The 144,179-nt window shown below is 37.2% G+C and overlaps 4 protein-coding genes and 4 pseudogenes across 5 annotated transcripts in view; 5 read left to right on the top strand and 3 right to left on the bottom strand.

Moving 5' to 3' along the window:
- LOC140156699 (dual specificity protein kinase TTK-like) overlaps positions 1-9,967 on the bottom strand; it is a 75,715-nt gene extending 65,748 nt beyond the window's left edge. The window contains exons 1-7 of one of the 2 annotated variants that reach the window (XM_072179633.1): positions 9,833-9,967; positions 6,058-6,211; positions 5,446-5,671; positions 4,897-5,003; positions 2,239-2,377; positions 596-751; positions 1-114 (exon numbers count right to left, since the gene is read on the bottom strand). The exon at positions 1-114 is cut by the window's left edge and continues 150 nt beyond it. In XM_072179633.1, coding sequence (XP_072035734.1) covers positions 1-114; positions 596-751; positions 2,239-2,377; positions 4,897-5,003; positions 5,446-5,671; positions 6,058-6,190 — 875 coding nt within the window. In that variant the 5' untranslated portion in view covers positions 6,191-6,211; positions 9,833-9,967. The remainder of the gene's footprint in view (positions 115-595; positions 752-2,238; positions 2,378-4,896; positions 5,004-5,445; positions 5,672-6,057; positions 6,212-9,832) is intronic. The other variant, XM_072179632.1, reaches the window with a different exon arrangement.
- Positions 9,968-28,485: 18,518 nt separating this feature from the next.
- On the bottom strand, positions 28,486-86,437 carry LOC140156698 (protein-glucosylgalactosylhydroxylysine glucosidase-like). Its single transcript, XM_072179631.1, has 13 exons — positions 86,382-86,437; positions 83,325-83,550; positions 79,653-79,858; positions 75,292-75,520; positions 42,990-43,243; positions 42,261-42,430; positions 40,963-41,137; positions 40,407-40,616; positions 36,175-36,384; positions 33,341-33,408; positions 32,852-33,028; positions 30,948-31,248; positions 28,486-28,676 (listed from the first exon to the last, which is right to left on the bottom strand). Exons 1-13 carry the CDS (start codon positions 86,389-86,391, stop codon positions 28,603-28,605), a joined length of 2,310 nt encoding a protein of 769 aa, XP_072035732.1. The 5' UTR covers positions 86,392-86,437; the 3' UTR covers positions 28,486-28,602.
- LOC140156697 (leukocyte elastase inhibitor pseudogene) lies at positions 44,561-47,821 on the top strand (annotated as a pseudogene).
- On the top strand, positions 58,918-60,526 carry LOC140156463 (leukocyte elastase inhibitor pseudogene; annotated as a pseudogene).
- On the top strand, positions 61,832-63,262 carry LOC140156462 (leukocyte elastase inhibitor pseudogene; annotated as a pseudogene).
- Positions 64,042-74,536, top strand: LOC140156696 (leukocyte elastase inhibitor pseudogene; annotated as a pseudogene).
- Positions 86,438-86,652: 215 nt separating the features above from the next.
- Positions 86,653-99,287, top strand: LOC140157606 (mitochondrial tRNA methylthiotransferase CDK5RAP1-like). The gene is given in 11 exon segments (XM_072180846.1): positions 86,653-87,103; positions 88,817-88,920; positions 89,553-89,688; positions 90,333-90,543; positions 91,380-91,752; positions 92,670-92,708; positions 92,710-92,768; positions 94,026-94,212; positions 95,021-95,170; positions 97,569-97,709; positions 99,152-99,287. Coding segments are annotated over 11 exon segments (1,983 nt in total). The 3' UTR covers positions 99,284-99,287.
- An 11,729-nt stretch (positions 99,288-111,016) lies between these two features.
- On the bottom strand, positions 111,017-126,626 carry LOC140156695 (tubulin alpha chain-like). The gene is made up of 4 exons (XM_072179629.1): positions 126,288-126,626; positions 121,750-122,146; positions 121,204-121,352; positions 111,017-113,775 (listed from the first exon to the last, which is right to left on the bottom strand). The coding sequence occupies exons 1-4, from the start codon at positions 126,288-126,290 to the stop codon at positions 112,783-112,785; spliced, it is 1,542 nt and encodes a 513-aa protein (XP_072035730.1). The 5' UTR covers positions 126,291-126,626; the 3' UTR covers positions 111,017-112,782.
- Between the last annotated feature and the right edge of the window lie 17,553 nt (positions 126,627-144,179).

Genomic DNA, 144,179 nt, shown 5'->3' with positions numbered 1-144,179 from the left:
ACATTCTTCTTTTGGCTCCCTACTGTCTGTTGCTGCTGATTGAATGTATTAAACTGGTTGTTCATCCATGGTATGGTGTCTGCCTCGTCTGAGTTATTGCTCCGATTGCGGCTCCTGCAAGATATAAATTAATTACACACAACAAGTGAATACCGCCACGAAAAGGGGGCGCAATTTTACATTATTATCTACTCTCTTGTATCATCACGAAAAAGGAGTTCACTAAATTAATTTATATTAGTCTCAAACCCAACCATAATTACAACACCACAGAATTCTAACTCTAAATTATGCTCTTTCAACCCTAAACCAATCCCGACTTCCAACTTTACAATCCCAAGCCTAAACCAGAAGTTTCTGATGTCATCTCTACTTCAAAATGCTTATACAAATTTGAGATTTTATCCACATGGTGTGCACCTGGAGCACAACTACTTTACTACCTAATAAGGCAGCTATTATTGTTACTGTCTAACCATTTCACAAAGACGCACACGCTATTAAGATACCTCTCTTCATGTCTTGACATCACTTATCGCACTAAACATAAAGCTCTATACCTCATTCTGTATGTCAGTAAAACTACCCTAATTACCTTTTCTCAGGAGGATTGAAGCTGATGGTAGAGTCTGAGTGAGATTCAACCTGCATGTGTGATTGTGCCTCTACTGGCTTGCTATCTTTCCATGCTGGGCGTGGTGTGTCCACTGGGCGTGCTGGTTCTATGTTTGCTACAGTAGGTGCTTTATTCCTGCCAATCAAATCCAAAATAAGGGAGTATGAAATTACAAGATTGTGTTGAAATCTCTGTTGAAATATCAAGATTGTGTTGAATCTTGTTTAAAATCTCTGTTTATCATGGATATACCTCAACAGTTAAACCTTCACAAACGTCTCGAACGCGATTTTGGCCGGATGGCCTTCAAAAACGTAAGATCTTTGGAAAAATTGGAGCGAAAATCGGCGAGATTTGCCAACCATCTGCACTATACTTTGCACTATCAAGACAAAGGGAGACATGTGCTATCTGGCATCTACACACCGATCATCAAGTCATGTGACCGCGGGTTACCCTGTGGGTCACATGACTAGGTGTTTACCGCTCCACCTCACTTTCTGATGAAATCCCACGGATGTGGGATGAAATATCAAGTAAGTCAAACATTTTGTTGAGAGAACTTGTTTCAAATCTGTTTATCAAGATTGTGTTGAATTGTTGTTTTACATGAGCTGTACCAAATATTTGAACATGGGCCTTAAAGAACACCAAAAAGAGGTGGAGAAATTTGGAACTAAGCCATACACACACGCTTTTTTTCAATTCAATTTTATTACAAAATAACCTCGTGGCCCTAAGGCCAAATTGCGTATTTTTTACATGGTATAAAAGGTACAAAATCAATACATGCTTTTAAAATCAAAATACAACAAAAAAAAAAAAAACATTTAATAACAAAATAAATTTAAAAAAAAAAATGCACAAGAATCAAGCACTGATATTGCCACAACGCACAAACTTATTTAAAATTATTCATGCCATAAAAACCCAAATCAGAAATCCTCACTCACTCATTTATATAACTCAAGCACTTACTACTTACAGGCAACGAGCAACATACAAAATTACTCTCACAATCATTGAAGCAACAATACATGGACACTCCTAAAATACACACACCCCAACATACTCACATGCACAGAAACATTACACTCACTTCCCATCAGCCTCTCTGGAACGCTAACTCCATATCATCTGGCACAAATCAGCTATCACTGATCATGTTACCTCTCAAATGGCAGGACTCTATTGAAAGAAAATCTGACAAGACCACAAGGTAGCTGAAAGCCATCTAGATCCGACGAAAAGAAAAAACACTCAAAACATCGCCAAGGGGACCTATTCACTAAATCAAGTGTAGTGGTGAAACATCACTGAGCTGTACCAAAATTACTGCTGATCATTGAAAAAATTGAAAGTTGGCAATCTCAAATTTGCCTAGATTCAATACACCTGTGTGTTTTAAACTTGCCCTTATCTTAATTACATTCATGGAGCACACACATAAAAATATTTCATTTTCTACTCAACTTGAATCTTGGATTTTTAACTTGTGAATAGACCTGTTTTTAAGACAAACTCATTTCCTATATCCCACATTTATACCTGTCCTGCAAATTAACAATGCCAGTATTAATATACATGTACCCACTTGTCAACCGTAACACAGCATCCCTTACCCGTTGTCCTCAGATACAGGTGGTATTAGCTGAGCCTCACCAGCATGATAACGCTCCAGAGCTGTATCAAGCATATCTCTAGGGTGTGCACCGATTTCCTTGGCTTTCTTCAAGATAGTTACACATTTCTCTAAGTCATCTATGGGGCAAGATAAGAAATCATATCAAATTACCATGCAACAAATTACTTTGTTTTCTATAAAACTATTTAGAGGCTGCTTCCCTTCTACTGTTTTTTTCTTGGGTAGCATCGTAATTTGAGTGTGATCATCGGCCACCTGTCAGCATGGATCAGGCGGTAAAGTATTGGACTTACATCAGAGGTCTCATTGGTTAGAATGCAGCTTCAGCCATATTGGGTGACTGCATGGGAGGGGAGGATCCGCATTACAACACATTCCTGGGCTGCGTTTCCATGTGACCTGATCTAGTCCACACATGACGGCATTGTGACATGAGCACCCTAAATGGCTTCACGTTATGGCCATGCGTTTTGACCTGAACACCCAAAAAGGGTGGTGGTGTCACACTTTTCACCATGATCGTTTCGTTTTTTGAGTATATCTTTGAAAGTAAAGAAGCTATGTCAATAAATTTGGTACCAAGTGAAAGCTCATATATTAATGATGAACTATGGAAAGTTACATAAAGGTATCTTGAACAGAAGCAGAATGGCATTCAATCCAATGACCCAAGTCAGGGGTGGTGGAGGCAGCGGCTCATGAGGCAGCGGCTCACTATGTACAAACTCAATGGGAAATTTCATTTTTGGTGCCTCGCAGTGCAAAAATGTTGATATTTTCTTTAAAAACTAGTGTATATCAATAAATTTGGTACCAAAAGAAAGCTAACATTGTTATCTGAAGTTTTATTCTGTAAAATAGTTGAAACAATAAACTGCCTTGAGCTAATGATAGGGGCATGTGCTTTGAACTTGACATCTAAAATGGGTGAGTGGCATCACATTTTTCACCGTGGTCATCAGTTATTTTAATGTATCATTGGAATAAAAATAGATTTGATAGTAAATTTGGTATCAAATGACAGCTAAAACACCAATTATTAATTACGGAAAGATGTCAATAAGATATCTTGAACATCTATAGAATGGAACTCAATCCAATTGGCCAAGGCAGGGGTGGTGGAGGTAGCGGGGCACTCTGCACAAAACTGTAAATCAAGTTTTCATTTTGGGAGCCTCGTAGTCGGTGTGCAAAATGTTGCTATTTTCCTTAAAAATGAGTGTTTATCAATAAATTTGGTATCAAAAGAAAGCTGACATTATTATCTACACTTTTATTTTGTACTAAGTTAAAATAGTTAGCAGCTTTAGGGTATATGATAGGTCAATGTTCTCCAAGACAATAAGAAAAATTAATTCTATTTCGGTCACTTTTTGAAGGGTTGTATCATTTTACGAAAGTGATAACCACCATACTTTTATATATTGCAGGAAAGCCCTTATTCTGATCTATTAGAAAATGACATAAAATAAGATGCAGGGGTAACACAGAAATGTTAGTGACATTATACCCCTGTACCACTGTCAGTTGATGTTTTGTCTCATTCACATAAATGTAGCATTAGAACCTTACATCTGACAGTGTTTCTGAGTCTCTTGTTGGATTCCTTGTTCAATTTCCTTTCAGAAAATGTATACTTTTATCATGCTGGGGGAAGGGTTTGAAAAATATGGGCATTTGAAGTTGAAAGAGTGTCGCGAATTTCAAAAATCAGTGTGTGACGAAAAGTCGGCGAGGTTAAAACACATGGCCTTATAAAAGCGCCCCACAATGTTTCTTGTTTCTCATTTGCCGAATGCGGATTCAATGCCGTATAGAAACTTTCTATTTAAAAATGGATATATATGGCAAATGCATCCCAGGAGATCGCACTGAATGTTTTTAAATTTATATCCTGCTCTCATGTTGAGTCATCCATTGTTTTCACTCCCCTTTATTTAATGTATTATAAGATTAAAGTTCTATGTACAGGTAGGCAAGACAGTCTGAAAATCATTCGATTTCAGATAAAATTAGATTAAGGTGGAAAAAACAGCAAACAAAGTATGGGATTCGATACAGCCATGTAAGCGATATACGGAAATAGGTCACTAGACTACCTATCTTGAGGCTAACCAATGTGTAGTTATATTACAATATTGCACATAAGTCGTGTTCACATTTTGAGTTACACCCGTATATAATCTTACGCTAACATAAACATCAATTGATAAAAATTCCAAAAATATTTTCGCTACTTCCTAGCACTACGTCGACCAGTTCCACCAAGCATTCACTTCTGGTTGGCGTAAATATCGGCTACCACTTCTGGTGTTTCTGCGAACTTTTTCAACCACGCGATATGTAATTTCTTAGTTCCGACTGTCACAAAAGGCCAAACTTGTGCCAAGTGTAACTAAAAAAGTGTTCACATTGCAACTTATGCCTGGCGGATGTTACACCCAGCTCGCTACTCCTGACCTTTGTCAGGAGTAAATTGTCGGACGTATGCCTGGCGGAACTTATGCTGACTATCGTTCACACTGCCACTACTTCTGGCAGAGCCTACCGCTACTCCTAGCAACTTGCGCCGACCAAGTTCCGCTGGGCGTACGTCCGCCAATGTGAACAAAACTAATTATACATTTGTACATACTATGCTTTCTCTCCAGCTGAGCTGCAGCAACATGAACAAATGCAAATGGCTTGATGTTACCACGTGCAAATTTGAACAGAATACGAGCATCATCAACATTATCTTTCCTGTAAAAGAAAGAGATAAAAAATAAACATATAATATTATTATAAATATAGTCAATGTCCATTTTTAATTTCTTGCTTTCTCTGACCTCAACTTGATGTTTGTCTTTTGTTTATATTGCCTTGTTACAAGACGAAGGCTAATGAAAGTTTTATACATGCTTTAAAAATTTCATGTTTTTGAAATATTGGGTTCTGCAAGGCTCATCAAGCTCATTGCAGTATGTTATAAATATAAATAAATAAAAATTGATGCAGTTTTTTCCCCTTAGAAATTTGACACCATTTTTCATTTTCAGCAAAAATAAGTTTAGCTAGCCAAAAAACAATTGCATCAAATTGACTGAAACAACACCATGATAATATAACACCAATAAAACTCTCAGTGTCATTCCCCATAAATGAACTCCAGTGAGTCCAATAAATTTAGTACACCAAAACTTACTCTTTTAGCCACGCAAACTTAACAACAATCTGTGCGTATGCTTCATTTCTTCGGTAGATGTCTAGATTGATGTTCTTCATGGCCCTATTGTATGCACTCCACATCGTCCTAAACTTATTGGTTTGGTCCGCAAATTGACCCCTGACCTCGAGGTATTGCAGGTAGTCCAGCCAGTCCTCTGGTTTGTTGCCCGCCTCGCCTATCTTCTGTAGCCACATAGTAGGATCTGGAAGTCAAGGTGTTCACATGAAATCAAGTTTTGAAGTCATTCATTTCATAAACAATCTCATCATGAATCTTACTGAAGAATTGGGCTCTTACTAGTTCATGAGTTGTAATCCATTCACTCCCTATGGAAGAGACATGACTTAAAAATGTTCGCCCGGAAATGGGGAACCCCACCAGGGGCACAAAGGCAGGCCCTTGGACCCCACCCATTCACGACTTTGCCCTAAGATTCACAAACATTTTTACTTCAAATTTGGACAGGTAACTTTCCTGCCAAGTTTTTTTAGTTAACAATAACATGCCAATTTTACCACGTGCACTGGGGCATGTACTGATGTCATTCACTCAAGGAAGTCAGATGGATATAGCCCTGCTTAAACTCACCCATTGTACATGTACCAGTAAGTGATCCCGTCACATTCTCCTTGTGTACTGCTGCATGTTTCGCATCTTGAACTCCAAAGTCACGCCGCAGTTTGTTCAGACGATCACGAACGTTAGCCAGGCTTTCAGCCATTTTGTACTGATGACACTCAGTCTACAATATTGGGAAGACAAATATTGGACAAATATTTTAAATGAAGATGGCAAATCTCACTTTTTATTGTTATTGATATCTCGGTTTTTTGCCTTACAAAATTGTGTTTTTGCCGAGGCCTACTAATGCATTTTCAGAAAATTTGTTGATTTGGCATGGACCGACCCAAATCCTTTTCTGTACAATGCAGCAAACCAGCACTAAGTGCAAAACTAGAACCAGGACTGGCGAGTCGTCAAATCAACCAAAGTTCCCAGGTGACCATCAGGGGTAGCATTAAGGCCCAAAAGTCGGGGGTTGTTTTCCCGTGTTTTGCACTCCCGAGCTTGCAGAAAATCCAAATACATGGGGTGAAAATTAAATCTCTGGGGTGAAAAATATTTTGCAGTGTAGTCAGGGGTAGGAGTAATGTCCAAAAGTAGAGGGACCGAGTTCACCCCCCGAGCTTGCACATTCCCAATATATATATATGGAGGGTGAAAAATTAAATTCAGGGGGTCATTCACCCCCGATCGGGGGTTAAGGCAGCTGTGTACTCTAGACATTGTTTCTTTCGCAAAATTGAGGTTTTTTTGATATGTTTGTACTTTGTTATGTTTTTATAAATACAAGGAATGAAAATCCAGATTTGTAAACTCCAACTGCAATATTTTAAGGATTTTATTTCACTATTCCACTCGTGTTTGAAATTGAAAAGGAAAGAAAATCTTTGTTGAACCAGCAAGGGTACACGCAGCGCAACAACGCATCGTCGCGTTCGTGTCAGCGCAATTTGTTAACACACAAATACGCTTACGCATACGCTGACGCTTATCTGCATCGTGGCGCATCTTATGGAAACACCACGGAAGCACTGATTTCACAAAAACCTAGTGGTCAAATGGCTCCGTTTTAGCTGATAAAATGTGGGTTTTTCAAGTTCTTTCCCCGATTTAAATATCAAGTTATGAATGGATTTCGCTCAAACTTCTCAAGGAGCTGTGGATTTACCCGATATTCACGTAATATAAGGAACAAAAACGAAAACTGCCGCATTCTCCTGCGAGATTCGATGAAAGTGCAAAATGTGACCACTTTAAACTTCAACGGCCATTATTTCAATGTTCATTTTCTTGCCTTCATAAAATGTATACCTTTATATGTCTTGCGCGAATAATTACAAAGTTATTGCACTTTTACTACATCTGAGAGTAGGGGCCTACACAGCCTCCTTAACGCTACCCCTGGTGACCATCTCATATTTTGATGAAAGTATAATCTTTAGTGGGCACAATGAACACACACAAAACTTTGGTCTCATAGTCCATGTCATTTTCAAGAAATGGCACCTTGAAGTTTGGCCCCTTTTCCCCCTTTTGGCACTTGCAAGTGTCATTGGTGATTTTTACCAACTTTTCCATGGTAGAACTCTCATAACTTCCTGTTCTGAACAGATACATGTATAAAGCTGCAAAGTTGCATTATAGCTAACCTTAGTTATAATGTCATATTTTCAGAATCTGGCCCTAAATTTCAGATATATCTGCTTTCCTTTTAAAGTTATGAACACTCAAAGTTAGTAATTTATTCAACCGCAAGTTCCGCAAGTGTGATTTTGTCATGATTTTGGGGGTCTAAATTATTACTTTTTAATATATCAACACTTTGAGGTTTATTTTTGCATCAAGCTTAAACAGTTGCCAAACACTTTGAAGTCAATGTTTTTATACAGTGGAAGGAGGGCAGGGTTTTGGATAAATGAGGGAAATTATGGGGTAAAAAACAAGGTTAAAACAACTTTTTAATAAACAAGTGAAAACGGCCATTTTCAATTTTTGCTAGGAAAGTTTTGCCTCAAAAAACAATAAAAAAATTATCGGAAAAGCAAGAAACATACCTTCATAAAATCAGCATCACTTCCGTCACATAAAAAGATGGCCAGATCAGTGGAAAGTGGCAAAGAATTTGTGAAATGAAGTAATTTTGTAAATAAAAATACATTGTGTTTTTCAAGAAATTCACCATCTTGATTGAATAAATGCAGAATTGTGTCACAAAACTGTCAAATGCGCTTGATCAAGCGCCCGTGCTACATTATTTAAGTTTTGGAGTTTGCATCACCGGTTTTGTATTCAGCTCTTTTATGTCAAAAATTGCGATAAAAACTGGGATTTTCATGATTTTGGAACAAAATAAAGTTTGTTCAAGTTCATCATGCATGCATGCTAGTCCTGCCAGCAAGACTTCAGTCTTTATCATAAACATAATGACATCTACTGACCTGAAGTCTTGCAGCGGTACATAGGGATGCACTGTACGTTTAAGAAATCCAAACTTTAAGCATCAAGAAATATACCTTGTATTTGTCAGTTTTACCTCAGAGATGCTGTAGACCCTCTCTACACAGTGTAGAAACATCACAAGTAGAATGCTGCTCAATATGATAAATCCAAATCATGAAAATCAAGACATTTTGCAGAGCAATATTTTGACCACTTTTGCACTAAGTAAATTACTCCCATGAATTACAACCCTGGGAATTTTGAACCCACCCAAAAGATGAGATCAATGTTGATCAATTACCTCAACTTTGGGAGTATAGACTAGTACAGTGGGATTAAAATCATCCAAGCACGCCCAAACCCTGGCCTGGTACAATGGGATTAAAATCGTCAGTGCATGCCCAAACTGTCCTTGAGAGAGTTCCTCAGCTGCATCCTTAGAGCCCAAAATGAGCCCACATATTGTGATGTTTCTTATTTGTGGAAAAGATAATAATAGAGTGAACTGTAACTCTAGGTACGACGAGTTACAGTTACTTTACTGGAACTAGCATGCATGCATGAGTTGTAGGTATCACAGGGAAACCTCGGTTAACACATTTGTTAGTCAGTCAAAATGGCCTAAACCGGCAATACAAATTTACATTGAAATTAAAAAGAAGCTTTTTAAGAAGGAAACCTTCATAAATATGTTGTCTATACTTCACTTGACCCAAATATATGATTTTTTTTGGTGATGAGAGACTTGCACATGGAATTTCAGAGAGATTTTGATAGCAGTTCCATTAAAAAAAGGTGCTATCGTCACACCCGTACCCCCGTAATGCTGTTTTGGGGAAGTTTGCTAGGAGAATCTTTTTGATGAAAGTCAATCTTTGACAAGATGTAACTTTGCTACGGAAAGTGCTAGATGACAAAAAGGTTTTCAGTGTTGGCTTTCTTTACTCAAGGGCTTTAATTTGATATATAAAATGATGCAGTTTGATGGCAAATTTGAATTCACCTGGCATACCTATATAGCTCATCATGTTTAACCTTGATGCGAAAGTTTAATTTGATAAATTCGTAATTTTCACCTTATATAGCTCGGGTGGTCTAAAAGAAAAGATCAGGCTATCGGTGAGCAAATTCTTGGCTAGACTTCTCGAGCAATGTCAGTGATGTTGACAAGTCGAGTCTTCCGAATTCGGCAACTCAGTACATGTAAAAAAGTAAACCTAACGAGATTTTACAATGGTCTTCGAACACTTTTTACACGCATCAGAGTTAATACAGTAACGAATAGTAGTACTACACATGTTTCTAAATAATATCTATTGTTATAAACATCACTTTTTAAATAAAAACTGAGTGAAAATACCTGAACAAGTTATGGTTTGTTTGCATCGGCTTCCGGGTTTTAAACTCTCCGCGTATCATGTGATCTCGTTCGCGCACAGTGATTGGCTAATGCTAATACCATAAATCAAGGATAACATTATAGAGGGCGCTAAAACTTGAAATAATTAAATCAGACCAGACCAGACGTGAGATCAACTTTAGTTTTCGCCTCAACTGCTAAATTGTTGGTCTTAAATGTATAAAAGTAAGCCATATACATTTTTAGAATGGCAAAGACTCGGTGAATCCATCTCTGAGGTCAAATTTGGGCAGAACATGCTCATTTTTGGAGGGAAAAAAAAACGGGTTTTTTTTTCACCAAATTTTTTCGGACCACGAAAAAAATGTCTAGGCCTATTCATATTTAAAAACTACATACAAAATATCTAGGACCAACTTCAATAAAAAATATTTGACATTTGGGCCAAAATCAGGCTTTTTTATGATTTTTTGGCAAAAGTTGATTTTTGACCATTTTTTGTGCAAATTTCTCAAAGTTGGTCAAAGTTTTTTTTTTTTTTAAACCGGTCCTAGATATTTTTATTTAGTTTTTAAAAATAAATAAATTGGTTTTTTTTACTCAAGAATTTTTTTGTTGTGGTCAGAAAAAATTTGGGCTAAAAAAAAGTTTCCATTATAATGGGTTAAGACCACCCAAAAGCCATATTATAACATTTTCAAACAAAATAGATTAGCATTTCTTTGCCATAAAATGTTAGCTTTTACTGTCAGATATATCCCTTTTATTTTTGAGCCGAACAACTACGGCAAAGCAAAGAAAATTGGAATTTACTACCAGCGCACATGCATACGTACCACTCCTTCGGTCATGTTGTGGTAAGACCCTTTGTTGTGTATATCACCGTCCCGCATGCCGTGTACGTACTGTGTGTTATGAACATCGTGTATGCGTTCGACTAATAATTCCATCGTAATAATAAAGCGCCGGATCCGGCGTTTTATTCAAAATCTCGGTTTTTGACAAAACTACAGCACCTAGAGTCTTGATTTTTGCAGGCTATATTGGTTTAATAAAGTACAATTTAATCGGGTAAAAAAGGGAATTTTAAAAATTCAGTGAGGGCGTCTTCCTCAGCAAATGTTATAATATGGCTTTAAATGTTGTGTGCTTTCATCACATGGAAAAGGGACTAGCCCAAGGCTAGTTAATGATACAAGTTGAAATTATTTAAAAAGTAGTTTGCGTTTTGCCAATTCAAGGAGGATTTCGTGATCCTAGCATCCTCTTTTTATGACATTTTTTAGTAGATATACACAAAAAAAAAAGCTTATTCACAAAATTCCAGTTGATTCTGATTTTGCATTTGCCAGTTATGCATGATTTTCTCCAAAAATGGCAGAGCATTTTTTGCCCAAATTTGCCCTCACAGATGAATTCATGAAGACTTTGCCATTCTAAAAACTTTTATATATTTTAGACCAACAAGTTATGAGGCCCAAAAGTTTCCACTATAATGGGTTAAGGGATCCAAAATGAGCGTTTATTGCGTTTCGACAGTATTTTTTGTGGGACATGAGAGCACCTCAGACCTATCGAATTGCATTCTGAATACGAAGCATGTCTTTCTGATATCAAATAATTTTCATTTTTAAAAATCACAATATAATACAAATTTTATGACAAATTATAAAAATTTGATATTTTTCAAATTTTTGATATATAACAGTCCTCGAAGTAAATTATATAAATCTAATGATATATTCTTAAAGTGTATGTAGCAGGGAGGAAAAGCCGACGGTCAATTGAAAATTTTGACCTTTCATATTGAAGATATGGATTTTTTCCCAAAAAGACCTAATTTTTTTTGGTGTTTTGGAAAAAAATCCATATCTTCAATACGAAAGGTCAAAATTTTCAATTGATCATCGGCTTTTCATCCCACCTATACATACACTTAAAGTATAAATCATCAGATTTATAAAGTTTATTTCAAGTACTGTTAAATATCAAAAATATCAATTTTTAATGATTTGCCATAAAATGTGTATTAAATTGCGAATTTCAAAAATCAAAATTATTTTATATCAGAATGACATTCTTCGTATTCAGAATGCAATTCGATATGTCTGATGTGCTCTAATGTCCCAAAATAAATACTGTCCAAACGTTCATACCCCAGCCCTTAAGACCACCCTTAAATAATGTGTGCTTTCATCACATGGAAAAGGGAAAAAGTATAAGCCCAAGGCTAGATAAATTAATGATACAAGTTGAAAATTTAAAAAGTAGTTTGCGTTTTGCCAATTCAAGGAGGATTTCGTGATCCTAGCATCCTCTTTTTATGACATTTTTCAGTAGATATACACGAAAAAAGCTTATTCACAAAATTCCAGTTGATTCTGATTTTGCATTTGCCAGTTATGCATGATTGAGTGTATTACACTGCTCCATAGGCTACTGTTGAGGCTGTGGATCACGAAATGCCCTTTTAAATTTGTGGCGGGACGGCCGATTGCCAAGAAGAGCGTGAAATGTCTCAATGTGGTCTTTAAAAAAATAAATAAATACTTGGTTAGACTGTAACTTGGTATATGAAGTGTCAGGTGGCCGGGTTGACACCAGTTCCCAAAAATGGGAACACGACAATTTTTGTATGAGACGTGGGCAAGTCGTGGGAGGCAGAACCCCACTGTCCGAGTACCTTTTATAAGCAGAAGTGCATCTAAATAACACACGTAGTATTTGTCTTCATTATCTCCAACAATATTTTATTTACGTAACTCCAGACTACACACACAGGATTCAGTCACACAATACTCTGGCACCCTACTCCTACAATGGCTTCTGTAATAACTCGGCTAGCACCCTACTCCTACAATGGCTTCTGTAATAACTCGGCTAGCACCCTCCCTCACCTATCAATAAGAATCCGCAGAGCAAAAAAAAAATTATCAGAACGTTAAAAGCGTTAACATATGATTACACATATTAGACGTACAAAAAAACTAAGTTATTTGGCACAAAATGAAAATTTGGGCAGCATAGCTCTGCTCAGCGCATGCTAATAGAGATGACACTTACGAACACATGCAAGCATGTATTAGTAAAGTATCATCATAAAATCTATAGAAAATCCTATAAAACACAACTACTTTTTGCGAAATGAAAATTTGGTCAGCATAGCTCCCCTCTAGGTGCTGACCAGATTTTCGATAATACATAAAAAATGTCACACAAGAGGCATGCATCTCTATGTATCATCACCATTTCATAATACACATAAAAAACAATATGATTCCAACGGACCGTGCCTATCACATAACATAATAAAATATGTACCACGTAAAAAAAAAATAATGTATCTCAACTCTACTATATAAAATATTCTCACCTCCCTCTACTATAAAATAAAACTCGTCTCCTCCAATGTAAATAATTAGGCTCACAATTTGTCTCCTCCCCCAAAAGTAAAAGAATATAACTCACTAAAATAGCCTCCTCCCTCAATCATAAAAATATATAACTCACCAAAACAGCCTCCTCCCTTACTCATAAAATATATAACTCACCAAAATAACCTCCTCCCAAATACCACAGTACTCCTCAGACTTAGCTCTTAGTTGACGTAACTCTAAGGAATACTACTCCATTTATTTGATACTCCACTCAGGATTAACCCCGGGTAACTCACAGGGCCGACGTTAATCCCTACTCTCCATCTTAGTTGATAATCCACTCAGGATTAACCCCGGGTAACTCACAGGGCCGGCGTTAATCCCTACTCTCCATCTTAGTTGATAATCCACTCAGGATTAACCCCGGGTAACTCACAGGGCCGACGTTAATCCCTACTCTCCATCTTAGTTGATAATCCACTCAGGATTAACCCCGGGTAACTCACAGGGCCGACGTTAATCCCTACTCTCCATCTTAGTTGATAATCCACTCAGGATTAACCCCGGGTAACTCACAGGGCCGGCGTTAATCCCTACTCTCCATCTTAGTTGATAATCCACTCAGGATTAACCCCGGGTAACTCACAGGGCCGTCGTTAATCCCTACTCTCCATCTTAGTTGATAATCCACTCAGGATTAACCCCGGGTAACTCACAGGGCCGGCGTTAATCCCTACTCTCCATCTTAGTTGATAATCCACTCAGGATTAACCCCGGGTAACTCACAGGGCCGGCGTTAATCCCTACTCTCCATCTTAGTTGATAATCCACTCAGGATTAACCCCGGGTAACTCACAGGGCCGGCGTTAATCCCTACTCTCCATCTTAGTTGATAATCCACTCAGGATTAACCCCGTAACTCACAGGGCCGACGTTAATCCCTACTCTCCATCTTAGTTGATAATCCACTCAGGATTAACCCCGGGTAACTCACAGGGCCGGCGTTAATCCCTACTCTCCATCTTAGTTGATAATCCACTCAGGATTAACCCCGGGTAACTCACAGGGCCGGCGTTAATCCCTACTCTCTATCTTAGTTGATAATCCACTCAGGATTAACCCCGGGTAACTCACAGGGCCGGCGTTAATCCCTACTCTCCATCTTAGTTGATAATCCACTCAGGATTAACCCCGGGCAACTCACAGGGCCGGCGTTAATCCCTACTCTCCATCTTAGTTGATAATCCACTCAGGGCTGTAGGCCTAAGTATATCCTACAAAGAGCAACATATGCACAGAGTCCGTTGGAACCAATAAAAATACAATAAAAATAAATAAATAAACAACACTGCCCATCACTTACCACGTCTTTCCGTGAGTACTTACCACGAATATATAAATGAACCATAGCAATTCAAGTTATACACAATGCATAGGCCTAAATAGGATCATAGGCCCTCTACATGACAATCTAGGTATACTTCCACCAATGCATAAATAAAATCACATGACATTTTAAGTATCTTTCTCCAAAGCAGAAATAAAATAAAAGTGGCTTACATGACAATTAAAATATTTGGTATGGGTGTGACCGATAATAATAATCCTAAATTTATATTATTTTCACATGTTTTAGAGAACGTCAATATTCTTTGTTTACATATGACATGCATGTATTTATCTAAAAGATTCAAGATGCAGGACGTTCGAACATGACCAAAACTGCCTGTCTATAATCTCAAAAAGTTTACATAAATATCTGAGAAAAACTTGAGCAAGGCGACAAGACATAAATAAATACAGCGCATTGCAATTAATAGGATGGCGAAAGGGAAGGATCACCCGAATAAAATAATCTCAGCAATTAAATGTCAACATAAACATTTGTACCATCACGCTCCAATAATATAAAATAACATCCCCAAGTTAATTAGATGGTACATGCATACGCGCACTCATGCACTCAACGCGTAGTGATCTTTGACTCAAAACATGCAACTATTTTCATAATTTTATATCGCCAAAATATTTAAAAATACCTTCCCCTTGGCCAGACTGAATGCCCCAAATGCAACAATGATATCAACTGGTCAGGAATATTTGCTGATCCGTATGAGCCCAAAAATTTGACAATACTACGTGCACAGGATGACTTTAAAGAGAAAAATGGAAGACAAAATCTTTAGAAATTTTGAGAAATCACGAACTCACACATCGAAACCATGTGCGAACTGCAACAAGCAATTCTGGCAAAAATCTAAACGAAGATAATCATCAAATTACACATTTTACAACAAGACCACAACCAAAATAACTCATGTGAAGGATCTATAACACATTCCTGACAGTCTAATATCACTTAAATTCATCCAAACCGCGATTTATGTGAAATATCAGAGTATTTCTAACAGCGAATCTCAAAACTTGCCTATCAATAAGAATCCGCAGAGCAAAAGAAAGCTACCGCGTGGAAGACTGACAGAGCCCAGCCAAAACGCGCTCTGATTGGATACGGAGATAATTAATTGGACGTACGGCGCGCTAATTGGCTGACGGAGATAATTGATTGGCTACGTACGGCGCGCTCATAAGGACATAATGCAGGATTGAAATTGAAAGGGGACTACGCGATTTGGATAGGAAAATGAAATGGGAATTACCTAAAAATAATATTATGTTTTGGCTTGATTTACCAATACCGTTTCACAGCCCCCCTCCCACAATGTGCCGTCCCTGGCACATGGACGTAAAAAAATAAAAAACGGTATTGGTACATGAGGCCTTATCTTACTACTACACTACTCTACTCTAAGCTACATGAAAAATGGCCTAAATCTTCAAACTTGAACTGCAGTCTTCATGGGTATCGTCTGTTTCAGTCTGTCAGTTCTGACATCTGCGATGCTGGTTGTCCGTCATCATTAACCACTCGAATGTCTAACTGCTATCATCTTCTGAAGTATGTACGTCTAGTCATAGGGTTTGGTCGGTCATTCATTCCTACTTGGGATGCACTGTTAAGAAGAGACGGTTTGGTGGTAACCGTGGCTCTACCCAGTAATCTTATTCAATAGAGACAGAGGCTGGTGGTCCCACCACCTATCAATGTCTTCCTCGTCTATTCTTCTGACAAGTATCCTCACACTAGCAGCCACACGTATATTTCCGGAACCATTGCTCTGAACTTCTTCGTGCATACTACTCCTCCTTGTGATTTACATTAACAGGGCACCACTACCCCTTGTTTTACGCATGATGATAGGCACGGGAACGCTGACAGAACCGAAGGGAATGGAACTGTCAACTGGAGAGAACTGGAAGACCAATTATTAAACTCCCAAGGACATTCCATCAAAGCCAGACGCCAAAGGAACGGTTTCCCCACTGGGGAAGATGATCAGTGCAGCATTTTATCATAGCTCTGGCAGCAAAGGAACAGTCTCTACCAGATGAAGATGATCAATACCACTCTCTCAGCGACGGTATCTTATCATATCTTGTCCTTATTCATGGTGCGAATCGCCACTCACGTCTCACCCAAAGAATCTCCGCGTTTTGCTTTTCTGGTGTAAGTACTGCCTGGAGGCAGCTGCCGGGAGGTAGTGTAAAACAGACAAACTAAAATACTAAATATAAAGTTTTGGAGGGAGTAAAATATCCCTCCGCAAAAATAAAACACACCACCATCAGGACCGACAAGAGAGACAAATAAAATAAAGGGTACTGTACACAAGGTACAGTACAAAAGACGGCTAAGGCGGTGGAGGGAGCTTATCCCCGCGCTCTGGTAAAGGACCAGCCTATCACCCTGGTGGTAAAAGGGGCTAGAAGAGAAAAAATAAAATGGAGGGTACTGCTAAAGGTGCAGTACAAAGACAGCTAAGGCGGTGGAGGAGCTTATCCCCTCGCTCTGGTAAAGGACCAGCCTATCACCCCGTATAGCTCCTAAACTCCTGCACCTGCCTTCTTCTCCAACTCTCCAGATAAATTTCTCAGTGCCACGATACTCTCCTCCAACCCCGACAACCCGGCCTTAAACTCTGCCTCGCCTTCCAGGACCAGTCGGGACCGGCTTGGGCCTACTGCCTCGGCTTTAGAAGACTCTCCTAGCTCGACCTCCGGCAGCGGATGGGAGTGTCCAACTCCTTTGGGAAACTTCACTTTCTTCCCTGTCACCCCACCCGGACAGGTCAGGCGAATCAGGCCTTGGTTCAGCTCATACACCTCTCTACTAGCTCCAGATGCACCTCCCGGCATCGGACTGTCCGTCTGGCTCCTCCGATCGCAAACCTTAATCCTGCTGAGAGTAGCCACTCTCTCCCTCTCCTCCGACCGTTGCCTCTCCTGTAACCAATTGAGCTTCCCTTCTACCCTGGCCTCCCACGTCCGTGACCACATCTTCTCTCTTCTATGCTTCACATCTCCCATCCAGACCTTCCACAGCAGATAGAACAGGAGCAGCAGACCACTGACAGAACTCGCCATTACAATCCCCAACATTACCCCAAATACAACATCAAACTGCCCCGCCATCTCTTTACTGGGTTTTACCTGCAACAACAACAAAAAACAAAGAACTAGATAAATCACATTTTCGTACACAAACTCTATTTTCCTGGATTTCCCAACCCTGCCCTGAATTTGCTTTTAGTGGCATTATCGAAACCGCTTAGGCTTCTGGCGTCGCCGTGCCATTAGTCTCCCTGGTACTCCTCGCTGTCCACTTCCCTCGACTTTCCCTAACTCTTCCTTCCGCTGTTCACTACTTCCCTCTCTTCTGCCCTCCTTCACCTCACCTAATGCCACCACCTCCTCTCACTGCACGCTCTCTCCTTCCCCACCATCTACTCTCTTCGTAAGTCATAGTCATGGGAGTTAGGTTGGTCAGCTCATCTCAACTTGATTGCATTGGAATAGGACGGTCTGGACCTTTACTCCGAACCAAGTGTCCTTGACTCTACCAAGCTATCGTCGTCAAGGTAACAAAGGAGTTCTATGACGTACAGACATCACAACCATCCAATTTTGGCACGACATTATCTATCTCCTTGAACTCTCATTGACTCCCTGTTGTCCTGGTGACATTTCCATACTCCTATAAGGAAATAAGTGTGACGAGCCCCAAAGTACAGTCTCCCTGTCACGTCCGTAGAAACACGTCATTCGAAGAACCGCAGCCTCGTTAAACTCACCTACAACACATCCGCAATACTCACGGATGAAGGCACCTCCTAACTACTTAACTGCACGTTTAATTTACTCGAATACGCAACAACCTCAACACAACTTTAAAACACACTGAAAACTGCAACGAAACTTATTTACACTCCTCCACCTCTTGACTACTTGTAAGCTTGCTGACTTCTAGTTAGCTCCACTCCTTAGAGCCTTCACATGTACCAAAGGCCGCCGCTCATGTTCCACCACAGGCACCCCACACTTCCAAGGCTCCAAGTTCAGTCCCTCGCATACTGTCAAACGTCCCGCACTGACAACCACTGGCCTACTAACCCTGTTCCTCTGTACACGAACAGCGCCTCCCGCTAGGTTAGCCATCACCATATAGGGCCCATCACCCCGCACCCAAACAAATTCCCCAGGCTTGACTCGAATACTTGGCTGCATTGGTCGTACACCGGCATCCACTCCACGTTGGTTATGAAAAGTCCCTGCTACTGCAACTCCCCGCCCCATCAGGTAATTCTGCACAGTATCATACATCCCCACCCAATAATAATTCTTTCTCATCCGCGTCAACGTACCCTCTTTGACCATAACTCATCCAGTACTTCCTCCTGCAGTCTCTCCGGCAACACAACCAACCACCTCACCGACCTGCCATCATCGCTCTCCCATCTCCTAACCAATACCCCCTCACTCACACTTAATATGTCCCACTGCCTCATATACGCCCGTGTCGCACAAGAAAACCTCGCTACCACTCCCCACACTGGCTTCCTACCCTCCATTTTCCATCTTAACACAGGCCCAACAACTCCATCTCGTAATTGCCTGTCCCTTATGCTCTCCAAGGTAACTCCTCTCACACCTCCTTCTCCACTACAGCCCCCCTCCCAGTCCCGATCTTCTCTACACACACTCGCCTTCGTCCTCCCAACTGCCTCCTTCCACAATCTCCCATCGCCTCGCGCACCTCCTTCTCTGCTCTGCCTCCCTCCAACTACTTCAGTCGCGTCCTCCATACCCTCCTGTACATTCTCCCCAACTCGTTGCTCCGCAGTATGCCCCACACTGACACTACTATCTCCCTCTAACGTCAACAGCCGAGACACACACTTTCGTCTCACATACACTCCTGCTGACACTAACCCCCTTGGCCCTTCTTCCTTGCCACGAAAACTACCCTGCAACCGCTCCTCTTCACTGCGCAGAAACGAATCCATGCCTTCCGCGCTACTTATTGCATCCTCCAATGTCTCAGGTCTAGCCCGAAACAACTCCTCCCGCAACTCCACAGCTCTAAGCGCTTGCTTAAAGTGTAACTTGGCAATCCCATCTCTCTTCTCCCGGCTCACCTCAGGGTAAGTTAATGTCACTAGCCTCAAAATGTCACGTCCTAGACTCCGTGGGGTTTCTCCACTAGTTTGCTCTCGACTCTTTAGCTCAAAGAAATAACTCTCCGCACACTCCCTCCGCTCAAATTCCCGACGCATCAACTCCACCAGCTCATCATAGCTCACTCTGCCTGTGTCAATGTCATTAGCAATCATTACCTCCAATGCCTTCCCTCGGCAACACGCAACCAGTGACAACACAGCATCCCTTTCCCCCCATCTGTTATACTCCTTGCATGCAGTGAAATGTAAATGAAAGTCTTTCCACCCGACACCATCAAACTCTAACGGACTTTTCTCTGGCCTATTGTCATACTCCTCATCCACATCTCCCGTTCTTGCAATACCACCTCACTACGAGCAACATTAATTCCCTCAAGTGTTACCTCATGCTCCTGCATCGACTTGCTTCTCTCCTCTATTCGGCTCTCTAACTCACTCAGTCTCCGCTCCCTTTCCTTCAACTCTGCCTCCCATTCCGTTAAATCTGCCTGCCTCTTTCGGAACACCTGTTCACACACACCCTTCTCTGCCTTAAACTTCTCCCGTCGCCTCTCGACCTTAGCTGCTTCACTATCTAATTCGGCAGCTCTACCTTCCAACGCTCTACTCCGTATAACACACTCTGCCTTCTGGGCATCAAGTTCCTCTATCCCCTTACCCTTCGCCTCCTCCCACATCTGCACTTCTCTTTCCCACTCCTCTCTCTCATGTCCACACCTCACCTCCCTATCATGTATCGCTGCCATTCTCACTCTTAACTTCTCCTTATCCTCTTCCTTTTTAGCATCTATCTCCTCTTCCTTACTGCTTTTAGACTTCTCCCATACTTCCATTTCTGCTTCAAAAGTCGCTCGTCGCTCCTCCAACTTAGCCACCTCCAGCTCCCTCTCAATTCGCCATGCTCGCTCCCCTTCCTCAAACTCCGCAATCTTTTCAGACAAAGTACTCATTCTCCTGCCAAGCTCCCACTCCCGTCTATCGCTCTGTATCCCATGAGCATACACATCTTTCTCAAAGGCCGCTCGTTGCTCTTCTAATTCACTAACTTCACGCCCCCTCACAACGGCCCACGCTCTCTCCCTTTCTATAATCTCGGTCCTCCTGTCAGACAGGCTTTTCTCCCATGCCTCCACTTGTGAATCATCAAAGATAACTTGTCGCTCCTCAAATCCAGCTACTTCAAATTCTTTCTTACTCACCCACTCCCTCTCTCTTTCTTCTAACTCAGCTGCCTTGTTTGCCAGAGAACTAACCCTCTCTTCCAACTGCCCCCTTATCTCCTCTATCAACCTTAATTCGGCACTGATCCGCTCCTGTGGCTTCTCCACGACATCAACAAGTACACTCCGGTAATCAACCTCCTGCTTGTCTCTTTCTTCATTCTGGTTAACTGCGTCCCTCTCTCTATTTACCCTAGCATCTTCACTGCTTAGGTAAGGAAAGCCAGAGTCAGGGCCATCATACACATTCTCATCTCTAGTGTGCACATGATCAGTTCTATACCCTTCCTCCTCGGTGCTATCCCCAGAATCACTCCCAGAGTCACTCGCGTCTCCCAGGAATTTCAACACCACAGGCTGAGTATCATCATCACTATTCACTGCACCCACAACGGGTATGTCCTCTACTTCCTCTGTCTCCACGACATCGCCCGGTATCTCTTCCACCTGTTCCTCTGACACAACTTTAACCTCCTCACTAATCATCTCAAAAATACCAGAATCCATGCTATCACTATCTATGCTCTCCTCTTCCGGGTCCTCTTCCTTACTTATGTCCCCAAGTTCTCCTCTATACTCAGCACACATGCCTGCCATGATCTCAATAAACCGGCATATTTCACCTCCTTCGACCACAACGGCCTCACACGCCTCCTCCTGACGTCTACTCGAGATTTTCCGATGCCTCCTTCTACTTCTCCTCCCCAATCTTCTCCCACGACGGCCTCCTCTACCTTCCTCTCCTACTCTCCCCGACATAGTAGTGCACCTATTGTAGTTCTGCTTATAATACTCGAATCCCACTCCTGACACCAATTTGTGGCGGGACGGCCGATTGCCAAGAAGAGCGTGAAATGTCTCAATGTGGTCTTTAAAAAAATAAATAAATACTTGGTTAGACTGTAACTTGGTATATGAAGTGTCAGGTGGCCGGGTTGACACCAGTTCCCAAAAATGGGAACACGACAATTTTTGTATGAGACGTGGGCAAGTCGTGGGAGGCAGAACCCCACTGTCCGAGTACCTTTTATAAGCAGAAGTGCATCTAAATAACACACGTAGTATTTGTCTTCATTATCTCCAACAATATTTTATTTACGTAACTCCAGACTACACACACAGGATTCAGTCACACAATACTCTGGCACCCTACTCCTACAATGGCTTCTGTAATAACTCGGCTAGCACCCTACTCCTACAATGGCTTCTGTAATAACTCGGCTAGCACCCTCCTCACCTATCAATAAGAATCCGAAAAGTAAAAAAAAATTATCAGAACGTTAAAAGCGTTAACATATGATTACACATATTAGACGTACAAAAAAACTAAGTTATTTGGCACAAAATGAAAATTTGGGCAGCATAGCTCTGCTCAGCGCATGCTAATAGAGATGACACTTACGAACACATGCAAGCATGTATTAGTAAAGTATCATCATAAAATCTATAGAAAATCCTATAAAACACAACTACTTGTTGCCAAATGAAAATTTGGTCAGCATAGCTCCCCTCTAGGTGCTGACCAGATTTTCGATAATACATAAAAAATGTCACACAAGAGGCATGCATCTCTATGTATCATCACCATTTCATAATACACATAAAAAACAATATGATTCCAACGGACCGTGCCTATCACATAACATAATAAAATATGTACAACGTAAAAAAAAAATAATGTATCTCAACTCTACTATATAAAATATTCTCACCTCCCTCTACTATAAAATAAAACTCGTCTCCTCCAATGTAAATAATTAGGCTCACAATTTGTCTCCTCCCCCAAAGTAAAAGAATATAACTCACTAAAATAGCCTCCTCCCTCAATCATAAAAATATATAACTCACCAAAACAGCCTCCTCCCTACTCATAAAATATATAACTCACCAAAATAACCTCCTCCCAAATACCACAGTACTCCTCAGACTTAGCTCTTAGTTGACGTAACTCTAAGGAATACTACTCCATTTATTTGATACTCCACTCAGGATTAACCCGGGTAACTCACAGGGCCGACGTTAATCCCTACTCTCCATCTTAGTTGATAATCCACTCAGGATTAACCCCGGGTAACTCACAGGGCGGCGTTAATCCCTCCATCTTAGTTGATAATCCACTCAGGATTAACCCCGGTAACTCACAGGGCCGACGTTAATCCCTACTCTCCATCTTAGTTGATAATCCACTCAGGATTAACCCGGGTAACTCACAGGGCCGACGTTAATCCCTACTCTCCATCTTAGTTGATAATCCACTCAGGATTAACCCGGGTAACTCACAGGGCCGGCGTTAATCCCTACTCTCCATCTTAGTTGATAATCCACTCAGGATTAACCCCGGTAACTCACAGGGCCGTCGTTAATCCCTACTCTCCATCTTAGTTGATAATCCACTCAGGATTAACCCCCGGTCTCTCGCAGGGCCCGTGTTAACCCCTACTCCATATTAGTTGATAATCCACTCAGGATTAACCCGGGTAACTCACAGGGCCGGCGTTAATCCCTACTCTCCATCTTAGTTGATAATCCACTCAGGATTAACCCGGGTAACTCACAGGGCCGGCGTTAATCCCTACTCTCCATCTTAGTTGATAATCCACTCAGGATTAACCCGGGTAACTCACAGGGCCGACGTTAATCCCTACTCTCCATCTTAGTTGATAATCCACTCAGGATTAACCCGGGTAACTCACAGGGCCGGCGTTAATCCCTACTCTCCATCTTAGTTGATAATCCACTCAGGATTAACCCGGGTAACTCACAGGGCCGGCGTTAATCCCTACTCTCTATCTTAGTTGATAATCCACTCAGGATTAACCCGGGTAACTCACAGGGCGGCGTTAATCCCTACTCTCCATCTTAGTTGATAATCCACTCAGGATTAACCCCGGGTAACTCACAGGGCCGGCGTTAATCCCTACTCTCCATCTTAGTTGATAATCCACTCAGGGCTGTAGGCCTAAGTATATCCTACAAAGAGCAACATATGCACAGAGTCCGTTGGAACCAATAAAAATACAATAAAAATAAATAAATAAACAACACTGCCCATCACTTACCACGTCTTTCCGTGAGTACTTACCACGAATATATAAATGAACCATAGCAATTCAAGTTATACACAATGCATAGGCCTAAATAGGATCATAGGCCCTCTACATGACAATCTAGGTATACTTCCACCAATGCATAAATAAAATCACATGACATTTTAAGTATCTTTCTCCAAAGCAGAAATAAAATAAAAGTGGCTTACATGACAATTAAAATATTTGGTATGGGTGTGACCGATAATAATAATCCTAAATTTATATTATTTTCACATGTTTTAGAGAACGTCAATATTCTTTGTTTACATATGACATGCATGTATTTATCTAAAAGATTCAAGATGCAGGACGTTCGAACATGACCAAAACTGCCTGTCTATAATCTCAAAAAGTTTACATAAATATCTGAGAAAAACTTGAGCAAGGCGACAAGACATAAATAAATACAGCGCATTGCAATTAATAGGATGGCGAAAGGGAAGGATCACCCGAATAAAATAATCTCAGCAATTAAATGTCAACATAAACATTTGTACCATCACGCTCCAATAATATAAAATAACATCCCCAAGTTAATTAGATGGTACATGCATACGCCAAGACTCATGCACTCAACGCGTAGTGATCTTTGACTCAAAACATGCAACTATTTTCATAATTTTATATCGCCAAAATATTTAAAAATACCTTCCCTTGGCCAGACTGAATGCCCCAAATGCAACAATGATATCAACTGGTCAGGAATATTTGCTGATCCGTATGAGCCCAAAAATTTGACAATACTACGTGCACAGGATGACTTTAAAGAGAAAAATGGAAGACAAAATCTTTAGAAATTTTGAGAAATCACGAACTCACACATCGAAACCATAAAGCGAACTGCAACAAGCAATTCTGGCAAAAATCTAAACGAAGATAATCATCAAATTACACATTTTACAACAAGACCACAACCAAAATAACTCATGTGAAGGATCTATAACACATTCCTGACAGTCTAATATCACTTAAATTCATCCAAACCGCGATTTATGTGAAATATCAGAGTATTTCTAACAGCGAATCTCAAAACTTGCCTATCAATAAGAATCCGCAGAGCAAAAAGAAAGCTACCGCGTGGAAGACTGACAGAGCCCAGCCAAAACGCGCTCTGATTGGATACGGAGATAATTAATTGGACGACGGCGCGCTAATTGGCTGACGGAGATAATTGATTGGCTACGTCGTAGCGCGCTCATAAGGACATAATGCAGGATTGAAATTGAAAGGGGACTACGCGATTTGGATAGGAAAATGAAATGGGAATTACCTAAAAATAATATTATGTTTTGGCTTGATTTACCAATACCGTTTCAAATTCAAGCACAGCCTGTGGTTGGTCATTAATCTGTAACTTGGGCAGTACATGTACATATGTTAGTTATGCGAATTGACAGGATATTTATATTTCTCAGTGGCGTGCGCAGCACATTGAAAGTGTGGGGGGAGGCAGGTTGTTCAGTTCCCCGAATGGAGTCTGATTAGGAGCATAAACGAGCGGAATGACCGATTTCCCCAGAATTACCAACAAGTGGGGCGGCACGTACCCCCCGTACCCTCTGTGTGCACGCCACTGATATTTCTGACTTTTATTGTACTTCTGCATACAGCAGCATAATGGTGCTCTATCTACATCAGAATTGCAACAGTCTTTCATCATTCAAAATAAATACTAGTAGAGGCAAGGTTATATCAATCTCAATCATTACATGATTTTTATTATTTATTGACTTATTCATCAGTCAATAATCGGAAAATAGCACAAAACAACACAACATTTACTTGCACAAGTATTTGATTGCAAATATGATGCTTTGCTTACAACAATATTACTTTTAGTATCACATCAAAAATATCATTAGTTTGATTTATAAATGGTTTCACCAATTTACAAAATAAACAGTAAACAGGTGCAGAATAAAGTTTACAAAAATAATATGTTTTAAAATATTGACTCCTGATAAAACTTCCCTCCCTTATAAAACATGTTGCAATAATTAAAATAAATTGCATATTATTATGAATTTCAGTTTGGTTTGGGTAAGCAGGCATCTCAGAGAATCAAGAAGCAGGCCATAACTATACCAATTTCCCTAGAAAACTGGACCCATTGGCATGATTGGTATACCCATAGCAAAAATCTTCTGTGTCAAATTAAAAAATAAATTTGCAGTTTCTGCCATATTTACAGAAATTTGGGTAAATTTTGAAAATGTTGGCTACAATCAGGGCTGGACCTTAACATTTTGAGCCCGGCCCCCCAACTCAACCCAAAATTGGCAACCATGAGAGTTACCAAATAGCGCGGAAAAGGGGTATTTTTTTACCAGTAGCAAGGACCACGAAATTGGCAAAATAGGGGGTATTCAAGTTGGACTGTCCGTGAAATTTGACTGTGAAATCAGCAAAATAGGGGGTATTTAATTTGCACTGTCTGCAAAATTTGGATAAAAGGGGTAATTCTGGTAATTTTATGGCAATGTTTAGTGTCATTGAAAAAGGGGTGTTTGAAATTCTAGTCATTGAAAATGGGTGTTTGAAATTCTAGTCTTTTAAAACCACAAAAAAGGGGTTGTTTTGGCCAAATTTTGTCCTCGATTTTTGTATGACAAAGGGGGGTAAATTTGATGAAAAATCATTGCAAAGGGGGTCTTTGAAAGATTTGGTAACTCTCATGGTTGCCAACTTTTGTGTCGAGTTGGGGGCCGGGATTTTGAGGCACTAGCCTCAGTAGCCTGTCAGGCATGTAACTCTAAAAACGTTACAAGTCCACATACTGAAAAGCGTTCTCTCAAAACCAAAACTTTAAGCAGTTTATGTGGGCAGCATTGGTTACAAAGTAGGGGTGTCTTTATTGCATGTGAGATGTATTTGTCAGGGGGAGGGAGGAGGCACTCATACTAAGATGTGCCATCCCAAAGACCTGCTTTTTTCCTGTTTGCCCTCTAAGATCCCATCATTCCCCTACCAAACCATATTTTTCTTGTTTTCCACCCAAATGTAAATTGCTTGCTCCCAAGACACTTTTGTGGAAAAATTCTTACTGTTTTACCCAAAACATCTTGTTGGAATAAAGATCCAGTTTTAGGCATCTGCCCCCAAAAGGCCCAATGTTTAGGAAAAACCTACACAAGGCCATGTCTATACACCTGTCCATTTACCCTCAAATATCCCTTTTTTTCACATAACTGTCCAAAGGACCCCATGTTGAAACCTGCACATGCATATCACTTTACTATTGGATTGCACCCTTGTGTCAGATGCCAATAAGGGTTAAAATGTCACAAGCCAGTTAAGCTAGTACTTTTAGAATATTACAGAACCAACAGCAAAAGTACATGTCATTGGCATGCAGGCATATATAAAAAGGTCAGCACTGGCTACAATAATGCAAATTTGTGCTGTTTGTCCAAACTTTTCAGAAGATTTTGAAAAATGATCTATCCATCAAATCAGACCTCAATAAATCAATATACCAAATGGCCAAATATTCAACCTTTGTCTGAGATATGATAATATTAAATTGTTTCAGAAAATAGTCCAATTTTGTTTCACTGCAGCCAAAATGTGCAAAATGGGAAAAATTGTAAAAACTTTTGGTATATGGAATGGTTTAAATTTCTTGAAAAAATTGCTAATTGCTAATAGAATTGCTAGCTTCCAGTGTTGGGCATTCCCTAGCATTAAGGGGGTACTACACCCCTGCCCAATTTTGTGCCTATTTTTGCATTTTTCTTAAAAATTATAGCGCATTGGTGACAAGTAAGATATGTATATTATAGGGCAAGGACTTCAACAACTGCACTGGAAATTTTATTTCAACACAGACAGCAGTTGTGGCGTTACAGTCAAAAATGAGGGAAAATCAATATTTGATCAATAAATCAATAACTACTTGCCTTGAGTTGAGTAGTTGTAGTCCTTGCCCCTATAATAAACATATCTTACCTGTCACCAATGAGCTATAATTTTTGAGAAAAATGCAAAAATAAGCACAAAATTGACCAGGGGTACCACCCATGGGTATTTACACAAAAAGGTCCAGATCAGTCCTTCAGTTGGTCTTCTCCTGCAGGGTGTTTCCCTGAGCCTGTGTTTGTAATTCAGCATCTATCCAGGCATTCATTTTGCCCATCTCATGAGGAAAGTCCCTGTCCAAGTGATGGGTGGCCTGGTGTTTAGCTAAACATTGATGGTTTATAATCACTACTTATGCTCCATTTTAGTGCATTATATTATTCACCAAGGTCCTTCAGCAGTGTCCAACTGCTACTCCTGATTATTGCGTAAAAAGTCACACAATGCTACGCCACTTGATCAGCGAATGAGGTGACGATGTGATGATAATGGGATTCAATTAGCCAATCAGAACCCCACTTCATGTTTACACTATAAACAGCACCAAAACAGCACACCGCTGAAGAACTTTGCCAAAAGCTATAATTGATTCCAATCACAGAGCACACATTGATGCGGTGGCCATCTTTGATTACAGTCATGGTTTACTTATCCTTTGTATTGAAAAGCTGTGTGTGGTTTAATGGAAGCTGCTGATTTCAGTGGTATACTCGTCGTTTTACCTGAAAATAACAAAAACAAATTTGTCGTTGGCATCACATACTGTTGTATCTCAAAAGGCTGCCTTGTGTGATTTTTATTATCATTGTTGTATTTCATCTTTTATGAATGGACATGAGATTGTAATATTGTTATAATACCTCAAAATTAATATAAAAAGTTAATTTTACAGTGTATCTCATCACAATTAGATGACAATAATAACAAAAGCACACATGGCAACCTTTTGACACACAAAAGTGTGCGATGCAGATGCCAAATTGATACATTTAATGATTTGTTTCATTTCAATCACAAAGACATTATGTTGAGAAATCAAACAAATTGTATATAGGTTTAAAACCCTACAAATGACCAAAATGTTGCTCTATATTAATTCAATTATTAGCTATCAAACCTTATCCAACTTCAAAGGATTGCTTCAAACCTCATTTATCCCATTTCCTTATATCAGTTACTCATTTTAGGGCTAACACATGTGAACTATCAGATCAATTGTGTCGAAAAGGGCAATTCTTTTTGATTAGGATCAGAGTGATATGTGAGATGAATGCACAACAAAAAAGCAATTAAAAAGGGGTACCGTATTCATTCCAATAAGCGCTCATGCCCCAATAAGCGCCCACCCAGGGTATATTCAATTTGCTAAAGGGTACCATTAATGTTGAAGTGGCAGATAGATTTTGATACAGGGAAATAGCTGGAGGACTACACATCCTGTGTAAACTTGCAATACATTTTCTACATCAGAAAAGCTACTAGAACGCCTCAGGACCCTTTTATAACGTCACGTAAATTCATCTCTAATAAACGCCCCTCCCAAAAAATTAGGTAAACCAGGTAAAAAATAAGCGCCCACCCAAAATGACTTTGTTAAGTGCCCTGGGCGCTTACTGGAATGAATACGGTAGTTTTGGTGATATCAAGTAGTATGACTTATATGTTTAGGATTTCAACATTATTAAAAGACCGAATTGCCAATTTTCAGCATTAGGCAGCAGCACCCTATTCGCATTAGCTTTGTATATTTAATTATTTTCTTTATTTTCCACCCAACTTACCTAGGTGAAAAATCAATAAAATAATTAAATGTCAAAAGCTAACATTAAATAGGGCACCTCCCCCTAATGAGATTGCATTGGACATATGCAAGGTAAAATTTCAACAGATTGTACCTTAAAAGGATGTATATTTAGAAATTTAGAAAATCCCATTGGAAAATGGCCAAAAAATGGCTTGTACGTACCCCCTCACCCCATCAGGTCCAGTACCACCAATCATAGTTGGTGCCTCCCATTGGATGACTCACACTACCCCACGCTGCTGCTTGTAGTGCAAAGATATACATTCTCCCAGGGGCGTAGCAAGAGCATCAGGGGCCCATGGACAAGGAGCAGTACGGGCCCTTTTAACCAGGACAGGATTTACCTTATGGGGGCAGGGGGCAGGCCAAAATTTGGAGGCCCCAAACTCACGTGCCGAGGAAGGCATGTGCACTGAAGTCAGTGGCCAAGTTTTGATTTACGTATAATATAGATGGGGACTAACATATTTTGTTCAGATGTTACTAGGACATTTGTGCGAAAAACACCCCAAAAAAATTCAATTTTGGACTATTTTAGAACCAGATCAACATGAATTTTAGTATTTAGAATGTGCCAAGCGCAGAAAATTTTATAATTTCGTCCTATAGGCCCCAAATTTTGAAGGCCCTGAACCCGGGCCCATCTGGCCCAATGGTAAATCCGGCCCTGCTCTCCATTATCAGCCTTTATTTAATTTTCGCTTTTGTGCTTGGGGCCCCTGAACCCTCGGGGCCCATGTACTTTGTCCACCCTGTCCCCCCGCTTGCTTACGCCCCTGCATTCTCCTTTTAACATCTACTCCTTCTTTTTGCTGATAGACTGAAACTTGTTTAAGGGGCGTGATGAAAATATTTGGTTCCACATTGTGTACACCATAATACTTGAGTGGCTCAGGCAGGGCTGGACTGAATTCATGGCCTGGGACAGGCTCAAATTTAGGGCACCTTGGCTATTCAAATCCACACGTTACACTCCCACCTCAGTCCCATCCCTGTAACATATTTATTATTCTCACTTTCCTTTTATTTCTTTTTTCTTTAAATTTTTTAAATGTTTTTATTTGTTCTACCCTCCCAATTTTGGGGCTCCTGGATCTTGGGCCCTGGGGCTGTGTCCATCTGGCCCTGTGGTAAATCCAGTCCTGACTCAGGGCCCCCAGACAACATATACATCCAATGGAGTACTTACCTATAACAAGCGCCTTTGTCACACCATTTGATAACAAGTCTAATGAGGGCGCTTCACTCTCCTGTGACATCACAGTTATTGCAACATTTGTACTATCAGCCTTGAAATCTATTGATGAACCCAAATAATTCAGACCAGTTATATTAAAGTGTTCTGATTTAGGGGGTAGATTAAAGTTTAGATCTAGTCTATCTTGGCGTAGTCTGAATCCCCCATAACCAAACAGTACAGATTGTAGGAATCCACCCATGCCTGTTGCAAAGTTTATTGCACCACTACCTGAAGAGGTTTCAGTCCACACCTGATGATAAGAAGAAAATAATAATGATAATCATTAATTTTTATATAATTAATAATAAACACCATCATCAATGATGAAAAAATTACACATGACCCTGCTTGGTCCTGCACTTACACGAAAAGACAGTATGGCTGTGCTTTGGAACATAAGGCCTCGTATCCATAGGCTGTTCCTTGTGGCGTGTGCCCTTGTTCGTGTTTACTTTTTCCCATGTGACCTGCCACACAGACAACGAACCGTAGCGGCCACTAAGCAAAACAAAGGTTCGTTGTCTGTGTGGCAGGTCACATGGGAAAAAGTAAACACGGAACAAGGGCACACGCCACAAGGGAACAGCCTATGGATACGAGGCCTAAAGTGGCGACCAATAACATATGCCCAACAATCAAGACTGCAGTCCCGTTGACTCAGAGTGAGTGTAGCAATCTTGACTCTCATACATTCACCCCCCGGGCCCGGTGTTCTAGAGGCCCGTAAAAAATAAAGAAAACATACCTTAATGGGCCCATAAAAGCAAAGAAAAGAGAGATCTCAGGGGGCCGTTAAAAAGGGGGCCATGACGTTCATTTTACCCCCCGGACCGTAATGGCTCTCGGCAGCACTGCATTCAATACCAAGGTATCATTTGTACCAAAGTCAATGACACTCAATGCAAAGGAGTTCACACACAAACAGGTAAAATCTAAACTGCTTCAGGCCTACAGGCTGTATCAAAATACTTGGTGCTGTGCCTATGTTTATGGAAAAGCATTTGTCTTCCAAATACAACATTGGATCCTCTTCAAATGAATAACAATGATCTATAAATATCTTATGTTGCATTTGATGTGGCAGTCTTGTCCATCAACACTGGAAGCTGATGGGTACCAATCATTTTGATACAGTATATGCTGTTTTGGTAGAAACAATAGAGCACTTTTTTATTTTTTAAATAATCAGCAATGAACATGTCAACATAATTGTTAACATGGTTCTTTTTGAACAATTCCAGTGAAAAATGATGTTGACTACTCACTACTGACGTTTCACCACTACACTACTGTTCAAAAAGAACAATGTTAACAGTTGAATCCAACATTCCAAATGAGCTTGTTCAAAGATGTCAACATATTGTTTGAGAATGTACACATTTTGCAAAATTGCAACATGGAAGAAACATTTTTGGGTCATGTCAACATGCCTCGCACAAACTGTGTGGTCTCTATAATACTGCTATTGAGTCAGAGTAGATAACAAATGGTGCTACTTCAGAACCTCTCCCTGAAACCAAGATTTTTAGATAGCAAAATATTATTTGGCCTTAAAAATTTGTATTGCCCTTTTTGACCCACCCTAAAATCTGAAAAAATGGTGGTCTTTTTTTTCACATTTGAATTTTTATACATTTGGTACAAAATTCGTAACATGTTTGGCCTGCTTGGAATTCAAACCGCACTCCTCTGATAAATTATTGTTTACCATCATATTTTGTGGTGAACTTGCATTTTTTTAAATAGAAATGGGGCAATTTTTTTAAATACCGACTGACTGACCATGACTTTGGAGCTTTATGGACAATACAAACATTCTTTTTAGGCCTTAATAAGAAAACAGGTGTACATACCTTAAATGGTTGTTGTATATTAAGAAAGCTTTTTTCAAATAATTCATTAGCTTTGGTCATATTTCCCAAATCCATCCATCCTACCGCAAACATTCCCCATGTCATAGCTGGGCCATTAGGGTCCGTCACATCCTTACCATTGTAGGACTCGTAGAATATGAGATCATTTTTGCGTACCTGTTTGGAAAGATGTACAAAATCTATCAATTTAAACATCGTAATACTTTATTGAACCATGGACCTAGGGATAGAAATTGACTGATTTTGCCAGATTTAACAGGTACTTGTGCCCCCTGAGCCTCATTGGGCCTGGTTTCAGTTTGTGCAACTGTGAAGAAATCTACTGAAAATGCTATTCTAAAAATATATATAAGTATGAAAAGTGTTGCAAACTGTGGTAGACATATATCTTGTTAGCTGTATATTTTTGTTTTATCATATTCTCAAAGAATATTGTACTGTATGATATTAAATGGCACTGGTGCTTACCTGTTCTGGCATATCAACCATCAGTGGGAATCCTAGCAGGATGACATCAGCTTGCTTTATCAAAGTACCTTATGAGTAAAAGAAAGAATGATAGGGTTCAGTTTTTCTTTCCTGTCCCATAAAAACCAATTTTGACAACCCTGATCAGAACTTGTTTTTTAATACTGTCAGTTTCAAGTTGACAATAGTGTTTACTAAACTAAACTGAGCTCAAAAAGAAACTTATAATTTTTACGACTTGTGAATCACAAAGTCAGATCTTGAAATACTGTCAATCAAAATGAACCAAAATTACACACAGGATTACCTTAATACTCTACTCAAAACACATGTCAGTAACAAAGCAGTTGTCCAACTGACACAACAGCAAAATGCACTGTCATGGGACAGCTTCCTGGACTTCCTTCTCTTTCACAGCCCAACATTTGGCACCCAGGACAAAAAATCTGTGAGAATGCACACAAGATCCTTGCACAGATGATAAAACGGTGCTGCTTTCTGCTTTTCATACACTTTTGTCATGAAACAGGGCTGGGTTGTGAATGTGGTCCAGGAAGCTGCCCCATGTCAGTGCATTTTGCTGCTGTGTTAGTTGGATGACTGCTTGGTTACTGACATGTGTTAAGAGTAGAGTATTGAAGTAAATCTGTGTGTAATTTTGGTTCAATTTGATGGACAGGATTTCAAGATATGACCTTGTGAAAAATTATAAGTTTCTTTTTGAGCTCAGTTTATTAGACCTTGTAGCATATAGACTGATATTGCACTCTGTCATGTTGACAAAAGCTTAAAAAGTTAACTTTTTAGAGTCTGTATTGAGCAGCAAGATAGCTTGCGATGCCATCCAGCGTATTCAGTGTAGTGATTACACTCCTCCGGTCACCTGACCATACGGTGGGTAGTCAAGTGACCGTCATAGATGGCAGGCAGGTCACATGACTCATGTAGTTTCAAGCTATTGCGGCCCATTATGGTTGCAGAAAGTAATTACGCATCCAGCATCCCTGTTGAGTGTGGGTCTTTGGGTCTTGATCACAAGAGATTCTCTGATCTTTCGGTTCCAAAAGTTATCCTCCCTACCGTTAACTTCTACTTGTCTAAACTCATGTCATGTTTGTGATTTGATGTATGTTCACCGACTGCTGTCATCAGGGCTGTGATTTTCAGCAGGGCCCTGCTTAACGTATAAAACACAGTTTTACATGTTAAAAGAAAATAAATATTTACATAAACATATAATCCATCCATAAAACCATGATTAAGAGACACATTGACGTAAAAGACATAAAAGATATGTATATACATTATTGAATATTTGATAAAAAACACAAGAAACTTCATAAGAATTGCATAAGAATATAAATATTGACATAAACATATAATCGAACCATAAAAACCATAATATTAAGAGACATGCTGATGTAAAAGACATAAAAGATATATATACATAAATAGGATAATTGATAAAAAACCATTAGAAAATACATAAGAAATATCCATTGATATGCTAAAAAACCTATTGCAATTGTAAACATAATTTAAGAATGCAGAGCAAGATGATGACTTCGTGAAATGGCAAGATACATTAACATAATTTCAGATCTTTTTTAAAAGCTGTTTTAAAAGACGAGAATGATTTTGCATCTCGGATATCCTTTGAAATAAGATTCCATGTGATACATCCTTGATATTGAAACATACTTTTACCATAATAAGTATTAAAACTAGGCTTGTAAAGATTTCCAGCTTTGCTTGTTCGTGTATGTACAGCATGGATAGAACTAACTTCATGAAATAAATCATTAAGGTAAACAGGTGCCATATTATTCAAAACTTTGTACATCATACACCCATTATAATATAAAATTCGACTACGAATATCCATGAAGCCTAAAGTCATTAACATATCTTTGATGTGTGTACGGAATGGCATACATAAAATAATTCTCATGGCATGTTCCTTGAACCTAGTGGTGAGTGCTCTTGCCGTCTCACTAACACAAGTGTCTGTGCACTTGGGGCAGCTGATTTTGTATATAACACCGCATTTATGAACTAGGAAGTTATCACAGGGAGAATAACTTTTGGAACCGAAAGATCAGAGAAGCCCTTGACAGACTCTGAAAAGGTAACTTTTTAAGCTTATTAGACCTTGCTTATACTCCTACTTGATTACAATAGACTATTCCAGTTGAAATCTATTACCCCCTATGGAAGACACAATCTAAATCTGCCACACAGGGAGCGTGAATTTCAAAAAGGGTTAAAAACCTACACTGGATGATACAGACTCTTCTCATCAAACTATTAAACCTACCTAGTGTATAGCCTTCATAATCTGGACGATACTGATTCTCCTCATCAAACGATAAGAACACAATACACGAAACCTACCTAGTGTGTAGCCTTCATACTCTGGATAATACTTATAGAATAAAGGTATTGTTTTTAGCCACTGTCGTGAATCTATTGTCTCATATAACACAGCGACATCATTATTTTAAGTAAAACAACAAGGCATGTTATATGAGACGATAGATGCACCACAGCAGCTAAAACATTACCTTTATCCTCATTCTTAAACACTCAATTAAAAAGAAAATATCATAAGAATACCAAATTTTAATCAAATTAAAAGGAATTACCTTGGGCTTAAAATCGATCAGTCCCGTTGTTGCTATGCGCCTCCGATTGGTTCAAAGAGCAAGTACATGTATCGTGTTGATGCAAACATGCTGAAGCGTGTTATATCATGTCATGGGTACGAACCAATAAGATTGCAGGAACGTTCAAGTGTTTAAGAATGATTCTTCTTATCAAACTATTAAACCTACCTAGTGTATATCCTTCATACTCTGGATGATACTGATTCTTCTCATCAAACAAGATAAACATGTGATCAGCAATATTTGTCCAATTCTTTGGTACTGTTGCATTGATGAATTGAGCAGCATATGTGGGCAGATTGAGTGAAATCTTAGCTATGTTGTTGGTGTACACTGAGTTGTCTACATTCTGATGGTACTCATCTGGCGGCATGACACCTGAAAGAAAATGATTATAAGTGGCATACAGGTGTGATTAAAGCCATATGTTTGATTTGCATTAAGAAGAGATTCCTATTTAAATGTTAGTTTTCACTGAACACATTGTCCACTTTTAATTTTGAGCCAAAAAAAATGAGGTAAAAAAGGTAATTGTTATTTCATTCCAGCGCCTATAATGTGTGTAGCAGCTTGCCGACCATATCATTTTCATGAATATTGGCGTAGCTTCACACAGCTTGGAGTATGAACATCACATCATCATCAGTCGGCCGCGGAGCAGGCGACCTACAAGCTTTCTCCAACTGTTGCGATCTTGGGCAAGCGAAACAATTTTGTTTGGCTGCAGCATCCCTTCAGTATCTCCCAGGAGGTGCTGTACATACTGTAAGTACAGTGTCCGCGTCATCGTCGGTTTCCTCTTCCCATGTGGTGGAATATAAAGGGCATATTCTTTCACAGGCTCGTCATCTTCAAGACGCAGTATATGGCCGAGAAATTTGAGTTGATGAATCTTGACTCTGGCAATCAGTGGAGTGGTGTTGGTCAGATTGTAGATGGTTTCATTTGGGATCCGATCCACACGCTTGATGTTTAACATGATTCTGTAGCAAGATGTTGCAAAGGCATTGATCTTGTTTTCCATGTCCTTGGTGATTACCCATGACTCGCAACCGTACAGAAGGATAGTGACACAAGTTGTCTCAAACAGCTTGATTTTTGTTCGATTGGCAGGGATGGGCTTCTCCAAAGGCGTTCCCAGTTTCCAGAAAGCGCCCAGGCTAGTGCTATTCTTCTTTTTAGGTCTCCAACACTAGAGCCCATCTTGGAACCCAAGTACTTGAAGTCTGTGACATGGTTGATGGTACTACCATAGACTTCAAGTGCTGGCTGGGCGTTACCGTTTGCAGTCATATATTCTGTCTTAGGTGCGCTGATGACAAGGCCTAGATCTGCTGCTGCTGTTGCAGTCCTAGTAAGCTGTGACTGGGCCCGGGCTATAGAAGATTCCATCAGGGCAATATCATCAGCAAAATCCAGGTCATTCAGCATCTTAGCAGGATACCTGCTTGACCGACGTGGGTAGGTAACAATTCCAGCGTCAATTCCAGAAGTTGATTTCTTCAGGAGGTAGTCTACCAGGATAATGAACAGGAATGGTGCCAACACATCACCCTGAAGCACTCCAGTTGTTACTTGGAAAGGCTCTGAGATACTTCCATCTACCATAACGGCACTATTGGAGTCCTTATAGAGCACCTGGATGGCATTGACCACAACCTTTGGTATTCCATAATGCCGCAGCACTAAGAACATGACGGACCTGTTGATGGAGTCAAAGGCTTTTTTGAAGTCCACAAAAGTGACTGTCAAGGGAAGTTGGTACTCCTTGAAGCCTTCCATGATCCTCCTCAAAATGTGTATTTGCTGAGCACAGCTTCGACCTGATCTAAAGCCAGCCTGGTTGCTTCTCAGTAAAGGATCAATGTGAGGTCGGATTCTGATCAGAAGGATCTTGTTGTACACTTTTGCGGCAATGGACATAAGTGAAATACCATGGTAGTTTGTCATGAGAGAGAGGTCGCCTTTCTTTGGTAGAGGAATGATGACATTTGTGACCCACTGACGTGGCGGTGTCAGCGTTGAGAATACTTCCATACAGAATTTGAGAATCATATCAATCATGCTATCCTCCTATGAACAAACAAGATATACAAATCAATTGCGATATGCATACAGTTTATACATCACTGATTCAATGGTTTATTTGATACACGCGCACACAATGTGTTTATCCACTTCTTGATCGAAAAAAAAAAAAAAAAACGGAGATCTCCAGTTTTATTATGAAAACTTTTTTAAATTACAGTAAAATTTAAGTTTTCATAATAAAACTGGAGATCTCCGTTTTTTTCAATGTTCACTTCAGGCTTAGTCTTTCACATGGTATTTTTGTACACCATTGGGCATTACAATGATGCAAAAAGTAGAAATTCAACAAAAAAATGAGGGTGTCGCTGTGGAGCAAATCACACAGTACGGCTTTAAGGTGTTTAACTTCTGTGATGTTTAGGGGTCCTTGGGTCAATATCATATGGGGATGATTGTCTGTATTGTAAAGCTTGTGGCATGTGTGTAAATGTCATTGCTGTCGCCAACTATGATGATAATGACGATGATGATCGTGATGATGATCATGACAATGATCATGATCTAATAAATGTTGGTCATAAATATTATGATGATGAGCTACGTGCAAATGTTTAAGAGCCATTCAGGCCCTTTGCATGCTTAGGGTGGAAAATTTATGGGCTCTCATTAATTGTTATGGTCCCAAACTCAATTGTATATTTGACAAATGATAATATGTTAATGTTAAACTGGTCCACATTTAAGTGACACTTTTTACCTGTGAAATCACAAATCCACAACAGGTTCTACATGTACCATATTATAACAGGACAGGATTGATGTTGAGGTCAGCACAGCATTGAGTTTGTATTGCTGACTTTCAGTGGCGAGATTTTTGTTGACATTGGGGGATGGGGTTTCAAAATTTTCTTGAAGTAATGTGAATCCAGCACCTTTTGGTGACCAAATAAGTTTATGGTACAAATGCCCGCGAAACGCACAGAACATTTTGCCATATTGAAGCAAAACTGGTGAAATATGGTTCAAAAGTTAATTAAAAAATTTGGCACTTTTGGGGCTAAAATGGTCAAATATGAGGTTAATTTGGTCAGAAACCCACATATAGGCATCAACATGGGGGGAGATGAGTGTATGGACCATACCATACCCCCTGGCAAAATATTAGGGGGATTTATCCCCCCATCCCCCAGGACGCCTATGCTGACTTTGGGTAGTGTACCAGCTGGCCTACAGTGATTTTGACTAGCAGTTTGTCCGAGGTCCACCTTATTTCTATCACTCATCATCATCAGACGATGACAACAACGTCATCGTCAACAACAATAACATCACTATCACCACAACCCTCACCATCCCTTTCATCACCATTACATTATCAGGATTCATGGATCTAGTAGGTATCAAAACAAAACTGCATGAAAAAATCTTAAAACCTTGTATTTTCATTTACTTTTGCTCAAGGAAGGAAGATAATATATCTTGAGACTGGGAGTAATCCTGAAAATGTAACCCCCAGAGGATTCTCAATTTCTTATCCTCATATAATCATCATTTCATAAGAAGTTTGCACACAACACTGATTCACAGCCCCTCTAACACTCTATAACCAAAATCTGGTTAATATACTTAGTGCACTACTTATACCTACCTTTGATCACATAGGCCTTCTTTGATTCATCATATTCAGACCGTGATGCCCAGAAGTCAGCCAACCCAGTCACAATCTCCCAACCTCTCTCCTTAGCTAAGAAATCTTTATCCCATGTAGCTGAGATGTACTGTACTCATACCTACCTTTGATTACATAGGCCTTCTTTGATTCATCATATTCAGACCGTAATGCCCAGAAGTCAGCCAACCCAGTCACAATCTCCCAACCTCTCTCCTTAGCTAAGAAATCTTTATCCCATGTAGCTGAGATACATACATACATACATACATACATACATACATACATACATACATAAAGGTATTTATATAGCGCCTTTAAAATTTATCAAGGCGCTGAACAAGGAGAGAAAGGATGGGAAAAAAAGAAAAACAGTGGAACAAGAAAGAAGCTAACTGAAAAGGTGAGTTTTCAGTTTCTTCCTGAAAACTGGAATTGATGGAGACTCCCTGATGGCTTTAGGGAGTTTGTTCCATTCCCTCGGGCCAGAGACAGAGAAGGTATTTAAACCAGATCCTCTATGTGCCCTAGACTGACTAAGCAGAGTCTTATCGGAAGAAGATCTCAATTCTCTTCCGGGAGCATATGCTGAAAGAAGCTCACAAAGATAATTGGGGGCACGGCCCTGAGAGCACTTGAAAACATAAAGCAGAAGTTTAAAAAGAATTCGAAAAAAGAGATGTACTGTACTCATACCTACCTTTGATTACATAGGCCTTCTTTGATTCATCATATTCAGACCGTGATGCCCAGAAGTCAGCCAATCCAGTCACCATCTCCCAACCTCTCTCTTTAGCTAAGAAATCTTTATCCCATGTAGCCGAGATGTATTGCTGTGTTGCAAATGCTATATCACCATTCACATGTATTTCTTTTTCAGTGTAAATTGCAGCTGGGCACACATCAAATCCTGAAATGGACACATGGTTTGTTATTTATTTGTGGTGTGACCTGATGGACAGCCTCATTACCCATTTTTCTTCATCAAAACTGAGATTTTGGTATCAGAGGAAAGCTCATACTTGTCTCATTACCCCAGTAACATATAATGCCCAAGATATGTTTTGCAGGAGAAATTGTTTGCCTCAGGAGCTCATGCTCCCTTGGAAAATTATCTCAGCTCAAAACAACCCCCCTGGTTTCACACATATGACCTCAAAACAGATAGTGTGCAGTTATTATTGTCAATCTGGTGAAGCTGAAGTTGTGCAACCCTAGCAACAATGAGGAAGCATAAGTTCATAAACACCACCTACCAGAGTAAGCCATTTCCCATGGGAACTTTGCTCCTTTCAATCCTGCCTGTTTAGCTATGGTTTTAGCAGCATCTAAATGCACTGTTCTACAGCTCAGCATAGCCTTGGCTAACTCAGGATGGAACATGAGTATAGGTGGATACATCCACGTGGCTTGGTCCCAGAACACATGGCCCTGTAGGAATCAAACATTGATTTCACTAAGAATTAAAACATCTAAACCTGCTTTGATAAAATGTGAAGCAGGTTTTACTGATTTATTCAGGGCCTTTATTGTTATAAAATATTGAATAACGAGTAACAAATTATCCAGGCACCCTCAAAGCAAGGTGATGATTTGAAATGTTACATTGATCAATTGCAGAAAAAGAGTTCACTTTAGGCTATCTTAATTAAATCCTGTGTCTCAAAGCTTGTGAGAAATTGAAAACCTAACCTTTTTTATATTTTTTATGTTTATTTTTTTATGTGTCAATTTAGGATTTCGGACAAGAATTTTGTGCAAAAATTATCCAATGTTGCAAATGTTGGGATAGTAGACAAATAAAGTCCATGTTACAAACTATTCTTCTTCTCTTTTATTGTTTTTGTGTCCAAAATTTGCAAAAAAATCTGAACCTTATGTTCAAATATGAATTTTGGGTTTTATTTTTGCCGTTTTGTTAAAAAAAATAAAAAGACATAAAAAATGAATTTCTTGATTTTCATAGAGTACTACACGCACGATTTTACTAACGCGCGCAACAGCTTTGAAATACAGGATTTAATTAAGATGGCCTTACCATTCAACTTATTATGACTTCCTGTATGTTGTGACTTGGACCCTCAAACTTTGTATAGTTACCAATCTATTAAAGACCATTCATTACACTCTACACTTCATCCAAGGCATCCCCATACATATTTTAATATGAGGAAAATCAACATTAATCATCACATCAACCCACCCATACACAGTTGCTGGTACAAGTAAACCCCCACACACCAACTCCACCTCCACACAAACATTCCTCACCATGTAATCAGCATTTCCTGCCCCATGAGCTAGTCCTCCAGGACTGAGGCCATAGAATTGGAAGGGGTAGTTGCTGGTATATATAAGTGGCAATAAACCCCCACACACCTGCCCCACCTCCACAAATACTACTCCCCATGTAATCAGCACTTCCTGCCCCATGAGCTAGTCCTCCAGGACTGAGGCCATAGAATTGGAATGGGTAGTTGCTGGTATATATCCCGGGGTATATATAAGTGGCAATAAACCCCCACACACCCACCCACCTCAACAATAGGCTCACCATGTAATCAGCATTTCCTGCCCCATGAGCTAGTCCTCCAGGACTGAGGCCATAGAATTGGAATGGGTAGTTTTCGGTATAGTTTAGGGGCGGTAATGAGCTCATTATGTAATACATGCTGCCATATATTGCCTTGGCAAGAGGAAGATTGTTGTCAACATCAATATGACCTAATGGAGAGAAAAAGAAGAGAATAAATGAATAATAATGTTGTAAGTACAAATGCAACATATCATTCGAGCCATTAGGGTGAAATGTACGGGCCTTCAGCAATTTTCATGGGCCCAAAGTCATATTGTAAAATGATAAAAATGATCCAAATTTGTGACACTTTGTAAGAGATTTATTCAACAGGTTATGCAATGGATTGAAGACAGCCTTGCTGACTTTGGTGATAATATTTCCACGGGGTAGCATATTGACAGGGCTGCTGTTATTTTCCAAGGGTTTAGGCTCACAGACCCCCTTATTTTGAGTACTGGTGATCATGGTCACTGCATACAAAACCTACTTTTGTGACTAGTAATGAGCTGTTTACTTTGCCCTTAGATTATTAAACTCCAGGTAGGAAAGTCCTGTGCCTGAGTCTTCTGAGCGTGCTTGAATTAGGCTGATGCGGGTAAAGTGTCTGAACCTGGCAATGTCGCTTATCTTCTGTGGTGTAACTTTTGCCCCTCTCCTTCTGCTAATTAGGTTTGGTGCAAATCAAAAAGAAACACCTGTCCTCACCTTTGCTCCATTTGTCTTTCCAAGCACTAGTGTGCATAGATGTCAAAGTTCCATCCTTAGCATGTTTAATACCCATTTCATACATATCAGAAGCTTCTTGGTCTGTGTGTGAGATGGATGTAATAAATGTCCATGTCTGACTAGTCTTGCTGTCAGGTAATGTGATGGTATCAGGTAGATTTGTCCAATGTATATACACAGGAATGGTCCCACTTGTATCTGTCTCTGCTTCTGTGGTGTTGCCTTTCATTACTCTGTGTTGAAAAAAAAAATCCAAGGATTAATATTTAAAAAACAGCCTCATCCTACATTTTTCTTAATCACAACTGTGATTTGGTATCAAAGGAAAGCTCATATTTGTTTTCATTACCCCAGTAAAATATAACCCTGAGATATATATCATTGAGATGGCATGAACAAAAATGTAGTGATTTGTGGTAACCATACCGGTAGAGTATGTACTATCCTATGGGGCATTTTATACATGTTTTTGCTTCTCGTATAAAAACTGCTGGAGCAGTTAAGGGCTGGGGTATGAACATTTGGACAGTATTTATTTTGGGACATTAGAGCACATCAGACATATCGAATTGCATTCTGAATATGAAGAATGTCATTCTGATATCAAATAATTTTGATTTTTTGAAATTCGCAATTTAATACACATTTTATGGCAAATCATTAAAAATTGATATTTTTGATATGTAACAGTACTTGAAGTAAACTTTATAAATCTGATGATTTATACTTAAAGTGTATGTAGGTGGGATGAAAAGCCGACGATCAATTGAAAATTTTGACCTTTAGTATTGAAGATATGGATTTTTTTTCCCAAAACACCAAAAAAAATTAGGTCTTTTTGGAAAAAAATCCATATTTTCAATATGAAAGGTCAAAATTTTCAATTTACCGTCGGCTTTTCCTCCCTGCTACATACACTTTAAGAATATGTCATTAGATTTATATAATTTACTTCGAGGACTGTTATATATCAAAAATTTGAAAAATATCAAATTTTTATAATTTGTCATAAAATTTTTATTATATTGTGAATTTAAAAAAAAAGAAAATTATTTGATATCAGAAAGACATGCTTCAGATTCAGAATGCAATTCGATAGGTCTGAGGTGCTCTCATGTCCCACAAAAATACTGTCGAAACGCAATAAACGCTCATTTTGGATCCCTTAATGCAACTCAAAAATTTGTAAACATATATTGGACATTTTAATGGTAGGCTTCAATGTAAAATAGAAAACAGAACATGAAAAGATTGCAGCACACCCCTAGATTGCAGCACACCCCTTTATAAAACAAGGCAGTTCTTGAACCACGAGTTTCGCCTGCTTTCGCAACCGCTTGCTTTTGCAACCGCCTGCTTTTGTTAGCAGAAGTAAACAAGGTGGTTCTCAATCCTTGAGTCTCGACTACTTTCGCGACTTTTGGTAACAGCTAGAAGTATAATAGGGATGGTGGTCCCAAATTTCAACTTTAACAGTACCTGACACTCGAACTCGTCAACCTTTGACCATTGGCAAGTGCACCGCTAGCTGTACACAAGCTAGGCAGATATAGCAACATGGGCAGCAGTAAGCTGCATATCTCCACTAATATACATAAAGCAAACCATCTTTCTGTGCGAGTCTGTGAGTCTCTATGATTAACTCTGTGACTATATTACAGAAATGTAAAGTAGAATAGGATTTGTCAGCATACAATATTGTGATAATGACATGTCAGTTTCAAGCTTAAGTCATGTTTAAGTTACTTTGAAAAAAGATGGGATGCATTTAGCGGGAGCATTTAATTTTTTTATTTAGGGTAATATTTCTGGTATCATCAAATTGGAATAGTATACTATAACTCATGCGAAATATACTCATTATTGCATTTTCAATCTGATATCAACCAAATTTCAACCGCATTTCGACCATATCTTAACCATGTTAACCTAACATGTAACTGATATCAATTTCATTTTCATGAGTACTAGGTTGGTGTCGGGTTGAGGCCCGGGGTTGAGGATGGACATAATTTGAATCACATTTTAACATTAGTTGAAGTCAGGTTGATGATTAACGAGTTATACTAGAGTCCGAAGTTTTCCGTAAAAGAAAATCACGGAATCGGAGGTACAACACGGAAAATTACATTTTTGTATGATGTGACAAAAATTGTCAAAAGATAAGAGAAATAAGTGTCAAAACAATCATGAGTTGTGTATGTCAATTTTATGATAAAAATACTGTTTAATAATACCGAAATAAAGGTATTTACCAAGGCATGACCCCCTATATCCCTTCAAACTTCGTAATAGTCGGCATAATATCGTGAGAATATTCCAATCAGACAATATTGATCGCGATATTGAACACTTTATTGTGATATTAATATCATTGTTTATACATTTTAATGACACGGATTTACAAATTTCACAACACGGATTACAACACGGAAAATGGATTTTAGAAAACGGTAAACTTCGGACTCTAAGTTATACATCAACATGGAATTGAATCGATGTTGACTTATGCCCAATGGGCTATCTCTCTTTCTGTGATTTTCTTTTGCCTCTCAGCTCTACTCCCTCCCAACCTTCTGTCTCTAATCTCCCTCCCCCACTCACTCTCTCTCTCTCCCTTCCCCTCTCTCTCTCTCTCTCTCTCTACCGACCTGTCCCGCCAATCTCTCTCTCCCTTGCCAAACCACTAATAGGAACATGGCCAAAAATTGGGTCTTGGAATTTTTTTGATGCCACTAGTCAACAGAGTGCACTCTATTTCTATTTCACACCCCGATATATGCTTCCATAAGAAGTTAAGAGAGGAAATAGTGGGGACCAGCACCTTTCACCTGATGGGGGTCATTTTGGAAGCCCCCACATTTTTTTTTAAATCGCCCAATCACCAAACCCCTCTTTCTACTTACGACATACATGTACACAAAACAACAAGATAAGTGAGAATCCCCTACCATAATAGTCCCCACTATTAAAAATGGTATCTTTATCATTCTATCGGCCTACCTTGAATTGCCGGGACGTCAAAATATACCCATAGTGTTTTTAAGTCCCCACTAATTTGGTGAAAAGAATTGTGAGTGTTCCCACTTTTATGGTTTTACCCACTCTCTCTCCAATGTCCAGCCTAACCTTGGAGTTGATGTTTTTCTATATTTGACAAACATATTTGCATACACGTTGAGGCCTATTGTCTATTGATAATAAATCAAAACTCAGAATATACTTGAATTATGTTCTTTTGTAGACTGATCATCACCATGGGAACTCAAAGAAGTAAAAATGCTGTAACTCAAAGAAGTAAAGTTGCTGATGCTGCTAAAGTCAACAACCAATTTGGTCTTCAGTTATATAGCTCTATCAAAAAACATCTTGGAAGTGATGACAATGTTTTCTTCTCTCCTCTGAGCATTACCACCGCTCTTGCAATGACGTACATGGGAGCCAGAGGAGACACAGCTAAACAGATGGAGAGTGTCATGAAATTTGAATCACTTGGCAAAGATGTCCATCATGCTCTCAAAGACCTAAACTCTGAACTTATCTCAACCTCAACATCTCTGCAGCATGCTAATTTGTACCAGTTGAAACTAGCTAATCGTTTGTATGGTCAAAAGAGTTTAAACTTTCTGCCTGAATTCCTTGCATCCACACGTGACTCATACAATGCCCAGCTTGAAGCAGTGGATTTTGTAACAAAGACCGAAGTCACGCGGGAGGCCATTAACTCATGGGTAGAAGAGCAAACAGCAGGAAAGATACAGCAACTTCTGGCACCAGGAGTTCTGTCACCCGATTCTCGTTTGGTTTTAGTCAATGCCATATATTTCAAAGGAGAGTGGCAGGAACAGTTCAAGGGCGGAAATACCAGAGATTTGACCTTTCACATTTCAACTTCAAACACTGCGACTGTGACTGTCCCTATGATGTACCAACAGGAGACATTCAACTACTACCATGATGCATCTCTTGGATGTAAAATTCTTGTCATGGATTACAGAGGACAGGAAATCAACATGATGGTAGCTCTTCCAGATGAAATTGATGGTTTAGCAAAACTTGAAGCAAACATCAATGAGAAAGTCTTAAAATCGTGGAGTAGCAATGGAAGGCCAGAGAAGTGTAGAGTTACCATTCCAAAATTCAAGTTTACCAAAAGCTTCAGTCTTGTAGATCACCTGAAACAGATGGGAATGTCTGATTTGTTTCAAGATGGCAAAGCAGATCTCTCAGGGATCGCAAAAGATGAGCTTGTTGTGTCTGAAGTTGTCCACAAAGCATTCCTTGATATGATGTCAATGAAACAGGAACAGAAGCTGTTGCTGCTGCAACAGTTGTGAAGTTGGGAGTAAGCTGGCTCAACAGGTTCAAGAGATATAAAGAACCAAAAACTTTTACTGCAGATCATCCCTTCATGTTCTTCATTTGTGACAATTCCTCAGGGGCTGTCATTTTCATGGGTCGTGTCATGCGTCCAGTTATTGAGTAACTTTGTGAACTTGAGAAATATGCAGTGGTATTTTCTGACTATTTCATGTTTAAGTGAGCATAATACTGTTTAAGTGAGCATAATACTAAGGAAGCCTTCCAATGAAATAAACTTTAAATTACAAACTGTTTATGTTGCCGCATACGGCTCTCTTTAACCTGTGAGTTAGATAGATATGTATGGTCCTTTAGCATGAGTGTGTTTACATAGCTGTACCTGTATGTGTGCTCAGGTACCATTGTACAAAGGTAAAAATAAGGTTCAGTTTAGGGTACAGTCAGGGTTGGTATGTACATTTAGAAATTATATAGATTAAGATGGTTCATGTTAGTGTTAGATATTGAATACCATAACAAACAAAAAATTAAATGTTAAAACTACATATCTCTACTATAAATAGGATTATGTTGTGTAGGGGTGTAGGGGTGTGTATGTAAAATGTTGGTATAATCCAAAAATGGCTTGATCAATTCTCTTGTCGCCAGCCCATTCGGGCTGGTACCTGTTTCAGGTTTGGGGTCAGTTTACTCAAGAGATTATATTTTAGTGGTATTGGAATGATTTTTTTTTTACTTTTTGTGGTTAATTTTTTTAAAAATATTTTAATTCGATTTGTTAGGAAAAGTAAGTATGTTTTGCCGTTTCAACGAACGAAAACGAGTGAGTATTACCAAAGTTATGTTTGAACTAATTAATTATGACTTTAAAAGTTTAAAGGCCTAAATGTAACAATAATAGTTAATATATATAGCATCATATGGTCAGCAGAAGAAAATCTGACATCACCTATGATGTCATATCAGTGTCCTTGACCGGGTGTCCTTACTCCTTGACTACTGAACAGAGTGATATCATGTTGATAACAGATCTATATAATCCAAATCTTCATCATATCCCGGATCATATCACAGATTCTCAACAATCTGTGATCATATGGACCATATTGATGTGAAAGTAGTTATCTATCATATCCTGTGTCGTTTTATGGATAAAAATGACTCAAAATGTTATTGATGAAATGGTTGCTATCATAAACATCAGTTTTGTCTTTTCAACGGGAAAAATCCGATGCAAAATAAAGTTTTTAGGGCCTAGCTATAATATGGGCATAATTTATGCATATAGTATTGAACAATGTACCCCATTTGACATGCACTTATAGATAAATAAATTGTCTTACTTTATTAATTTAATAACTTCTTTATTATAAATAAAATGACACATAACTATTTGATTCATAAAATTACATTCAACAAAATGATTGAAGAGAAAACACACAAGGCACTAGGCAGACTGTTATAGAATGGAGTATGTAAGATGCCATGTCCATAGCTTCGCAGGAGTTTCCGACTAGCAATCAACATGATCAGCACATTCAGAAAAACACAGTTTAAGAGTGAAGATTGTAGTGAGTAACCAGTCCTTTATAAATGTGCTGGCCACTATCTATTATAATATAGTAGGCTTAAACTATACATTGCTGTAATTAATTAAGTTATTTTAAAATAAAATGTACATGTAAGTTAACTCAAACCGGCAGTGTATATATCGAAAGCAGTGAAATCGGACATTCCTAAGCGAAGATATTGAGTTCGTAAGTTCTGGTATTACAAAATTGGAAATTGAGATATCGTGGGTAAAAAGCTGAAAAGACAAAAAAAACAACGACAACAACAACAACAACAAAACAAACAGACCAGAACAATTTGGAGTACATGTAATGAATTAAAAGAGTTGACATGAGATTAGGAATTAATGTTTTCTGCTGTTTCAGCATGTTCAGTGTGCATGTTCTCATCGTTGATGGTTTGGTGGACTGTCATGTAGATGTAAGCGTGATCCTAAAAATGCCTTTCACATTGACCAAAACTAATTACAAGACCTCTTCTACATTGAGGCTGGCTTTCCTTTTAAAGGAATTTTTATTTTAAAGTTTGGAACATAGACTGATTAGTTATAGGCATCAAGTGAACAGAGTTTTGTTGTTATCTTTTATGAGGGCGCACCACCAAATCACTCCACGATTTATGTACCAGTGAAATTCGGTTAAAATAGTCCACCACTTATTTGAGCTTGTTGCGGCTTTATTTTCAAAACGTATAGTCAAAATTTGCCCATTTTCAGCTCATTTGCTTCCGACAAGTGTCTACATGACAAAATATGAGAACAAGTCCCAATGTTTTATTTTAGAGATGGAGTTTTGGCGCGAATTTGGACAATGTCCGGTTTCAAAATTGAGTGATTTTTAAGGTTAAATTTGCATACTTTTTCTTTGCGGCAAAATAGCGAAAAAAGTCGACGGTTAGCAATATGTTCCGTTGAAAGAATAATATTCTATACATGATTAGCTTTAATTTGATACCAAACTTGATAGCTGAAATACGTTTTTGAACTGCTGAGCGATCCAAAAGTGCGTCTTTCCCTGTGTATTTCAATGGCGCATTTAATGGTGGTGCGCTCTCTTATAAGAGGCTTTCAATGTTTGTTGGGCTGTACGCGCTTCTGTACAAAAAGTGCATAAAAAACGGGCGGAAATTTTAATAAATCATTTTATTTCATTCGCAAACGCTTTAAATGACTTTTGTGATTAATTTTAGGAACATATTTTTTTAGATTGATCCAAAAATACAAGTCTGTGACGTTAAGAAAAGCATGAAAAATCACTTTCGTGAGTGTTTTTGCTGTAGATTTATACCAGATCAGAATAACGCATAAAACTTGTATTTTTTTTTTTATTTCCAATATCAGTAGGCCTTGTTTTTAAGACAGAGAAAGAGAAGGGGGGGGGTACTTTGACATAATTATGTAAATAGGCCTATATCGAAGATATTCAAAACATGCATACACACATTTTTTACTTTTCACAACTAAAAAATTCAAATTAGAAAGTATCTTTTAGCATCAAACATTCAATTTTCTGTCCAACATCTGCAAAACTCTGCGTGTTGAAGAACATGTTGAAATTTGGGTCTTTTGGTGATTCCGAGCTGATTTTTAGAACATCATTTCTTCCGAACGGAATGTCGCAGAGGGATGAAATCTTGCAAAATGACTAGAAACTGTCTCTAGTTTACTTTAAAAAGTAAAAAATTGGATTTTGATAACAAGTGACGTTTATAAGAGGGCGCACCACCAAATCACTCCGATTTATGTACCAGTGAAATTCGGTTAAAATAGTCCACCGCTTATTTGAGCTTGTTATGCGGCTTTATTTTCAAAACGTATAGTCAAAAATTGGCCATCTTCAGCTCATTTGCATACGACAAGTGTCTACATTACAAAATATGAGAACAAGTCCCAATGTTTTATTTCAGAGATGGAGTTTTGCGCGAATTTGGACAATGTCCGGTTTAGAAAATTGAGTGATTTTTAAGGTTAAATTTGCATACTTTTTCTTTGCGGCAAAATAGCGAAAAAAGTCGACGGTTAGCAATATGTTCCGTTGAAAGAATAATATTCTATACATGATTAGCTTTAATTTGATACCAAACTTGATAGCTGAAATACGTTTTTGAACTGCTGAGCGATCCAAAAGTGCGTCTTTCCTGTGTATTTCAATGGCGCATTTAATGGTGGTGCGCTCTCTTATAAGAGGCTTTCAATGTTTGTTGGGCTGTACGCTTCTGTACAAAAAAGTGCATAAAAAGCGGGCGGAAATTTTAATAAATCATTTTATTTCATTCAAACGCTTTAAATGACTTTTGTGATTAATTTTAGGAACATATTTTTTTAGATTGATCCAAAAATACAAGTCTGTGACGTTAAGAAAAGCATGAAAAATCACTTTCGTGAGTGTTTTTGCTGTAGATTTATACCAGATCAGAATAACGCATCAAAACTTGTATTTTTGCTTCAATTGCCAATATCAGTAGGCCTTGTTTTTAAGACAGAGAAAGAGAAGGGGGGGGGGTACTTTGACATAATTATGTAAATAGGCCTATATCGAAGATATTCAAAACATGCATACACACATTTTTACTTTTCACAACTAAAAATTCAAATTAGAAAGTATCTTTTAGCATCAAACATTCAATTTTCTGTCCAACATCTGCAAAACTCTGCGTGTTGAATAACATGTTGAAATTTGGGTCTGTTGGTGACTGTGAGCTGATTTTTAGAACATCATTTCTTCCGAGCGGAATGTCGCAGAGGGATGAAATCTTGCAAAATGACTAGAAACTGTCTCTAGTTTACTTTAAAAAGTAAAAAATTGGATTTTGATAACTATTGACGTTTATAAGAGGGCGCACCACCAAATCACTCCACGATTTATGTACCAGTGAAATTCGGTTAAAATAGTCCACCGCTTATTTGAGCTTGTTGCGGCTTTATTTTCAAAACGTATAGTCAAAATTTGCCCATTTTCAGCTCATTTGCTTCCGACAAGTGTCTACATGACAAAATATGAGAACAAGTCCCAATGTTTTATTTCAGAGATGGAGTTTTGGCGCGAATTTGGACAATGTCCGGTTTCAAAATTGAGTGATTTTTAAGGTTAAATTTGCATACTTTTTCTTTGCGGCAAAATAGCGAAAAAAGTCGACGGTTAGCAATATGTTCCGTTGAAAGAATAACATTCTATACATGATTAGCTTTAATTTGATACCAAACTTGATAGCTGAAATACGTTTTTGAACTGCTGAGCGATCCAAAAGTGCGTCTTTCCTGTGTATTTCAATGGCGCATTTAATGGTGGTGCGCTCTCTTATAAGAGGCTTTCAATGTTTGTTGGGCTGTATCGCTTCTTCTGTACAAAAAGTGCATAAAAAACAGGCGGAAATTTTAATAAATCATTTTATTTCATTCGCAAACGCTTTAAATGACTTTTGTGATTAATTTTAGGAACATATTTTTTTAGATTGATCCAAAAATACAAGTCTGTGACGTTAAGAAAAGCATGAAAAATCACTTTCGTGAGTGTTTTTGCTGTAGATTTATACCAGATCAGAATAACGCATAAAAACTTGTATTTTTGCTTCAATTGCCAATATCAGTAGGCCTTGTTTTTAAGACAGAGAAAGAGAAGGGGGGGGGGCATTTTGACATAATTATGTAAATAGGCCTATAGTTGAAGATTTTCAAAACATGCATACACACATTTTTTACTTTTCACAACTAAAAAATTCAAATTAGAAAGTATCTTTTAGCATCAAACATTCAATTTTCTGTCCAACATCTGCAAAACTCTGCGTGTTGAATAACATGTTGAAATTTGGGTCTTTTGGTGATTCCGAGCTGATTTTTAGAACATCATTTCTTCCGAACGGAATGTCGCAGAGGGATGAAATCTTGCAAAATGACTAGAAACTGTCTCTAGTTTACTTTAAAAAGTAAAAATTGGATTTTGATAACTATTGACGTTTATAAGAGGGCGCACCACCAAATCACTCCACGATTTATGTACCAGTGAAATTCGGTTAAAATAGTCCACCGCTTATTTGAGCTTGTTATGCTTTATTTTCAAAACATATAGTCAAAATTTGCCCATTTTCAGCTCATTTGCTTCCGACAAGTGTCTACATGACAAAATATGAGAACAAGTCCCAATGTTTTATTTCAGAGATGGAGTTTTACGCTGAATTTGGACAATGTCCGGTTTCAAAATTGAGTGATTTTTAAGGTTAAATTTGCATACTTTTTCTTTGATGCAAAATAGCGAAAAAAGTCGACGGTTAGCAATATGTTCCGTTGAAAGAATAATATTCTATACATGATTAGCTTTAATTTGATACCAAACTTGATAGCTGAAATACGTTTTTGAACTGCTGAGCGATCCAAAAGTGCGTCTTTCCTGTGTATTTCAATGGCGCATTTAATGGTGGTGCGCTCTCTTATAAGAGGCTTTCAATGTTTGTTGGGCTGTACGCGCTTCTGTACAAAAAGTGCATAAAAAACAGGCGGAAATTTTAATAAATCATTTTATTTCATTCAAACGCTTTAAATTACTTTTGTGATTAATTTTAGGAATATTTTTTTTAAAAAAAAAAAAAAAATACAAGTCTGTGACGTTAAGAAAAGCATGAAAAATCACTTTCGTGAGTGTTTTTGCTGTAGATTTATACCAGATCAGAATAACGCATAAAAACTTGTATTTTTGCTTCAATTGCCAATATCAGTAGGCCTTGTTTTTAAGACAGAGAAAGAGAAGGGGGGGGGGTACTTTGACATAATTATGTAAATAGGCCTATATCGAAGATATTCAAAACATACACACATTTTTTACTTTTCACAACTAAAAAATTCAAATTAGAAAGTATCTTTTAGCATCAAACATTCAATTTTCTGTCCAACATCTGCAAAACTCTGCGTGTTGAAGAACATGTTGAAATTTGGGTCTTTTGGTGATTCCGAGCTGATTTTTAGAACATCATTTCTTCCGAACGGAATGTCGCAGAGGGATGAAATCTTGCAAAATGACTAGAAACTGTCTCTAGTTTACTTTAAAAAGTAAAAAATTGGATTTTGATAACTATTGACGTTTATAAGAGGGCGCACCACCAAATCACTCCACGATTTATGTACCAGTGAAATTCGGTTAAAATAGTCCACCGCTTATTTGAGCTTGTTGCGGCTTTATTTTCAAAACGTATAGTCAAAATTTGCCCATTTTCAGCTCATTTGCTTCCGACAAGTGTCTACATGACAAAATATGAGAACAAGTCCCAATGTTTTATTTCAGAGATGGAGTTTTGGCGCGAATTTGGACAATGTCCGGTTTCGAAAATTGAGTGATTTTTTAAGGTTAAATTTGCATACTTTTTCTTTGCGGCAAAATAGCGAAAAAAGTCGACGGTTAGCAATATGTTCCGTTGAAAGAATAATATTCTATACATGATTAGCTTTAATTTGATACCAAACTTGATAGCTGAAATACGTTTTTGAACTGCTGAGCGCGATCCAAAAGTGCGTCTTTCCCTGTGTATTTCAATGGCGCATTTAATGGTGGTGCGCTCTCTTATCATATTCACTGAGAAATACAGACATTTATAAGAAATTTGGCAAAAAAAAAGTTGCACTTATATAGGCTTTTTATGCATCACTTCTGGTTTCAGAGACATGCACCAAAAACACACTTTTATAGTCATATTTCATTGTCATTCCAGGTTAAAGAGCAGACTTTTTTCTTTCACATACTAAGTTTTTATTCCACAAAAATTGCACTTACGGTTCCCAAGAAACTGCAATTTTAAGTGAAGCATCTTCCACGATCAAATGAATTATTTATGTATTTTATTGTTTTTCAAACACCCCTCTTATGCCGCCCCTAGTTCGCAGTGATTTCAGAAGACTAAAACAAGGGAAACCACCTAGCTGTGATAAACACCTCAGTAATCACTAATCAACTTTTGCAGTAAAATACAACATATTAGCAAATATACTCCTTTTGCATAAAAATAATTAATCAGTTCACTAGATTGGTAAATGAGAGGAGTTTTACTGATTTCAATTCAGAACCAGAAAGCTTGAATTCAGGCTGAATCAAACACTACCAATTTGATCAGTGGCGTGGCGTCATATGGGCACGGGGGGGGCACTGAATTTTTTTTTTAATCCCATAGGAAAATTGCGAAAAATGGCTTGTGCAGCCCCCCCCATCACACCCGGTGCCCCCCAATCATGGTCGGTGCCACCCCCAATGTGATGACCCACGCTACGCCACTGAATTTGATCTGTTCTTCACTAATCATGATTATGGTTTTTAAAGTTTTCATCAAATATGGTTTTGTAAAAGTAGTACTATTTGTGTGAGTCACTTTGGACATTTTGATCTGCTTCACTTGTTTTGAAATTTGTGATTTTGAGTTTTCTTTCATAAATCTATATACAGAAAAACAACATATTCAAGCATTATTACTTTCCTGGCAGCTGTATTGAGTGTGACAAGCGCAAAAATTAATCTTCCACAAAAGTTTGCACTTTTACAGTAAACGTACGGCATGACACTGATAATAAGTGATATCATTTGTATCATTTATAAAATCATAGATTGTGTTTTATCAAAATTTATTGTTAAATTATTAACTAATAACGCTTGCAAACATGATACAGGTTATGTCTGAAAAAATCAACCCAATCTGACCTTATTTATCAGTCAGCTTAATGCTCTGTGTGATGGCCATAACAACGTAAAATTTCCAAGTTTTGAGGTTTCCAAATATCTATAACATTAAAAGAAACAAATTTATTCCATGTTCACTACGGTCCGTTTCGCCCGAAGGCTCCTCATATTTTATGTTTATATTACAAACGTTAAACATGTTTAAGGAGAAAAAGCTCTGCGCGCAATACGGTGAAAATAAAATATATATGTATGCGACACCGTAAGCGACACGCAAGAAAGCGACCAGAGCGTTAAACATGTTTAAGGAAAAACGCAAGCGAGCGTATAAAAATCAAGCGTGTTAAACATGTTTAAGGAACGCGATAATCGAATGACTCTAAGTTTGTTCTACATTTCTCTCATTCACCTGAGGAGCCTTCGGGCGAAACAGACTGTAGTGAACATGGAATAAATTTGTTTCTTTTAATGTTATGTACACGCTCTCCTTCACAGGATCGAGCACTCTTTTTAATGAAAGAAGAAACACAACTTTATGTTTCCAAATATCAATAGCTATCTTAAGAACCACTGAACTAATACTAAGCTTGTTTGTACACATTAATGATTTTTTCATGCTGATTGCAAATAAGGTGAAAGGTCATGATAATTTACAATTCTGAAATTTTTGGGGTGCTGGTGATCTGCCCCTCTAACTAAGCAACTTCTACCTAAAACAGAAATTAAAAAGTGCATGTGCTTGTATACAATTTATTGGGTTGTTTTTGTCTAAGACACCCTATAGCTTGTATAGCAAATTGAACTTTGTATTCAATTGGCTATGACCACAATGACCTATAATCTACATGTATCTGGGGATGACGTGGCACATAAATATAACACTAAATAATTATACCAGCTACTGAAGGAAGGCATCAGAATTTCTAAGGTATTTAATTATTACTTTCCCAGTTACTTTAGAAAGTGTATAGACAAATTAAGGTAATTTTGTACATAGCTAAATTTGTTCTCAAATGTAAGCATCTTTATTGGCATTGCCTAAAATTATTGAAATATCTTTAGATATAAGGGTAATGGCATTAATCTTTGCCATATAACGTTAAAGTGAAAACAAGTAATGTACCACTAAATGACTGAAATAGGACTTGGTACGTACATTTGGTTGCATGTGATTGCCTTGGAGCATGCTTAGCCCTCACAACAAACTGTTAACCCTGAATTTCTCACCAATGAGATCATAATCAACCTGTGTCGCTTCCTCCTCAATTTCTCTCATTCCCTCTCCCACTTCCCAGTGGGTACAGGGTTGATTAATCAAGGCTTCATCGATATCCACAGTTGAAATATCAGGTCAAGTCAACGTTCTATCGACATCAATGTGAGGCTGTATTTACAACCTGATACAGGGCTGTCAACTCTCACGCATTGGCCGTGAGTCTCACGCATTGGGTCACTTTCTCACGGTCTCACGCCAAGGTAGTACATGTATAATCTCACGCCTAGGTAGTAAATCTCACACAAAAAGCTTTTCACATTCTCGAGCGCAGTGGATCAAATAATTGTGGGTCAAAATGAACTTTGAAGTCGGCAAATCCCGGTACGCTTCTGTCTCACGCCAAGCAATTCCAAAAGGTTGACAGCCCTGCCTGATATCAACCAAATTTCAAGCGCATTCACTCATATTTTGACCTGGTATCAACTTCACAGTTTGGTGTTGTGTTGAAGATAATTTGAACCATATTTTAACAGTGACTGAAATCAGGTTGACGATTAATGATCAACATGGAATTAAATCGATGTCAACTTATGCCCAATGGGCTATCTCTCTTTCAGTGTTTTTCTTTTGCCTCTCTCTGCTCCCTCCCTCCCCACCCTTCTGTCTATAATCTCCCTCCCCACTCTCTACATGTATCTCCCTTTCCCTCTCCCTCCCTTCTTACCTGTCCCTTCCCCCTCTTTCTCTCCCTTGCCCAACTGTACTAGTGAGGCCATGGCCAAAAAATTGGGTCCTAGATTTTTTTTATGCCACTAGTCGATCGAGTGCTCCATATTTCTATTTGACATACCGGTACCCCTCTCTCACCCTGATATATGCTTCTCTAAGAAGTTGATAGAGCAAATTTTCTCACAATTAGTGGGACTAGCACCTTTCACCTGCTTTATGGCAGTCATTTTGGATGTCCCTAATTTTTTTTAAATGCTCTCATCACCAACTTCTCTATACATGTACATAAAACAACGAGATAAAGCGGGAATCCCTACAGACCACTTGACATCATTGTTTATCAACAAAGGCGATGGACTGGTCTATCAATATGCTTGAATGAACTGCTATACTGTTCAATGGCTTTCTTGTACTATATGAAAAGTGGTGGGCAATTTAAAATACACATGCTCTGAGCAAACTACAATGTGTATGCACACTGCAGAGCAAAGAACAATGGAAATTGCCATAATTCGCGCTCATACTGCCGGGCAATGATGTCACATGTCAAGTGGTCTATAGCCCCCACTATTAAAAATGGTGTCTTTATCATTCTATTGGCCTACAGTATTAATTGTGCGGACATCAAAATGTCCTCACAGTGTTTTTAGGTCCCCGCTAATGTGGTGAAAAGAAGTGCAAATGTGCCCAGTGTACAGTTATATACTGCTCCAAGAAAGTATCCTTACACTTGGAAAAATAATCACAATTTCAAAACTGAACTATATTAGGGTAACTTTGTTTTTTTTTAATAGATGCACTATCTAATCTGGCACATTTTGACACCCCATTGAATCCAATGTGACTTCAAGAAGCAAAGTTACAAGCATTTGATTAGACGAAGGTCCATATTTAAAAGTGACACTCTGGCCTATTCAAAACTCCACGGACTAGACATCTGGTTTGAGAGTGGTAAATGGCTAATTTGTGTGTGCCTTTAAATTAAAACAAAAGGAACAAAAGAGCTGAATAATAAAATGCAAGTTATGAAAAGTACAGAGAAGTAAAAACTGAAATAAATACTGCTTTAAATAAGGCTTCATTGAAGAAACTGTGTAGTCTCTTTGTTGGGCCAATTTGTCACTTTTAAAACTGGACCGTCATCTATTCAATTGCTTGTAACATTACTTCTTGAGGTCATATTGGATGTCATAATGTGCAGGATTAGACAGTGCATCTATTACAAAAACAAATGTACCCCAATATGGTTTAGTTTTGAAACTGATTATTTTTCCAAGTGTAAGGATACTTTCTTGGCGCAGTATACAAGAAATCCACCCTTTCTATCCATATGGCCAGCCTGGGAGTTGGTGTTTTTTATATTTGACAAACATATTTGCATACACGTTTGAATTATGTTCTTTTGTAGACTGATCATCATCATGGGAACTCAAAGAAGTAAAGATGCTGCACAAGTCAACAACCAATTTGGTCTGCAGTTGTATAATTCTATCAACAAACATCTTGGAAGTGAAGACAATGTCTTCTTTTCTCCTCTGAGCATTACCACAGCTCTTGCAATGACATACATGGGAGCTAGAGGAGATACAGCTAAACAGATGGAGAGTGTCATGAAATTGGAATCACTTGGAAAAGATGTCCATCATGCTCTCAAAGACCTGAACTCTGAACTTATCCCAATCTCACCATCTATGCAGCATGCTAGTTTGTACCAGTTGAAACTAGCTAATCGTTTGTATGGTCAAAAGAGTTTCAATTTTCTGCCTGAATTCCTTGCATCTACACGTGATATATACAATGCCCAGCTTGAAGCGGTAGATTTTGTCACAGAGATCGAAGCTACACGAGAGGCCATTAACTCATGGGTAGAAGAGCAAACAGCAGGAAACATACAACAACTTCTGGCACCAGGAGTTCTGTCACCTGATTCTCGTTTGGTTTTGGTCAATGCCATATATTTCAAAGGCGAGTGGCAGGAGAAGTTCAAAGAATACAATACCAGAGATTTGCCCTTCCACGTTTCAACTTCAAACACCGTGAATGTCCCTATGATGTACCAAAAGGAGAAATTCAACTACTACCATGATGCATCTCTGGGATGTAAAATTCTTGTCATGGGTTACAGAGGACATAAACTCAACATGATGGTAGCTCTTCCAGATGAAATCAATGGTTTAGCAAAACTTGAAGCAGGCATCAACGAGAAAGTCTTAAAATCGTGGAGTAGCAATGGAAGGTCAGAGAAGTGTAGAGTTACCATTCCAAAATTCAAGTTTACCAAAAGCTTCAGTCTTGTAGATCACCTGAAACAGATGGGAATGTCTGATTTGTTTCAAGATGGCAAAGCAGATCTCTCGGGGATTGCAAAAGATGAGCTTGTTGTTTCTGAAGTTGTCCACAAAGCATTCCTTGATGTAAATGAAACAGGAACAGAAGCTGCTGCTGCAACAGCTGCTGATGTGATGATGTATGGATTAATCGGGAAGAAACCTAAAGAACCAAAAACTTTCAAGGCAGATCATCCCTTCATGTTCTTCATTTGTGACAATTCCTCAGGTGCTGTCATATTCATGGGCCGTGTCATGCGTCCAGTTATTGAGTAACTTTATGAACTGGAGAAAAAGTCTTTATCTCATAAAGCAACAGTTTCATTCAATTTCAATTTCAAATAGTACCATTTTAAGGGGGTGCACCAAGTATTACTTTTTGGCAATACTTTGTTTTCGCCTTATATCTTCAAAAGGAGCAACTTTTTGCTTGGGGCAACAACTTGCAATGTTGAGTACACACCTCAAGCTATATACGGGCAGAGTATAAAGAACTCCCCAAGTGTGGACCACGGAACTTAAGAATTAGAGGCAACGCCCTATACACTATTTGTGATTATATCACTCATACATAAATTCTAGACAGTTCATTGGTTGAATACCATTTATCATTTTTACCATCAGCCTCTCCGTGTAATAGTTTTTACCATCATAGTGCTGCGCCGTATTGCGCCTATTTGACATACCGGTGCCCCTCTCTCACCCTGATATGCTTCTCTAAGAAATTGAGAGAGCAAATTCACTCACAATTAGTGGGGACTAGCACCGTTCACCTGCTTTATGGGAGCCATTTTGATGTCCCCACATTTTTAAACGCTCTTATCACCAATTTCTTTATACATGTACATAAAACAACAAGATAAGCGGGAATCCCTACTTTTAGACCACTCCATTGTTTATCAACAAAGCGATGGACTGGTCTATCAATATGCTTGAATGAACAACTACACTGTTCAATGGCTTTCTTGTACTATATGAAATGTGGTGGGCGATTTAAAATGCACATGCTCTGAGCAAACTACGATGCGTACGCACACTGCAGGGCAAAGAACAATGGAAATTGCTATAATTCGCGCTCATACTACCGGGCAATGATGTCACATGACCATATTAAAAATGGTGTCTTTATCATTCTATCGGCCTACAGTATTAATTGTGCGGACATCAAAATGTCCTCACAGTGTTTTTAGGTCCCCGCTAATGGGGTGAAAAGAAGTGCAAATGTACCCACTTGTACGGTTATATACTGCTCCAAGAAAGTATCCTTACACTTGGAAAAATAATCACAATTTCAAAAACTGAACTATATTGGGGTAACTTTGTTTTTTTAATAGATGCACTATCTAATCCGGCACATTTTGACACCCCATTGAATCCAATGTGACTTCAAGAAGCAAAGTAACAAGCATTTGATTAGACGAAGGTCCAGTTTTAAAAGTGACACTCTGGCCTATTCAAAACTCCACAGACTAGACATCTGGTTTGAGAGTGGTAAATGGCTAATTTGTGTGTGCCTTTTCAATTAAAACAAAAGGAACAAAAGAGCTGAATAATAAAATGCAAGTTATGAAAAGTACAGAGAAGTAAAAACTGAAATAAATACTGCTTTAAATAAGGCTTCATTGAAGAAACTGTGTAGTCTCTTTGTTGGGCTTGTTGGAATCTTTTTATGCCTTGTATAGGCCAATTTGTCACTTTTAAAACTGGACCTTCATCTATTCAATTGCTTGTAACTTTACTTCTTGAGGTCATATTGGATTCAATGTGGTGTCATAATGTGCAGGATTAGACAGTGCATCTATTACAAAAACAAATGTACCCCAATATGGTTTAGTTTTGAAACTGATTATTTTTCCAAGTGTAAGGATACTTTCTTGGCGCAGTATACAAGAAATCCACCCTTTCTATCCATATGGCCAGCCTGGGAGTTGGTGTTTTTTATATTTGACAAACATATTTGCATACACGCTTTGAATTATGTTCTTTTGTAGACTGATCATCATCATGGGAACTCAAAGAAGTAAAGATGCTGCACAAGTCAACAACCAATTTGGTCTGCAGTTGTATAATTCTATCAACAAACATCTTGGAAGTGAAGACAATGTCTTCTTTTCTCCTCTGAGCATTACCACAGCTCTTGCAATGACATACATGGGAGCTAGAGGAGATACAGCTAAACAGATGGAGAGTGTCATGAAATTGGAATCACTTGGAAAAGATGTCCATCATGCTCTCAAAGACCTGAACTCTGAACTTATCCCAATCTCACCATCTATGCAGCATGCTAGTTTGTACCAGTTGAAACTAGCTAATCATTTGTATGGTCAAAAGAGTTTCAATTTTCTACCTGAATTCCTTGCATCTACACGTGATATATACAATGCCCAGCTTGAAGCGGTAGATTTTGTCACAGAGATCGGGCTACACGAGAGGCCATTAACTCATGGGTAGAAGAGCAAACAGCAGGAAACATACAACAACTTCTGGCACCAGGAGTTCTGTCACCTGATTCTCGTTTGGTTTTGGTCAATGCCATATATTTCAAAGGCGAGTGGCAGGAGAAGTTCAAAGAATACAATACCAGAGATTTGCCCTTCCACGCTTCAACTTCAAACACCGCGAATGTCCCTATGATGTACCAAAAGGAGAAATTCAACTACTACCATGATGCATCTCTGGGATGTAAAATTCTTGTCATGGGTTACAGAGGACATAAACTCAACATGATGGTAGCTCTTCCAGATGAAATCAATGGTTTAGCAAAACTTGAAGCAGGCATCAACGAGAAAGTCTTAAAATCGTGGAGTAGCAATGGAAGGTCAGAGAAGTGTAGAGTTACCATTCCAAAATTCAAGTTTACCAAAAGCTTCAGTCTTGTAGATCACCTGAAACAGATGGGAATGTCTGATTTGTTTCAAGATGGCAAAGCAGATCTCTCGGGGATTGCAAAAGATGAGCTTGTTGTTTCTGAAGTTGTCCACAAAGCATTCCTTGATGTAAATGAAACAGGAACAGAAGCTGCTGCTGCAACAGCTGCTGATGTGATGATGTATGGATTAATCGGGAAGAAACCTAAAGAACCAAAAACTTTCAAGGCAGATCATCCCTTCATGTTCTTCATTTGTGACAATTCCTCAGGTGCTGTCATATTCATGGGCCGTGTCATGCGTCCAGTTATTGAGTAACTTTATGAACTGGAGAAAAAGTCTTTATCTCATAAAGCAACAGTTTCATTCAATTTCAATTTCAAATAGTACCATTTTAAGGGGGTGCACCAAGTATTACTTTTTGGCAATACTTTGTTTTCGCCTTATATCTTCAAAAGGAGCAACTTTTTGCTTGGGGCAACAACTTGCAATGTTGAGTACACACCTCAAGCTATATACGGGCAGAGTATAAAGAACTCCCCAAGTGTGGACCACGGAACTTAAGAATTAGAGGCAACGCCTATACACTATTTGTGATTATATCACTCATACATAAATTCTAGACAGTTCATTGGTTGAATACCATTTATCATTTTTACCATCAGCCTCTCCGTGTAATAGTTTTTACCATCATAGTGCTGCGCCAGATTGCGCCTATTTGACATACCGTGCCCCTCTCTCACCCTGATATGCTTCTCTAAGAAATTGAGAGAGCAAATTCACTCACAATTAGTGGGGACTAGCACCGTTCACCTGCTTTATGGGAGCCATTTTGGATGTCCCCACATTTTTTAAACGCTCTTATCACCAATTTCTTTATACATGTACATAAAACAACAAGATAAGCGGGAATCCCTACTTTTAGACCACTCCATTGTTTATCAACAAAGCGATGGACTGGTCTATCAATATGCTTGAATGAACAACTACACTGTTCAATGGCTTTCTTGTACTATATGAAATGTGGTGGGCGATTTAAAATGCACATGCTCTGAGCAAACTACGATGCGCGCACACTGCAGGGCAAAGAACAATGGAAATTGCTATAATTACAATATACTACCGGGCAATGATGTCACATGACCATATTAAAATGGTGTCTTTATCATTCTATCGGCCTACAGTATTAATTGTGCGGACATCAAAATGTCCTCACAGTGTTTTTAGGTCCCCGCTAATGGGGTGAAAAGAAGTGCAAATGTACCCACTTGTACGGTTATATACTGCTCCAAGAAAGTATCCTTACACTTGGAAAAATAATCACAATTTCAAAACTGAACTATATTGGGGTAACTTTGTTTTTTTAAGAGTTGCATTATCGAAACCGGCACATTTTGACACCCCATTGAATCCAATGTGACTTCAAGAAGCAAAGTAACAAGCATTTGATTAGACGAAGGTCCAGTTTTAAAAGTGACACTCTGGCCTATTCAAAACTCCACAGACTAGACATCTGGTTTGAGAGTGGTAAATGGCTAATTTGTGTGTGCCTTTTCAATTAAAACAAAAGGAACAAAAGAGCTGAATAATAAAATGCAAGTTATGAAAAGTACAGAGAAGTAAAAACTGAAATAAATACTGCTTTAAATAAGGCTTCATTGAAGAAACTGTGTAGTCTCTTTGTTGGGCTTGTTGGAATCTTTTTGCGCCTTGTATAGGCCAATTTGTCACTTTTAAAACTGGACCTTCATCTATTCAATTGCTTGTAACTTTACTTCTTGAGGTCATATTGGATTCAATGTGGTGTCATAATGTGCAGGATTAGACAGTGCATCTATTACAAAAAACAAATGTACCCCAATATGGTTTAGTTTTGAAACTGATTATTTTTCCAAGTGTAAGGATACTTTCTTGGCGCAGTATACAAGAAATCCACCCTTTCTATCCATATGGCCAGCCTGGGAGTTGGTGTTTTTTATATTTGACAAACAATTTGCATACACGTTTGAATTATGTTCTTTTGTAGACTGATCATCATCATGGGAACTCAAAGAAGTAAAGATGCTACACAAGTCAACAACCAATTTGGTCTGCAGTTGTATAATTCTATCAACAAACATCTTGGAAGTGAAGACAATGTCTTCTTTTCTCCTCTGAGCATTACCACAGCTCTTGCAATGACATACATGGGAGCTAGAGGAGATACAGCTAAACAGATGGAGAGTGTCATGAAATTGGAATCACTTGGAAAAAATGTCCATCATGCTCTCAAAGACCTGAACTCTGAACTTATCCCAATCTCACCATCTATGCAGCATGCTAGTTTGTACCAGTTGAAACTAGCTAATCGTTTGTATGGTCAAAAGAGTTTCAATTTTCTGCCAGAATTCCTTGCGTCCACACGTGATCTATACAATGCCCAGCTTGAAGCGGTAGATTTTGTCACAGAGACAGAAGCTACACGAGAGGCCATTAACTCATGGGTAGAAGAGCAAACAGCAGGAAAGATACAGCAACTTCTGGCACCAGGAGTTCTGTCACCTGATTCTCGTTTGGTTTTAGTCAATGCCATATATTTCAAAGGTGAGTGGCAGGAGAAGTTCAAGGAACACAATACCATGGATTTGCCCTTCCACATTTCAACTTCAAACACTGTGACTGTCCCTATGATGTACCAGCAGGAGACATTCAACAACTACTATCATGACAAATCTTTGCAATGTCAAATCCTTCGCATGGGTTACAAAGGACACAAAGTCAACATGATGGTAGCTCTTCCAGATGAACTGGATGGTCTAGCTAAGATTGAAGCAAACATCAATGAGAAAGTCTTAAAATCGTGGAGTAGCAATGGAAGGCCAGAGGAGTGCAGAGTTACCTTTCCAAAATTCAAATTTACCAAGAACTTCAGTCTTGTAGATCACCTGAAACAGATGGGAATGTCTGATCTGTTTCAAGATGGCAAAGCAGATCTCTCGGGGATCGCAAAAGATGACCTTGTTGTGTCTGAAGTTGTCCACAAAGCATTCCTTGATGTCAATGAAACAGGAACAGAAGCTGCTGCTGCAACAGCTGTGATGCTTCGTGCATGTAGCATGCAGATACCAAAAAAACAACCAAAAACTTTTAAGGCAGATCATCCCTTCATGTTCTTCATTTGTGACAATTCCTCAGGGGCTGTCATTTTCATGGGTCGTGTCATGCGTCCAGTTATTGAGTAACTTTATGAACTGGAGAAAAAAGTCTTCATCCCATAAAGCAGTGGTATTTTGTGACTATTTCATTAGCTTTACTGTTTAAGGTTGGTCTGAACTCTGGAATTATGAAAATTTTCGGGCCTCATAACTGCTAAATTATTAGTCTAAAGAATATAAAAGTATACATTTTTAGAATGGAAATGACTTGATGAATTCATCTGTGAGGTCCAATTTGGTCCAAAATGCTCATTTTTGGAAAAAAATCCAAAAAAACAGGTTTTTTGGCCCAAATTTTTTCGTGCAACGTAACAAAAAAATTGTTTGGCCAAAAAATTTTTTATTAATTTTAAAAACTAGATAAAAATATCTAGGGACCGTTTTTCATTTTTTGAATTTTGACCAACTTCACCAAAAATATTTGAAATTTGGGCGAAAATCAGGCTTTTTTATGGTTTTTTTGAAAATTTTGCATTTTTTGACCATTTTTGGTGCAAATTTCTCAAAGTTGGTCAAAATTCAAAAAAATAAAAAAACGGTCCCTAGATATTTTTATCTAGTTTTTAAAAATTAATAAAAAAAAATTTTTGGCCAAACAATTTTTTTGTTACGTTACTAGAAAAAAAATTTGGGCCAAAAAACGGATTTTCTCCAAAATGAGCATTTTGGCCCAAATTGGACCTCACAGATGAATTCAGCAAGTCATTTCCAGTCTAAAAAATGTATACTTTTATATTCTTTAGACAAATAATTTAGCAGTTATGAAGCCCGAAAATTTCCATAATTCCAGGGTTAAGACCACCCTTAACGCGGCTGTGTACTCTAGCCATTGTTTCTTTCTCAAAATTGAGTTTTTATGATATGTTTGTACCTTGTTATGTTTTTTATAAATACAAGGAATGAAAATCCAGATTTGTAAACTCCAACTGTAATATTTTAAGGATTTTATTTCACTATTCCACTCGTGTTTGAAATTGAAAAGGAAAGAAAATCTTTGTTGTACCAGCAAGGTACACGCGCAAGAACAACTCATCGCTATGATCGCGCAATTTGTTAACGCACAAATACGCTGACGATACGCTGACGCTTATCTACATGCGCCAAGCATCTGATGGAAACACCACGGAAGCACTGATTTCACAAAAACCTAGTGGTCAAATGGCTCCGCTTTTAGCTGATAAAATGTGGGTTTTTTCAAGTTCTTTCCCCGATTTAAATATCAAGTTATGAATGGATTTCGCTCAAACTTCTCAAGGGGCTGTGGATTTACCCGATGTTCACGTAATATAAGTTTCAAAAACGAAAACTGTCGCATTCTCCTGTGAGATTCGATGAAAGTGCAAAATGTGACCACTTTAAACTTCAACGGCCATTATTTCAATGTTCATTTTCTCGGTAAAATGACGATTTAGGTACACGATAACTCAATAAATACAGCATCTATAGGTAAGCAAATATAATCATCGTAAAAAGCATGATCGACTCAAGAAACGGTTTTCTCATTTTTTTATATTTTGGTCTATTTCCGATTTTGGACATCATTTTGTGCAAATAGGCGTTTTTGAATTTTAAAAGTTCATTTTGATGCCTTATATGGTCAATATCTCAAAAAATAAGGCCAATATCAAAAAATTAAAAACCGTTTTTGGAATGGAGCCTCAAGATTGAGCTAAAAACAAAATAAAATATTTTGGAAAGAGTGTTTTTTGTTATGATGTACCTAACAAATATTGCCAAAAACTCATTTTTGTGTGATTTTCTTCAAAATGCAGTTTAATTAGCTCGTCTAATGAAACATAATATTATCTCGCGACTGAAATTGCCTTCCGTAGTGAAGTCACGTTTCACTATTTTCCCGGTGGCGGAAATAGCCTTCCGTAAGGAAGTCACGTGATAGTTTTCATGCCAAGGCTTCGCCTGGTTGCCGTTAGGTACATGTGTACCGGTTTTCATTCTATATCAGTCAAGCATTCGAATCGGACGTAAAATTTTTCTCTCTATGTATCATGTACATGTCTATTGTACAAACGAAGAGGCGAATTAAATCAGCAAGCTTATACAATACAGCTTTCTTCACATGGAATAAACTGTGATGGCAACAGATATTAAATCAAGATGTTGTCTGCATAGTTTTGTGTAAATTACTCGATAATACAAGTATACTGAGGTAGTCAGGCGTTACGAGTGCAATTCGCTGTATGACGATAATCAAGAGTGTGTGTTGATATTCCGGGGTTTCTAATGCTTGAACATACGTGTAATGGCAACGACCGATGGCTAACACAATTTCTGTATTCTGCTTCAACGGGCAGAACAGGGGATAAATCGGTGAGATATTTGTTTTCAACAATTTGTCAAACCTTGCCGTTAATCAGTTTTATTAGCAGTGAATAACTGGGTTCTAGCCCATCTTTAGAAATTAGCCATGGAGAATAGCTCCAGATACGGATACCTACTTCTAAAATACAGGTTTACATGTCAATCTAACGTTATCTTGCTGCATTTCAGCTAGGGGCCATGGGTAGAAAATCTGGGTTAATGTTCTTAGAACAATCCAAATAGGCCTACGTAATCAGATTGCGGGAGCACTTTCTTTGTCGCGGGACTGAAGTTGAAAATCGCCCAATTGGGCGCCCAAATCGCGGGTTTGGCAACTCTGCGTAATCTATTCATGACTTCAGGGACGCGCGACCTCTATCATAGATGTCCATAATGGTCATCAGTTCTATTCACCATGTTCATTGAAGTGACAAGAGAATTGAATAGATGCGTGTATGTCCCATCAGAAAGTAATACAATTATTGGTACTCATGAATGCTAAAGATCGATGAATCATGCAGGTGGCCATTTCTATAACACATCATAAACCGGAAGAAGGAAACTTGTTTCTGTTCTGGTTAAATAAATTAAAAGTTACATTTATTAGTAAAATTCGGTTCAATTTTTTTTTGTTTTTGTTGTTGTTGTTGTTGGTTCTGAATTGGAAAAATCTCTCTTGGTATAAAATGGCCATAGGCCTATGAGGGAAAGTTATTGTCAATTTTTTTTTTTTTTTTATGTGCACTGGACACGTAATGGTCGAATTGGATAGTGTTGCGTGTTCCATTTTGACGAAACGAATCGTAACAAAAACAAACAAAATAAAAAATAATAACAGTAATAATGATAACTTGAATATTGTCGTCAAAGAAAAAGGCCATTTTAATTGTGCATTTGACGCGATTATGGCCATTGGTATATATAGGTTTTCATAAATGAAATTTCAACTCAAGCAGGGATATTTTACATTTGGAAGAAAAAAAAAATCATACTCAAAATTTCTGTTCGGAATTGGAAAATCTCTCTGAGGATATAATGGCAATTTGAGTGAATTTTAATGTCAATTTCAAACATTTTATCGCAATCATTTTTTATTTTTTTATTGTGGAAGCCATACGTGTTTCCGTTTTGGCATCAACTAGAATAAATTAATGAAGGAGTTGGAGTGTAGAATATATACGAGGCTAATAATATACAGACATGTATATGATATGACTACAGTATTTAGTGTAGGCTTTGCAGACAGAATTTGCTTCCCTTTTCTTCTGTTTTTAATTGCAGGTCGTATGGATTTTACGAGATGGGGATAGAAGGAAGAACGATAGACGAAAGAACGAGAACTTCTATTTGGGGAAAATTATGGGCCTACAACGGCTAACTACATTTAGTGCAGACAAAGAGACAAAGGATCTACATCTTCATTAAAATACAGTGTTTCCCTCAAATTGAGTAGTGTTGCATCTCGAATATTAACATATTATACAGTCCTTCGTATGCGAGTAAAAATAGCATCAGCAATTATGGAACTGAATTCTAACATGTCTATGGATGGGTAGGCAGTGAGGAATAGAGGAAGATCGGTTCACAGCTTGATGGAAAGGTCAACACTTTTAATATTTGGTATCAGTGGAAGGAGCTTATACAATTCTTTGGCAATCTATCCAGGTTAAACAATTCAGGAAGCACAGTAAGGATACAGTTGGAGGGAATGAAAGAATAATCTTGGGTGTCATCAATGGATCATTCAATTAATAAAAGTTCATACATTAAGCGCTGAACTGATCCGAAAGCAAGTAGTTGAAATTAGCGAGTTTTATCTCGATAGCAGCTAACCAAATATGTTATTGCATAAATTATCTTTGATATATCTGTACAAACAAGGGTCATTCCACATCGGACAACTTGACTTTGGCTAGTTGGACAAATAGCGACAAGCGTTATAGCAGAAATCAGATGGGATTGAAATATTACTAATCAAATCAGACGTTAGTGTGCGCAAATATTGATGCCTTGCCTTTTGATGCCTTGTCATTGATGTATTTCTGGATCTGTGTATCCATAAGGGTGATGTACTAGCAACCTCTCCCCTTCTTTATCGCATCGTCATTTTTTAACAATAAGCGTGCAATGTGGCTTCTTTGTGACGGGCCCACGGATGTTTCTTCTGCTTTTATCGAAATCGCGGTGGTTTTCTTTTTAACTCTATGTCATAATGTACATTGATTTTATGACGATATTGCTATAATTTTTTTTCAATATTACCTGCTTTATATAGTTTTGATGTGCTTATCATGCTTACTGTAGATTGTTTGTCTTTTTAAACTAGTTTTAATATATTTGCTCGAACTCTTTGTATGTTCTAAAACTGTTTTCTCAAATATTGTTCTCATTTTTTACAATGTATGTGGTTTTAATACCATGTTTTGTAAAGCGCTTTGAGTTCTTTTGATGTGATTGCACTATAAAAGAAATTATTATCAGTTTTATTATTATTATTAGTTCTCCAGTAGTCAAATTACAGTATTCTCTTTTACGGTGTATGTATGTCACAATGTTAAATAGGTTCGCCTAGTTGATACACCCAGAAACAAAAGGAAATTCACCTAAGTGGGCATGAAACCATGCATGGGTTCTTGTTTTTTGATCTCAAAATTACCGTTGCATTTACGTTGTGTAATATGTACTGTGTGCATTGTTTGCTAATTTGCGTGGTTTATAATGTATATTCCACGGTTAATTGCATCTTGATCAATCGTGTCCTTTTAGGCTTACACTGTGCAATATATTGTTTGTCTTTTAAAACTAGTTTTAATATTTTAATATATTTGCTCGAACTCTTTGTATGTTCTAAAAATTGTAAACTCAAATATTGTTCTCATTTTTTTACAATGTATGTGGTTTTATATAATACCATGTTTTGTATAAGCGCTTTGAGTTCTTTTGATGTGATTGCACTATATAAGAAATTATTATCATTTTTATTATTATTATTGTTATTATTATTATTAGTTCTCCAGTAGTCAAATTACAGTATTCTCTTTTACGGTGTTTGTATGTCACAATGTTAAATAGGTTCACCTAGTTGATACACCCAGAGACAAAAGGAAATTCACCTAAGTGGGCATGAAACATGTAGGGGCATTTGTCAAAACTTGGGAAGTCGACAGTGGCATATAGGGCCTACATTTGAACATCACATGTAGGCCTTGAGGGATGAAAATTCAAATAACGCCAATATTAAGGCAGGCTAATAATCATTGGGTTTGTTCGTAAATCTACCCAAAAGATAGTAGTACATTGTAGGAGTATTTATTGCCCGTCAGACTTTTTGTTATTCCAAACATAACGATGGCTAATGCACTGGTCAATTGAACCGTCAATCATTTTCTTCACCGCAAAGCTCGGCGGAAGGGTAGATGTCATGTAAAACATAAACTGCAATCAGAGGGGGGGGCGGAGTCAGGCAAGTTCCTTGACTTGTCTACGGAACTTGGTTGGCAGTTTTTTGGATCATTTTTCTAAAATGATCAATTTAATGTACATAATTATACATATATTACATTAATAAATTCTATTTTGTCTTTCCAATCTTCGTGGGTATTTGCCTACTAGAAGATTTGGCGTTGGTTTATGCTGATGCCCACCATGTAATCTAAATATGAATATAATATGAAAATGAGAAAGGGTCAGCCATTTAATTTCTTTTGATATATGTAAGTCCGCGGCTTTTTATATTGTCATTGTTAGATGCAGTCTTTATATTCTATCCATTGTTAAATCGAGTCTTTATATTTTCTCTATCGTTAGATAGTGCATTCCCTGTTAGGGGAACTTTTGGTTTATATCGCAACTGGCTTTCAAGTAATTGTTTGGGAGGCTCGGTCGGGTAATTACTCTGAGCGAAAAAGTTGACCATAAATCAATAAATATTAGTTGGCTGATTCCAATGAATTTTCTCAAAGCATTGCATGAATAAATTATGCGTTCTTTCTGAATGACTGATAAGTGTCCAAAATTGGTGTGAGGCATTTCTTTATTTCAGTGTCTAGGGATAATGCAGTTTAATTAGCTCGTCTAATGAAACATAATATTATCTCGCGACTGAAATTGCCTTCCGTAGTGAAGTCACGTTTCACTATTTTCCCGGTGGCGGAAATAGCCTTCCGTAAGGAAGTCACGTGATAGTTTCGCGCCAAGGCTTCGCCGGGTTGCCGTTAGAGTACATGTGTACCGTTTTCATTCTATATCAGTCAAGCATTCGAATCGGACGTAAAATTTTTTCCCACCCTCCACTCCCTTTATGTCAAGGTTGATCTGATTAAAATTGATCAAAATTGAGGACAGGACGTCGAAAATGAGTATCGCAAGAGTGAGACAAATCACATGAAGGTTTCATCTTTATTAAGTCAAAATGTAATTAAGAATGAAATGAAATCAGAACATGTTGGATGTCACGGTTCTTTGTGTTGCATAATAGTATGACTATATGAGTGTACGTGTGTGAGTAGTTCACTTCAGCTTCAGTTTCTATCTCAGCAACATGTTCTATTCTGTTGCGCAGCTGTAATATTTATTCTCAGTGAAATAGTGTGGTGAAGTTTGCTTCTGCCTCAGAAGCATTAGTGAAATTGATTTTAATTTGTGCCATTTTGAGTCAGAAGGAGAAAGGAAAACATAATTGGTTGAGAGCCCTCGGGTTAGAATATACTGCGGAATAGTATGACTAAGGGTGAGAGTGCGTGAGTAGATCATTTCAGGTTCAGGTCTAATTCAGCAACACGTTTATGCTGTGGCGCAGTTATAAATTTTCAAATATCGTTGTAAAATAGTGTGGTTAAGTTGCTTCTTCTACAGAAGCATAAGTAAAAGTGTTAAAATTTATGCCATTTCAATCTTAAGCGGTATTTTGGTTGATGAATGTTGTGTATAGCGGGAAGGAAGGAATCAACACCAGGTTGGCATGGGGTAGCTAGACAGGGGCCAAGTACTATGCCCTCAGATTTTTCTTGTTCAACAAAATATAAGTAAAAAGGAAATATTGTGATCAAGTTTTTATGAGGTTGCGCGGCCGGCTAGTTATCGCGTTGAATTCTAGGGTAGGCTGTCCTATTGCATTTAGAGTAGGCATCATAACCTAGTGGTGCATACGATATCATAAGCTTTCAAAGCATGGCGATGTGTGTCAAGGAACCTGGGACAGTTTTTTGGATCACTTTTCTAAAATGATCAATTTAATGTACATAATTATACATATATTACATTAATAAATTCTATTTTGTCTTTCCAATCTTCGTGGGTATTTGCCTACTAGAAGATTTGGCGTTGGTTTATGCTGATGCCCACCATGTAATCTAAATATGAATATAATATGAAAATGAGAAAGGGTCAGCCATTTAATTTCTTTTGATATATGTAAGTCCGCTGGCTTTTTATATTGTCATTGTTAGATGCAGTCTTTATATTCTATCCATTGTTAAATCGAGTCTTTATATTTTCTCTATCGTTAGATAGTGCATTCCCTGTTAGGGGAACTTTTGGTTTATATGCGCAACTGGCTTTCAAGTAATTGTTTGGGAGGCTCGGTCGGGTAATTACTCTGAGCGAAAAAGTTGACCATAAATCAATAAATATTAGTTGGCTGATTCCAATGAATTTTCTCAAAGCATTGCATGAATAAATTATGCGTTCTTTCTGAATGACTGATAAGTGTCCAAAAATTGGTGTGAGGCATTTCTTTATTTCAGTGTCTAGGGATAATTGTTGTTTTTACCCCAAATCTGTATTTATATTAAGATTTATTGATGTCTTGCCTTTATAAAAATGTATACTTTTATATGTTTTGCGCGAATAATTACAAAGTTATTGCACTTTTACTACATGCATGTCTGAGAGTACACAGCCACCTTAAGTGAGCATAATACTAACAAAGCCTTCCAATGAAATGAAATGCTCAGCCACAATTCCTCCATCAGACAATTGATCAAATTCTTGATTGGAAGCTTCTGGAGATTTGATGGAGGCCTAAGTGCAAGAACTAAGTGTAAGTGCATCTTACATTGTACATTGTACAATGTACAATAGTGTTGTACCCAAATTCAAAACTGTGCAGTTATTTGTATTGATTTGAATTTAGCGCAGAGATAATAGCAGGTTTTACATGCCATAATACTTGCATAATAACCATTGTTAAAATGACAACTTTTAAATTCAGGTAGTTTTCTTTAAAAACACTAGTGTTGTTAATATAGAACAACATTTGATGAATGGGGTATCAAAATGTGTGTAAATAAACTATCCTTCTTTCTTTGTATATATCCCTCTTGTGTGTATTTAAATGGGCAAAAACTGCATTTTGCAGCCACAAAAACACAATCAATCATTATTTTGTCCTAGTTGTGAACTATCCTTGGTAGGTTTGTGAAGTTTGTCTTTCATCTAGGTATAATATATATTAAATTGGAATTATAAACAGGACTCACATTTATCTTGAGAGGCTGCAACTGTAGCGTCAATCCGGCTTGAAATGTGTGGGTGGCAATCGGATGGACCATTTTGCCGATGTCAATGGACCATTTTGCCGAAACATGGGGGACACAGTATCCCCTCTGCCTCCCGGATTGACACCCATGGGCTACGGTATCGCACCTTATCCTGAAGATGCACCTTATAGGATAAGGTGAGATACTGTAGCCTCTCAAGATAAACATGAGTCCAGTTGATTATTTTAAGGCTAAAAAAATATGTTTGGTTGCCTCCGAAGAAACTTTTAGAAGAAACCTTTGAACAGTATCAAGGACATTTTATATTTGTTATTCATTCATTTCATTTATTAAATGCATACTTGATTAAAAATAAAATAAGAAGTATTTCCATTTAAATTCTGTCCAAAAACGCACACATTTTATAATGTGCAATGATCAAGAATTTGTCAACACTATCCATTTAAAAATGGACGAAAAATGGAAGAAAAGCCCATGAAAAAACCCCAAAACGACCTACCAACCCTCCAAATTTTTGTCTTGGAAGAGCAACCAAACAATTTAATTTTTTTTTTGCCAAATAACCTTGGCAGCGATGTACTTACTTTTCACCAGACAGTCCCATGGACCCATCCGAGAAGTTGATGTCTCCACTCTTGGGGCCCATTGCATTCACCAACGTCACTGTGATGTTATTAGCAGCGCCCTCTTCAAACAAGACAGTCTTACGCTTTATTGTGATTTTGTTGATGAGAAGGCGGGTGAGAATTTGATGGGCGTAGACTGTCTGTGTGATTGTGCATGTATCAGCATCAATGATCCGAGTGAAGAGCCCTGATAAATAGAATAAAGATCAAATTACTAGAGTTTGCTCCCTATATACTCTGATCATCTCATAATAGGCGGGACTCATAACATCATGGATTGATATAGAATGACGTAAACACAGCTGGGTGCAACTCGGGGGCGCAACATCTATGTGAAGTGCGCTTTGCATATTGCGTGACTGACTCACGCTTTTGTGAATTTATGCGGGCATAAGCTGGGACTTAATTGACTTGGGCAATAACAAAAACCGAACAATTCTCTATTACGAGCTGATCATAATGTACTATAGCTATGACACTGAAAATCACACTAAAATCTATGATAAAAACTGAAAGAGAGATTTCAGTGTATGTTTCGTTGTTGCTTTTGTCTGCTATACTGATGATAATCAATGATCCACAACACTGATTCAAATTGGGATGAATTAATCTGGACCATCAGAAAATGTTTTTGTTAGATGGAATCTCAAACATTGTGAACAAATCTTTTGGTCTTCGTCCGAGGTCAGCCAACAAAAAAGTTGCTTGATGACCCGATCCCAACTATGTAACAGTTTAACTCCCCTGCTCAGGTTGAAGGACCAATCAGACCTCAGACGACCCTAGGTCATCCATCCAGCTGAAGACCAAAGGTTTGGTTGCAACGTCTGTGATTCTGTCTAACATAAAACATGAGTTTCTGGTTTACCAGATTTAATTAACCCCCTGAACACTACCTGCCAATCTAACATTCTCTCTGATTGGTCAATTACATGATATTTTCATTTTTGATCACCAATCAGAATGGAGCTTTGCAAATAATTTACCCCAATTTTTTTGTGTGGTGAAATTATTCTAACAATGTTGCCAATTGATAATGAAAACTTCTTTTTGACCAATAGGCAGGTAGTTCTCATGGGGTTAATTACAATTTGAACCTTCTCCCAGATGATAGCGTATGCACAGTGTCACGATAAAATTATGATCAAATTAACAATGACCAACACATTTCAGTGTGACCAGCACTATTTCATTGGGATTAAGGAATGGCTACTGATTTTCAGGTGTTCCTGTTCATTTTTCAGTGTACTTGGACATCATCATTGCATGAATGCCTTGTTTTTTAGTGCCACATTACTCTCTATAGTGTAATATTTCAATAATTTTCAACCTATAAATTTCAATTCACTATTTGCCCATTCCCCATATGCATCTTGATTGTAATGTCAATATTATGTCACACATTATAATACTAACGAGGAGCTTTCTGTCTGTCTGTATATATATCTGTCTTTACTCTCAAGTGGGTTGGCAGAAAAGGGGAGTGAGTTGGCAGCAGTGGCGTAGCTGGCGGGGCCCAATTGCCCCCCCCTGGCAAAAATTGCCTCTTTGGGCCCCCCCCCTAGCCCCCCGCCCCCTAGCGCAAGGAAAAAAGAGGAAAAGGAGAGAGAGAGAAAAAGGGAGAGGAGGGAAAAATGGTACTATATATATCAAAATGCTTTTAGGGCACTAGCGCCTATAATCCTATTTTTTTTTTTTTTTTTTTTCTTTTTCAAACCACCAGAAAAAAAAAAAATTGGGTCCGAGTCAACCTTTTCGGCAAAATTTTTGTTTGGTGCATTTGGGCCCCCACCCCATACAGGCTTGCCCCCCCCCCCCTGGAAAAAATCCCAGCCACGCCACTGGTTGGCAGAAATATGGCTAAGCTAGTTATAAGGTCAGGGGAGTGAAACAATTCATGCAGGACTTACTGCAGTACATGTAGTATTTTGTTGATCCCTAGCTATCAAGTTACTATTCACACAAACATTTTCACTGGCCATAGACATCATGAATTCCATAACATACTTCAGATTTCAAATTACTCAAGTTGAAGTATAAAAGTAGCACACAAGTATTTTCACTGGCCAAAGACATACAATTCCATGACATGACTTTTCAGATTTAATAGACTGAGAAATTACTATTTTGCATTATGCATTAACCCTAACACCAGTAAAAACCACAAAATACCACGATGAATAATTCTGATCATGCATGCATCCCAGGGTCTGCGATGACGCAATCACCCTAAGTGTGATATGCTCACGGAATTGCTGGCCGGGCAGCAATAACCCGTCCAGCTACCGGTCCGCAATCGTGTGCTTGGCATGCGGAGGGTCAAAGGTTCAAATCCCGGGGGTGCCAAGTCAAAAATTCTTCTTCTTCTTGAAAAATTCGGATCTTCTTTGACTTCCGATATCAAAAAGCATGGGTCTGTGTTAGGGTTAGGTAAGATGTATTTTTCCAGATTAGAGTGTCTTCTAACCCTAACACCAGTAAAAACCACAAATACCACGATGAAAAATTCTGATCATGCATGCGTCCCAGGGTCTGCGATGACGCAATCACCCTAAGTGTGATATGCTCACGGAATTGCTGGCCGGGCAGCAATACCCCGTCCAGCTACCGGTCCTCGATCGTGTGCTTGGCATGCGGGGGGTCAAAGGTTCGAATCCCGGGGGTGCCAAGTCAAAAATTCTTGTTCTTCTTGAAAAATTCGGATCTTCTTTGACTTCCGATATCAAAAAGCATGGGTCAGTGTTAGGGTTAAAGGTCATCTGAGGTCAAACGTCAGGTCAAATTAAAGTTCCTCCGATCGGCCTGTAACTCGGGGGGGGGGGCTATCCCTGACACTTGGGGAGTATCAAACAGCAAAGGTCATCCGAGGTCAAAGGTCAGGTCAAATTTGCAGTTGCTCTGATCGGCCTGTAACTCGGGGAAAATGATCCTCAACACTCGGGGAAACCGCGAAGGTCATCCCGACTAATCCCAATTCAAAGGTCAGGTCACATTTAAAGTTGCTCCCATCGGCCTGTAACTCAGGGAAAATGATCCCTGACACTTGGGAGTATCAAACCGCAAAAGTCATCCGAGGTCAAAGGTCAGTTCAAATTTGTAGTTGCTCCGGTCGGGCTGTCACTTACCGAAAATGTACCCTGACACTTGGGGGAGTATAAAACCGTAAAGGTCATCCTAGATCAAAGGTCAGGACAAATTTAAAGTTGCTCCGGTCAGGCTGACACTTGGGGAGTAAGAAACCATAGAAGGTTTATCTGAGGTCAAAGGTCAAGTTAAATTTAGAATTGCATTTTCCGGCCATCTGTAAGGAGTACAAGACTCAAAGTCAGTGATAACAAACATCATGCATGCCCAGGGAAACATTTTAGAATCATTTTGCAGGGCTCAGATACCTCCAAAACACCAACACGCCCACCTAGGTTTGTGGTATATAACTGTAATGTGGCTCTAGTACCCATATAGTTTCGTCTGCTGCCGATTCGATTCTGATAACATTTCTTACTGTGCAATCAAGCATGTGGTATTTCTTGTGTAAGTGAACCTGTCAAATTGCACAAATCTGTGTGTGCCGAACATCTGTACTTTCACTTCCATTTACAGTCTTTTGTGAAGTTTCAAACAGCTGAGGTGATATAAACACAGCCAAATTAAAAAGTCGCCACTAGTTCCATCCCCATTTAATCAGAGTCTGATGAGTTTATGGCAAAATAATTTATATAATAATTTTCTATACACTTTCCTTTGATACCAAATTTGATATCAAAAGTTTAATCATCGTGACCATTGGAACCGTTATTTGGAAATTTGTGCAATTTTTAAAATGACATAGGGAGTTGCATCAACTCTTCTCAACATCTACACGCATCTGAGAGGTCTAATTTCATTGTCATCAAAGGTTTACCCATGCATGTCAAAATGCAAATCAAATAACCCGCTCTTTTAATTGTGCCCAGGCAAGTGTACAATGATTCATGTACAGGTTGCTTCGGGCCACATAATAAGCTGATACCATGCATTGGCTTTTGCGTGGTCAATTCGTAATTTTGTCATTTTAAAAATTGCTTGAATTTCCAAACAACGGTTATGCTCACGTTGATTAAACTTTTGATATCAAATTTGGTATCAACCTTCAAAGGGAAAATATTTCTGCTGATGACCCCATGTTGACATTGGCTAAATAAGCTGTATTTTCATTGATAAGGATACAAATTAGAGGTGTATCTTGTCTGCTATTTTAAAGTTAAAATCATAGGCAATGGGCAAATGGTGAATTGTTATTTTTGTCCTACATGTATAAAGTGTTGCACACCTGTTCTCACCTTGTGATGTATCTAATCTGTATGTATTGCCACTGACTGTTACATCCATATGTGTCATAGCAATGTTAGCAGTAGAAGGAATCCTTGCTCTATGACTAGTCCCATCTTTGCCATTGTACACACCATTCATGAAGATGGAATCACTGTATACAACTGTTGCTATGTAGCCATTGCCAATGGTCGGTTGACAGCAGACATCAGTGTATCTGGGAAGGAAATGAAACAAGGACATAAACTGAGCTCAAAAAGAAACTTATAATTTTGTACAACTTGTGAATCACAAGGTCATATCTTAAAATCGTGTCAATCAAAATGAACCAAAATTACACACAGGATTACTTTAATACTCTACTTAAGACACATTCCAGTAACCAAGCAGTTGCCCAACTGACACAACAGCAAAATGCACTGTCATGGGACAGCTTCCTGGACTTCCTCCACTTTCACAGCCCAACATTTGGCACCCAGCACAAAAAATCTGTGAGAATGCACACAAGATCCTTGCACAGATGATAAAACAGTGCTGCTTTCTGTTTTTCATACACTTTTTTCATGAAACAGGGCTGGGCTGTGAATGTGGTCCAGGAAGCTGTTCCATATCAGTGCATTTTGCTGTTGTGTCAGTTGGATAACTGCTTGGTTATTGACATGTGTTAAGAGTAGAGTATTGAAGTAAACCTGTGTGTAATTTTGGTTCAATTTGATGGACAGGATTTCAAGATATGACCTTGTGAAAAATTATAAGTTTCTTTTTGAGCTCAGTTTATATGTGACATGATCAAGGGGAATGAGTCACATATCAACCCTGGTTGAAAATGAGTTTTACATAGGTTTCTAAAAAGGATATAACTAAAAACCCATGTTGATACGACTTTTCTTTGTGAAGTTACGTCAATTTATCAATCGCTGAAAACAATAGAAAACAAAAGAATTTTAACAATTTCTATCTCAAAATCAATATTAGCGACATCCGACTCATTTAATTCCCTTGATCGTGTCACATATGAAGCGATCATGCAAAATCAGTCTGAAGAAGGCCCAAGTCAATTTCGGGATTCTTACATTTTCATTTTCAAGTATTCAAAGCTACATATTATTGAAAACCCCATGTCAATACGACCTTTGGTTACAAAGTTACAACAATTTGAACACCGATACATTAAAAAGAAAGAAACAGAGAAAATCAAGTTTAAAGTTAGCGTAGGCCTACTTTAGTTGAGTCACTTTTAGTAGGGATGCCCACTCTCAATACAGTTTCCACTAGAACGATTTTTCATTTACTGTGTGCGTGCACTCACACACGTATTGTCTATGGAGAAACTGATCGATACAAGAAATCCCAGGCATGTTAAATGGCGTACATACTTGTTTTGATCCAAATGTAGGCCTATATCAGGGTGTTTCAAGAAATTCCTGATTCCACCAGAAAACATTCACCAAACTTTTTCCTGTTTGGTCAGTAAATAGAGAGGATCTTCCTGCATGAAGAGATCAACTTTTTTTAATGAAAAATTTAATGAGATGAGAACTACAACAGGTTAAAGTGACACCATTCCGTGCATCAGGTGTTCAAACGCAATTATCTCCGAATTTGGAGTGAATCAGACAAGCAAACTTACATACTCATAAAATTTAACTATTTATGAAGACAAAATGTGTAGGATGTTAAGAAATTTAAGAATGTTTAAGCCTACATGGCCCATCTCAAATCATGCACTTCCCGTGCACTTCTCACTACCATGTCCATTTCATAGGGAGTATAAAACCGGGGACCATCATGGCTTCCATGCACACAGTGTATTGCTCAATGTAGTAAAGATAACCTTTGAGTTGGAACAAATTTCTCAAAATTGGTAGTGATTAATGTTACCAAACTTATGCCATGATGAAATATAATAATTTTTGAAGATAAAATGTGCTGACCTTAAAAGATTGAACAATGTTTAAGACTACCGCTTTTCATTTGAAATAATGCACTTATTGTTCATCTCCTCTATGGAGATATTTTCCATATGGCCATCTATGATCATGCTTGAGGTTTCAACAAACAAACCATGGGTTTTGAGGTCTTATAGTTTTTGTTGTATGTCAACAAAATCGATTAAATTTTCAGGATGATCTTATTTTCATGTTGTTATAAGCAAATATAATGTTCCAGATAAGATAGTTAATAAATACATTAAGAAAAAGTACCTTAAAGTTGCACTTTCTGTTAGTATTCCTTTTTGGACTTTAACTTTTTAACATGTTCTATAAGCAGCCCTATATAAAACCGTGACACTCGAAAGGCCATATCTCTGGAATGAAACGTCCGATTAAGATTATTTAAACGCCAAAATGTTTCTTTCATCAATTCCCATCCAATAAGTTAGGTCTGAATCAATTTAAAAGTACTTCAATTTTTAGTGGACATGCCTACTTTTAGCACATACAAATACATAGTCAAGTCAACTTAGCAATGATACCTTTGGTTTAAGATATGGCTACACAATTTGGCATAACAAAACGCTAGATCCGAGTTTCTTTTGGAATAATTTCACAAAAGCTTTGACAATTATTGAAGTATGATGGGTCAATAAAGTCACTTTTTAACCTTTGGTTACAAAGTTACAACAATTTGAACACCGATACATTAAAAAGAAAGAAACAGAGAAAATCAAGTTTAAAGTTAGCGTAGGCCTACTTTAGTTGAGTCACTTTTAGCACATACAAATACATAGTCAAGTCAACTTAGCAATGATACCTTTGGTTTAAGATATGGCTACACAATTTGGCATAACAAAACGCTAGATCCGAGTTTCTTTTGGAATAATTTCACAAAAGCTTTGACAATTATTGAAGTATGATGGGTCAATAAAGTCACTTTTTAACATTTTCCCTTCACAATTTCATCAAAAATATTTTCATGTAGAAAATGAATGTTTTATTACCTTCCATTTTTGCAAACAAGTCAAACATTATTTAGGCCATATCTCAAAACTATGATTGCCAAGTTCTGACTGATTTGCCAAAATATGAATTTTTACAATCCTCTGGATGAGCAAATCACTGAATATGTAAGTCTTTAAGGGGGTACTACACCCCTCTATAAATTTGTGTCTATTTTTGCATTTTTCTTTAAAAAAACTAATAACACAGTGGTAACAAAAGTTATGTACATGATAGGGGCAAGGAATCCAATTACTACACTGGAATTTCAGTGACCTAAGACAAGCGGTTCATTATTTATGATAAGAAATAAGGTACCGCTAGTATGTACCTCATTTCCTATCATATATACTGAACCGTTTGTGTTGAGTCACTGAAATTTCAGTGTAGTAATTGGTTTCCTTGCCCCAATAATATACATAATTTTTGTTACCAGTGTGTTATTATTTTTTAGAAAAATGCAAAAATAGTCACAAATTTACCACAGGGGTGTAGTACCCCCTTAAAGTAACTTGAGTTTCTCCCATTAACTTTTTCTTTGCTATGGTTTCCTAGAAAAAAAAGGGGGTCAAATGTGTCCTGTCTATCATGGTGGAATTAGCCTTGTTTGTCTTGCATTCAACTTTTAAAATGGAATAATTGAGGATATACTAAATATTATCCTTTTATACCTTTTATAGTTGATAAGAATTCTGTATTCTCATTGGTCAAACACCACTTGGATATAATTATTCCAAAACTTACTCAGGACTTTCAAACACATCTGGTCTACTGGATACATCTTTGTATTTCTTATTACACAGACAGCCTCCAGCTCTCAATACATCAGGCTTATGTCCAGGTTTGTATGGAAAATTCTTGGCAATCCTATCAGATGCATCATCTCTATCTGATATATAAGCTGTTGTCATGGATATAAGAATGATGATACACACTAATTTGGTATAAATTGCCATAGTGACTGTATGGTCTGTGGAGAGAAATGGAAAAGGATGAAAAGAAATGACAATTTAGATACTTGCAGGAAATCTTGTCTATTATCCAAAATCTTTCTTGCAAATTCTGTCAGCAGAAATGATCGTAGGTTAGACTATACCATAGTCGAATTTTGATAAATAACAATATGTTATTCAAGGTTTATATTAACCAGGCACCCAGGATTTTTTTACACAATGGTTGCCCAGTTTTGGCTCTTGGTCAAAATTTTACACTACAAACTATAGGACCAGGAGCCATCTTTGGGACCAGGAGCTCATTTTAGCTCCTGGTCCAGGCATACTTAATATAAGGCCTGATGTTATATTAATCATGATGAACGTATCCTGTTGGATCAATAGTAAAATGAAAAGAAAGAGAGCAAGCCTCAGCAAGGTATACCAACTTGATGTGGGAAACAAAATACAGACTAGACGGTATGCAGAGGGGGACAAAAAACAACAAATCTAGGCATAGAAGTAGGTAAAGTTCGATAGCCAAAAATTACCAATTCCAAAGCCCACAGAAGTGTTAAACCTGCAAAAACAACACGGATCAATAGGAATACAAAAGTGCACTGGGACAAGTGATGAAAATCACTATGCACATAAGCAGACATAGAGAACCAAACAACCAATGTAGGTACAAGCAAAGTCCGATGGCCAAAAATTGCCAATTAGCCCCTGACACTGCTGTGGTATACTATGCTAATGCAAACTTGCCAAAATAAAACCCTGGAGGCACCCTACGGGAGTATCTACAACTGAAGTCCTCAAACATTCGAAATTTGTATTACTACAACTAAACACAGCCTAGACCATAGATGAAAAAAAAAATATTATGAAAGTAAAAAGAAGAAATGAAAAATTAACTTAGTTAAAGCAATAATGTGTGATTTGCATAAAGAATATCTCCTTTTAATTTCGAGCCAAATAAATGAGGTATAACGAAGAAAATTGCAATTAATTCATTCCAGCGCCTACATGCGTGTATTATACTTGCCCGATCATAACATGTAATACTGCACGGAGCATCGCGCTCGACGTGTGTACACATAAAGCTGACATCCATGGGAGATGTTAGCAAGCACTCGATCGATGAACTCTGAATAAAACCGGGTCACCCGGTTTTAATATAAAAAGTTAAATTTTACTGTTATTAAAGGGGGTACTACACCCCTGGCCAATTTTGTGCCTACTTTTGCATTTTTCTCAAAAATCATAGTGACAAGTATAAAGATAGGCCTATGTATAGGGGCAAGGACTACAACTACTGCACTGAAAATTCAGCAACCCAAGGCAAGTAGTTATTGATTTATTGCTCAAATATTGTTTTTCCCTCATTTTTGACTGTAACTCCACAACTGTTGTCTGTGCTGAAATTAAATTTCCAGTGCAGTAGTTCCAGTGCCCCTATAATATACATATCTTACTTGTCATCAATGCTCTATAATTTTTGAGAAAAATGCAAAAATAGGCACAAAATTGGGCAGGGGTGTAGAACCCCCTTAAAGCACTTCAGGCTTTAGTCTTTTACGTGGTGTTTTAGTACACCACTGGGAAATATAATTATGCAAAAAAGTAGAAATCTGAGTAAAATTGAGGGCGTCGCTGTGAAGCAAATCACACATTTAATTGATGGCTTTAATTTTTCACTATAATCAAATGCAGCAAAACTTTGACGAGCGCGACTACCACGATGTTGCAAATTCTGAACTAACAACGCGTACGGCGCACAGTTCATTCATAAATTTCCACTCGGCAACAGCAGATTGCCTCAGCAGCCAATGAGAGACAAGAGCGTCCAACGCAGTAAATATACGCGATGTATACTTAAAATATGCGCTCGTTAAACATGTCAAAGGTTTTATACTCTGCCTTTGATTTAAAAGGGCATTTCATGACCCACAGCATCATCCCCCCACTTTTCTCAAAAAAAGTTGAGATTTTTATATCACTGGAAACCTATGGCTACATAATGTTTATATACAAAAAAATTCTTGCAGATTATTTCGTTCAGCAAAGATACCGTGAAATTTTAATTTCGTTCTGGTATACCAGAACGAAATTACAACACATTGTCTTTGACTTTGGATGAGCAGTGTAATACACATAATCATGCATAATTCGCCAACGCAAAATCGGAATCAACTGAAATTTTGGGAATAAGCTTTTTTCGTGGATATCTACTGAAAAACGTCATAAAAAGAGGATGCTAGGATCACGAAATACTCCTTTTAGTGAAATTGCACGATAAGGCCCTTCGCACTTGATTATTAGTTTCCTGTTTACCGCCCGCGTCTAAAATTGAAAATCTAAAAATAATTAATTACCGGTATTTTATTTTTATTTTTAATTTTCTCCTTTAAAATAACTTTCAACTACTTCTACTTGCCATTTTCTGAATTTAATAATAATCAACAATAATGATGAATGAACAAAGAGTACAACGTTACTCCACCTTCACTTTATTTATAAAATCAAATATCAAATAATTAAATGCCCGCTCTAGTCAAAATGAGTCAATAGTTGCTTGTAAACTAATAGTTCAAACTAAATAAAGAAAATAAAAGATAATTAATAATTAATAATTAAAAGTCACCTTGTCCCTTTTTCAAAAACTTTAACACTATAACAGGAAACTAAATAATCAATTCAACTAAGATAATAATAAGAAGTGCGAAGGGTCTAGCTTTACCTAGTCAATTACACCAGCAGTACTACTGCAAATATCATAATATTAAAATGACATATATTTCAATGGATGATATTTGATTAGTATAACTACGTATAAACAATTAAACATCAAAACAAACATGCACATCACCTGCATCCATTCACATGTTCACTCAGGATGTTTTTCTAGCAGACCATTTTAGTCATGTGACTCACAGATCATATGATCACTCAAGGAAACTCGCAAGTCTAAATTGATTATTTGCCATAAGTTTAAATACTATTTAATTTACCCATAAAATTAATTATTTTTAGTAATTTAACTTTAATTAATTGGGGTGAATTAATTCCTAATGGGAAATTGGATATAAAACAATGACAAAAAGTTAGGATGTTTTAAAAGAGCCTGATTAAAATCCAAAATGGCGGCGCCCATACGAAGAAATCTGGCCTTTTCTGCCGTCAAATGTAGAGCAATTTTTAGCCATTCTAGGCTGAATTTGTGTCGACAATCATTTAGAAAATATTCTTTAATACATTCTTATCGTCTTCAATTTTGGTTTTCGGGAAATTATGGTTCTTATCCTACTAGAAAAGCTCACATAAATTGCTACGCAAATAAATCGACGACTAGACTGTGGAATTCGACAACCAGAACAACGTCTTGTGATACATGCAATGCAAGAACTTACACAACAGACTTGAAAAATCAGAAAACATTTAAAGATAAATTAGACTCTGGCCCAGGTCTTGGCGATTTTATTGCAGCTTCTATGCCTCATCAAGATAATTTATTTAGTCAAGGTCAAGAAACTGATCTCGATTCCATCCCGTACTTAAATGCAGATATTCCTGATGGTAGAAATCGAAATGGTATGTATGCAAACAGATGATATTTAGCTTTAAGCCAGGCCCTCTCAACTGGCGGTGCGCGCACCACTTGTGGCGCTTTTTAAGTTGGAGTCAGTTGAAGTGGTGCACTTTCACATAAATCTTGACCTTTAAAAAACCTTAAATTCCAGGGCGCTGTCCCTGGACCCCGATATAGCTTATCACTTCATGATCACTCAAATAAACTAGTTGAGAAGGCCTGCTTTAAGGGACGCACCATTAGATATTATCGGGGGGCTAGGGAGTTTGGGTCAGGCAGAAATTTTTTATTTTTGCCGCCGAAATTTATTTTTCTCGCTGCCTTTGGAAGCAAAATGGTTTTTTTCGCCGCCTTTGGCGGCGAAGTTGTCTTTTTTCAATTTTAATGTACCGTATTCGTTTCAATAAGCGCCCATGCCCCAATAAGCGCCCACCTACGGTATTTTCAATTCGCTTAAGGGTACCGGTACCATTAATGTTGAAGTGACAGAAAGGCGTTGATACAGTGAAATAGCTGGAAGACTACAAGTCCTGTGTAAACTTGAACGTCTCAGGACCCTTTTATAACATACATAATTACATAAATTCATCTCTAATAAAAGCCCCTTACGAAAAAATTAGGTAAACCAGGTGAAAAATAAGCGCCCACCCAAAATGACTTTGTTAAGCGCCCTGGGCGCTTATTGGAATGAATACGGTATACCTTTACACAGCTGGGTAGGGGAAAAAATTTTTTTTTGCTCATCAGTGAGGCAAAATTTTTTTTTTCACTCATCAGCATGATCAGTGAGGCAAAAATTTTTTTTCAAAAAACCCCCTACCCCCCCCCCCCCCGATAATATCTAATGGTGGTTATGGTGCGTCCCTAACAGTTAACAAAATTCATACTAGTAGTTTGCCTAATACCCAAGAGGTTACTAAATCATTTTTGACAGGGATTTGTGGCTCCAGCTTCCCAGTGCAACCTTTGCTCATTTCCAGAGGTAATTTTACCTAAAAGAGGGACAGGGACCTAACTAAGGATTTTCCAAAAATAGGGACCAATATTTAAGGATTGAGGATGAAAGTAGTAAAAGTATGTATGTTTTTCACGCGTAGAATGGGCCCGAAGTATAGAACCAGATATTAAATGTAGCTATAAAGCGTGCAATTTAATTAATTCTGAAGTTCAAGTTTAAATGTCTGGAAATATGAACAACAAGATGTGACATGTATAACTTAAATTCAATTTACAACTCAAGAACGTTTAATAGTCAGAATCAATTTGCAGATTGGTGTCAAAATTGTAACCCTAATATGGCCAGGGAGATGTCATTTTCTTCGGAAGGGAGGTCATGAATATGTTGCTGACTGGAGTCAATTTTATGACCCCCCCTTATATGGACTGAAAATTTTATGACCCCCTACCACCCACACAGACTCCATTATTGGAACTAAGATACAAAGTTCACAAAAACTTTGATTGCAAGTGCAAAGAAAGGGCATGGAGCACACACAAAATTTGATTTGATTTTACATTTTGATTGTAAGTTAAAAGAAAGTGCACGTAGCGTGCAAAAAATTTGAGTCACCGGCCCTTAATAATTTTATAACCCCCCTATTTTTGTTGAAAATATTATTCAAGACCCCCTATTCCGATGAAAATGACAGCCCCCTTTAATAGCTGCGTAAGTTTTGGCACATGTTTTAATAAAATCCCATATTTCATCCTTACAGTTTACTTTGAAACATATGGCTGTCAGATGAATGTTAACGACACAGAAATTGCATGGTCTATATTGCAGAAAAATGGGTTTCTTAAAGTTAACGATGTAGCAAATGTAAGTATGGTACAATTAGTTAGTGCAATGCAAGTATACGGTACAGTTAGTGCAATAACTAGTTCCAATAATTGGAACTCACGGCTCTGACCGTGACGTTCAAAATTTGTAGTTACTACAACTAGTGCAATAGCAAATTATTGTTGACCACGTCAATCTTCATTAATTAAAATGATCTAAGAAATAATTATTGTGCTTGTCAAAACCAAAATTGATTTTACTCACTGTTTGATATTTCGTCCATCACATCAGAAATGATCAGCTGATCCACTTTCCCAGGAGCCTGTTTTGTGGTTACAAGTACTTCTTTCCAGTCTTCAGAAGTGGTTTAAAATCATACATATGGAAAGAAGTCACAAAATTGGTGCTGTATGTTTGTGGAATCAGGAGTAACCGTACATGAAACTTGAGATTAGTTTTAAATGAAGTGGGTAGATGTACACGTTGAGTGAAAACACAGACTCAATTTGGCTAAAAGATGAGTTAAATGCATTAGTGCAATCATCATACAAATTTGTTTCATTAGCATAATAAGTGCAATTATCATACTTGTTGGGTACCGGTAATGAAAATAATGAAAATTATGTCAAAGTCTCTGTAAATTGCAATGTTTTTGTTTGTATCACACCCAGGCTGATGTAGTGCTGGTAGTAACTTGTTCAATACGAGAAAATGCAGAGAAGAAAATATGGAATAGATTGGAGCAGTTACAGCATCTCAAGAATAGAAGGCCTAAAAATAAAACACCCTTGAAAGTTGGCTTGCTTGGTGAGTAGGATTGATTGGATGTATGCAGTGGATCCATTTTAATGTAGCAGGTGGAACGTTCAACAGTTTCATCAGTGATTTGTGTTAATGTCCAGGCTGCCAAATGCATTCGAGGTGGGGACTATGAAATGAGCACCTTGACTGTGTGTATGAATGTGTGACAAAAATGTCAACCCTCATGTGGCTATTTCCTCTTCAACCTCTTTTGCCTGCTTGTAGAGGTCAACTAGCAAATAAAAAACAAATTTGTGTTTTTTTAGCCATAATCCTAGTAGAATGACAAGTAATTTGTGATAGTATATAGAGTTTGCAGGGTTAGAATTTTGGCAAGAATCCAAGGATCAATTCTCGTTAAGATTCTCGCAAACTTTTTGTAGTTTAGACAGAAGTTGATTGGCAAGAATGGAATGATTCCCACAAATTTTACTCTGCAAGAATCAGGATTGATTCCTGCACAGTGGAATGAAATTCAGACCCTGAATTTGTGAGTGGTTTCAGTGGGCATTGGACTTTGTTGGCCAAAAATATGAACCCCACCTTTGACAAAGTTCCCAATTAAAAAGAGTCAAGGTGAAGCAAGAAATGAAAGAGAATGTTCTATTTCATCTGCTTTGTATACATTTTATTTTGTATGAATTCCACAGGTTGCATGGCAGAGCGTCTCAAGAGAAAGATAGTAGAGCGAAGCAAGATAGTAGATGTAGTTGCTGGTCCCGATGCATACAGGGACCTTCCCAGATTACTCTCTGAGACAGATTCAGGCCAAGCAGCGATAAATGTCATTTTATCCATGGATGAGACATATGCTGATGTGATTCCTGTGAGGCTTAATCAGGAAGCCAAGTCTGCTTTTGTGTAAGTAAGCAATTGCATGAAATTCATGAGGAGTGTTGACCAGAGATATCACTCATTACTCAAACATATATAGGGAAACATTATGACAATTACATGTGTCAGTTATTTTAACAGAAGCACCTTGAGTCCTCCTATGTGGCTCCACACTAGTAAATATGAAAATACTGTCAATTGACATGGTACACCTTGAGGGACATTATTTTGTGACTTGGAAACATTTACAATGTATACATACTATGAGGGTAAAAAATGAGGGTACACAATAAAAAAATACACTAGTCATTTACAAGGAAAACCTGCAATACTTTGTGTGTTTCTTCTTCAAAAGTATATTGTGGTGGGCTTTTTTAAAATTTACATTTATGATCAGAAATGCTATATTTATGCTTAATCTATCTTGTGGACATTATTATATGGGAGAAAAGGTACATTTGCAGGCAATTTGTAGCCAAGGCATCAGAAAATGCCCATCTGTAAACATGGAATAGAATATGAATAATTATAATTTAGGGACAGGTTATTTGATTCAACAGAGCTAACTCATTGACCTTTTTCCTCAGAATATGTACAAACTTTTAAAACAAATGTTATGAATAGATGAAATTCATTCTTCCTTTCAATCACACTGTTAATAATTGTGCAAATCAAGTGTTTATATATCTTTCAATGAAATAGTTCAGTAAGTTCATAAAATGGTAACATAAACAGAAATTTCAAATTTCATTTAAAAATCAGATGTAAGTTTCAAACCACTGGGGACAGGTGAAAGGCAGCAGGGTGAAAGGTAAATGTTATTTAGGGAAATCAGTTGTTATTTCCTTCATTATTCCCCTCAGGTCCATCATGAGAGGCTGTGACAACATGTGCAGTTACTGTATCGTACCATTCACCCGTGGAAGAGAACGAAGTCGACCAATCTCATCCATCCTAGAAGAGGTCAAGTCTCTCTCAGGTCAAGGGGTCAAAGAGGTCACGTTACTAGGTCAAAATGTTAACAGCTACCGTGATACATCAGAAAGCTCCTATTATGGGTTTGGTGTTAGTGATGTCGTTGATGAAGCCACATCTATGGCTAGAGGGTTTAATACTATCTATAAGAGCAAGAAAGGAGGATTAAGGTTCTCTTATCTACTGGAGAAAGTTTCTGAAATTGACCCAGAGATGAGGATCAGATTTACTTCACCACACCCTAAGGACTTCCCAGATGAGGTGAGTTATATGCGACTCAAAATGATAACTAAGAATTAATTTCACTGCCATTGTAATAATGAAGTTAAATGCCCAACTTTACAACAACTTATAGCAAAGACCAAAGATATTAATTAGACTTAAGTTAAGAGTCCAGACTAAGTTAAAGTCCAGAGTCATATAATAGCGGCCAAGTGCATAATGCTTTGGTAAAGCTGTCATATTTTATATCACATACAGATGTCAAATAGTGTACCTATGTCATTAATTGGCAAAATGTTAATATGAAATGATAATTTACATTTGAAATCAAAGTAGCCTCATGGCGAAATAATCCTATATTCCCGCCTATATTGCTCTCCATGAGCATCATGGTGTAGTCCTGAATCTTTCAAGTCTAATGATCTCTTTGACAAAGACATATATCGAATAGAACAGATTATGGAAAAGTTCTCTGATCCGTTGGCTTGCAAGACAAGCTTTTAAATAGCATGGAAACTGACATATGTATGAGTACTTTGAGACCACCTGTAAAATTCTATTGTGTGTAATGTTTATCTAAACTGAGGATGATACATTCCATTGAACGTGTTGAATGAAAAACATGGAATGGATTCAAATGTGCAGGGAAGCCTAGTGAAAATGTGCAAAATGATGACTACACTTCTGTCAAATCTGCTGTTTTACTAATCCTGATTGTTGACATGAACTACATGTAATCATGGAAATAAAAGAACTATTTCCATGATGTGATTCACATCAATTACACACAGAAGAATATCTTTTCTCATGACAGTATAAATAGTAATTCTGAGCAAGTTGGAGTAATTTTAAAACATTTGCTCACACAGTGTGGTCTGTTTGCTTATTTGTTTTCTTGCTTGCTTGTGTGCTTCATTGAAATCAGAGTTAATCAGAGTTGTATTTGTTTGTTGCAGGTGCTACATATGATTAAAGAGAGAGCCAATATCTGTAAATCAGCTTCACCTCCCAGCTCAAAGTGGCAATGGTGATGTCCTGCACAGAATGAGGAGAGGGTAAGAATTGGGGCAATTGCAACGTTTTGTATTCAAATTTTTGTGAAGAATTTGACATTTGTGATGTATTAGATGGATCAAGACACATGCATTTGGTTACCATGGTTACAGGGAATCTATTCACTCTGAACAGAACTTGATGTGATCAAGCAAAATGAGTCTGATGTCGATCAAAATCAGAATTCAGTATTCAATTTCATTACATGAGCCATTCTCAGAGCTTTCTTTTGCTGAAAACCCCATCAAAATTAGACTTATGGTTACTGGTTCAGAGATGGCCATTTCAGTGTTGCTCAGAACAATAAAATACAAAGGATGTTGAATAATATAATTGCCTATATCTCAAAATCAATATTCCAGACATCGGACTCATTTTGCTTGATCACATTACATACTACAAGAATTTACAATGTTTAAGTTGGATTTTTGTGCAATGGATGTTACCTAACACCTGTTTAAATCTTTCGATATGTCAGGGGAAATCTATGTAACTAAGAATATGTAAGTGTTCAGTTCTGTGTCATTTTGCAAACATGCCTCGCATTTATTACGGCACTGAGACAAGTTTTTTGGCATGCAGTTAGGGATGACTTTTAAAGATGCAATACATTGCAGAGGTTATTTCCATTATGTGTGATGAGTAAGCTGCATTGGATACTCATGAATATTCAAGTGTACATATATTCTTCCTTCAAGTTGACAAGAAAATGAAAAAAAAAATATGTTTCACTGCCATTGATTCTTCACCCTTCAAGTCTCTAGAGACCAGTCCTTTTGCCAGCTGAGCTATCAAAGACATTTACAGCATCAAAATATAACTGATATTCTGCATAACCCAAGATTCCAAATCATATTTCCCAATATTTCTTGATTTATGCATTTTGCCAAGTGCAGCAGGGACATCAGAGCAACTTTCATTGTGCATTACTTCAAATCATACACATTCACTTTAAGTGCTGGCTTACTCACACATAAGTTTATGCTAAAAAACCCACTGCGTTGATGCATATGAGAAACTAATGCCTCAACGCATTGATATCACAGACTACAATATAGTCAAAAGCAATAAAGTTATAAAGAGAATAAGTTCTTGTAAACAAATTAAGAAAAGTAGTGTTATTCTTGAGTTTAATGGTTTGAAAATAAGATATTTTCCTCGGCCAGAGGTCCCAGGTTCAAATCCTGATATTTTATTCTCTTCAGGTGCAGCTTAGTTCAGTTTCTGTAATACGATATAATATTGTGCTTATACATCAGGTACACACGTGAAGCATACATTGAGCTGGTAGATCATGTACAGAGGATATTACCTGATGTGTCTCTTAGTAGTGACTTCATTACAGGGTTCTGTGGAGAGACAGAGGCTGAACACCAGGATACATTGTCATTACTAAAGCTTATCAAATACAACTATGCATTTCTCTTTGCTTATAGTATGAGACAGGTAAGCTAAAAAATATATAGAGAGAGGGAGGGAGAGAGAAACCTGCAGACAGAACATCTAGATACAATATCAGGCTGTATCAAAATGATCGTTTTTCATCTGGTTTCTGTCTGTTCTTGGTACTATTAAAATGCCTGCATCTTCAACTTAAAGGACCAGACTTTTTTCGCCCCACTTTGCGTGCATTGGTACTAAGAACATGTTCTGTTGCAAAAGGTGCTAGCTTCACTATGCTTCAAGAAATTTGTCCAACCCATCCCCCCCATGTCAAAAATAAATCTACACCATGGAAAACAGGACACAAAGACATGGAGGTAAAGAGACAGAAAGTGAGAAAATGAGAGTGATGAGAAGTTAGAGATTGAAGGAGAATCAAACTAAAGGGAGACTTTGTAAGCAAGGGAGGTAGAGAAAGGGAGTAATAGAAGATAACACACAGGCATTTGACAGCTGGTAAGGCAGACTGGTGCTAAGCATAAATTAATTATATGTAATTTTGTAAATCTTCAACCTTAGTTGGATTGGTGTAACATGAAATTTAGGGTATGTAATTCGGGATTTTTTGGGGTGAAATACAACTACATGTACATGTTTTCAAATACTAAATGACTGCGATACAAACATTATATCATAAGGCAGTTATAATGCATATTTTTTACTTCTTTTTAACTTCATATGATCACAAACTACTTTTTTCATTTTTAGAGCAATCCATAATATATCAAATGTTTTTGTTTTTTCCCAAACTTGGCACAGAAATTGTGTCTTCATTCAGAACTATTCTAAACTCAATTTCCTTTCCTTGCAGAAAACGCATGCATATCACAAGATGAAAGATGATGTTCCAGAGGAGGTGAAGCAGAGACGACTACAAGATATAATATCACTTAGTAGGATAGGCATGGCAGAGATGAATGCTAAACAGATTGGAACACAGCAGTTGGTGCTGGTTGAAGGGGTAAGCATTGTAAGGGATAATATCACTTATTAGGATAGGCATGGCAGAGATGAATGCTAAACAGATAGGAACACAGCAGTTGGTGCTGGTTGAAGGGGTAAGCATTGCAAGAGATAATATCACTTATTAGGATAGGCATGGCAGAGATGAATGCTAAACAGATAGGAACACAGCAGTTGGTGCTGGTTGAAGGGGTAAGCATTGCAAGAGATAATATCACTTATTAGGATAGGCATGGCAGAGATGAATGCTAAACAGATAGGAACACAGCAGTTGGTGCTGGTTGGTAAGCATTGCAAGAGATAATATCACTTATTAGGATAGGCATGGCAGAGATGAATGCTAAACAGATAGGAACACAGCAGTTGGTGCTGGTTGAAGAGGTAAGCATTGCAAGAGATAATATCACTTAGTAGGATAGGCATGGCAGAGATGAATGCTAAACAGATAGGAACACAGCAGTTGGTGCTGGTTGAAGGGGTAAGCATTGCAAGAGATAATATCACTTATTAGGATAGGCATGGAAGAGATGAATGCTAAACACAGCAGTTGGTAAACAGATAGGAACACAGCAGTTGGTGCTGGTTGAAGGGGTAAGCATTGCAAGAGATAATATCACTTATTAGGATAGGCATGGCAGAGATGAATGCTAAACAGATAGGAACACAGCAGTTGGTGCTGGTTGAAGGGGTAAGCATTGCAAGGGATAATATCACTTATTAGGATAGGCATGGCAGAGATGAATGCTAAACAGATAGGAACACAGCAGTTGGTGCTGGTTGAAGGGGTAAGCATTGCAAGGGACAATATCACTTAGTAGGATAGGCATGGCAGAGATGAATTCTAAACAGATAGGAACACAGCAGTTGGTGCTGATTGAAGGGGTAAGCATTGGTGTTCATGGACATAAATATTTGGGCAGTAGAGACATAGAGACAACCATGTTCCTCAGGAAAGCTGGACATAAGGTTGAAGCAAGCTTTCATGGTCCTTGGAACCAGGGCTGTGCCTTGCAGGTTTGACACTAATCCTCACATGTCCAAGAGGTATCTTCCCCCGACCACCCATTTCACAAACACTTGTGACCGATCTTACGATTGATTTATTTTTATGTGGGGTAAATTAATCATAATATCCATCATAAGATTTTTGAAACGAGGCCCTTGAGTTGACAGTATCCTGACAAAGGTCATATTTGAGGTACATTTTAATTTTGTGTTGGGATCATAGGTTAAAATAACAAATAATCTATTTTTCTGTCGTGAATTGCAAAATATCAAGTGTGTTTCCGCATGGGACAAACCTGTTTGTACGTATGTATGTGTTTTTGAGGATTACAATTATTCAGATCTCCTTTACAAAGTTAAAAGTTTATTATAGTGCCCTCTGTTGATGATAAGAGTTTCATTTGACTGTTTGTCAACTAAACTGTAATTTGCAGGTTGGATTACATTTAATTGGTGTCACAATTTACTCTTGTACACTCCTCAAAAGAATAAAAGGATCAGTTGAATGTAATCAGCATTTTTGAAAACATTTGATTTGATGATAATATTATTGATAATTGTGCTTGACCTTTCATTACATAACTTGTTCCCTAAGTTGTAAACAAAATTCACTCATTACAAATATCCTCTATCACCCACATCTTGAGGGGAGAGGGAAAGATGAAGGCTAAAATGTCGATTTTGAAGCCATTTTTCAAACGTCACCACGGTCAAGGTCAAGTCACATATTGAGATGGGTTTGTGTATGTGATGTGTGTTTGGGTCTATACGTCACATTAGTTGGTATAAGATGCCCTCAATGTATCCCTGGGGTTGTGAAAGTCATTAATGTAACTGCACAAAAGTTGATCTCCTGGCCCCCTTCTCACATATCTGAGGGTAGGGGTCATAATTGAGCTTCCTTAATAGTGCAACGTAATGCATAAATTAATACTCTATGTGTTCTGTCGTTCTGTACCTTTTAATGATCACGATTAAGACCCCTACCCTCAGAGAAACAAGGAGGGGCCGGTGGTCATTTTTGTACGGTTACAACTTACATTAATGATTTTCGCCACCCCGGGGATACATTGAGGGCATTTTATACCCACTAATGTGACGTATATACCCACACACACGTCATATACACAAACCAACCCCAATATGTGACTTGACCTTGACCATGGTGACATTTGAAAAAAGGCTTCAAAATCGAAATTTTGGCCTCCATTTTCCTCCCTCCCCCTCACGATGTGGGTGATGGCGGATATTTTTAATGAGTTAATTTTGTCTGCAGCTTAGTGAACAAGTGATGTAATGAAATATCAAGCACAATTATCAATAATATTATCATCATATCCAATGTTTTTGCCAAAATGCAATTATATGACATTTCCATTTCTCAATTTCAGAAAAGCAAGAAGTCTGTCACAGCTCTGGCTGGGAGGAATGATGGTAATATCAGGGTTATTATACCAGGAGATCCTATAGCTGTAGAAGTAGGGTCAAAGGTCACAAGACCTATGCAACCTGGAGATTATGTTGTTGTAAAGGTAAGATGTTTGAAATAAAATGATGTATTATGAATAATTCTACGCACACCTCCCTGCGGAGTTGATATAGTACTGGCTCAGTAGCTTCTGATCATGATGTCCAAGTAGTGAGCGATGCAGCATGAGTCGTGAACAAGGTGACTTTGATTGCGATGTCCAAGTAGCAACTGCTACAACACGAGTCGTGAACGAGGTGAGCGCAAATCGCATAGCTCAGTTCCCTTTGATTACGATGTCCGCTGGCGAGTAGAGAGCTCTGCAGCGTGAGTCGTGAACGAGGTGATCACAGAGCTCCGTTTTCTCTGATCGCAATATCAAAGTAGTGAGTGCTGCAGCACGAGTCACAAGAGAGTTAGGCTGGTCATTAACAGGACTACTGGCTGTTGATGCTTGACTGATATGCTTGGCTGGTTGCTGGGGGGCATTTTGCCATGTCTCTAATCCAGAACTAGAGGTTTGTTTAGTTATTTAAACGGTTGCTCAGTGTGGAGACACGCTTGGTCCTGATGGGACCAGGCTCAAACAAAATGCTCAAGCCAGGCTAAAAAGCCTATATAAGGGGATACCATGTTAATCATTAATGCAAGAGCTCATCTCTATATACTCTTATTCCTAGATCTCCTCAGAGTATTTTTCATGTTTGTGAATATAGTAAAGATGATGTTTTTCCTGTCACCAATTAGTAGTATAACTTAGAAATCTTAGCTCATAATTTGTGATATTGTGATCAAGCAAAATCAGTTGGAAATAGGAAATTCTAATTTACAGATATATATGGCGGAAAATGTGTCGGTATTTCTAATGAATGCAATTCCTTTGTGTTTGTAATGACTAAACTTTGAATAACTTTTTAACAATAGATGATAGAAACATAAAATGTGACATGTTATGTCAAAAGGAGACACTTTTGGGCAGGTTATCTATTTTGAAGTTTTTACATATCTGAAATATAGAGATATTTTGCTCCACAATGCCGTTTTTTCCAATGAAATTGGACATTCCTCAGCGAAGATATTGAGTTCGTAAGTTACTGTATTATAAAATTGGAAATTGAGATATCGGCCTTTAAAAATATTACTGACAATGTTGAGAGTAGGAATTACCTTGAAAAATGTCTCAAAAAATACAAGATGCGAGTTATATTCCGGTCTGAAACTATCAGACAATATTTTTAACATTAATAACATCACAAATTCGCAACAAACCTAAATTGTGAAAAAATCACCCCCTGGCAGATTTTTGGCTATTTCTCCATTTACGATCCTGCCCAAAAGTGTCCCCTGTTTGACATGACACGTCACAAATGTTTCTTTCTATTCACAGCACCAACATTTCCAAAATTGAAATATCTTGACTTTGTGCTCATTTTGTTTGATTACGTCACATATTTTGACAATTTTGTCATTCTTTTTCACATTTGTGTATGTTTCTTTTTGAATCAGGTAACAGACTCTACATCACAAGTGTTGAAGGGCGTACCTTTGTACCATAGCACACTGCAAGGATATCACTCCAAGGAGAAGGGTATACAGGTATTTCTTTCTTCTGCATCAACCAGTAAAGAACTTCATTAGTGATAGCTGATCCCTATACATTGTTATCTTCAGTATTTGAAGAAAAAAGTGTGTTAGTTATAATTAAAGACAGATAAAAAGAATTTATCGCTTCTGATGTTACTGTCAACTACGATCCTTGATTGGTTTACACAGGTTAATAGCGCGTAAAAGGAAGACCGATCTATCTGGTGCTGATCGGAGAAAAGGAATAGCAGCAAATGGTGAAAAATTATGTACTTTTACAAGGCAAAAAGCAGCATTTCTAGGCATTGTTGACATGGTGCCTTTGCGAAAGAAAGTTTCCTACTATAATATAAAGACCTAACTTTTTGCATGTTTGAAGGTGCAAAATTAACAATAAGGCGCCGGTTATACCGCTGCATTCAGCAAGTCATCATCACGACACTTGTAAACAAACCGAGCTCGAATTTGATTGACAGATGACGTCACACGCGATAAATTCTTTTTATCTCTGTCTTTAATTATAGCCACCCATCCATCCACCTGTCATTTTAGACAGGAAGTTTGCTCCAATGGCTGGCAAAATGGATGCCTTATTACTTAAGCAAAACATATAATTTTGTCTTCGAATTCAGGGTCAATGATACACATCATTTGTATTGCCAGGCGTGAATATATCAATGTCTACATAATGTATTGAGAGCAAAACACATTGATAAGTATCTAGACTATCGACCACCCATCACCATGAAGTATCCATGGTGATTTTGACAGGATGACCAGAGTGCGGAGAAATAGAAGCTCCTAAACGCTTACATGTCTAAAAAGAAAGAAACGCTCGCCTGCATCTTTGCCAAAATTGTTGCTATGCAGTGTCGAATATATTACATACACCACAGTCAGTGGTCTAGATACTTGTTGGTCTGGGGTTACATAACAAATGAAAAACCAAGATCAAACATTTTCTTTATGTTTTTGGCTAGTGACAATGAATGGGACAAAGGTGTTGATAACAACTGCTGACAAGAGCTTAGCGATTGATGATTGCCCCGACAACTTAAAGAAAAAAAAGGAAAGAAATATTCCTGGTTCTTAGTACTGTTTAAATATTTGGACCTTGATTTGGGTATAAAATAAAAATAGTGCAAAATTGCACATTTTTGCATGCTTTGTGCAATATGATCCCAATATACACCAGGCACAAAAAGAAACTTGTCAGTTATATTCATCCTTACTGTTCAATAACTTGATAATTTTGGATTATTCTGAAATATACATTTTGTTAATTGGACTTTGCTTTCTCATTTGACACCCTGTTCGTGAAAAAAAAAAAGCCTCAAACCCCAAAATCAAAAGTTGCATTTTCAACGATTTTCAATGGGAACGCATCGTTGTATTGCACACAAGCACCACGGGCCAATCAATAAAGCACAAAGTGTAACAGGCACAATTGAATCGTTAAAATTGCAACTTTTCATTTTGGGGTTTGAGAGTTTGGAGGCGCATATCTTGGTCAATTCTTGCTCAATGTTCACGAACAGGGTGTCAAATGAGAAAGGAAAGTCCAATTAACAAAATGTGTATTTCAGAATAATAAAAAATTATCAACTTATTGAACAGCAAGGATGAATATAACTGACGAGTTTCTTTTTGTGCCTGGTGTATATCGACCTGCACTTCAAATAGTATGAAAATTTTCTCAAGCTGCACAGGCAGATATCCCAGTAAAATTGAGCCAAACGAATGCTCCTGGCCAAATGTTTTCTTTGTCCCCGCGGACAAAAAGTACAGGCACACCACTTTGACCAGCACCACAATCAAGAACTTGAAATTGTCCATGGTCATCACCATTATGTAACCTACAATTTTACTGGAATATGTATTTCAATTTTGTCATGCATTCAAATTAATTACTAATGGTCAGGGGCGGCGGAACGATTTTGAAAGTGGGGGGGGGGGCCAGTCAGGGTGATGTAAAAATAGAAATAATGGCCGCGAAGCGGCCATCGCTTGCGCGACGCAGGGGGTGTCGCAGGGGGATGTGCCCCCCTCAGAAGTGAGAAACTTTTGCAAAATGAAGGCCCAATTGAAACCATTTTATGGACTATTTTGGTACTATTATTGTGTACAATTTGAGTTTGAAAAAGCCGAAAATTGGTGAAATGAAGCTATTAAAGCCATTCGTGGACAAGTTGTCACTATTATTAACTATATAAATTATTACTATAAATATTAAGTGTTGGGTGTCCAAAGCAGAAAAAAGGGGGAAAGCAAGGGGGTGTCTGAGGGGGGACGCGCCCCCTCAAAAGTGAGAAACGTTTGCAAACTGAAGGCCCAATTGAAGCCATTTGGTGGACTATTCTGGCACTATTATTGTGAACAATTTTAGTTTGAAAAATCCGAAAATGGGTCAAATGAAGGCCCAAATTGAAGCCATTCATGGATAAGTTTTCACTATTATTGTATAACTTATTGCTTTTAGTGTTGGGTGTCCAAAACAGAAGCGAAAAGGGGAATTTGTTTATCCATAGGCCTACACACTGTGTATTAACACAGGGGAGTTTGAAAATTTTGCAAAATGAAGGTCCAATTGAAGCCATTTCGTGCATCATTTTTACACTTTCTTAAGCATGTTAAGGGTCTAGAATAGAGATTTGATTATTTATGTTCACCCAGACATGTTACACACAGCACATTATGGGTTAAAAGTGTGGGGGGGGGGGGGCAGTCCCCCCGGTCGAAAAAGTGGAGGCGCCACTGGCCACCCTTTTTTTGTTACTCCATAGTGGCAATGATAGTTACTTTCTTGAGTGTATCAAGGCCAGATTTTGTAATTACATTTAACATATAATAAAGAAATTATAAAAGGCATGGGTTTTCATTGCTCACTAGTGCATTCTAAAATGCGGCTTGTCAAAATTAAAACTTTTTTATTTTAAGGACTTGGTGAGACAAAAAATATGATGAATGATTCATTGAAAGTTGTGTGTTACTGTTTATGAGCTTTCTGTATTACTCTTTAATATTTGACTGACTATATATGAGTTTTTGCCAAGTCACGGTGCGTAAATCTATATTTTCTTAATTAATGATTAATTAATTAATTAATTAATTAATCATATTATTCTATTGCTATCCGAGTAGTGTTATACGTATACATGATACATAAGTAGGCCCCATGATACATCAACTTCATTTAACTCTAGAATACAATATCGGGTTTTGACCAGATTTGACCGCTTTTGTCCGGTTTTGACCGGTTTAAACCTGGTTTTAACCGCTTTGTGGACAAAACAGGTTTTGACCGGTCAAAAGTCCAACCCTGGTTGACCCAATTTTTTTTTGCATGGTTTGAAAAAGGAAGAGCAAAAAAAAGTCATGTGACTTATAACGCCAATGACATGCAGCTGTATATAGAAATTAAAGTCATAATGTACGATCTTATACATGTAATATGAATTTGGTTTTTTTTTTCAAACCTGATTTTTTGCATGTTTTAACATGTGTAAACCTGATTTTTTGCATGTTTTAACATGTTTTAACATGTGTAAACATTAAAATGTTTACACATGTCACAACTTGCACCTAAATGGAATCAGCCAAATTTGTTGTGTTTGTAGGTAAACAGAGCAAAGTTCGACATAAAGTCATAATTCAAGAAATTATGACTTTATGTCCACCCATAGAATTGCGTGTTACCTCGTTATTTCAGCTCAAAATGGACAGAAACCATTCCCGATCATTATTACTAGTATTACTAGTATTATTTCAGCATTTCGAGTATATAATGACAAATTTAAAATTTGAAGGAAATCGTACATTAAGCCTTTAATGAGGTGCCAGGTGTTCGTATGTCCCAAGTTATTTTTGAATATATACAGCTCTGCTGGTCTTCCATTTGCATAATTATGGATTTATTTTTTAAAATTTAATAGCATGTTGCTTTAATAATGCTTTTGGTTTGTGCAAGCTAAAATCTGTATTGGACAGTCAAATAATTGTAATATTTGCTGCTATATTTGGTCAAATTTATTTGAAAATGGTGAGATTTGATGGAATATGAATGACTTCATAACCTTTTGATAAATACCCCTGGCTTCAATATTTCATTGTCTCTCCCATTCATTAAAGACAAATATTGTAGCTACAGGTTACAAGGGATCTTGCACCACCTCATCTTTCAGGAACTAATGAAATTGCATTAAATTTCTTAGCTTCTAAAGAATTATATTTAAGAAATAAAGGGTAATGCATTATCCTTTATACTCAAATAATGTGTCAGAGGCAGTAAAAGTTTCAACATTTTTACTGCCTCGGACACATTATTTGGGTGTAAAGGATAATGTGGCACCCTTTATTTCTATTCTATTACCACAAAATATTACGATTTAAAGAGAAAATATTGCTTTTTTTGAAGTTGTTTACCTCAAGGTGGAGCATGTACGCGTAGCCAAAGCATAAGTACGGAAATATTGAACGCATAACCAAGCGTAATGCTTTGCGTAGAATGTGTAACAATGCTAATATACTGCATTGCGCTTTGCTGTGCGCTGTTATGCGAGAAGAACATAAAGTTTGTTGCCCTGGCCACTTTATTGTCAATTCTATTACCCCCACGACCCATTATTCAAAATCGCGCACTGTGATTTGTTGAAACGCGTCACGTGACAGACCATTATTAGCGATAAAGTGTCAAGGGCAACGAACTTTATGTTCTTCTATCATCACAGCGCACAGCAGAGCGCACAGCACACCTGCTTATGTAGGGGAGAATGGAATGTCAGGGGTGTGTTATTGTATGTACATACCTGCTTGTGGGGGAGAATGGAATGTTAGGTTGTGTTATTGGAATGTACATACGCTTTGGCTACGCTTATGCGCTCCACCTTGAGGTAAACAACTTGAAATATTTGGGCAAAAAATTGATATTTTCTCTTTAAATCACACTATTTTGTGGTAATAGAATAGAAATAAAGGGTGCAGCATTATCCTTTACACGCAAATAGGCCTAATGTGTCCTCGGCAGTAAAACGTTTAAATAATGGGTTCGGCTGCGCCTCACCCATTATTTACGCTTTTACTGCCTCGACACATTATTTTCGTAAAGGATCATGCATTACCCTTTATTTCTCAATTAAAGGTCTTTCACGTGATGCGTTTCAACAAATCACAGTACGCGATTTTGAATAATGGGTCGTGGAGGTAATCGAAAATGAAATGATGAAACATTGTAATACCACTCATTATTGCTTGTTAAAGTGCAATAGTGTCCATTTAATTTAAAGCTTGCAGAAACAAATCATTGTAGTGACATTCAGGGTCATATTTAGAGGGGGGTCTGTGGTGAGATACCCCAGTGGCATAGTTAGGGAGGGCCCTGTCTTAGGGGGCACTGATTCGACCAATTCAGCACCCCCTAGATCGATTCTGCGCCCCTCCAAGTGGTGAAAGTCAATATTTTCAAATGCTTCACATAAACTCTATCACCCTGCCCACCCCTGAAAAACAATGTGGTCAACAATTTGGCATAAATATTTCCTGCAAAAAAAAAATGTACCGTACAGACGGGCTTGGTGACATTTTTAGGAAAATGAAAATAAAACATAGCACTTTCAATGTTGGTTTGCTTAATCCCAGCAAACACAAAAACGTTTTAAAAACGTTTTAAATAAGTTATATTTTGGCTTTTGGTTTAGGTAAAAACGTTTTAATAACATTAAAATGTCGGGTTATATAAAGGTCATGATAACGTTTTAAAACGTTTTGTATGAAAACACACTACAACAATATTTTTAATGTTTTCAAAAATGTTATTGTAAACTATTTTGCAAACATCTTTGCCAAATATTGTGTCAATACTTAAATAACATTATGTTAAAATATTTGAACCCAGTAAACACAGAAATGTTCTTAAAATGTTTTTTTCAAAACCTTTTAATAACATTTAAATGTCGGGTTATATAAAGGTCATGAAAACGTTTTTAAAACGTTATTGAAAATATTTTGGGCAAACATTTTTCGCAAAATATTTTTTCAACTCCCAAAATAACATTCTGTTTAGAATGTTTTGTATCAAGTTTTCAAAAATGTTTTTGGAATGTTATTAAAACGTTTTTATACCCTTTATATAACCCGACATTTAAATGTTTTCTGAAAAACATTTTTCTTTGCTGAGCAGTAGATTATCAAAAAATGTTTTTTAAGGTTACGAAAACGTTTAATACTCTTAATATACCCTTTATATAACCCAACATTTAAACGTTTTCTGACAACCTTTTATAACCTTTTGCGAATGATGTCGAAAACGTTTTGTGTTTGCTGGGATATTCACCAGAGAAAATAATCAACAACAAACACAACCAGCTGTGACACTGACATGTACTTTTGGAGTCACAAACTTATAATTGTACAACCAATTATTAGCATTAAATTACGCATTGAAGTGAATTTATTAATTAGCATTGAGGAGGAGGTTACAGTGTACTTTACTGGTCAAAAGTTAATTGCAGACATTGTTAATTTTGTTTGTTTGTTTGTGTGCTACAGTCTGTCCACATATATAGAAGTACAAAGTAAATAGACCTCGGAAACTGGAGGTATGAGAATAATTATTTCAGTGCAATGCATGTGTAAATGCTTCTTTGGCGCGCCAACTGCTGTGCGATTTGTACTTGCCGAGCGCACCACGCTCTTTACGTGTCACAATTTTTTAACACGCAGTGCGGACGACGCAAAGCATCAACCCCCGATGCCACAGATTTGGTTTGTACTTCTATGTGGACAGACTGTAATAAGCCAATGAGGAGGAGGTTATGCTGCACTGTGCAGGTCATAGTTATGAATTGTCCAACATGTTCAACCAAACTGATTAATCCCAAGTTAAAATAAATATTTCTTTAACCAGGTGGTACAAATGTGAAATCACTGATTGGTTTAATGTCTTTCCTTGTTTAAAATAAATAGCAATTTCCACTGTATGTAATTGATATGATTGCTTAATTAGTACCAAAATAAGGTTACACTGTACAGAAATTGTCAAAAGCTGAATCATTCATTTAAACAAATCAATCGGTTGCTAAAACAAATATTTTGATACCTTTTGTTTGGGTATTTCAGTCAAAAAACACTGCCTGAATATTCAAATAAATAGCATATGTTTTTAGTACCATAATTAGCTGTAAGGCCCTGGAGGCTTTTTGGCAAAGGGGGAGAAAGGAAAGAAGAAACAAGATGACGAGAAAAGTTGTTGCCTGCAGTCCAGACCAGGGATGGCAGAACTCTAGTGAGTGCCATCTCATATTCTTGTTTAAGTTTTTTTGTTGTTGATTTGTGTTTGTTTTAATCTGAAGAATGTTACATTTCTATGATGTGATCTGCTCCATGGAGGCCAAAGAACGCATTTAAATTGAGTTATTATAATTATTACCTTATACAAACAAACAAACATTAGGCTTTCATGTACTGAAAGCACCAAAGGTCTAGCAAGCCTAGCATACTTGGTTCTAAAGTTCCAATGTTTTGTGATCTGTATTTTCTTATATATTTTACCATTTTTTACTCCATATTTTTGCCTTTATCTCAATTTCAAATTTGCCACCTTTGCCCCCCCTAGACCTGATTGTCTCACATGTACTTTTAGATGATGATGAATGCAGAAGACAATAAGATTATATTTTGTTAATGTTTCAACTGGGTGGAACACTTTATAATGTAGGGCAAATGGCATTTTAAATTTTGATCCTGGTCAAAATTTGCATTATGTTTAGGATCAGGACCCATACCTATTTATCAGTGTGCAGCCTTCCCAGGCCAAGCTGCAGTTTTCTGCAGCCTATATCAGTTCGGGGGCACTCGTAATAACCGGACGTCTCTGATTTCAAAGACGGGTCAGTGATTTCACATACGGGGGTCTGTGATATCACATACGTCAAGCTTTGTTGACAATTCGGCACTCGATGCAGCACATCGGAACGAAGCTGAGTGTATTACAATAAGCTTTCCTATGTTTATCAAATATCTACCTGTGCAAAAATTATATCTATCTGTGCAAATTCTGACAAATGGTCCCAGAACACACTAAGATTGCAATGGCTAAAATCAAATGTTTTGAGGTAAAAAAAATCCCAATTTTACTATCCAATTCATGAATTGGATAGTAAAATTAGCAGGCACTCAACATGCTCAACTTGGGCTAGCTACAACCCTGATAAGGCCTATACACAAAATTATTCCCACTGCGCTGGCACGTTCATCAAAATTACTTATATCGTTTGCGACTGGGTTTTGAAACTAGGGAGTATGTGATTTATGAGACGTCTCTGAAATATGATACTGTAAGGTGACATAACGCTTCAAGAGTATTTGATATCAGAGACGTCTTTGAATTAGCAGTGCCCCCGAACTGATATGTTGAATGAGGGATTCCCTAGCTAAGAAGCTGCACACTGGTAATTAGGTAATACAGAAGTGATTAAATAAGCATTAGTTTACTTAACTTTGATGCAAACCATATATTTCAGAATCAGAAGAAAAAAGCATGAGAAAAACCCAAGAACCAAAACAATTTTCTCCAGCACATAAAACTAAAACTTTCTCAGCTGTTAATTTAACTCGGAAACTGTGCTCACACTTAAGATTCCTTGACTTCAGTTAAGAAAATGATTAAAAAGTTCATTTGTGAAAGATTTTAGGAAAGTTGAGATGTAAGGACAGGGTTTAAAATCAAAAGTGCAACATGCTTCTGGCCATATGAAGGTATCATTAATGAACAATGATACAAAATTAATGAGTGAATTAATTGCACAAGGGCATTTGAATTGAACAACTTCCCAATTTTAATTGGCTTTGTGAGGAAGCAAAGGTTTTAATGAGTGTAAAGTACATGTTGTATTTTCACAACGATCAAGGAAAATGGGTATTTTTCTTTGGCGTAATTAAAATTATAATTAACGAGGGTTACATTAAGTTTGTTGTGCACTTTAATTAAGTTAGTAAAAAGTTGTGAAATATCCAAATCAAAGTCATCATGTTTAACTTTTCTTATTTCTCACAAATTTGAAATTGCTTACCGAGAGTTCTCTTGGACGTCAAAGTCATCATGTTTGTTGAATATTTAAATTGTAAATCAGTAAAAGTGTGAAATAAAGAAATGGTTGTTTTATCAAGCGGGACATACGTATCAGTGGCAAATTGTGAATCTCAACTGTTCTTGTTAAAAAAATTATGTGTCCACAGGTAACTAAGCAATGTATGGAATGCACACATGAATTTGTCAATAAAACAAAACAAGAAATTGACAATGGTAAAAAAGTTCATTTAGTTATTATTTTGCAGTAACTGGTTGTCATTAAGTATACTAATATTGACTAGAGCAATTTATGTGAATTTAATTGTTAATGCAAAGCTCTACAGCAGAGTTTTGTTTTAGTTAATCTTTCTTGACTGGTATTGATGGCAGGCTTAGCTAAATATCTTCATCTTGAATTAATTCATGAGCTCTTTCTAAGCTTCTTCATGATAAACTCCGAGTGTGGATGTTGATCTGAAAGCCTTTGAAGAAGAAAGTTACTGCATTTTGGAAAGCAGACAGCGATAACACTATACCGTAAAACCTCCTCTACAAGCATATAGAGTGCTTCTGATGAAAGCTAAATTAATCCAGGCACCATTGTGGAGTTTGAGCAAATAAATTACAGATCCAAGCATATACAAACAAGTATTATTGTAAGACAAATCTATTGTATTGGTATATTTACGCTTGTTTCGTATTAATTTAGCTTTCATAAAAATACTATGCTTGTAGACGAGGTTTTACGGTATTGTGTTGTGTAATATTATTTACATTGACCTTTTTCAGACCTTTACTAAGTATTTTTGTTGATAATGTTACTACATATTCAAGACTATATAGTATACATGGTATATGGCCACAAACAAATCAATTCAAATGTCATAGACAGACCTTGACAGAGTAATGACTATATTGTTTGTGTACAACCATTGTCTTTGCATCCAGTGATCCGCAACCATAGTTTGCTGGCATGCTGTTGTTCCCTGGTTCACTGGATCCAGGGCTTGCATCTATTCATTAAACCATTATTAAGTTAGAGATAGTGAAAATCCACTCTTTGAGGAGACTTGTTTAAGGGAAAACAATTTCTCTTTTTGGAGTGATTTTCACATTCCGAATGTTTCGTAAGGTAATTCCCTTTGTGTCAGGGTGGAATTTCCTAATTGGTTAATATTAAAGGAAACTTTTAGCAGACAGTTAAACTGCTCTGGAGGGGGGGGGGTCCCTAGTCCTAAGGTGCACTAGTCCGAAAAATAAAAAGTAACCGCTAACTACATGTAGTCTAAAAAGTTTACCCTAATCCTATCCTTATGTATAACTTTTAAACTAGCGATCCCTTTTTATTTTTCGAATTAGCAAAACCTTATTTTCAGACTAGCGAACCTTGGCACTAGGGAACAGTTCCCCTCTATATCCATGTCAGACAAAGTAATATTTATACATTTGTAGTGTTTCACCAATCTGATAATAATTTATATAAATGGCAAAAGCGACTTATTCTCAATAAAAAGATCTTACAGATATACGATATATAAGTATGTACAATGTGTTCTTTATTATTACTGTAACCATACAGTTTTTAACAATAATAAGGTAGTTTAATGAAGTAAATATGGGTTTGAAATCCCAATTGGACTATGCAGCCGTACTAGCATCTTTTACTCTTATTATAATAATGCACGTGAATCTGATATAATTAAATCCTTATGCACAGTTTAGATGCATCTTTTAAAAACAAATGAAATCAATGGTGAAATGCATTTAAATACACGTGATAACATAATTATACTTGGTTATGATCATTTCTGCAAAACCATTAGCATCTCCAGTATAAAGCAAGTGTACATCATGTACACGTAGACAATCTTTTGGAGGACGCGTTATTGCATTATTATGTTTTGATGAATCCAAGTGTGTGAAAATATTGGATCCAACACATAATAATGATAAAATTGGATGCTTTACGCCCAATATTTATTGGTCTCGCTCCGTCTCGCTATGAGTTATAAAATATTGGACAAGACGTACATAGCTCGACCAATAAATATGGGCTCAATCAATCAAATTTTATATCAGTGTTGAATTCTTTGTCTCCTACTCTACACTCGTGAGGTATATCGCAAGAGAACGTGGGTTCAATTCCCCACGCTTAGCACATTTGGGCAAGATGTTTTTACACGACCCAGGTTTATAATGGTGAGCTGCTACTTGAGATTATATTAGGGCATCAAAAAGAGAATCAAAAAGTTTTAAAAATTTATCGGCACTCAGCCGTTTATCAACCCTCAAGTTACTTTTTATATTATATTCAATAAAAAAATCCCTTGTCCGTAAAATTATGATAAGATTAAATGAGATTAATTAATATTCAACAATAAGAAAACAACATGCCGGGAAGTTTTACATTATCTTACAACAGTTAATTTAACATTATTTTACAATTTGGGTCTCAAAATTCGCATACAGAGATTCTTAATAAGTTGCAACAAAGCACACGAGTGGTTTAAAATACTGAATCGTTTCGTTCTGAGGTAACCCTTTGCATTTTGTTAATAAAATCAGAATATTACAATTATACTTTAATATACAGAATAATGTTCAGGTAAAAAGGGTATCTTACATTAAACGTGGCTGAGGTATTATTACGGATATTCGTTAGACCAAAACACCAAGTGTAATCAATGTTCTAATGATTTTTCTGCATAATTTAAATTTAAAAAAAAAAAAAATTTACGTACATTTTAGATTGTACCCAGCACCAATTTGCCAATAAATTAGAAAATTAAACTACATTTTGCATTCATTTTTGAGAGTTTGTGAACATTTTGATGCTTCTTTTGCATTTGCATTGTATTAGGCAAGTCGGATTCCTTTATACTGTCGTATAGACTTTATCAAGGCTTTTACAGCGGGTCCGATTTCTCGAAGCTTGGCTATTAGTGAGGCTTCCTAAGCCAGTAGGTTAGCCCTACCAATGTGGATCCATTTTATTGATCTATCTTTAGGTGGCGAATGATGTGAAATCATAAGCACTGGTATAATTATAGGACTAATTGGGCTTACGTCTGATGGCTTAGGAAGCCTGACCACTAGCCATTCTTCGAGAAACCGGGCCTTAAGAGCTAAACAGTATGTTTTCATGAAGTTTCAATGCCTATATTTGGACCAGATGCGTCATCGCTGGCACTGATTTTTAAAAATTTAGGTGGGACAAACGTTCTCTTAAACTCTGGAATTAAGATGCGTTTACATTTCATCGACACAAAATTGTTATAACAAGAATCGATATACAATCATTATATTTAAACAAATAAATAAAAAAAATCACCCAAAATAGTCTTTATAAAACGTCAATGACGTCGTTGATGTTTTACTTCGAGAGGTGGGACATTCGTTCTTTAAAAATTTGTTTGTTTATAAACATCAAATCAAACAAAATTTAAAACAAAAATATATTTTAATTAAAATCTTACGATACCCGATCACCATTAATATACATGTTCATTAAAAATAGGTGGTATGTTAGCGTCTTTTCTAACGCTTTAACATGAAAACAATCTGCGTTCTTTGAAGAGAAAACTCGGAAGTATCAAGCAAGCAAATTAATATACTATAGTAAAATCACGTCTATCGATCAACTACATGTAGTTATCTTTGATATTTAGTAATGATTATAACCATAATTATATCAAGATCGAGGAAATAATCCAAATGAAGTTACAAATGTATTAATATATAAGAAAAACATTTCCCGGATCATTTCCCATGGATTCTTGCTTCAATTTTACGGGTTCTTTCTATTTTTCAGGGTCAAAAAAGTTGATCGAAACCTAGCCGTCGTTTGAGACTAGACTGACAGCAAGAGTAAAACCTTAAGGCTTAACCGCTGAAAACAAACCTTTTTAATAATACAATATAAAGATAATGCCTATCAGTTGAAATCCAGGAATCATTATTTTGATTGATTTGCAACTCACACTCCTCATTACCTTGTTACAAACCGGGTTTGCAAGTAATAGTATAGCAAGCCCTCAAGGTCCATAACGCGTTTGAACAAGGATTTAACATTGATGAGTGTGCCACAATGATCACATCACATTTGACGCAGTTTCTGGACTTGATAGTGGCAGGCATCTTATGATATGAAACTCGCCAAGCGATGAACGTTTTAGTGGTATCAAACTTAGAGCAGAATCCGACTAGCTTCATTTACCACTTCTATCAATAATATTCAAATGATACATTTATGAGAAGATATATACCGCTTATCTTAGGATCCAAAATGCCCCATTGGGTTATTGTCGCATTTCTCCTTAGTTATACAAATGAACAAATAGTTTACCCTTCACACAAGGTTAACTTAAACGAGTCCATTAATATATCTCTTTAAAAAGTGTTAACAACAGGTTAAACTATGTTCATCTCATGCCTCCAACATATCAAATGTCATCTGCTCGACATGGTCGACACAACGAGGTATATCTGCCTAGTACTCTTCATCCTCCAGATCTTCAACAACAACATCCTCATCATCAATCGAATCGTTCTCCACCTCTTCATAATCTTTCTCCAACGCTGCTAAATCCTCCCTCGCATCGGAGAACTCTGCCTCCTCCATACCCTCACCAACATACCAATGCACAAATGCCCTCTTCTGGTACATAAGGTCAAATTTAAAATTCAAACGAGCCCAAGCTTCAGCTATGGCTGTTGTGTTACCAAGTTTGCACACAGCTCTCTGTACCTTGGCGAGATCACCACCAGGTACTGTCGTTGGTGGTTTTGGATTGACACCATTTCTGAACCCTGCGGGGCTCCAGTCAACGAACTGTATGGTACGCTTTGTCTTGATGCTTAGAATAGCATCGTTGACTTCCTTTGTGATTATGTCCCCTCTATACAACATCACACAGCCTGTGTATTTTCCTTTACGAGAATCACATTTGACCATCTGATTTGCTGGCTCAAAGCAAGCAGTCGTGATATCAGCAACAGTCATGTTTTCATGGTAAGCCCTTTCCGCGTGAATGATAGGAGCATAAGAAACAACTGGAAAATGAATACGTGGGAATGGGACTAAATTGGTTTGGAACTCGGTGATGTCAACATTCTGGTTACCAGGGAATCGTAGTGAAGCTGTGATAGATGAGACCACCTGCGCGATGAGACGATTTAAATTGGTGTATGTTGGACGTTCGATACCAAGATTGCGACGACAGATGTCATATAGGGCTTCATTATCAAACATAAAAGCGCAGTCTGAGTGGTCCATGCCTCCATAGGTTGCCAACACGGCATTGTATGGTTCCACAACGGCAGTAGAAATTTGAGGAGCCGGATAAACGACAAGTTGTAGCTTGGGTGTCTTGACATAGTCGGCTGATAGACGCTCTTGGAGTAGAGAGCCAAATCCAGAACCGGTCCCGCCACCAACGCTGTGGTAGATGAGGAATCCTTGGATACAGGAGCATTGGTCAGCCTGGAAGAAAAGAAAACAAGAGCCATTTTAACTTCAAGTTTAGAAGTGCCATTTTAATTATAAAGTAAACAAACATGTAACATTTTAGGGCATATCATACTAAAGTAATATCGCTTGGAGCGAAACATGTTTATGGGGATATGAGGTCACTTCCGTCGAGGATCGGCAGAGCGACTGCCGAATTTTATTGATAAGTCGCTAGCATGCCCTAGCGTCAAGTCGCAAGCCAGTTGACTTCAAGACAATTTTGTAGTGATCGCACGCTGGTAGGCTATTATAGTGATTCAGTGATTGCAAAAACGCTACAAACGGTTGGTCGCTAGCGATTTTTGAATCGCACGCTGCGACTGCTTGTATGATATGCCACAAAGAACCTCAAAGTAGTCTCCAAGATCAACATGGAAGACTGATTAACGTTGTTTGTGGTATGTCCTAGCAAGTGCTTTGCAGTTTATAAGTTATACATGTCTAATAATGCCTTTAACAACGACAAAAATTATACTATGTCCTGCCTGAAGTCAAGTGCTGTGAATCCGGTTTTGAGGCACTTCATCAGTCTAGACTTGCTCAAGTCCTTTCGGACCTGAGGTCTGTGATATGATATCTTGTTCTTTTGTTTCGTTTATATGGCCCTGGTCACTCCATCGCCAAGCCACAGTTCTTTAACATCTTTAAAATAGGCCTACGAGAATAGGCCTATATACATACCAAATTACTTTAGTATTCTATCCATTGGTACATGTATACCCAGCCAGTGTCCAAAGTCCCTGATCATGCTGGTTATACTATAATATTTGTCGTGTGCCAATAATCTTTAGTTATCTTTGCTAATTGCCCTAATCTCTTTTTGGGGCGCCCTCTACGGAGGCGTCCCACAATATAGGCATGTACTTGTGAGTAGCTTCTAATTTCAGTCTTACTAGATTTACTCCGCAATTGTTGTGCTATTTTGCTAAAATTATGCCCTTGCTCAGAAATAAATCCACAATATGCTTGGATTTGATTTTATTATTGTTTTCTGTAATGCACAGGATAAAATGGTGTGCGTATATTCTTTGTTTAAAAGACAAAATTAATGGATTTGTAAAAACACCAAATAAATCGAGACCTTTGACCTTTGTAACCACTTTGACCTTTGTAACCAGTTTACCGCCTCTTAGAACCCGATAGACGGTGACCAACACTATGGATTACAATAGCCTATTATCTGAATGGCATAGTCCAATAAGCTCAAATAAACAATCATAGTGCAAAATTTGACCTAACTTGCAGAGTATGAGTTTTTGTACCCAAAGTTTCAAAGTCAGGCATCTTATCAAGATCAAGATAGTGATAGTGACATAACAATTAACACGCTTATCTTACCAAGGTCTTATCTATCTGCATGGGGTAATTGGAAATTATGGTGTAGCCTATTTGTTTTAAGGATGAAACAACTGGCTCCTTTTGCATGGAAATTAGAACAAATTACTATACAAGCTGTATCAAAAGTTTGGTACCCAGCAGTTTTGATAGTAATTGAAAAGCCTGGTTCTTCCAAATGCAATATCAGGTCCCCCTTAAAAGATAAAATGATCAGACCATAAATCTTTTGTGACTGTTTATGACATTAATCAACAAATTATGCGGATCCTAGATGTGTCGAGGATGTTATGTTTATGAACAAAACGTTACGTTTGTATTTTCAACATTGTTAATCATTGCTACGTGTATGTTAACAAATGAAAGTTCTGTAATTATTTTAATTCTTCAATGCTAAGTTAGTAAGTATTCTTTTGGATATCATCAAATTGTAAATCTCTAGTCAGATTTTCAGTGTGTTAACAACTATGTATCAAAGATGTTACGTTCATGTACAAAACATTAACGTTCTTATCTTGTAAACATTGTATACCCATATATATAGCTACTTTTGAAGAATGAATGTTCTGTAATTGTCTTTTATCCTTCATCTCTATTAGATTTTCAGTGTATTAGCAAGTAGATGATGTATATGTATCACAGACGTTATGATGTATATGTATCACAGACGTTATACATTCATAAAAACTTTTCTTTTGGTCAACATAGGGGTAGATCCTCTTCTATACTATCCATCATATACCCCCCTGCATAACGAAATTCAACAATATTCAATATCCAAAGCAATATCATCACTACAATATGCCCCAAAATTGAACTCCCCACCCCACATAATCGCAAATTGACACGACAGCTTCATTCCAATTCAATTTATTTCATCCAAAACGGTCCTGTGATACACCTTCCCCAATCAAACACATTTGTCTTGCATTTGATCATCTTCTACTCTTCCCTAGAAAAAATCATTATGATACCAAATCCCCGGGACCAAATCTAAACACCATGCCATGGAATTCACCATATCACGTCCAAGCTCACATAATTTGGGCGCCCCATTCCTTTTTTAAACGAATTTTTATTAAGTGCTGAAGATTAATAGGTGTGATATGTTCTCCCTCCCCTCCAGCTGTTTTATATAGTGACATGCCTTCAAGGAGTTCTTGCTGTTGTGCAAACTGAAGGAGAGAGTGACAGTTGACATATTTGGACATATGGTCGTAGTCATAGTGGTTCACCATAGATGACTTGTGGCTATATCATTTTTAATATCATAAAAACCATGAAAACACTAGTAGTTCATGGATTAACTGTGGCTTTTGTTTATCAGCATAATGACAAAATATCTCGGAGTAGTATCTGTGTAGAAACCACTATCTTAGAAGCACTTACGCCTTGAAATCAAGGCTACATCAGTCATGCCTAGAAACTAGCTAGAAACTTGACTGCATGTGCCAAAGTCACCTCTCATTCTCAATGAACTGAAATGGACGTAACGGAATTTCCATGCGAGACACTTCTGGACTTCACGGCCAAGATCCAATCTGGTCTTCCACAGAAGATCATGTAGGAGACTAGGAGACTAGGAGACTACATGCTATATATATATGCCTAAATTGAGGTTCAGCCACGAGTATTCCAAAATAGTTTAAAGTGATCTGAAAAAGAGCAGCATGTTGAGACTGCTCAAAATATTGTAGGCCTATTTGCATGTTGAAATTATCTTCAACAACGAAAAAGATAAAAACGCGTGCATGGAAGGAAGAATATGGCAAGCCATCGGGGCCATTACGCGACTCTTGTGATTAAGACAACCAATAGAAATTGATATTTTGGCAACGCATTGCTTCCGATGACAACATCGGACAGTACCATCTTTTTTCATTCTGAGCACGGATATGGTAATCATATTTTAATGTGATATTTTAATGACACTGTCAATAAAATACCAACACATTCTGTTATGCGGTGACAGAAAACATGGGAAATGATCTTTTTCAATTTCACGCACGGTTGAATATTATGACATACTGAATACATAGCTATAATTTTTATACGGAAGCTAGCAGCTGAAATTTTAAACAATATGGTTGATCCGGGAAAATTTTAGCTACACGTGCGTGTGTATAATTACAGCCATAAATTGTAAAAATAAATATATCTATGCATAGGCCTAGCTCGGTCATAATCACTCAGCTTGTAGTCAGAATAACACAAAATGTGCAGGGGTTATCGATTTACATTTAGAAATTAAACAGACATTTGTCCAGACGCGAACGGGTTTTGTATAAGTAACGGGCTTTCATGGACCCCCCCCCCCCCACACACACACAAAATGGGTCTTTTGAGGACAAAATGTATATCTATAATGTAAAAGGCCGAAAGTTTCAATTGATCGTCGGCTTTTCATCCCAGCTACATACACTTTAAGCCTCATTAGATTTAGAAAGTTTACTTCGAGGACTGTTAAATATCAAAAATTTTAAAAATATCAAATCTTAATAATTTGTCATAAAATTTGTATTGTATCGCGAATTTAAAAAACAAATCAAACTTAATTGATATCAGAACGACATTCCTCGTATTCAGAAGTCAATATAACTTCTGATATGACTATAATTAACATGATCAATCTACACATTATTTGGATCTTGTGTTAAATTTTGATATATCAGACTCATCCATTTATTATCAATGAAAACTGATGGGTACCAATCATTGCAATAGCAGCTTGTATCTCAGCAATCTGATATATTTGCATATTTACTTTTGAGATTATACAATTTGTTTAATCATGTCAATGTTATGTCCTATCAAAATTATCTCTATTTATTTGCACATTTTGCATGTAAATATCTGTATAGAATCTTTCCACTAAATGAGACAAATAATAAAGCTGTAGTATCTTCAGAGTAAATTTTCTGCCAAATCAGGTATTGATCACACTTAAATTTTATGGGCAGCGTGTTACTTTATCGAGAATGTTAAAAAATTATGTATAATAAATGCCTCTTCAGACTCTTCAATCTATTGTGCTTTGTGTATAAATCAACCAATGTTTCCATATATATTTGATTGATTTTACTAAACAGCTAGCGATATCTCAAAATAATATATATGTAAACAAATGTACTAATGATTCCTGCAAAATTCAAATGATTATTGTGCATGTATGTAGGCCTACAACTTCATCCCTTTGTAATAATAAACATGATGATGATGATGTTGGTGATGTTAGTGGTGGTGGTGGTGATGATGATGATGATGATGATGATGATGATGATGATGATGATGATGATGATGATGATGATGGTGATGATGATGATGATGATGATCAGCAGTCTAGTACCGTTTATAGAAATCCCTATCCAGACATATTAATTTAAAAGGCTAATTAATTAGAGAGCCGATTGATGCCTATACATGTTACGTAACTGAAAGAATCCTCGTACAAAATTATACATCAGAGGAGATATTTTACAATTCCCATAATGCATTTCTCCCATTTTGATTTCCTGTGCTGATTTTCAAAATATGTTTAATTTTTGATATCGACCCATGTTTACAAGATAATTTATACAAGATAATTTTATTCCCATAATTCACAACAAGTCACATAATAATCAAATATAAATATAAGTATAGGTAAACAAGGGCAATATCAAACAACAACGAATTGTGGAGGGGTCGATTTCGGGTTATCATAATTATTGTACAATCACTTATCATGCTTAATATCTGTTCCATCTCCGGTGGCACCTCATACATATTATTATGATTTGAAATATGAAAGCTTATTGATATTGCTATTCCTATATATTTCATTGCATCCAAAGGTCCAGGGAAATTAATGAGGTGTCACTGCAGCTGGAATATATAAATTTATTTTATATTTTAGACTTGTTAAAATTACTGGGGAAGAGAGAGAGTATGTTTCAATTAAATGCATAAATACAATTTCTATGCCACTATTTCCACCTACATCATTATACGAAGTTAATTTGTCATTGAATTAAATGATTAAATCAATATCAAGTAAACAGACTCATGGTGCTTTTCATCAACCCGAAGGCCAAGAAAGTCATCTTCAGTCCCGGGGTCCGCAGTGAGTACGAAACAAGGACAATCTTTAAGAAATATAGAATAATCCTACAAGGATATTCTGCTTATTATAATGCCTACGTGTCAAGGAGAACACATCGAAATTTTATTTATTTCAATGATATCTCCCATGATTGAAGGCAACAACCTGTAGGACAACAAGTTTTTAACCTGTTTATGGCTCTAGCGTTTGCATAGTATTTTTTGTGCGACATGAGAGCACATCAAACATATCAAATTGTATTCTAATAGGAATGTCTTTCTGATATCAAATAATTTTTATTTTTTGAAATTAGCGATATAATACATATTTTATGGCTGTGCAAACGTTCATACTCCAGCCCTATATGCACAACATCCAACAAAGACAAAACAACCAACGTTTCGGGGGCCTATGACAGGATGACCCGTTTGCAAGGTAATTACAACGAGTCACTAGCCAAAATGCTAGCATTGTGTTTAAAAAATGACAATTACGTGAATGGTTGCTTACACTACAACCTGTAACCTATTTTAAAATGATATTTTCAGAACGTCGGTAGTTTTGCCTTTTTTAACCTACATTTAGAAGTTGTACATTTAACAGTTTTTAACATGTATTTTCCAGCTTTATGTGGACACGTTTTGAATCTTTATCCATAAAGTGCTATGCTGGTCAGTAATGGTTGTTTTTAGTTTCTATATAAACACTAAAAATGGTTTTTATATAGTGTCTTACAAAATGAATATTTAGAATAAGCTTTTTTAAATTAGTTACAAGTTTATTACAATATTTTTCACAATTTTAGCCTATGATTTTCACTTTATTTCCCCTTCCATAGGCATATTCTTCTCATTGATTTTTTCACGTTTCCATGTATGCTGTGGTCCTGGATATACCGGTAATTTACTAATAATTTTGTTGTCATTGTGTTATGGGCCCCTAATAACAACTGTTTCTACTCTCAAAGAGTTTGTTGCCATAGTTAATTGGTTGACAACATGGCGCACATTTATGCAAAACATTACTTTTAATTAATACTTCACATGGGTGACCTCCATATTTGTAACAGAATAGTGCGGTAGTACCTACTTGAAAGTGCCACTGTTTACTAGGCCTATACCTGGTAAAATACAAACAATTATATATACAATAAATTTACAAGCATATATCTATATAATTGTTTCATTTAATAGATACGATTGTATGCATAATTTCTACACAGCTGTTACGGTAGCCTGACAAAGGATTTCACTGCTATAGATAATTATTGTGATTTATGAAAATCTCTTGCTGCAACCCCATCAGTATTATACTTAAAATTGATGTCCGTGACGGCCGAGCACGCCAAGGTCAGCATTTTTGTTTTTCTGTGCTTTTTAAAGCAAAAATGATACTTTTCTACTGCTCTGCTCCAACGACTTTGGCAGGGAATATGACTCACGTCCTACATGTCCAATATATTGATATTGGGCCATTATGTTTTATCCTCAAGCAGATTGCTTTTTGCTACATTAAGTTTTGAAGCCGTTTGCTTCCAAATGGGAGCATTAAACGAAGCGGTCAATGCATAACATTATTTATAAGTAATTCCACAATTGACCATGCTGATCTGAGACCATAAATACCTAAATGGTCTCAGATGCCGATATCATCCGGGATGGTAAATACTATTATGCACAAAGCCGTATAACGTTCTTTGAACCTAATTTAGTCCTACCTTATTTATCAAATGTGGTCGCCCAATAAAATATGATTCCCGGTCCAATGGTAACATTAAGAGTGATTTATTGCCCAGCATCGATAGTTATATCAAATTAAGTTTTGTATTGGGTTTTTGAAGCTACCAGTAGATTTTACACAAACGTTTCATGTTTGTTTTATGGGTTTTGAACTTACCGCTCCTATAGGCCTAAGTAAATCAGACGTGTTGATTTACATATAATCTATTGATAGATACGAACATTTATTATCTCTCACCAACCTACCATTTTTCTGATTTTATCCAAGACTTCATCCATCATAGCTCTGCCAATAGAATGATGACCTCGAGCATAATTATTTGCGGCATCTTCCTTGCCGCTAATCAGTCTCTCTGGGTTGAAGAGATCGCGGTAGGTGCCGGTGCGAATCTCATCTGAAAAGGAAACAAAATGACACGTGCTTGGTTATAACTATAAGTTTCAGGAATCAAGCATGGCAAACACTCCCACAAACACTCTCATATACCTCTCTAGATGGACAAAACGCAAGTCCTTTTATGTCTGTTTTCTTGTTATCCTGACATGAATACGCATCAAAATTCATTAAGGATATAGTACGTTACCTGGCCCTTAAAAAAGTTAGCATTTTCACTTCGTTATTTGAGTGTCCCGCAGGTTTCTATCAATCCCTCAGGTGACCTTAATAAACAGGTTGTATAGCTATACATGTGAAGATATTAATGTAACCAGTGGTTTCTTGGACTCATTTCCTATAAGATGACATGCCTATAAGTATTAAGTACGAGTTTGAAACAAAATGATTTAAATTACCTATGACAGTAGGTTCCAGGTCCACGAATACAGCATGTGGTACGCACTTCCCAGAGCCCGTCTCCATAAAGAAGGAGCTGATGCTGCTCTCATTCTTGCCGGTCTTTCCATTATCACCATTTGTCTGACCATTCTCTTCACCTGTCCAGGCTTGCTTCTTGACCATTGGCGGCTTGTCACCACTCCTGGACACTCGGCCATCTTCTTCTTGACCATTCTGATGATTACCATTGGTATGGTTGTTCTCGATGATCTGGTGGCCATTGGTAGTGTAGTTGTCTAGCTCTTCTGATTGGACGCCATCTGGACTTATGCCATGCTCGAGACAGTAGAGTTCCCAGCTGGCATTGCCCATCTGGATACCAGCTTGGCCAAGGTGAACTGAGATACACTCACGCTGGATGTGAACAAATCAGAATAAATATCTTACTTCTCGTATCTTAAGTTATTTTCTTAGTTACATACCATTAGAGTCTACCTGAGAGTCTTCATATTTTATTTGCATACTCAGTTCAAACGTCTAAATGATACTTATGGGTTGTAGATAGTCAAGATGACCAAGATGAGAATCTTCGCCCATATCTTTTCAATATATGTAAATATTGTTAACTTTGTTCATTGATTAGTGTTAATATGGTTACGATAAACAATAATTTATATTTGTTCTATTATGTATTTAACTATTGTGGCATTTGGAAAAACAACATTATCTATATACCCAATAATCGGACCTATCATTTTAGGATAGGATAGGAAGGATAGGGAGCTTCATTTCACCTAAATCAACAAAGTTATTCTTCCTTTACGATTTTTTACGAGTCATGAATATGAGTAATGACTGTTCAAGTTTGATGCAATGTATTTAATTATATTATAATCACATATAATAGGACACAGCGCAACCAACATTGGAAGCTATTTGAACAATGTAATAATTATTGTAATTCAATTTAATACAAAGATGAATGTAATTTTAGATGGTCAATGACAAATAAAATTAACAATGATCAATCACTTATGTAAATATAAAACTGTGGGCCGATGTATATACGCCAAACCGACACCTACGACTTATAACATTGAAATATATGCGAGGGTCATTCTAAAAGTTATGCCTCTAACCTCAAGTTCTGCAAATACTAGCTCTTTCAAGTTTTTCTGATTATAACCTATGTTGTGGTCTTATCTAGCTTGTGAGAAAATGTTGTTACTATATGTTTTTCCATTTGTCGTAGGCGAAGTAAAAATTAAATCATGATTCAGTATAGGCCTACCGCGCTATTAAATAGACAAAATCTGTATACATGTATCAACAAAAACAAAACATAAAAAGTTATAGATCAAATTGAGTGATCATGAAAAACCATTTGGTCACTTCAGATGCCTTAAGGTTATTAATTATTTTAAACTGTTGTGATTTGGTAGTTCACAGCATCTTACGAATGGTAGTGAGCTTTGACAAAAATTGCATTGCTCAATTCATAGCGAGCGTGTAGAAGAATAAAATATCACAGATATACTTTTATAGGTGCTGCGGTTCATGAGTTACGTTGTGAAGAGGGCTGAAACAACAACACTTTTGTCAAACGTACATAACTAATTAACAACAATAAATTAAGCAAGTTTGCAGAGTATACGATTTGTAGAATGAACTTTTGCAAAACATCAAGGTGTTAATTTTCAATAATATATTGCTCTAGATAATGAAAATCGATTTTTAGGTTGTTTCGACCAACACTACCTCGTCTACCCTTAAATTGAAGCTTACATAAAGAATAATATAATAATATTGAAAATTATGTAAGATGCCAAAAAAGATGCTTCACTCTAAAATTGTTGCTTTTTAGCAATGGAAATAAATGAGCAGTACGAACTGTAATCAAATTTTATGTTTTTTCTTAGAAATGCCCAAAAAAAAAATAAGAGCTTGAAGCATTTTAAACCTGTTATGGAAATGGCTCTTGGCAATTGAACACCAAGGAAGCTAATTTTATAGCAAGTGACAAAAAGTGGTTGGGTGCCCCCCCCCCCCAAGCATTCTCATGTGTGAAAGACCATTAGACCTAACAGTAAAAATTGGATACTGTTTTAAAGTTAAAACGCAATTTTATTACTGTTCATCTTGCTGGTTGGTTACACCTTTGATGTTGGTGCACATATTTTGTTTTACGATTTTTTACCGTTGCCGGTGTATCAAATCTTATTTTGGTTCTGAGGTTGCTTACAAATATCTGAAAAAGGTATCAACATGATCAATATTATCCCAATATACGTTTTCCCTCACGGTGATATATAAATCATGCTATTATTAAAATAAGAAGCTACCATTTACAGAACAAAAGTTTAAGAGCGCAGGTAGAACGTTTTGAATGACCCTCGTCGGCTCATATCTCGGTAATAATCCCGGGGTAGAAATAATATTATTAATGTTGATGATGATAATATTAATATTATTAATAATAAATGACAGCAATGTAAACAAGTGTCCAAATATGTTACCTAAATGATTTGATATTATCGAAATTAGTGAGTTGCTTTTACCACGATTGTCAAATTCACTATTCAATTCGAATTCCATCAAATACTTCAGGTGCACGACAATTATGTAGGGTTTGAGTGTAATTTAGGTGAAAAGTATTGACAAACATGACAAATCACTATTTGGTAACGAAACCTACGGTGAAGGTCAATCTTTTGTTTGTTAACAAAAAGTTGCTACTGTTTCAAATTTTGCTAAAAAGTCACAATAATTTTATTAGATAAAGGCAAAGGAACGCGTGACACAATGGATCTGTATTTCACCATTTTTACTGTAAAATTCACTCTTTTTCAAGTCGTTCCAGATCACTAGACTGTATCTGGGATCTCCCATATTACACGTTTTAGAGACAGAGTTCACAATTTGTATACTGATCATAAATTTGAAGCATGACCTGTGTATGATGGGTATCAATTCGCATCCTCCAAATGAGTTCATCGACTCATGCTTGCTTTGGCGTGCGATTGGGAAATGATGATCTTGAATTGTTGCGCGAGATGAGATTGTTTCGAGAATTGAGTCGGGTCATGACCAATCAGCTGTAACGGCGTGGTTTCAAGCGTCCCTTTAAATTTTTGTAAACAATTTTGTCAATACGTAAAATGACTAAAACATATATCTACCATTTTATGCATAAAACTAATTTTACATCTTAATATGGGCGAAGCATAGGAATTTGAGCTTATTAATATTAATATTTTACTGAATTTCAACATGTTGGAAAAAAACGAAGAAAAATAAGAAACAAGTCAGATATTTAATTTAAGCCGTACAACTTAACAGATGCAGCAAGTCATATCGTTCTTATCTAAATCATTATACAATGCAAATAAAAGTTACTGTCATATACATGTACAACTAAACATGGTTATTCATTGCATGTAGGCTGATCAGAATACATGGAATGATGCGTTATGTTGATGTTGATTTGCAATTTTGGATTTAAAAAAATTGAATATTCTTACAGAAGGCCTGAAACTGGTAATTGAAAAGAAATGAAATTAATATTTGACATTTAACCATAGAATAATTCTCAAAAAGTCTTCTTTTGGACGTCATAACATTTGGCGCAAGGTTCCAGGGGGTGGGGGGGGGGGGTGGGTGTTTTTATTTTCATCATTTATTTCCAAGGACAAGGTTGTTGCATAAATTAGCATGTGAATTCAATAAATTTGTTGCGAGTGTCATTGTAAATGCATCAAAGCATGACGGTCCGAATCAGCTGGTTCACATAGGCCTATAGCCTATTAATATGATTTCTATATTTTAGAGTAAATTATGAGAAACTTTACATCTTACAGATATGCCCTATTCCTCATTAATTTTGTATACATAAATTATAATGAATACTCGGGATGAATAGTTACTCAACCATGGAACATTTAGAATACCAGAAATGATTTAGCAATTTGCCGCATCACAAACAGATGACGATTAACTCTCCAAATCTTTTGAAATTGAAGTAGGCTATAGGCATATAATAGGCCTACTTTAAACGAGTATGAAGAGGAACCGACCTCTAGAGATGTTATGAACACGAAAAGGGTATCGGAATGAAAATATGAAATAACCCGGGGAAATAACACACATATTAAAACCCCACAGCCCACACCCCACGGTCGATAGTTCTTGGCCCGTGCCAGAGAACTACTTTTGCGATAAAAATGGCTCGATTGATTTTCGATGACTTGCTTCAATAATCATGATAATGTTGTTTGCATATAGCAATTTCAATACTAAACATAGTACTATCCTTTAGTAGCATCAGGTATAAATACAATTGTGCCTGACAAGTTTTTTTTTTGTTCTACATGTTATTGTATATACGCTTATAAAAATTAAAAGAAACCCCGGAAAGAAACCAGCTGATAATTATACCAGGGACCGTGGGTTGTACAGAACCAGTTTGTTTCTTCGGAACACAGTTAATAACTACAAATGGTGTGATTTATATAATTTCATAAAAAAATATCAAAAGCAACTTTAAATCTGCACTTACCATCTCTATCTGCTGTTTTCCAAACTTTCTAGAGGAAAAAAACACACGAAGCAATATAATGCTTACACCCTTTCAATATATAGATTCCAAGGTAAAACACTTGTTACGTGGACATATTCATATGCTTGATCAGATAACAACACACGTGTTACAATGCACAGCCGTATGGTAGATAATAATTTATTGTGTCCAGCATCAGCAGATACTTTAGGCCTTTGGTTCCATGTCACTACTGACGCTCCTATCGATGTGGCACGTTTGTAACACCGGTGAGAAATTTTCACCGGGATCAGCTGAATATGTTGAGTGTGTGTGTTTGTGAATTTTATGTTTATAAAGCAAACATGACCAGGTAAGCAGTCAGGGTCTTTCTTGGTAAATGAGAAATAACATAAAATTGTTTGTGGAGCTATGGACAACCGGAACAACCCATTTCCAGCCATTTCCTTCAACCTGTTTTATACTAAGCCGGGTCTATATCTGCTCTCTATTACGTAATCATTGTATATGTAATGTATGTTCCAGTGTATCGTGCAAAACTCATTAGCTCATTTAATGCAAGAGAATAAAGGCTTTTCTGGAAATCACCGGGGAAATCACTGTTGGAAAGCCCGATAAGATAAATACACTTTAAGAATATATCATTAGATTTATAAAATTTACTTCGAGCTAGGACTGTTATATATCAAAAATGTGAAAAATATCAAATTTTAATAATTTGTCATAACATTTGTATTATATCGTGAATTTCAAAAAATGAAAATTATTTGATAATAGAAAGACATTCTTCGGATTCAGAATGCAATTCGATATGTCTGATGTGCTCTCATGTCCCACAAAAAATACTGTCGAAACGCTCAAAACGTTCATTTTAGATCCCTTAAAGGCCGGACTAAAGTGTTTTATTTAAAAGGCGCCCCATGAATGTGTGCCAAAATTGTTCCCCCTCTCGGCTTACCAAAGTTTCTTTTCCCTTTCAGCTATAACCAACAAGCTCCCAACTCCAACAATTAATCATATTTTATTGGGTCATCATAATGGAGGTAATAATAATTAATATTGATGTTTAAAGTTGATTTGAAAATACTCACTATAAGTAAGCCTATACCAAAGAAAAGAGAGAGAGAGAAAAAAAAAGTGAAAAAAGAAAGAGAGAGAGAGAGAGAGAGAAGAAGAAGAAGAAGAAAAAAAATCTAAGAAAAACAAAAATCCCAGTATTCCTCTTCTTGGGAAAATATTTTGTTGTTTTAAGTATGACAATACCAAAATCAATATCCCTCATTCTGTTCCAGTGTTCACAGGGAGTTGAGGCCCGGGCACTCTCACTTTGGATGCGACGTGTATGCCTACGTAGGGCCGTTAAGACCCCTTAATTTTCCTTTCGAAATTCAATCTTTGAGGTTTCGTTTGGGGCTCACCCCTATTTTGTTTTTAAAAAGGTCATATCCTCACTCAATGCCTCCCTATTTAGATCCAAACAGTCCGTCTTTCACCCAATAATACCATATTTTGTACATTTTACTCTCACCGAATGCCAAAAATCATATCTCACCCAATAGTTTTTATATTTTGCTCTCACCGAATGCCCTTTGCTATGAAAGTGTGCCAACTCGACACCTATATCCATTTTATATTGTGTCCCCGGGAGTTGAGTAATAGCCAAGTTTATACCTTAGCAAAGTTAATTCAACAATCAGCATCACAAAGAATTATTTATTTATAAGGAAATTAAGCCTGTGTACAAGGATTTTTCGCCGATTTGTTCTCAAGAAATAGTCTAAAAAAGGCATAGACCCTATCGAATACTAGTACGTCACTCCTCATTTAAATATAATTCTGCCCTCTATAAGGTACCATCAAAATAGGTAATAGGTATGAATGGTCGTGGAATCGAGCTAGAGACCTGTCCCTCTGTCACATAGAACTTAGAACCAACATGTCTGCCATTCAAGTTCGATTGTTATACCGTTCCGATTGAGTTTGTTCGACAAGGTCTATAAACATGATAAACGTTTAAAATTATTCATATAGCTAGTTTCATTCTTTTAGTTTAAAATCAGAAAACCAAACTTTAGTTTCATAGATAGCTACTTCGTCAATATTACAATCAGTAGTAGATAGCTACACGTCTTAATAAAATAATACAGAATATCTTCAAATGATACGGGTGTCATTGACATACTGCGAAACTGCGAAAAAGAAACTTGGCCACCTTGGGCATGTTGGGAACTTGAATCAATTAGCAATTGGAAGCAACTGGATGATTGAATTTGAAAAATTATTTCTCGAGGATCAGAGAACACAAATACCACCTAACTTTATATAAAAAGGGGGTCATTGGGTAGCAGGAAATAGAAATAAAAAAAAGAGGGGGGGGGGGGGTCATTGAGTACCTGAATTTTTTTTTAAAGGGGGTATTGGTATAGGTAGGACAATAACACAAAAAAGGGGGGTCATTGGGTACAAGCCGGTTTGAAATAGTGGGTCTATCCCGAGGCACATGGTGCATATCCGTTATGGAAGAGCCCCCCGGGGATTAGTACCCATTAGTTTTCATTGATAATGGATGAGTCTGACACATCAAAATTCAACGTTAGATCCAAATAATTTGTAGATTGGTACAACAAGTCATAAACTATTACATTCTGGACATTTCAAAAGTATCCAATGTTATATTGGGAAGAGGCAGGCTTTTCAATAAACATCAATTGAAATAACCAATCAATTTCATCAATGCCAATAATTATCAGCAGGAGATAGCTACTTCATCAATGCCAATATCAGCAGTAGATAGCAGTGGCGTACCGTGGCCGCTCCTACCCCGGGGGGCTGAAGGAAATTCAATTTTGCCGCCCCTGCCTCAAAAAAAAAAAAAGGTTGGCCCAATTTTTTTTCGGTCGTTTGAAAAGTGAAGAGCAAAAAAAGGAAAAAAAAAGAAGGATTATAAGCGCTAGCGCCCTAAAAGCAACACATTTTGAATTTGATGTATAGTACACTTTTTTCACAATTTTTTATACTTATCAAAATTTTTCCGCCCTTTTTTCTTTACTAATCATTTTTGCCGCCCCTTCTTCTTCCGGCGCCCCTTTGTTTGCCGCCCCCTTCTTCTTCCGCCGCCCCTTCGTTTTGGCCGCTCCCCGCTTTTACCCCGGGGGGCTGGCGCCCCCAAAGGCCCCCCAAATACTCGCATGGATAGATACTTCATCAATGCCAATATCAGCAGGAGATAGCTACTTCATCAATGCCAATATCAGTAGTCGATAACTACTTCATCAATGACAATATAGCTACTTCATCAGGGCCAATATCAGCAGTAGATAGCTACTTCATCAATACTAATACCAAAAGTAGATACCTACTTCATCAACATGATCAATGCCAACACCAGCAGGAGATAGCTACTTCATCAATGCCAATATCAGCAATAGATAGCTGCTTCATCAATGCCAATATCAGCAGTAGATAGCTACTTCATATCAGTAGTGGATAGCTACTTCATCAATGCCAGTATCCGCAGTAGATAGCTACTTCATCAATGCCAATATCAGTAGTAGATAGCTACTTCATCAATGCCAATATCAGCAGTAGATAGCTGCTTCATCAATGCCAATATCAGCAGTAGATAGCTACTTCATATCAGTAGTAGATAGCTACTTCATCAATGCCAGTATCAGCAATAGATAGCTACTTCATCAATGCCAATATTAGCAGTAGCTAGCTACTTCATCAATGCCAATATCAGCAGTAGATGGGTAGTTTATCAATGTCAATATCAGCAGTAGATACCTACTTCATCAGTGCCAATATCAGCAGTAGATAGCTGCTTCATCAATGCCAATCTCAGCAGTAGATAGCTACTTTATCAATGTCAATATCAGCAGTAGATATCTACTTCATCAGTGCCAATATCAGCAATAGATAACCACTCCATCAGCAGGAGATAACTAGTTCATAGATAGCTACTTTATCAATGCCAATATCAGCAGTAGACAGCTACTTTATCAATGCCAATATCAGCAGTAGAGCGCTACTTCATCAATGCCAATATCAGCAGATATAATAGCTACTTCATCAATGCCAATATCGGCAGTCGGTAGCTATTTCATCAATGCCAATATCAATAGGAGTTAGCTAGTTTACTTAACCATCATAGCCAATTCATTGAAAAAAACATTTTAAAGTTGATAAACTTCTTCATTTGTTTCCTTATTATTCAATTTCAATTCAATTCAATTCAATTCAATTCAATTCAATTCAATTCAATTCAATTCAATTCAATTCATTCATTTTATATGGATATTTATTTATTTATTTATTTATTTATTTATTTATTTATTTATTTATTTATTTATTTATTTATTTATTTATTTAATATAATGTGTATTTATTTATTTATTTATTTATTTATTTATTTATTTATTTATTTATTTATTTATTTATTTATTTATTTATTTATTTATTTTATTTATTATGTGTCTATTTCTTAGTTTCAGTTACTGTATAATACATACAGGTAGAATATAGAATAAATGGATTACATTAATTTTGTGAGACATGTTTAGTCACGGCTGAAAAAAATTGTCAAGGTAGAATGATGGCGCTATTCATTTTCCGAACTTTGACTTAAACGTTCAGCGCATAGCGATTTTGGCATTTAAAGTATGGTTTTGATACTGGTTTTGATGTGACTGCAAAAACGCTATTTAAAATGTTGTTTTAAAAGTTTTAAACAGCGTTTTTGGAGTCTACGGTAGTAATAGTAAACTATATATAATTATGTATATGATAATGAGAGCTCCTAAACTCTCCGGTAGTCTTCATTTGTAGAAGACAATATCTTCGCTGCCAATATTCTGGATTCGGGAGTAATCTGCCTAACAGTGAGTGTGGATTTCATATGGTTTTAACTTGAATGGGTAACTCCGTGTGAAATCTACACCCTGTGTAGGAGAGTAAGGAGGGGGCTGTCAATTTTTTAGGAATGGGGAGGGGTCATGAATATACTGGGGGATGGGGTCATGAAATTTTTATGACAAAAATGGGGGGGGGGGGCACAATTTTCAACACCAAAAATAGGGGGATTATACAATTATTAAGGTATTAAGGGGTGGTGACTCAAATTTTGCGCCCGCTAGGCGCTACACGCGCATTATTTTAACTTATAATCCAAATGTGTCTACAATCTTTAAGTTATATAATGCAAAATTTTATTTTTTTACGTTCTTACAATCAAATTTTTCGCACGATCCGCGCCCTTTCTTTGCACTTACAATGAAAGTATTTGCGCGCTTTGTGCCTTAGTTCCAAAAATAGATTGAGTTTGTGTTGGTGGAAGAGGGGTCATAAATTTTCAGCGCGAGATGGGTGGGGGGAGGTCATTAAAATTGATTAACTTCCCCCTTCCGAAGAAAATTGCACCTCTCTTAAGATCATGTCTTCCATAGGGGGTGTATGGATTTCAAATAAACCGGGTACACCGGGTATGCAATGAACACAATAAGAATTGAAGATAAACACAAAGACTGAACATAGCAGAGACCATCATTGTAGAAGTTTCCAACGGAGAATGAAATGCTTTGGACATGTCGTATACCCCTGCAGCTATAACTAGGCCTACTCCAAGCCTAACAGAATGACTTAGATGTCCGAGACAAAGACCACAAGATGGAAAGTTCAAGTGATGCCGGGAGTATTGCAAGCCACGGAAATGTCCCTGCAGGTTCCCTTGGGATTTTTTTTACCAGAACCAAAAATATACGATTATCAACTGTAAATGGGCCCATATTGGGCAATATAAGGAAATGAAAAGTTTTAAGGGAATTCACGTGATTCAATATTTTGTTCTACTCAAACAAAATACCATTAAATAAGGGTAAAAAAGCGACTATTTGTCGACGTTTTGTTTAGTACCTGATAAAAGGGTAGTTGGTGGATAACGCTACCTTTTGTATTGGGTACATTGTCTTCGCGTAGTGAACCTTGCATATTACTCCGGGCAATATTCGCTGGACACATAACAAAAGTACTGAATTTTGGATTTTCCACCATGACTCACGATTCTAAAAATGGTTGAAGCTAAAGTCAAAAACAGGTAGAATATCTACGACGGCAAAGTACCATACCGATGTAGCAGCCAGTTTTAGATAACCCTGAGCGACAAGCCGCACATCTAATAGTTAAAAGACGGCTCAAGACTTGGTGTACAAGAACCAACATACTTTGTAATGAGTTACTTGACTAATATAAACAGACGTTGGAATAAGAGCGTTGCAGCTGGCTTACAATGAGCAATCGAACCATAATCAGGTTACATTTTGTATCATTTGAAGCGGAATGTACATTAGCCATATCAAGTGGAACTGTGGAGTCCATAAAATTCAGACAAGGATGTCACAATCACACAAACGCTGTCTTTAAGTGCAATTCACTGCTAACATATTTTCATCGGTACATTATATTGGTGGGTTTCGTATAACTGGCCAATTGAATGGACAAATTGCATAGGTTGCGTCGCGGATTTCACAATACCAATTAAACTGACGCGTTGAGGAACTTGGAGAACACAAATTCATTTAACGAATACCGTTTCAAATATTGTCACTTTTTGGAGTGATCCTACCGCCAATTGGTCGTCTATACACCTGATCTGACCGGAACGTATTATTGCTGGTACTTAAATTTATCACAGGGCTTACACAGGAAGTTGAATAAAATAAATATCTATATATATTTCTTTGGTGTCATACACTTAAAGTTTTCACGATGACGCGCAAATCGTACCAGTACCTTCTCTTGTCATGCTTGTCTACACTTGTGATAATCTGGGTAGATTTAGCATCGTCCGACGTACCTGAAACCCACGGTATTGTAAGATGTCAAAATCAACACTTCATACCGCGGAATGACACACTTACATTTCAAACGTATGAGAACGAGAGCTGCAAATTTGTGGTGTCCTCCACTAGTGATCAAGGAATTACGGTGAATATTCTTTGGTTATCTTCGTGGTCCATTTTTGACTACTTCATCTTGCAGGAATCGGGCGCAGAATGTCTGAATCGTTCATTCGGCTGGATTGGATCCACGGCGGCAGAGCCGTGCGCTATAGTTCTCAATTGCAGTACAATTCATATCAACATTTCAGCTTCGTCCATTTTGGAAATACAAGAAAGTAGCGTGATTACTTCAACAAATGTCGGAAAATGGTTTGATCCAGCTAAGCTAGGGACACCAGAGAACATACAATTCCGCCAGTGTCAAAATGTCCATTTTGTCGATGAGGTTGTTCATATTCCATATTATGAAATTCCATACGTGAACCTGCAAGAGGTTAACCCTTCTCTCAAAATTACTTTGGAAGGTGACTCGTACTTCAAACCAGATGAGCTTCCTGGATTTGATCTTGGTCTTCCCGATGATATGCTTTTAGCCGAATTCCCGAAATGTCCTGCTGACTGTTTCTGCGCCCTACGCTTCCAGGTGTTTCTTACGGAGTGTCCAGGTGCACCTGATAGCAAGAAAACTCTATTAATAGCGTCACCTGCTTTAATCAACGCGAACTCAACCGCAATAGACCTCTCTGACAGACAACTTACTCGCGTAGAGCCCCACAGTTTCTTCAATCTATCGGATGTCATCATTTTATTGCTGAGCAATAATAAGATAAGTGCAATTGAACCTGGTATTTTCGAAGGTTTAGAAAACATCAATACGTTGGACTTGTCATTTAATCAAATCTCAAAGGTAGAAGCCGGCTCATTTTCAAGTATGTATACCCTGAAACGGCTGCTGCTAAATGTAAATATGTTAATATCCATTACGCACGGTTGGTTAAATGGTTTAGTCAATGTACAAGTACTGTATTTAGGTAGAAATCCTGTGGGAGAATTGGAAACAGATATGTTTTTTCACATGCAAAGGTTGAAGATCTTGTCTCTGCCTGGCTGTAACTTATCGCAATTGAGCAACCTTAATACTAATGAACTGCTTTTGTTAGACGTCGCATCAAATGTTTTCCCAAGCCTTCCCATGGATCTACCTAAACATTTGACCCATTTGTCATTTGACAACAATCAAGTCTCTTTCCTGAACCAAACAGTATTGGCCGATAAGTCTGCACTGATATCACTGGTTCTATCACGCAATAACATATCGTTCATTCCAATTAACTCATTCAGTCATCTTCATAGTTTGAAACACCTTTACCTGGATTCCAATAATGTTCAGGAAATACGAATTGACCACTTTAATAAATTGATAAATTTAGAGACATTAACTTTATCTAACAATAGCATTTATTTACTACCATCAGAAATATTCAGAGATCTTCACTCACTGAAAGAACTTTGGTTGAATGACAACCAAATTCAGGTGATTCAAATTGACCTTTTCGACGGCTTAACCAGGTTACAGAAATTAAATTTGATTGGCAATAACATTGAATCAGTACAGTCAGGTACATTTACAAATCTTCACCAATTGGAAGAGCTTTATCTGAACGGCAATAACCTTAAAGACATTCAAATCGACATTTTCTATAGTTTGGCAAACTTACAGATATTAGGTTTGAGTGAAAATGCTATTGAATCATTATCACCAGGTGCATTCAGAGATCTGCACAAACTCCGAAAGCTTTATCTCAATGGCAATAACCTTAAAGTCATTCAAATCGACATTTTCAATAGTTTGGCAAACTTACAGATATTAGGTTTGAGTGAAAATGCCATTGAATCATTATCATCAGGTGTATTCAGAGATCTGCACCAACTCCGACAGCTTTGGCTGGGTGGTAACAAACTGAAGGGAAGTGAAATGGATATGTTCAGTGGGTTAACAAAATTAGAGATATTGCATCTGGGTAACAATATCATTGAATCAGTACATTTGGGTGCATTCAGAGATCTTTATCAATTGGAAAAGCTTTATTTGTATGGCAACAAGCTTAAGGTGATCCACATCGACCTGTTTAATGGGTTAACAAAGGTAGAAACACTGAGTCTAAATAACAATAACATAGAATCATTACAGTCAGGTGTATTCAGAGATCTTCATCAATTAAAAATTCTTGCGCTCTATGACAATAAGCTTGCGGTAATTCAAAGCAACATTTTCGATGGTTTGACAAACTTAGAGGTATTACATCTGGGTAATAATACGATTGAATTATTACAATCAGGTATATTCAAAGATCTTTATCAAATACGACAGCTTTGGTTAAATGGCAACAAACTTAAAACGATTCAAATGGATCTTTTCAGTGGGTTAACACAGTTACAGATATTGAATCTGAATAACAATAGCATTGAATCATTACCATCGGGTGTATTCGGAGATCATCACCAATTGCATACACTTTATTTGTACGAAAACAAACTTAAGGTAATTCAAATTGACCTTTTTAATGGATTGACAAAGTTAAATAAATTAAATCTGGGTAACAATAGCATAGAATTATTACCATCAGGTGTATTCAAAGATCTTCATCAATTGCAAAAGCTTTATTTGTACGGCAACAAACTTAAGGTAATTCAATTGGACCTTTTCAATGGGTTAACAAATTTAGAGACATTACATCTAGGTTACAATATCATCGAATCATTACCATCAGGTGTATTCAAAGATCTTTATCAATTGCAATTACTTGCTATGTATCATAACAAACTTAAAATGATCAAAAAGGGGATTTTTGATGGGTTGGTAAAGTTAGAGGTATTAAGTCTTCATATCAACAGCTTTGCATCATTACAGACATGTGTATTCAAAGATCTTCATCAATTGCAAGAGCTTCATTTGTACGGCAACAAACTTAAGGTAATTCAATCGGACCTTTTTAATGGATTGACAAAGTTAAAGAAATTAAATCTGGGTAACAATAGCATTGAATTATTACCATCAGGTGCACTCAAAGATCTTCATCAATTGCAAGAGCTTCATTTGTACGGCAACAAACTTAAGGTAATCCAATTGGACTCTTTTAATGGGCTGACAAAGTTAGAGATATTAAATCTACATAACAATATCATTGAATCATTACCATCAGGTGTATTCAAAGATCTTTATCAACTGAAAAGACTTTATTTGCACGGCAATAAACTTAAGCTGATCCAAAAGGGACTTTTCGGTGGGTTGACAAAGTTAGAGACATTAAGTATTCAGAACAACAGCATTGAAACATTACAGGCATGTGTATTCAAAGATCTTTATCAATTGCAAAATCTTTATATGTTTGATAACAATATTAAAGATATCCCAATTGACCTGTTTGATCGATTGACACAGTTAGAGTCATTTTCTCTGGCCAGAAATGAAATTGTATCATTACCTTATTCATTTAAAAACCTCACAAACTTAAAAGAGCTTTACCTCTTTGACAATTGGTTGACTGATAATATTTTCCACCAACTTAATGGGATGTCATTACAGGTATTAATAATCTATTCAAACAAAATTAAAATACTTTATCCTTTTCAGTTTGCAAATATGACAGATTTGATAGTTCTGGACCTCAGTTCTAATGAATTGAACCAAATATACAGTAAAGCATTATATGGCTTAACCAAACTGAAATATCTCCACCTCTCAGAAAATAATCTAACTAAAATAACTAAAGACTCTTTCATAGGGTTGACTCTGCAAAAGGAAAGTTACCTCCTAGTAGACAACCCTGCCACATGTTGCTTTCTTGAAATTTCAAGTCAATCTCAATGTGTTCCAAGGAAGAAGAAATCTCCTTACTTAACATGTAAGCAGCTTCTCCCCTCCACCGCAGTTAAATGCTGTACATGGATTTTCGGCTTTTGTGCTTTGTTTGCAAACATCGTGGTGTTCATTTGGGGATGCGAAAAGATAAAATCAAAATCAGCAGATGAAAAACAAGTACAGCAAGTTGTTTTTATCACCAATTTAGCTCTAGCAGACCTACTTATGGGTCTGTATTTGTTGGCTATTGCATCTGCTGATCAATATTATAATGAGTATTTTCCTTCATTTGCTAAACATTGGAGAAATAGTGCGCTTTGCAAATCTGCAGGAGTTCTCTCGGTCTTGTCAAGAGTGCCTCCCTTCTTTTTTTGACCCTCATAGCTGTAGATAGACTTTGGGCATTTTGCAAAATCTTTATAACACGAAAGCTATTTGGCAAAATGACACAAGTATTGATGACAATATTCGCATGGGTTATTGCCCTTGCATTAAGTATTGCTACTGTTTTCTTTCAAGATGATAACCTGTACCAATTTTCTGACATGTGTATTGGGTTACCATTGGCTAGAAGTAAAATATATGAATCAAACTATACAAATGCTCAGAGGATGATTTAAGCACTTCCCAGCAAGTCTTGCGGTTAGCACAGCTGTGTGAGTGAACACGACACCACTGCCCGCCCACTGCATACACACGTGCATGGTTAAATTTGAATTTGGACAGATATATTTACAGTAAAAACACCTTCTAGAGGTTGGTCGATTTCACATTTTATGTTATATACAGGAGGTGTGAATTATCCTTCATGCATACATCACTTTAGATCTGAAATCGACCAAGAAATAATGACTGAGAAGTAAAATATATGAGTCAAACAATAAAAATATTACAATATCGTACACACTTGACAGAAAAGATGATCATATTCAGTTACAAACATTCACAGAAATTAGTTCAAAACTAGGAAACTTCTTTTCAATTGGGGTTTTTCTTGGCCTTAATTTTCTGTTATGTTTGATAGTTGCCATATGTTATATACTCTTGTTTATATATATTTGTAAATCCGGATTCGCATTGCCCAAAACGGACTTTAAAATGGCCATAAAGATGGGAGCTATTGCTTTGACTGACCTGATGTGCTGGCTTCACATTGTCATCTTGGGTATACTTGCACAGACTGGAGTAAAGGAACTCCCCCCTGAATGGTTTCCATGGATTACAGTATTTGCTTTACCGATCAATTCTGTACTTAATCCATTCCTGTATGCTACCATTGATCGTGTATCAAATCATTTTGTAGATCGGTTACGACCGAACTGTTACATTGAAATGGAAACAATGCTGTAGTGTATTTCCATATCTTAATTTTATCAAACCAGCTCGCTCTATTTCTGTTTATGTAAAATAGCTTCTAAATCTGAAATGCGATTAAATATCATCATAAAGGTGTACCTAAAAATGCGATTAAACATCAGCATGAAACTTAACATATCGAGGGTTCAGAGCCAGAAAGCCTTAACTCTCTATAACCAGCTCTCACAAAATGAGCATAAAGTTGGTAAAATCACATTCTGAGATATTTCAGATTTGAAATCCAAAGAATGGCTCCTTTCATTGGTCTTCAAAAATCAACATTTCCTCCAGAATTTCGTTTGTTTTCTATTGATCTTTAACATAATGTCAGTTTTTGTCTTTATTTAAATTGTTTTTGGACATACCTACCATGCCTACTGGGTTTAATATGTTGACACTGATATACTTTAAATTTTAGAAGGAACACAGAGGTACAAAATTCAGAGTTTGCAAAAGTTTGTTGTCATTTTGTGATTTATTTGACTGCGAGATCAAATATGCTTTCAATAGAGTACAGGAAGTGATAAAGAAAGCAACCCTACCCTATTTTGCAATGGTCATAATACAACAATTTTTGTTACATACTGCAGTTACTGTCCGTTTTCCTATACACAATACACAGTGCTCTTACCATTGACGCGTAACCTCTACAAATAGCGTATGTTAGAAGTATGGGTAATTGCCTAGTTAACGTCGCTGTGTGAAAAATAACCGGCCAATATTAAAACTACTCTTCTGAAATTCTAGAAAATATAGTTTTGTAACATGTCCTAAAGTTTTAGCTAATTTAGGTGTTTGGAAATATTCGCACTTTGGTGTTTTAGGAAGGCTATATAAACGACAGATAACACCAAAAAATATGAAGAAATTATTCCCAAACCGTGTTACGGCCCACAGCCATTATGTTTCTCATTTTCAAGAATGTGGTTAACAATATGCACAGTATTGTCTCATTTCGTGAACAAAGGCCACACAGTAATTGTTACCTTGCGTTTGCTTTATAATCGTTCAGCCAACTGTAACTATAATACCAGCTCATTGCTCATTGCACATGTAAAACAGACACATGTGTGTGTGGATTTAACCAGAGAAGATCTGATGTAACATAGTTGAGCTGTTTTCAATGAGTGTTATCTTGGTTTAATAGCTTTTAATGGGGTTAAGTCCTGCAAAGGTCGTGGTGAATTCTACTGTAGACATGACTGCATCATGACCCTCAGCAACCTACAGGACAGGGCGCTATGGATTTGGGATTTTATATTCCTACATTAGTTGAATATCGCGTAAAAGGGAGGTTGGTTCACCTGGTGCCTTCATCGGATAAAAGAAATCGCAGAAAATGGTGAACGATGTTGGTGCTTTTACAAGACAAAAAGCAGCTTTTAGCATTGTTGATATGGTGTCTTCAGCAAAGAAAACTTCCTAACTTTTGAGATAGTTTGTATGCTTGAAGGTAAACAACTAACCATAGGGCACTCTGTTTTTCCGCTGTGTTCAGAAATTTTAATCACCAAAACAAATATGTAAACAGCCGTCGCTGAATTTGATTGACAAGTGACGTCAGACGCGAACTAGTGTTTTTTTCTCGGACTCTTGTTATAGTTGAGATGAAATCCGCCCAGAAACTAAATCTTATCTCTTTCTTCCATGGTCAAACAGTCACAAATCGGTCACATGAAAGCAGGACGAACATTAGCACAATACCCAGCAAACACAAAACGTTTTAAAAACGTTTTATACATGTTATATTTTTGGTTTTTGGTTTTGGTAAAAACCTTTTAATAACATTAAATGTCGGGTTATATAATGGTCATGCAAACGTTTTAAAATGTTCTGTATGAAAACACACTACACAAATATGCAAAAATATTTGTAAAATGTTTTAAAAATGTCATTGTAAAATATATTCTACGAACATTTTTTACCAAATATTTTGTTAACACTTATTTTGCAGTAAGTTATCATAAAATGTTTTTAAATGTTATGAAAACGTTTTAAACCCTTTATATACCCTTTATATAATCCGACATTTAAACGTTTTCTGGCAACCTTTTCTAACCTTTTGTGAATAATGTCGCAAACGTTTTGTGTTTGCTGGGTATATATACTACAGGAAAAATTGAAATTACACAAATTGTTTAAAAGATGGTGTTAAATAAAATGTATATTATAAAACAATATAAAATGTGTGAAAAGTTTGCCTTATTTTAAGAAGGAGCAAATACTAATAATACCAATCCAACCTGATGTGTGCTCCCTGTAACGTAAACTTGGTTAATTTCTCCAATTGATTCCATCTGTTTTGATTTTACGTGTTTCCCATACTGATAAAGAAGACCACGTACTGTTGAAATTGGTATTGTTGAAGTAGTTTATAATAATCTACTTCTAATGTACTTGTGAATTAAGTAATTTGCTTCTCCTGATGTTGGTGTTGATGAAGTAAAAAAGTATACAACTGTTACTTGAAGTAGCTATCTACTGCTGATGTTAGTATTGATAAAGTACTTAGCTGCGGCTTACATTGCTGTTGGTAAAGTATCATAAGTATAGCTATCTACTACTGATGGTAATATTGATGAAGCAAACTATCAACTATTTATGTTGATGGTTTTATCGTATTTGTATTCCTAACTACAGATAGACATACATCCGAGGCTCCAATTTTGATATTGATCAAGTTAATTACTTACTCTTGATCCAGGCCATACAGACGGGCACACGAACAAGAATCCCGCCCTCCCTACACACAAAACACATAATGTCCGTTAATGCAGTCCGAATATAGCCTGAATCCTTCTGGCCTCTAATGGCGGCGCCTTTTTTTACCCACAATCCCTCACGTCATACAGACGGGCACACGAACAAGAATCCCGCCCTCCCTACAAACAAAACACATAAGGGCGTATTACACTAAATCACTGCGCGAAAGGTGCAATGGTGAATAGTTCCGGTTAAACGTATATGCCTACATGAGACAATGTGGTGTCCTTATAGGGACCATGTTCTTCGTGAGGTTGGCATGTTCTGATTTAAATGAAAGATGCTAACCTATTAATGACTAAAATAGATATGAAATTATACAAATCGATTTCACAAGAAAAGTAGGCCCTGTCCGAATTACTGCTAACGGAACAAGTTTTAATGCTAGTTTTGGCGTTGAAATAGCGGCGTCGCTTTTCAACATTTTTAATAAAAACTGATTCTATAAAGTTCCCCAAAATTGAAGCTTAAATAAAAGTTCAGTCCTTAATTAATACAGGGATGACGTTAAAAAGTGAAAAATATTGTCACGCCTGGTAGAAAACGCCGTTTAAAAAGGTGATTTTTACGTGCTTTTCAATGGAGAAGTTATTTGGTGGTTTACGCCCTTGAAAGCATGTTAAAAATGGTGGAATGAGCTATAAAATTCGGAATTTAAAGTTATTAAAGAAAGTTTTCCCCTCAAACTGATTTATTTTGAAATGAGAATATTCTATTTTATAATCCCGAAGCTTTCAAACAAGATTTTAGAGTATAAATTTCTGGAAAACTCGTTGGAAACAGGGTTTGGTACCAAAGCTGGCAATGGCGGCCATGTTTGCTCAGATATACCATTTTGAGTTTAAAATCGAATAACCATTCAACTTTTAAAATTTTTGTTTAAGAAAATGGTACAATAATTGACAAACGTATAACATGAAATGCGTTTATAAGATACTCTCGGAAACATTTATCCCATCAAAGGTATCAAAGTACCTCCAACTACCTTATCAATAGCGTTTTAAGGTGACGTGTCTATTTTCCTCTCAATTTTAACGAAATTTGGTCGGTATATGGCGTTATTATTTACAATGCGGCCGTTTTCAATTCTCTAGAGGGAAATTGATTAACCAAGTTTGTGACGAGTTTCTTTGATTGAAGATATTGTAATATTATCAGACATTGGGGGAAAATATGCGCGCAAGGGGGAGGGGGTGTGTTGTGTCTTTATACCCTACCCCTAACGTTTTCGACCTAGGCATATACTCGTGCAATGAGATGGTGCTTGTCATGGGGGGGGGGGGGGGGGGTCGGAAACCTTTGTGCATTTTGCTTATGTAATGTGCAACTTAAGTTATTTGACTCACTGTTGTTAAAGTTTTAACTATTATGACGTCATAATTGTATTTAAAGATCGATCAAACCTGCTATAAACTCTGTTTATCCATAATTGGTCAAAAGTACCCAAAATGGCGGTTTTTTTAAAATTATCAAAAATTGTTTAGAGAACCCTTATAGCAGATTGGTGTAATGTATGAATTAAAGAAATGACACTTTTTCTTAGAATGGTTTATTGTTTCCAAAAATAGAGAAAAGTTAAAAAAAAATCAAACCTCTTGTGCGGTTCAAGGGCGTATTACACTAAATCACTGCGCGAAAGGTGCAATGGTGATGAGTTCCGGTTAAACGTATATGCCTACATGAGACAATGTGGTGTCCTTAGGGACCATGTTCTTCGTGAGGTTGGCATGTTCTGATTTAAATGAAAGATGCTAACCTATTAATGACTAAAATAGATATGAAATTATACAAATCGATTTCACAAGAAAAGTAGGCCCTGTCCGAATTACTGCTAACGGAACAAGTTTTAATGCTAGTTTTGGCGTTGAAATAGCGGCGTCGCTTTTCAACATTTTTTAATAAAAACTGATTCTATAAAGTTCCCCAAAATTGAAGCTTAAATAAAAGTTCAGTCCTTAATTAATACAGGGATGACGTTAAAAGTGAAAAATATTGTCACGCCTGGTAGAAAACGCCGTTTAAAAAAGGTGATTTTTACGTGCTTTTCAATGGAGAAGTTATTTGGTGGTTTACGCCCATAATGTCCGTTAATGCAGTCCGAATATAGCCTGAATCCTTCTGGCCTCTAATGGCGGCGCCTTTTTTTACCCACAATCCCTCACGTTGCCTTAGTGGAGCGGCCGTGCGTGAGTATTAGAGGACTGGAGGATCGAGTCTAGTCTGAATATATAAGTTCAAGTTCCCGCCTAAACGAAACATATTCCAGGCTAAAATTTCACTGGGGTTATGAGACGAATACGAGCATTCACCTGATATCGATGGGATACAGTGTGGGGAATGAGATTGACAATCGGGTTACACACCTTTAATATCGTGAAGCAACAATGTCATTTTACCGATTTTAGGGGTTCAAAAATGAATTCAATTACCACGACAAACCAAACGGAAATGAGACGGACAGTAGCCTTCATAAAAACACAACACACCAACACTCACACATATCTCTCTCAATCTCTGCCTCCCTCTTTTCATCTCCTCCTGCCCCTCCCTCTTTCTCTCTTTCTTTCTCGCTCATTCGATTTAATTTTACACAATTATAAAATATTTTAAGGTTGGGCTCATCTGAAGCTGAGACAAATTTAACTAAATTCGTCTCAGATCTGAAGTAAATTACAAATGATGGAAAAGTAACAACCAGACATCAAACACATCAAGCAATAACATCAAACAAAGAAACACAATATGTTATTTTCTTGGATCGGTTGTTTGTTTATTTCAAATCAGTGGTTTACAATCACAAGATTTGGCAAGTTATAATACTATAGGTACAAAAATAACATTTTATAATTTACAAGTGTCATGGCTACATTCCGTCGCTTAATTGAGTTGAATTCTTTTGAATGCAGCTTTGTAATATACACAATAATACTCGCCAATTATGTCGTTTCGTTGAGACATTCTTTTCATTTTCTATCCATATCGTACTGTATATTATACTCATTTCATTTTTAATTAGTGGTTTGGATACTATAGAGGCAAATGTGTATCACAGTAGTCTACAGACTGTATCAAAAT

Source organism: Amphiura filiformis, chromosome 7 (assembly GCF_039555335.1).
Source record: "Amphiura filiformis chromosome 7, Afil_fr2py, whole genome shotgun sequence".
Lineage (NCBI taxonomy): Eukaryota > Metazoa > Echinodermata > Ophiuroidea > Amphilepidida > Amphiuridae > Amphiura > Amphiura filiformis.
This window is presented reverse-complemented; position numbering and strand designations above follow the sequence as displayed.

Bases quoted from the DNA above. Each gene is read 5' to 3' on its own strand.
- LOC140156695 (XM_072179629.1), bottom strand. The intron at 121,353-121,749 runs GTAATTTAAATC...TTTCCTTTTCAG, and splicing joins CCTGGAACCTACTGTCATAG to ATGAGATTCGCACCGGCACC. The intron at 113,776-121,203 runs GTAGGTTGGTGA...CTTTTCTTCCAG, and splicing joins TGGATAAAATCAGAAAAATG to GCTGACCAATGCTCCTGTAT.
- LOC140156698 (XM_072179631.1), bottom strand. The intron at 42,431-42,989 runs GTGAGGACAGGT...TCTCTCCATTAG, and splicing joins GAAAGACAAATGGAGCAAAG to GTCATATTGATGTTGACAAC. The intron at 36,385-40,406 runs GTAGGTATGAGT...ATTTTCTTTCAG, and splicing joins GAAGGCCTATGTAATCAAAG to GTGTCATGCCGCCAGATGAG.